Below are 138090 nucleotides of genomic sequence, written 5' to 3'. Positions count from 1 at the left end.
ACTGATCCAGAAACTACCTGACTAATGATGTAATCCTTTACCTACATTAAAAGCCAGATTCGTCTTAGGATAAAGCACTGCTGTTACATCTAGGGAGGTGCCACTCGGAGCCCTCTTTCTTGTCTTGTCAGAGTAGAAAATCGACTTCACAATCTACTCGTAACAAGGATGATCTATTTTTATTCCTACAACCTCTTTCTTACAGAACAGATGTTGCTAGCCTACAGTGTTGTTGCTTATGGTAGATACTAGTGTAGAAATAAGGAGTAGATGTCTTCTTGAAATTAATAAGAATAAGCAAACTGTTTAGTCGTAGAAAGTGTTCCTATGTGGAGACGTACCTTAAAGATTAGACAGGCCTGTTGAAAGAGACAGAGTTCATGGATGTCTGTGTCTAAAGTAGTAGTGGAAACATGCATCACAAAAGATTAGAGACAGTACTGTAGGATGAGAAAGAGAGTCCGGGTATGGACGGCATGGACGTCTGTGTGTAGAGAAAGCCATGTTAGCTTGTTTGTATTCACGTCTTAGTTGAACCCCCGAGTCCAAAGACTGGGTGAGTTCTGTTGTGTCCCAAGAAAGAAGTCGGGAGTGACAAGTCCATTCCACGTGGAATTGTTGTCAGTCCAAGATCTAAGAAGAAAAAGAGTGTGTGTTGCCGGTTTAACCTTTTATAAACTTGGTCACATGGCTGAGAACTGGTTTCTGATTGGACAAGCCAGGAAGGAAGTGTATGCAAAATCTCCAGCCACAAGAATTCGCTCCTGCTTATGTTTGTTGCAATTTCTTCTGCTACACTAGATTGAGTTCTAATCCTTTGTCCCTTTCTGTAAAACATTCACAGCGAGAACTCGTCTAGTTACAACCACAACAAAGAACTTTCCTTTCTCTCTTTCTGTATTAAAATCCAAATGAAGCTTCCACAAACAAAGTTTTTTTCTAGAACATCCCATACATGAAGCAAGATACCATATCTCTGCTCCTCAACTGCATGCTCATTTACAAATCTAATGTAAACAAATACTTGTTGAGCTCTGCTCTTGAATAATCAATTCATCTTAAGTAATCTTCTGCCCATTTCGATACTGCTACCAATTCTTTTTGTGGCAGCAATGATCGTTCAACCAACAATTATATTAACTTTTATCCTCATGTGGCCCTAAGGCCTTGATAAGTGGTGACACATTAATACAAAAATAAGAAAAAAAAACTTCTAACAAAATCAGTGTTTCAACATCAAAACATGTTGTTTTAATAAGGATCCAAAACATTTGAACAATGTTACACAAATTGTAAAAAACACAAAACTGTCAACATGTAATTGATATTCTATTGGTGCATCATACAAATAAAGACAGCACATTATAAAAAATGATTATTGCGCTCCCAGGTGACTTTCTAGCATGCCCCTGTCTTAAGTTCAAAAAGGTTAACAACATTTATATTCGCAATTGCAACATTTTTTTTTAGGATCAGTTTACAGCTTTATGTGGGCAAGTGGGTAGGTAGGCAAAGTTGTAGGTGACCTATGCCACATTTTTGATATGTAGATGTTCCTTGTCGCAACAAGTGTTTTTGCAATGCTATCAGAGAAAAAAAAAAAAATACAAGGAAAAGAATTTCTAAAATGCAAGTATTAGAATTTTGTAGGTCACAACAGTGGACATGTCACTTCAAGTTTGAATTCACTTAATAATGACAACCAAACTATTTGTGAAATCATTAATAGACTTCAAAAATCGTAAATTCTTGGCTTGTTTTAAATTCATTCAAGAAAAATCAATTTTTAATTCTAAACGTTTCGTAATTATTTGGATTCTTCGGGCTACTGTTTTCATCTTGAATGTTATTCCTACAACAATTCAGTTAATGTAACCTTTAAGCCTCTTCAGGTGTATTTTGTCAAACTCAGGACTCGTTCTATCAAATTAGGGAATTTGCATGGAATTTCAGAACGGAAACCTTTTCTATAATCTATGAGGGTCATTTCATTAATATATGCTGTCATTTCATTAATCGTGATTGGCTAGAAGTCCTAAGTAATTTGCTATTGAATTTTCGAGTATCACCGGTACTGAGAATTGAATCTTCAATCTTCAGGAGAGTTTAACTTTACAACTGAATTTTACCTAGTACTTTATCCAAGTACATACGAACAATTCTCATACGACATTTCTGAATTTTTGAGATGAGGATTGGTTATTCGTATTATTTGGATTCAACGAACTACTGCTCTCGTATTGAGTGTAATTTTCACAACGTTTCAGTCGATGTAAGGTGCATCTTGTCGAACTCGGGAATGTTTCTGTCGGACTCGTGAATTTGGACAGAATTTTGAGTGGTGCAGTGGTTAGAGTTCGACATGATACACCTGAGAAGGTCGGACGTAACATCAACAGAAACTTTGTGAAAATCAAGATGAGAACAGTAGTCTGCGCGAGCCATTTCCTAGTCTCGTACAAAAGCACACATTCACATCTCAAGCTATATTACTTGTCGCATACATACGCGCACACAAACATATGCGCCCACGTCCACACACGTACATATATTCACGTTCGCGTACATACACTCACATTCACGTGTATATACACACACGCTAACGTACACACATGTACTCACACACGTGCACACGTACGCACACAAGGACAACGTCACTTCCCCTTTCAAAGGAAATCCACACATACGCAAAAGACCACCGGAAATGAGTATAAAGCAAAGAGCAATAAGCGGTTTCTTTCTTTTCGGCCCAGCTTTCAAGCTGGTCGGTCTACCTCACGCCATTTTCTACTATGTCGGACAAAAGGCCAACAGACAGTACCTATACTCTTTCTCTCTCTATCTACTACTGGTCCCTGAGAACACCTTCGTGTAGCTGACTGCTAACTGATGTCAACCTTCTATCCTTTTCTTTGTCTACACGCTGGACTATCATTCTCATTTCTACTATATTACTCACTTCTTTTCCCACGCGCGAACAAACGATAGTGACCTGAACTTGAGATGAACACACATTTCCTTTTCTTTCTACAACACCAGTCCTGCAATGAACGATGGTTACACCCACGCGGATATGAACACATGCTATATCTAAAACATTCATTCCTTCAACAGTAAATAAACAATGTTTATCTTATCCATCAATTGAGTTTTTGTTTCCTTCAATTCCATTCGTTTCATTATTCTTTTGTACGGGATTGGGATTTATATATCCTGGTTCGTTACAAGTCTGATGAATCCAAATAATACAGACTTATCGACCCCTCCTTTTCCCTATCTTTTCTGTTTTATGTCTGTACGATAGTTATAAAAATTTGATTGTCATGAATGACTGCAGATAAATTCCCTTCAAAAACATCAACAGATTCAAGACAACTAAAGACAATTTGTAATGCAGATGACAATCTGTTAAAATGTTTTTGATTCATAATAGAGGGTATGACTCCAATGATTCCGATGATCGTTTTTATAACCACAGTTATAATAATCAACCAATCAGAAGCTTCAAAAGTTACTATAAAAAATGTCAAATTTTGGATTCAATCAGTTCACCGTCGCCTCTGTCACGAAACGACTCAAGATCGAGACTACATTTGATTCTTTGCCGCCATCTTTGTTACTGGGAATTACTTAACACTCAAGATCGGGACTACATTGATTCTTTGCCAATTTGATTTACTGCTGCCACCTTTGTTTAACAATGTCTCAACACTTAACACAATCAAAATCATTTATGCAGTTCAAAACTATTCAAATCGCTTGACGACTGTTTCTCAACATTCAAAAGAACTTTCTCCAATGGTTGGAAAACTAACTTTATTTCTTACTTGATATAAAAAGCTTCACTGGCGACAACTGACAAAGATGGCTTGGATTTGTGCCCAACAAGCCCTATCATATATAACTAGGACAATGACAGTAGCATTTTCTTTGTTTTCGCCATGGCAACAATTGCTAGTAGTACAAATCATTGTAGCGTCGAAATAACAATTCCTCAGGTTGCGGATAGATTTAGAGTTCACTTGCAAATACAAAAAAAAAAGCAGTTTTGAACAAAATCACAGTTTGCCTTCTAGCAAGATTTAGCACCTGAAATTCATTGTACAAGAGCTATGGTGAAGCCATGAGAAGCAGTGTGGTGGGTGGATGCTCTAAGCACATGAACATGTAAGATTAAGTTAATAGCAGGGCACTTTAGCTTAATAAAGACTTAGTGCATTTCTATAGAAATGGTCTTCATAGACAAAATATAGACGTCGAGAGATTTATTATGGATCTTTTGCAGTGAGAGTCACACTTGAAAAAAAATGTTGCAGTTAACTGTGACCTTTTTCGTCAAATATGATTTAAAGTACATCTAGCTACCATCAGAATCAGAAGTGGGAATCGCAAAAATCGATATTTGAGGGTATCGGAACTGGAAAAATTTGTACAGATTTTCCGATGCCAAAACGATTCTTTTTAGTTGTCTTTTTTATTTGATTTTGTTTAAAGCAAAATCTTCCATTGTTGGTAATAATGATAAAATAATAAATATTTATTGATTGGAAGCTAAAATCGATAGATTGTCCCCAACACATATATTTTTACATTTAGTAGTAAATGGTAATCAGAGAAAAAAATGCAACTCTATAGTTAAATGTTTAGAGATTTATAAAGAATCGGAATCAGTAATTATATCGGAATCAGGAATTTAGTATGGAATCAGGAATTGTATCGGAATCGGGAAAAATATTGGAATCATCCCATCACTAGTTATTTTATCATAAGAATAATTAGCATATGGATATAAAGGAAAGCAGCATCTAAGCTTCAGCCTCTGTCCCATCGACGAAACGTTGCATCCCTCTGCCTGTACTACAAATATTTTAATGGTGAATGCTCTGACGAACTACAGACACTTGTGCCCCCACGACGTAGACACACTCGCCAAACCCGACAGGCAGCTAAATCCCACCCCCACACAGTAGAGATCCCTAGATATAAAAGATCTTTCTACTCCAGTAGTTTCTTCCCCAGAACCGCTAGACTCTGGAATTCCATCCCAGGTTCCTGCTTCCCTAACTGTACTGACATGCAGAAATTCAAGTGCAACGTGAACTGATATCTTGCTGCCCAAATCCCAACATAGTGGCCCAGTAGTTGCTGCCCCTGATAGTAGCCCCCTACACCAAAGTGGCAACGCGCCTTGTTTGGGGTGAAAATGTAATAAAAAAAATAAATAAATAAAAAAAATGTCATAGATATTTACCAAAATTCAGAAATAAACTGTATTTCTGTACACAACAAATTTCATGCGAATGGACGTTTCTTATTTCCCTATCTTTTTACTAAATGATACAATGCTGTTGGGCAGTGTTAACCCTTTACTGTCAAATTTTACGTTCAAATCGTCTTTCAGAAAAACAATATTTCTTACTCTTATGGCTTATCATCTCAACTGACATAGCCTGACCAGAGATATGAATAAATATCACACCAGATATTACTGGTTTGTTCTCTTCTATAATATAAATCTCACCTGTCTGTTTAAATATATGTATGTATGTATGTATGTATGTATGTATGTATGTATGTATGTATGTGTGCATGTATGTCTCACAAAAACTTTCGACAGAGGAGACGGATTTTTACAAGATCGGTATCATTTTGAAGCTCGATCTTTCAGACGACAAATATCGAAAAATTGGCCAAAAACATTCATTCTTTCACCCATAACTTAACTCTATAGAGAGGGGTTCCTTTTTTTCGCCACTATTTTAGAAAGTCATCCTCTCTTTTCGATTATCTAGCCTTAATTTAAACTTATGTCACTTCCGGCTTAGCAATGGGCGAAACAGCTAACACGTCACATTTTTTTTTTCACTTTCTTTTCCTCCTTCACAGTAAGGGTGCGAGCCTTCCTGCCTACTACCACTTTTTTTTTTTTGCGCTCACAATTTCCTTTTGTTTATTGTTTTTGTTGCTCAACCAACACCCTTACAGACACCTCCACTTTCTTTTCCGCCTTCGCGTCATGGGTTTAAGCCTGCTTGCCTACTACAACTTTTTTTAAAAATTATTTTGCTCAACGCATATCAAAACTCCCCGGCAACGCCAGGCACCCAGGCTAGTTTTGAATAAGTGTTAGCAAAAACCAAAGCACAAAAATTAGACTGTTCAAAGCAGAAGCAAGTAGTGACTCCTAACTTGGAACAAAATGAACTTTCTCTATTAACAAAACAGAATTTTCCACATGATGATGCAGAAAATCACATTAGAGATTAAGCTATGTGTTTAGGATGTTGTATTACAGACAGGAAGTCTCCAGTGACATTTATCAGATAAGCTAATAAAATCTCTCTCTTGTTTGTGAACCACAAATGAGAACAGTCATATCTGGGACAGCCGATCCCTCCCTTTATCGGGACGGGAACATCTGCAGGATATTACGGAAGATGAAGTTATACATGCATGCTACTAATAAAATTAAAAGCCTCAAAAGAATCGTCAAACTCTAATGATTTCATGCTGTCATTATTAATAACCTTTCAACTATTAAAAAGACATGCAGCTGTTAATAATAACGAAGAAAAAGAGGAGAAAGAACAAACTATTGCCATGTGTGAATCTCTCTCTCTCTCTCTCTCTCTCTCTCTCTATATATATATATATATATATATATATATATATATATATATATATATATATATATATATATATATATATATGATGGTAGTTTGCTTGAAGCATTGCTGGTAAACGGATATATGGAAGTTCTGTCCTGTTCTCTTCCGCCTTCTTGAATATACTATTGTTTTCTTTTTAAAAAGGGGAGAAAATTCCTCCCGAAATTAATCAAAGTTCCATACCACCAAGGTGTTTGGAGGTGTGTAATGAGCAAAAAAAAAAAAAAAAACAGCGAAGGTGTAAATTAAGGCTAGTCAATCAAAAAGAGGGGATGACTTTCGAAAATATAGGCGAAAAAAGCAATGCCTCCTTATAGAAAAGTGTCCAGTTGAGGGTGAAGGAATTAATGTTTTTAGCCAGTTTTTCAATATTTGTCGTCCGAAGTGTCAAGCTTCAAAACGATACTGATTTTGTGAAAATTCGCCGCCTCTATCGAAAGTTTTAGGCATACATACATGCATACATACATGCATACATACATTTGAACAGAAAGGTGAGATTTATATTATAGATGAAGCAAGACATAAAAAAGAAAAAAGAATGAACAAAAAAAAGAAAAGTTAGGAATAATAACTCTTACCCAAAAAATAAGTTATTCCCCTTATTATTAGCTGACTTCTTGTAAGGTGATTGCTCAAGAATTTCTATATGTTAGAAAATTACTGAATCGGTAAACTGCTGAATTAGATTAGTTTTTAATAAATTGTAATGAACTACCCTAGTCTATTGCAAGCAATAAGGTACAATAATAAAAAATGGAAGTTGGCTAGTCAGAATCAAAGTTTGATTTGTCAGCTGAAATTCTATTTATGCATATATATATATATATATATATATATATATATATATATATATATATAGTATTTATTTGCTTCCCCCCTTGAAAGCAAACTGTGACACACGTTTTTAATATGAAGGAAAACCAGCTCCCCAAAAAGGGGCACTCTGGCAGTTGCAAAAATAAAAATTTTCTTAGTGTAGAAGAGTTTACTCTACGTTGACTAAAATCAAATAAACTTAAGTGTAGCATCAAAACAGATACTACACTTGGATCTCAGCCTGAAGGACAATATATATATATATATATACTTCGGAATAATGAAATGTAATAAATCTACTGGTATGCAAATCCAGTGATTATCGGTCTTACAAAATGTTATTGGATGCAATATTTTATATAAGACAATCCCAGCTAAATGAAAATTGCTCAATATATCAGATAGAGCAAATAGATCATAATTTAGGAATTTAAATCTTATGATTTGAAACGGTTAAATTTCATATCTAGAATTTTTAGAATAAGTATATAATAATAATACTTATTAAAATGTTTGTTTTGCATATAATAAAAATTCTAGATTCAAAATTTAACCGTTTCAAACCATAAAATTTAAATTCCTAAATTATGATATATATATATATATATATATATATATATATATATATACATATATATACATATATATATATATATATATATATATATATATATATATATATATATATATATATATATATATATATACAAACATTGATGGCTACATATGTGCATACATGTTTCTGTAATCACCCGTTTTGGGGAAGATTTCATCTTCAGGCTAAGAATTTCCCTCAAAAACTGAAACTCAAGATTCAAAAACATTTTGTTTATATATATATATATATATATATATATATATATATATATATATATATATATATATATATATATATATATATATATATATATATATTAATTAGTGGAAATTGAAACAAAAATAAAAAAATACGAAATTATGGTTTAAAACAGAAAATTATCTAAGCATAACACCCAAGATGGTTGACATGTGGCAGCATTGCATTGGAATTTCTTTTCCCCAAATACCATGTTTATCATGTAAAAACTCAACTTTTTGTTGGTAACATCAAATGGAAAAATCATCGGACGAATTGGTGACGACAGGATATTTTTAGGGACATATAAATCGTAAAATTGCCTTCCCACCAACGAAACAGCTGTAATGAACAAAAATCCAGGAGAAAATAAACAAAAGTTATAAAAAAGAAAAAGTAAGTCTTTGAATTTCAACAAAGTTTTGTACTATATATATATATATATATATATATATATATATATATATTTCAAATGGCGGAGGAGTATATATATATATATATATATATATATATATATATATATATATATATATATATATATATATATATACTTTTAGCCTGTTACAAACGGGCTAAAGTTATAGCATGTTGACTTAGAATTAGTATTTATGTCAAATTTTAGAGTAAATGTAATCCCTACTAATTCTTATTAATCTCTAAATGGATACCAAAATACTTAGTTCGCTGCACCTTATCATAACAAAGGTCCATATAAAATTTCAGTGAGATTGCCCTAGTAGTTTCCAAGAAAAAATAGAACAGACAGATAGACAGACAGAAAAAAAGAAATCAATATTATATATGTGTGTGTGTGTGTGTGTGTGTGTGTGTGTGTGTGTGTGTGTGTGTGTGTGTGTGTGTGTGTGTGTGTGTTGAATAAGAAATATCACCAACTGTGATAGAGAGGTCCCACTAAGAAGACTACGTTTTGTAAAAGTTAATTTCTTTCTTCAGTTTTTGTTCATTTTTATTAATCCTCGAAATTCATAGAATTTTCTAACTCTAATGCAATATTCAATGAATGATTCTACAGCCTCAGTCAAAAATGACAAAACAATATATTTCATTAGTGCGTTTCAAATAAAATAATGTTTTAATAGGTTAAGTTAAACAAAAAATAAGAAAGAAATATCAAACTTCTCAATCTGAAAATTTTTTTTATAAAAAGTAAAAACAAAGAAAAACTTATGAATCGATATAGATAGAAAAAAAAAAGAAAAAACAGAAATGAAACATCTTATTACAGAAATAGAATGAAGGATTTATTTTGAAATTCATTTCAGATGTTGGGAGGACAATCAGACTTGCTATTTGCATTCCCCCTTCACCTAAACACTTAAAACGCTTTTGCCGGCCAGTTTTTTCTTTTGTTTTTCTTTTGTACTTGCTAACGTTTGTGAAATGGGATGGATATATATATATATATATATATATATATATATATTTTACACGGTGGTCACCACTTATCAAGGCCCGGAAGCCACTCAGGGATAAGGGTTATTGCAAGTACAGTACGTTAGTGTGGAGATTTGATGAAGTGTTTACTTAAGGGGGCGGTTCATTAGGAATTTGTTAACGTTGGACTTGAAGACATCCAACATCAAGTCTGTTGCCAAGGTCGCCAGAAAGATGGTGGGACCCCTCCACCGCTCCAGAAGATACCCCACCACTGATGCAATTCTCCATCCATACAAAAGCCAAGCACGTCCAAGGATGGAACACTGCTGCCACATCCGGGCAGGAGCCGCCAAAAACAGCCCATCATGCCCCGACAGAGCACAAAACAGACCCGGTGGTTCAGCGGGGGATGCCCCCCCTCCACCCCGCAACCCCTCTCCCACAGAAGAGACGCTGCGAGCCCATCCCCGCCCCATCGCTACTTTCATGGCAGGTGCTCGTCCGAACTCCAATCCCTGGCCCTCCCCTGGCCAATCCCTCACGAAAAACACCCGTCTAGCCGAATCCACCGTGAAAAACTTCCCCCACTCCACATCCGTGCCCAAATCAAAACGCGGACCCCATGAACAAAGCCTCCCTCCCAGAACCGCACGCCTGCGGAACTCTGCTCTGTCTGCCTGTATATATCTATATATTTATTTATGTACAAATAAATACACAATGGAATATAAATTTTCAAAGGGTGAAATTTAAAGTGAATTTAAGTTTGAATCAGTTTAATGCACATGTATAGTAACGTTTTTGTTTATATATATATATATATATATATATATATATATATATATATATATATATATATATATATATATATACATTGTTGTTATATATATGCCCTATATATATTTTATACCTACAACATCTAAAATAAAAATATAAAAATAAAATTTAGTAGCCCTTTCTTCTCCCACCCCGTCTTGCAACTTAAAGGTAGGTAATGCTCTGTTTTTATATGTGATGGTGTGTATGTGGGAGAGAAGTCATTATTGACTTTAAAGGTCAATAACTTAATCCAATGTCTTACCTGTTGACCCTCTTTTGACAAATAAAGGTCATAAATTGTATTTGAAAGATTAGGATTCATGGCAACTTATCCTAAATACAACATTGGAGCAGGAAAATAAATGAAATACAACATACAATTTGAGTAGAAAAAGTGTTTTGATGCTGCATTTTTAGCTATTGCATTTTTGTTTAAGCCTTTCTCTCTTTATATATATATATATATATATATATATATATATATATATATATATATATATATATATATATATATATATACTAGCAGTTCAGTTCGGCTTTGCTCGGGCCCTATGTACCGTTCATAATTTTATGTCCATATATATATATATATATTAAAAAGTTTGACTCATGTCCATGTAACCTACATCTAAAATTTCAAGTATTTAGACCCAAAACTGGCTGAGGAGTTTGATAGAGACTGCAAAGGTCAACTCTTTCAACTTTGACCTCTTAGCAGCCAAATTTTCTCCAAAAACTGATTAAAAAGCTTGCTGCATGTCTGAATACCATTTATGTAAAATTTCAAATGGTTAAACCCAAAATTGACTGACTAGTTCGCTAGAGACCTCAAAGGTAAAATCTTTTGAACTTTGACTCCTTGGCGGCCAAATTTTCGGCCAAAAAACTGATTAAAAATCTTGCCCTATATCTGAATACACTTTATGTAAAATTTCAAATGTTTAGACTAAAATTTAGCTGAGTAATTTGGTAGACTGCAAAGGTCAAATTTTTTTAAACTTTGACCCCAATTTTAACCCCTTAACATTTATTGTTTGGGGATCAAATCAAATTAAAAAGTTTGATCCATGTTCAAATAACCGACATCTAAAATTTAAAACTTGCTGATATGGTTTCAAATGATCTGAAATAACAGCAAGGGGAGACTTGATTCCAAATACAGGGTGACCCCCCCAAAAAACGGGCCCCAACTCTAATTAGGTCCCGTTTCTTAGTGTTTTGTCCAAATGAAATGAAACTTTGGTCATAACTAGTTTATTATATTCAAAACATCACATCAAAACATTAGGGTCTTTGGCCTTTTTTTCTCCGTTCTAGAGCATATGTTCTAGATGGCCTCTATTTAGCTTTTTTTTTGGGGGGGGGGGGTCACCCTGTATTTCTCATGTGTTATATCTCCCCTGTTTGGTTTTCATACATAAAGTAAATTTCAGAATGTATAAGGATTATTTGATACTGGAGATATTCATAATCGTACCCTATTTTTAAAAGAGGGGAGATATAGCATATGAGAAATATTTGGAATAAAATCTTCCCTTGCTATTATATCAGATCATTTGAAACCACGGCAGCAAGTTTTAGTCTCCCCTCCATCAAGGCCACAGGTTTTGGGGCTATATATATATATATATATATATGAGTAGCGAAATTGAATATTGAAATGCTCATATCTTTTGTTCTATCAAACGAAACTACATGAAAATTTGCAGGCTTTTTGAAAATTATAATACTATTCTATGGTTAAAATCTTATGACAATTGGTAAAAAAAGAACCTATATTTCCAAATCAATAAAATATGCCCAAATTTGATTACATTTGTATATATACTGTCCTGGCAGGGTAGCTATAGTTTTGCTGCTTTGGGATGAATTTTGCTTAGGGTTTTTCTTTGCTTGGTTGTCTCCCCTGTGGCTGTGTCAGGGCACTAATATATATACACATATATATGTTATATTACAAAAAATGAATGGATGGAAGCAAGAAAGACAAATTAAGAAGTTTAGTTCAAACTGTTATTGAAGGTCAATGCAGTTGTGGTAGAAGCTGTTGATATTGTCAGGATGTGCCAGTGTCGGAGGTGGCGGCAATTACAGGAACATTAATTGACAACTTGAAACAAAGACAGCGGCGGTCAGCAGGCTCTGGGAGTTGGTGACAAAGGAGGAGTAGTCTAGATAGCTGCTACGGATGTTGCTAGTGTAAGGTTGGTAATAGTTGGCTGCTGCTGCTAGTCTTAGGTGAGTCAGTGGGGGCTGGCTGCTGCTGCTGTTCAGGGGACAAACTTTACTATTTTGCTTGCTTGTCGAAAAACCTGTTGTATTTATACTATTCCTGTGGACGTAGTTGTAGACATGAATAGCTCCCGGCGTTAATGTATCATTTTCGTTTTAGATTTGTATTTGTTTTTACATGTTAACATACAGCAGGGATTCATCTGTTTGAGGGTATGTTTACTTGTCCATATTAAATTGAAGCTGATAAAGTTGTAGATGTATTCGAATTGTGCTTTGGGGTAATTATTTGTGTCAATGTACATGGCAGAGGGACGTTGGCTCTAATGTTTATGTTTGAATTTGATTTTTTTTTTTTTGAAGAATGATTTCCTCTAGCAGTTTTCTTTGCTGGGATGATTTATGCATGGACGTAAACATAGAAAGAATTGTGTTGACAAACGGGTTTGTCTTAGCGCCGCCATCGTTCTCACTGTCACTGCTTTTGCTGATTTCTGTTTTCTTTATGTAAATATGGAGGGATATGCGATATTGTCACCCCCTTCAGCCGGTCGGTTGAGACGATCGTCGACCTCAGAACTCTTCCACTCCAATTACGGCAGCCTGAAAACGACCCGCCTCTGGCGGTTTGCAGCTCACTATTTTCGTCCTTCCAGTGACCACTGCCCGTGATAATTCTTGCATATTTCTTCGTTAGATTAATTAGTGGTATAGCTATTCTAGAGAATCCTGCTATGAACCTTCTGTAATAACCTACAGTTCCTATAAATGCTCTAACTTGTCTAACTGTTTGAGGTTCTGGCATCGCCCTTATAATTTTTACTTTATCAGTATCTGGCCTTACTCCAGATTGGTCTATGATGAATCCTAAATATTTAGTCTCTTTCCTCATAAATTGACACTTTTCCATCTTTAAGTTCAAGCCATGATATTTTAGACGATCTAACACAGCCTATAGATGTTTAAATTGCTCTTCCGGGGTTTTTGAAAATATTAAGATATCATCCAAATATGCCATGGCAAAATGTTCAAATCCTCTCAACACTATTGCCATTAATGACTGAAAAACACCAGGAGCTCCTGCTAGCCCAAACGGCATAACACGGAACTGGAACAACCCCATATGACAACAGAAAGCCGTCTTAGGTTTGTCCTTCTCGTTTACTGCCACTTGCCAGTAACCTGATCTTAAATCTAAGGAGGAAAAACATGTAGCCTTCCCTAGCATCGCTAAAATATCGTCTATCAAGGGCAGAGGATAAGCAGTAGATTTTGTTATCTTATTAAGTTCTCTAAAATCTACGCAAAATCTATTTCCCCCATCCTTTTTCTCTACTATTACTACTGGGAAACCCCAAGGTGATTGAGATGGCTCAATAATTCCAGCCTCTCCCATCTCCTTCACTGCTTTCTCAACCAACTCTCTCTTCCAAATAGGCATTCTGTACGGCCTCATCTTCATTGGTTGGTGGTCTCCTGTGTCAATCGACATTTTTACTGTATGCGTCTTACCTAATTCCTTATCTGAATTAGCTAACACTCGCTTATTAGCTTTAAATAGTCTTTCTAATCTCTCTCGGTATTGGTCAGGGCAGTCTAATTTTACCTTGTCACTAACCGCTTCACTCTCTACAGGCATTCCTTCGCGCCTCACTCTAGTTTTTAATGTTAACACTGAAGCTCTGCCCAACTTAGTTCCTGATTTAATGTTAACCGTCTTCAGACTCGTATTGGCTACCACTACCGGAAAATTCTTCGCCTGACCTTCCTGCACTAATGCTGGTAACACGGTCACGACCTCGTCCTCTTCTATGTAGGGAAGGGGTAAAACCTGATAAATGGCTTTGCTATCCTTTATAGCCCCTTCTATCTCACCCCAGCTCGTCACCACTGTTCTAGGTGGAATCTTTAAATCTTCACGAGACACAAGATCCACTTGAGTGTGCCTCGTGCTACCTAACATAATCTCTTACTCCCCAAGGATTAACTTTGGAGGGTCGAATTTTAATACAGCTTTCCTCTCTCTCAGCCAGTCTCCTCCCAGTATCACGTCGTGGGTCATTTTTGGTGCTACATACAATGTGTGGGATGTCTCAGTCTCGCCCACCTTTATCTTTACTTCCAGCATCCAATCTAATCTAAATCTGCCCCCATCTGCCTGAAACGCGTTCACTTTAGTCAACATAAATCGGTCGGCGGGGAGTCTTAGTCTTTGCAACTCTAAAGAACTAATGACTGAGACTTCCGATCCGGTGTCTATCAACGCTCTGAACGTTCTGCCCTCTATTTCAATGTTGCAGGTGAGTTCATCATCTTCGGACCATATTTGACATAACCTAATCCCATCTCTATCCTTATTCGAAGGATTCTTAACCTTACTTTTCCTCTTTCTACAACTGTCCCACAAATGCCCGCTCTTCCCAAACCCCTGGCATGTCTCCTTCTTCCTTAGTGGACAGCTACTTGCTGTGTGCCCTCTTTCCTTACACTCGTCACACCGTACAAACTCTTTCGCCTTGCAACTTTGAATTAAGTGTTCTTCACTGCCGCACTTAAAACACTTAGGCCTCAGCATGCAGGCCCTCTTTGGATGTCCCGGGCGGCCACAGTTGAAACAGTGCACCCCGTCTCTGCACTGGTAACTATAGTGCCCCTCTTTTCCGCAATTGTAGCATTTTAATTTTAAAGCCCCATCTATGCTTTTCCGGACATTCTTATCTCTCCTAGGGGTCACCCGCCCTTTCGCTATTGGGGTAACCCTAACTAGTTTAAAGATTTCCTTGTTGGAATCTTCTTAGGGGACGTGAGTTTTAATTTGGGTCCGGGTGGATTCTTTCTATCCCTATTCCTACATTCATGTGCCCTGTGCCCTTCTTTCTGGCAAACAAAGCACACTAGACCCCTCTTAAAGTTGGGATGGGGTATGTGTCTCCCCTCTCCCCTTAAGTCCCAGTGTTCTGGATTCGAGGCTTCTTCTTCCCCACTCTGGTGAAGCTCAGGGCACTTTGCTCGGATGTGTCCTCGTCGACCGCATCCGTAGCAGACCTTCAACCAGGCTGTCTGGTTCTCCTCTAATTTTCCTAATCTCAGGAGGAGGGCTTCAGCTCTTCGAGCCTGTGCAAAGGCCTCCTCCAACGTGTTAGTCTGTGCCCTTGCCACGTCCTCACGCAACAGGGAATTGCTCAAAACATCCGTGAAGAACTCTGCCAGCTGGGCCTGGGTAGCCGGATCATTTCTCCGATCTTGATCTGGGTAAGCTACCTTAGCGAGAACGCTCATGCGTCCCTCTAGGTGAGCGATGGATTCGCCACCCCTCTGCCTCACACCTACCAGCGCTCGAGCTGCCTCCGTTCGGCTCGAGTGACTGCCGAAGTGCCGCTGGATGTCATTTTCAAACATCTTCCAGTTGGTTTGGGATTTGTATTTATCCAAATACTCTCCAATCCATTCTGAAGCAGCATCCTCGGTATAGTCGTATGCCAGGGGATGAACAAAAAAAAAAGCAAAAAATATAAACCACATTAAGTCCAAATAGATTTTCTCTTTGTTTACAAAGAGACGGTTTTAAAGATTTAGTATGGCTTACTGAGAATGAAGAATAAGTCGACACTGAAATTAGAGGCACAGGAACAATTATTTATAAGGTGTTCAGCGATGGGGGAATCATAAGTATTATTCCAAATATCCTATGACAAAAAATTTGCATGACAAATTTTTTTTTTATAGAAATCGCTCGAGACAAGACATGGAATCACTTGATGTAAAGAGCTACAAACGAAGGATGATTATCGTGAAGACAGGAGATGCCTATTGACCTTGGTCTTCAAAATACTATTGTTGTAAGTGGAAGGAAAACAGTGAGCAGGAAGAGATTTTTACAACCTTGCTGTTCCTGAAAATAAGCTACTGGAATATGAAGCTGTATTACAATGAGGTATTAAAACAGCGAATTGATGAAGACCACTGGATCAACAAGTTAAACGAGCTGAAACAAAGGAAGCAGGAAAAAAAATCAGACAATTCCGAAGAACACATACCAGTTGGAATGTGTTGTTTGACCCAGATTTCCAATCTTTGTGACATCCTCTTCTCAACGTAGTGTAAACTGCAACTACATTTAAATAAATAAATAATATAATTATTAAGGAGGAGGGAAAACATCTTTTCAACGTTAAAATGGGCCTGGTGGAAAAACAACTCGTGTGTCCAATACAAAATAACATTGTTGTCCAAAGAGACTTGGGAAATCTATCACATATGTTACCTAGTTGAAAGTAAATAGAGCATCTGTCAACAGATGCTTTTTAGTTTCATAACCATTATCATAGAGGATCTAAGTAATAAATTTAATTTCAGCATCCAGTCTTATCTTCAAGGTCCTGGATATGAACTTAAACTAGGCCCCAGCTTGCGGGCTTTGGGGAGTGTGGAGCCACCCCTTACTTGCCATTGCTCCCAGGTCCACTCTGAACCAGAGTGGTAGTACCTGTTAGGGTCTCAACTATGGGTTAAATAGAAACCGACTTGAAAAAAAAAAATATATTCTATTAAAAACTTTTTCTTCAAAATCACTGGATTCGACATTAAATAACCTGAAAAGGGTTGATATGCTGTAAAACAAAAACAACCAACCAACCAACTTGTCTTCAAACAAAATTAAGGCCTTATGGGTAAGACTCTTAATTAAATTGAACTTTTGTTTTGTGGGACAATAAGTCCCAATGGGTATAAAGACCAGTAAAAGCTGGTTTCTGCTGAACTGAAGTAAGAAAACCAGAGGAACCTTTACAAACTAACATATCAAGGTATGAAAGAAAAGAATTGTCTTCTCCATCTAAAGTAAACTTGAAACCTGGATGAATATTGTTGAGGGATGTAAAAAAAAAGTCAGCTTCAGTCTCGTTGTTGAACCAACAGAAGGTCCTGTCAACATAACGAAAATAAATGTCTGATCTTTAAATACCAAATAACAGATTCTCTTCATGAAAACCTACAAAGATATTAGCAAATGCTGGTCCCAAGGGAGAACCCATAGAGACATGATCAATCTGTCTTTACATAATGTCGTTAAAACTGAATGTAACTGACATAAAGGAAAATATCATTAATTTCACAAATATACTTTTGTGCATAGGAGGAGTAAGTAGTTGATTATGATATAAGGCGTCTGCATATATATTAATAGTCTCTAAGAGTGGAACAAGCATTTTAAAAAAAAATTGAAATATAAAAGGAACACATTCGTCAGTATAAGAATAATTTTGTATAAACTCTGAAAATGTAAATGAATTTTAAATACAAAATGAACTACAGAATTCCAAATTTGGTTTCACAATATTAAAAATTTTGAGAAGACTATCGTAAATAATATGTGTCTTAATGTTATCCTGTTCTCATGGATTTTAGATAGACCATAGGGATGGGGACGGATAAATCTATTAGGTCTGATCAAATTAATCCATTTAACCAGACATTTTTGGAATGTGGTCTCGCTAGATGTAGTGAAATCGTGTGTACCTAACTAAACTTAAGTGTCATCATTTTATTAAATAATCTTGATGATCAAGTATGAAAACCCCTGAATCTTTGCCAGGATTTGCGATAAGGATTTATTATGACGAAGTGCTTTAATGGTACAAAAGTGTTCATTTTGTCATTTTGATTAAAAAAAAAAAAAAAATGGTGTACCAGCTTAAGAATGAGCAAGAACATTTAATTACTCCTTATGATTACTAACCTTAAAGTCAGATATAAGTGAGAGTCTTGCTAATTGAGCAAAAGAGATTTCAAATTCAGAGCATATTTCTTCATATTTCAGGATTGTAGTAGGAGGAATATCGAGTTCATGTTGAGACAATTGAGTGGAAGCAGGGTTCGCCAAACACAAAATATAATTTGAAATATTGAAAAAATAGAAAAGGGTATAATTAAACATATGAATTGAGTGGAAGCAGGGTTCGCCAAACACACAAAATATAATTTGAAATATTGAAAAAATAGAAAAGGGTATAATTAAACATATGAATTGAGTGGAAGCAGGGTTCGCCAAACACACAAAATATAATTTGAAATATTGAAAAAATAGAAAAGGGAAAATAGAAAATTAAACATATGAATTCTGTTATGTTATTATATAAAATTCACTGTGTGTGTGTGTGTTAGTTCCTTCCTCATAGGTTCTGACACGACTGAGCCTATCTTTTGCAAATGTCACACAGAGGTAATTTATATGTCTGGCAGTGTTCTTGGATATTTTTTGTATAGAAATTTATTCAATAAGTATCGAAAATCAAAAAAATCCAATCCTAAAAATAGTATTTCTCTCTTATAAATAAAAAAAGAAGAATTTTTACAGGCAAATATTTTATGTTGCTCTGGCCAAGCGAAATAATAAAATCTCAAGCAAAAAGCAAATCATTTGTTTTTTTAAAAGAACAGATTTATTATAATCTGGAGATATAGCTGAGTAGTAGAGCATTCGGCTACAAATCGAATGGTCCCCCTGTTCAAGTCCGGGTGTACCTCATCATTTTATTTCAATTTTTCTTATTAATGAGTTCAATTTACAATAAAAGAAGAGGTACCATTTAAAATCTTCACAAATCATTTCTTTTGCCTACAGCACCTAGTACTAATCAGCTATCTAATTACTGACCAAGCTTACCGTAAAAACACATGTTAAGTGTGCAGATATTTTCTGAAACGTAGAATATTTCACTCACCACGACGATGTCACCCAACAAGGTAAACTCACGAGCAAATTAATATCATGTTTTATCTGCAAAAATATAGTGTACTCTGTTTCCATTCCATTTTGAAAATAATTATTTCAGCTAGGAATACGGTTATGATGGAGACATTGTGGAAATAGTAGCAGCAAAAATACAAGGCAGAAGAGACGACTGCAACCCTCGTAATGTCACTGTGACTTCCTTTGCTTCCAGGGACTCCAAGAAAAAGAAGGCCTTTATTTTGTGTCTCCACACATTTTACATACCTGGTTTATTGAACCAAATTTCGTAAATAAATTTTTATTTTTATTTTTACATAGGAGTCACCACTTATATAGTCTCAGAGGATAAGGGTTATTGAGTGTACAGTAATCAATGGGATAATATCGTAGTAATCGTTAGTATTGGAAATTTGATAAATTAGATTACTTAAGGAGTGGTTCATCAAGAATTTTGTCGGAGTTGAAGACAAGCAAGTTGTAGTCAGCTGGGAAGCAGGCAAATGGAAAAGAGTTCCACAGGCGTGCAGTTCTAAGAAAGAAGCTTTGTTCATGGTAGCTACATTTTGATTTAGGCACAGTTAAAGAGTAGGGAAAATTATTGACAGTAGTTTCAGCTAGATGGGTATTTTTTGTGAAAGATTGGTGAAGAGGGACCAGAGATTGGAGCTCAAACGAGCACTTGCCATGGAAATAACAATAAAACAAAAACAGGCTCGCAATGTCCCTTCTGTGAAAAAAAAGAGTTTGCAGGGAAGAAAAAAGAGCATCCCGCATTAAGTTTATTTTGAACTCTGTCAAGGCAGGATAAGCTGCTTCTAGCAGCTCCCACCCAGATGTGGCAACAGTACTCCATCCTTGGACGTACTTGGCTCTTATATAGATAGAGAATTGCATCAGCAGTGAGATATCTACTGGAGCGGTAGAAGGATCTCATCATTTTTCCAGCGACATTGGCAACAGATTTGAGGTATGTGTTCCATTTCAGATCAGGACTAAAGGTCAAGCCCAGAAGCTTGTCAAAACATGAAGCTTCTCCAAGGCGAGAGCCATCCATGGCAATTGATGCCAGATGGGGATCAGAACGTTGATGATGTAAAGATAGAAGCTTGGTTTTAAATGCATTAAAAGTAAACAGATACCTCTTCCTCCATTGTACCACGTGCTCAAGATCAGAGGAGAGAGAGTCAAAGAGAAAATTGTCATTTACGGTCTTTGATGTGTTGCCATAGATGGTAGTATCATCAGCATAAATGTCCACGAATGATCTAAGTGTGTGTTTTGAGAGATCATTGATGTAGATAAAGAGAGGGACTCCAGCATTAATATTGCGAGCTTCTGATTTCTGCCCATCAACCACTACTCTTATGAGCCTATCAGAGAGAAATGATTTAATAAGTGAGAAGACATTTCCAGCTATACCGTAGCTGGAAATCTTATGAAGTAGTGCCATACCCTATTGAAGGCCTTTTAATTTGTATGAAATGCCTTTGTCATTTTTTTTTTTTTTTTTTTTGATAAGGCTTTTCCTCTAGAGCATTTTTTATTACTAACTTAAACAGAAACGTGAGCTGAAGATTTTAATAAAAAATTATCTTACTCGATTTCTCTATCTACTTTGATTAACTGATAACCAAATACATAAAAATAAATAAAAATTAAACTATTTCGTTCTTAGAATTAATTATATATCATACTATTAGGTATAATAATTTCACTTAAAAGGTTTTTTTTTTTATTATATGCTACAAGAAGTAAATTATTTATCAATGCTGTTTTTTAATGATATAAATGTCATTTAATTATTCTGGATGAAAGGACCAACTTGCATTAATACTTAAAGGAAGCACACCCATTACTTTCGTCTAACGATTTTTTATAATTACAATTAGAATAGTTTCTTTTTCATATTTACAAAGTCTTCACTCATGTATGCTGTAAATATTTGACAAAACCAGATGGAATAATGATGATAATGAGAGGAACGGTGGCATAGTTACTAAATATTACTAAATATACGGCATGATCACATTGACACACTGGTTCCCGCCAGATCACCGAAGTTAAGCAACGTTGAGCCTGGTCATTACTAAAATGAATGACCAATTTGGGAATTCCAGGTGCTGTATGTAGGAGGACGTCGACACCTCCCTGCAAAAAGTTGCAAAAACCTAACATCGTCATCTCTCCTAACGGGGATATACATGCTACTGGGGACCGCTTGTGAATTTCATACTCCCAAGAAACTTCCTCCTTCGGAGGAAGCCGGTTAAACCCTGAATAGGGTTGGTGCTGACTGCACACACACATAGTTACTAAATAAGGGAAACTTGCAATTACCATTAGTTTTTTATAGAATAAAAGGATACTTTTGAAACCATAAATCCTTGGAATCTTCCAAAAATTGGTGCTCAACATACACGAAGAAGGACTGGCCTGTGCAGGAGGAATTGGTGTCTTGCAAAGAAAGAAACATCATCAACAACCTTCTGGGAGACAGAGACAGAATACTCATCCCGTCACTGCACATCAAGCTCCGGTTAATGAAGCAGTTGTTCTTATAGTGAAAAACTTTGTAGCAGCCGCTACAAACAGGCAGAGACTTGAAATTTAAAACCCTAACCCTAACTTCTCACAACTTCGAGATTTGAAATCCATTTCCTCCTGGAGTGTCCAATCACAAGCCAGCTCTCTATCACGTGACAGAGTATATAAAAGGTGAAATCACAAACTCTTCTCCCTTTTTTACCCCGTAGCCCTGTCAAGCAGCACACATCGCCCCCACCCAGGCTGGACGTGAGTATTACAAGCTTGCTATATCTCTGTTGAAACTTACATTTATTTCCACGTGCATTCTTTGACATGCTAACGAACATGCAACTCACACTCACCCACGGCAACACGGCAACATGTCAACACGGCAACATGTCAACACGGCAACATAGCAACGCACTGAGTACAAAACAAGCTCCTCTTCAAACTACTACTTGCTTCCACGTGCCGTACCCGTACACATCCTTTGTCATGCTAAAGAACTGTCCTCTACGATACAACTCACACACACCCATGACAACACACTGAAGTCTTTGCCCTTTCTCCTTTAAGCGACTCCCTTCATACCGGCGACGACTAGCTATAAACTCTCTTACTAATACATTTCTCTCTTCTACCAATGCTACTAACGAAAATGACAAATAAAGTTTGTTTATTAATATAGAATGAAACTCCATTTCGTTGTTGCCTTATTTCTATAAAGGTATACAGCCGGGGACGATATTTTTATTAAAACAATCGTCAATCCATCATAGGATAATCTAAAGTTGTCATACACCTACCACCATTTCGTCGTTGTCCCTCATTCCTATAACTTTCTTGGCAATGATAAAGTCAGAAACTATGCAGAACTTAACAACATGCTAACTGCTTCCAGAAACCTGGGCTGCAACATATGGTCTGGTTTCCTGAAGACCTGGGTCCAATGAGTGACGAGCAGGGGAGAAGATTTCATCAGGACCTGAAAGAGATGGAGACTAGGTATCAGGATCATGATGGCTGACTACTGTTGGAATCTGAAGAGAGACCTCCCTGCCACTGACCATTCAAGGCGTTGGAAGAAACAGAAGTTTAAGCCCTAAAGTTTGAACAATGGAAGGCTTTTTTTCTGGTAATGAAGAACTTTCTTGGCAACAATAAAGCCAGAACCTGTCAGCAACATGCCTATCAGAAAACTGGGCTGCAATATAAGCACTAAAACGCACTATCTGTTTTCACATATGGATTGGTTTTCTGACAATCTGTGGTTCAGTGAGTGATGAGCAAGGTGGGGGAGATCTCATGAAAACCTGAAAGAGATAGAGACCAGGTATCAGGGTTGCTGGTACGCAGTTATGATTGCTGACTACTGTTGGAATCTGAAGACAGACCTCCCTACCACTGACCATTCAAGGCGTTGGAAGAAACAGAAGTTTAAGCCCTAAAGTTTGAACAATGGTGAAGCAACATGCAATTCACTTGTACTTACCTTTATCGATGCCCACTATTCAGTTTACGGTAATCCATGTTTCTATCAGGTAATCAATATATGCTGTTGGCAAAACATTATTTTCTCTTAAAACTATACTTAACACGTTTTCTGACAATCTTTGGTTCAATGAGTGATGAGCAAGGTGGGGGAGATCTCATGAAAACCCGAAAGAGATGGAGACCAGGTATCAGGGTCATGATGGCTGACTACTGTTCAAATCTGAACAGGAACCTCTCTGTCGTTGAGCATTCCAGGAGTTCGAAAAACATAGAAGTTCATATCTTAAGTTTAAACAATGGTGAAGCAACATGCTATTTACGTATACTTATCATCACTTGGCATTCAGTTTACAGTAATCGATGATTTTATCAGGTAATCAATAAGTGTTGTTGGCAAAACATCTCTCTTTAAAAAAAACATATTAAGGATATGTGTTGACAAAAATCAGTTGATAATGCCACAAAAATGTAATCGATTCTGTCACAAAATCTGTTTTTTGTCAAATCAACTTTACACAAAAACCTGATCAATTGTAGAAATCTAGACAGTATTCTAAAGGTAAAAAAAATGTTTCCCAGTGGACCTTGTGAGGGAAAATGTTTTTATTAAGATACTAGCGGTGAGAGGGGGTATGCTCGGAATTACCATGTCATAAAATATGCATAAATATATTTTAATTCATACAGATTTCGTATTTATTATTACAGAGCCAACTCTCCATTGCATATTATATTGTAACTAATATATAGTCCTGATTTCAAAAGTTAAAAAACAAAATGATTTGGCTAAAATCGAAACCAGAAGATTTAATGCTCCAACTGCATTCCCTACTGTTCGAACAGTCAACAAAAAAAGAAAGGTTTAAAATTATGTCACTTCAAACTATGAATGAATTTTCACATGTGCAAAAGTAGAAGAAATATGTTGAAATAAACAACTTGCAGACACATTTTTGTATGTTCTACCATCCAAATAAAGATTTTACTCATTTATTTTTAGTGCATGATTACTATTTCTTGTTAATGACCAGTAGCTTTAGCATTTATTGGTTAAATATTTTCACACAGACACACATACATCTACTGTTTTATTTATATAGAAAAGAAGATGAAATTGTTTTTATCAACAATGATTGACAATCAACGACATGCATTAACATGTTTTATTAAGAGTAAAAACAAAAGAACCATCTTCTTTATATATATAAAAGCGAAAATGTGTGAGTGTATGTATGTATGTTCGCTTTTTTGTATGTCTGCAAAAGGCTTTTTTCCAAGGCCTGCTTGGTCTGCTCGCTCATTCTTAAAACTTTTTATACTACGTCTAAATGATAATATCTACGATTTAACAACAGGGGTCGCCTTTCTGTTTAATTTTCCCACCTTTTATTACCAGCTTGCCGCGTCTTCGAAAAGCAAAAAGCGGGGGGGGGGGGGAATAGTAACTGGCTTGCAGCGCAAAACTAGGTCAAACACCACACCACTTCCCCACACCTGTATATTTCGTTTCTTTTTTCAATCACTTCGCTGTTTTTTTTCCGATTTTACAAGAATTTTTAACATTGTTTACTTAATCTTTATTTAGCATCACGTTTGCTGTTTTTTTTTTTTAATATTTAAACAGCGTTATTACGTTGACTTATTCTTTATTTTCCATTTTGTTTTGATTTATCCCCCCCACACCTACACACCTCCAAACACCCGGGCAACGCCGGGTACTCCTGCTAGTCTATATATATATAAAGACCAAAATGTGAGTGTGTGTGTGTGTTTGTATGACTCGCAAAAACTTTCGATAGAGGCGACAGAGTTGTTTTGAACATTCGAACGACAAATATCGAAAAATTGGCCCAAAACATTAATTCCTTCACCCTAAACTCGCCCGTTTTGTACAAAGAGGGATCGATTTTTGCATCGCTATTTTAGTAAGTCATAGTTCCCTTTTCGATTGACTACGGTTAATTTTGACATTCATGGTGGTGTCATGAAGACATCAACTAAGACGTCAGGGTTTTTTTCCTCCTTCATGTTACGGGTTCGAGTCTGCCTGTCTACTACCACTTTTTTATTTTATTTTAACACCTCTGCCTACTGTTGTTTTGTATTCCTCCCGCCCCTTTACTACCACTTTTTTACCCCCCCCCCGGGGTTCCTTACTATACCACCTATACACACCTAGGCGCCCCCGCTACTTTTGTTTTAACCATCCCTGCAAAAAATGTTGACAGACGCATTGGACCGTGACAAAATCGGTATTGTTTTAAAGCTTGATGTCTCGGATGATAAATATCGAAAAATTGGCCAACAACATTCATTCCTTCACCCTCAACTCGCCCGTTTTCTACAAGGAGGGGTTACTTTTTTCATCAACATTTTTGCAAAGTCATCATATGCCTTGCAATGACTACCCTTAATTTGAATGCTTGCGACTTCTGCTTTCGCGATGGACACATCAGCTAAGACGTTAGGCCTTTTTTCACCTTCTTTTCCTCCTTCGTATTACGGTTTTGAGCCTGCCTACTACCACATTTTTTTTTTTTAAACAGCTCTCTACCCAGGCTGCCAAGTGTTGTTTTGACCCCCCCTCACCTACTACCACTTTTTTTAATACCACTCTCCATCCGGGCTACCTATTATTGCTTTGACCCTCCCCCCACACACACACATACACTACCTCTCCACACCCAAGCAATGCCGGGTATCACTGCTAGTATGTACTACAGTTCATCAGCAAGAGAAGGGGAGATCACTCTATACTTCTATGTGTGTGTAACAACCTTTACAAATACAAGTTAATTTTGTTTATTTGAAACATTTAAAATGTGGAATGGAAATTTATTTGTGACATAACAAATAATATATTCTCACTATATATAAGAGCATTTATAATGTGAAATAGAACTTTATTCATAGCATCAAGTATAAAACATCTTCATTAAGATTTATCTATTGAGGTTTTACAGTAATGTATTGATGTTTGCATAAAATCAAAGCATAAATACATTGATTAACACCGGGTTATGTAAAGATTGTCTAATATATATATAGAAAAATCAGTGAAATTCTTGAATTTAGAACACTAGAGCATTGTATCTGACAAACTGATATTTTATTCTGCGTAAACAGTGAATTGCAGAATTTTTCAATTTGTGATTATTTATGGTCTTTTGACTACTTTTTAATCAAAAATCATTAATAATTAATTCAAAGTATTATTTTTTTGTTTCCCTTTGTGTGGTCCTTTCTTTTTCAGTAATACAAATTATAACTATAAAAAAGAAAAAAAATAACTTGACTATTGATAATAATGGCATATAGCATAGTATTTATCAAAATTATCTATATATCTATAAAAGTGGATGTGTCTGTATCTGTGTGTCTGTCTGTGTACATTTCCCTACGCAATAACTCTGTCAATTTTCAGCCTACAGACTCGAAATTTGATATACAGGGTACTGAGATTTGGGAAAATCTATGTGATTGGTTTTTGGCCAGAAATTTGGCAATTAAGGGGTCAAAGTTCAACGATTTGACCTTTGAGAACTCTACCAAACTCCTCCGACAATTTTGAGTCGAAACACTTGAAATTTTAGATATAGGTTCCTTGGACATGGATCTAACTTAATAACTTGATTTGAGCCCAAAACAATAAATGTTAAGGAGACATAATAGGGGTCAAAGTTAAAAAAAATTGACTTTTTTTTTTTGCTCAGCATACACCTCCAAACACCCAGGCAACGCCGGGCACCCATGCTAGTATATATATATATATATATATATATATATATATAATTACTAACTATAATAATTATTAAATAGTATTATGTGACACAAGGTCGAGAATTCAAGCAAGCTCCCCTGAAGGAGAGGCACTCTTACCTAGTAAAAATTGTCCGAGCATCCCCGTTGGCATTCCCCGGTCGGGGCGCCTCAGGCAGTAAGCAATGAACTTACTCCACCCGAAAGTCAGTCTGGCAAGGTCTGGAAGGTTGGACCTCCTGGGTGATACCCAGACGGCGTACCTCAGTCCAACATGCATTGGGTCAATTCCTGGCCCCGCACCTGTCAGGCTGATTGTCAAGAATTAATTCTTGACTAGTACTTTACCTACCAGGACCCCAAGCAGCTGAAACAGCAAGGAGACACTACCTATTTAAAATGGATATATCTTTTTTAATTTCCCAGTCTGTTGTATTTATACGATTTGGATGAATCCATTATACTACTTATCACCCCCTACTATTATTAGTACTTTATTTATATATTTATTTTCTTATTTACTTATTAGCTATACCCGGCCACACGTTGCTATGGCTCAGTTTGTGTAAATCGAACTCCCCACACGTACACACACACAAAAAAAAAAAAAAAAAAAAAAAAAAAAAAAAAGACAATTCATTTTTTATAAAGAAAGAAATTAATGTGGCAAACTGTTTTTTTAGTTAAAATTTTTTTTAATTTTATATATATAATATAAAATACAGATCAGGTGCGCTTGAAAGCCAAATTACAACGCAATATCACGAAAATAAACAAATATTTTATTTGTTTGAAATTTATGATTTAAATATATTTCAGAATCAAATTCTTTCCTCATTATTTTGTACATCTGTTTTTCTTTCTTTTTTTTCTTCTCCAACTTTACAACATGGCAAAAAAGAAGACGAAAAAACAAAAGAAAGAAAAAAAACATACAAAATACTGAGGATGGAGTTTGACTCAGAAATATATTTAAATCATAAAGTTCAAACAAGTAAAATATTTGTTTATTTTCGTAATATTGCGTTGTGATTTGGCTTTCAAGCACACCTGATGATGTGTATTTTATTTTATTTAAATTAAATCAACGCTTCTATAACGGAACTCACACTTCTGATGTTAATATCACGTAGCCAATGCACCGTACCGACATTTCAAAATATAATCACTGAGAGACAATGTGCGGATCTTTACTAACTGACTTTTCTTTCTCCAACTTTACAACATGGCAAGAAAGAAGAAGAAGAAGAAAAAAAAGAAAAAAGAGATGTACAAAATACTGAGGATGGAGTTTGACTCTGAAATATATTCAAATTATAAATTTCAAACAAGTAAATTATTTAATTTATTTTTATTTCGGACTATTAGTCTCATCTTTATTAGTTGTTTTTTGATCTTTTTATTGGTTCACAACGTTTCGGCCAACTTCCTCTGGCCTTCGTCAGGTGGTAACCGCGACGGATAGGAACTTCGAATCTCCTAACTGCATTCTCAGCCATCACTGCCATCCGTAGTTGTTGTCGTCTCACCACATTTTGACCAATTAACCTCTGGCACGCTTTGGGTGTGATTGAAACCGCTATCTCCAGACAATGCTCATCTTGAATCGATTTTTCGTATAATCTTTTTTGTGTCAAAATCAAAAATATTAATAAAAGTTCCACAATTGTTGCTGTCACGAACGCTTTCGATTCGTCCACGAATCATCATCAGGTGTTGAAGTAAAAGTGCGAAGGAGCGAAAATGAGAATTAAAAGTGAAAACTAAAATGTGTATTGGTCATTGGTAATGCGGTCCGTTGCATTTAATAATATATATATATACACACAATTTTTTTTATTTTAGAATTTATTACTTTATACATTACTAATGTAGTTTTGGATTTCTTTTATTAATCTACTTTGATTCGTTTTATAAGATTCAAAAGCATCAGGATAACGAACAAATGCTTTATTTAAATGTTTAAATATTTTAGTTTTATCATCACCTTGCTTGATCATCCTTATTACTAAGCTAGAAACTGGTGGTATAAAATCTATTAATTTTAAGGTAATGCGAGCTATTCTCAGAAACATAATGCTTCATAAAACATATAGAGGGCAGGTACTATTTTTGTGCAGCATACAAACTATTTGAAAGAAGAAGGAGTTTCTTTTATCAAATATTTTATAAACAAAAATTCCATCCACAATTTTTATATCTAAATCCAGAAATGTAGCTTGTGTCCCTCTATGCTCACAATTCATTTCTAACTCCTTTGGATATATCAGGTGCTTATTTTTTTTCAAATTCCTTGTTATCGTTTATACATATAAGATTGTCAATAAATTTCTTACAACCATGATAATTATATGCTCTGGATATAAAATTTTTTTTACTAATGATGACATATGTATATATATATATATATATATATATATATACACACACACACACACACACACACTCCAATAAACTGGTAATTAACTATATATATATATATATATATAAGAAGAAAGAATTAATAAAACATTTTAAGAAGAGTTAAAAATATATTTAATTTTCAAAAAGGAGACACAAATGTTCTTAATTCGCAGAGTTTCGAAAGAAATACTTTCCTACTCATCAGAGGGTAAGAATTAGCAAAATGCGGAATCGGATTTTGCTTGCAAAGTATTTAATGAAACTAAAAGTAAGCCATAGAGCTTACTTGGTAAAAGTTAGAAAATAGTGAAGCAGAGGGAATGGCGAAAAAAAGAAAAATGATTTCACGTAAATGGATGGTCGGGTGAATATCCAATAACGGTAAAATCCAAAAGTTGGTTAAAGTTTGGTATCCACAAGTAAAAATCCAAAGGAATCGCATTACTGGAAGATATTTCGATGTCATCTAAAAGGCAGAATTCTGTGAAATAATTCACAAATGGGTACAAGGAAAAAAGAGCAAGTTCAAAACATTATTATTAAAAGAAAGATAAATTGTGTATATATATATATATATATATATATATATATATATATATACACTAACAGTTCAGCCCGGCTTTGCTCGGTCCCTATGTATTGTTCATAACTTGTCCTATGTATGAATACACTTTATGTAAGATTTCAAATGTTTAGACCAAAATTTGTCCGAGTAATTTCGTAGAGACCGCAGATGTCAATTTTTTAAAACTTTGACCCCAATTTTGACTCCTTAACATTTATTATTTTGGTCTCAAATCAAAATACAAAGTTTTATCCATGTCCAAGTTACCTACATCTAAAATTACTAGTCTTTAGACCCGAAATTGGCGGAGGAATTTGGTAGAATCTGCAAACTTTCAACTTTGACCTTTTGGCAGCCAAATTTTTGCCCCCAAAACTGATTAAAATGCTTGCTGCATGTTTGAATACTCCTTATGTATAAATTTCAAATGTTTAGATTCAAAATTGGCTAAGTAATTTGCTTTGACCCCTTGGCAGCTCAAATTTTCGACCCAAACTGATTAAAATGCTGTCCCTATCTCTGAATACCCTTTATGTAAAATTTCAAATGTTTAGACCAGAAATTAGCTGAGTAATTTCGTAGAGACTGCAGATGTCAAATGTTTTTTTAACTTTGACCCCAATTTTGACCCCTTAACATTTTTTGGGGCTCAAATCAAATTAAAAAGTTTGATCCATGTCCAAGTAACCTACATTAAAAATTTAAAGTGTTTAGACCCAAAATTGGCGGAGGAGTTTTATCATTGAACTTTGACAGTTAAATTTCTGGTTGAAAACTGATGAAAAAATTTTCCCAAATCTCAATTATCCTTATGTCAAATCTCGAGTCTTTAGACAGAAAATTGACAGAGTTATTTAGTAGGGAAATGTACACAGACATTTTCACACACACACACACACACACACACACACACACACACACATATATATATTTGTTTTACATAAGCATTTATATGTCACTATACATTCATGAGCATATTTTGGTCAGCCAGTTGTAGTAACTAGAGACCTATTCAGGCGATATTGCTTAGTCTGTAGTTGTAAAATTATGGACTAAGCTTTTGTATAAGCAATATCGCCTGCAGAAGTCTCTAGTTACTTGTAACTGACTGATCAAAACATGCTTATGAATGTATAGCTACATATTATTGCTTATGTAAAACAAATAAAAAGTATATTTTGCCTTACGTCAGTATTGAGTACTCTTAAAACTTCATTGATTATTTTACTTCTGGAAAATATTAACCTGGAATTATATATATATATAGTCTTGGAAGTTTTTAAACCGTTAAAACTATATATATAAAAAGAAAACTTACTTTTTGTATTTGTTATCACTCGTTAGAAAAGTATTTAGTCAGCAAGTCATTTAATCACCTGCAATCAATGCATCAACTTGCTCTCTCGAATTCACTCTAGCACCAATGTTAATTTAAGGATCATCCGTTGTTTACCATGAAACACTGTTTTGGGGATTTAATATATATATATATATATATATATGTAAACACACACACACACACACACACACACACACACTCCAATCAACTATAAATTTTCAGTTTTTTGATTGTTGATGTTGTATCACAAAATACACCATATTAAATATTATATATACCAGATATGGAATTTCTGTGTAGGGTTCCAAAATATATATGGACTGAATTAAAATTATTTGGACTAGGAGAAACATATGTGGTTGCCGTTAAGCTGTAGATTCAGTTGAAGTGATAAAAATAACATAAAAGAGAAAGACAGAAAAGTAAAAAATGAAAGGAAATAAAGGGACCAATATTACTGGTTTCCCAACAGCAGATGTACAAATATTTATTCAATTTCTTTTGTAATAAGTAGCAGACACAGTTCATAAATCAAGGAGTTTTTGTTGTTTTATGTGAATTTTTTTGAATGAAAAGAAAAGAAATTACTGTTTTTAATTGTTGTAATAAAAAAAAAAAAATATGTTAAAAAAAATTAAAACTTTGTAAACTTATTTCAATTGACAATATAAAAGAAAAGCAAACAAATTGTTTTTTGTTTGTTTGGACTTATTCTAACATTTTTATCCAAATTTGTTAAGTAAAAAAAATAAATACTTTAAATGAATTCAGTTGTCTCATGCATATTTCAATTATTATATATATATTTTTTGTAAAACTAATGCAAAAATCATGTCATTTTCATATATATACTAGCGGGATTACTCGGCGTTGCCTGGGTATTTGGAGGTGTAAAAAAAAAAAGTTTTGGTAGGTAGGTAGGTAAGCTCAAACCCGAAGACTTGAGGTAAATAGGCTGATGACTTACCACCATGCTACACTGGCAGAGAACTGAGTACCTGTGAAATGAAACTATTAAAAAATCAAACAATTAAAAAGTGATGTGACAGGTGTGTCAATTAAATGAGGTTAATCATCATGCCATAGGGAATCAAACGCACTTAACTTTGGCTGCCAGCCAGTTTCTGCATATGTTATTTGCTGCCCCCAAGATGTTTGGGAAAACCAGCTACCCATTTAAAGGGGAGTGTTGTAATGAATAGAAATTGTCTAATATGACAAATTTTGGCCGCATTGATCAAACTTTGTTGCTTTCTGGACGTCCTGAGCACGAGTGCCAGGAAAGCTAATTTTGCTATGGTTCAGTCTCGCTTATATACGACAAAGCCAAAGAAACGTAGGAAGTAAAAAATATTGTGAAAATAGCATGCAAAAGTTGCCCAAATAAAAGATACACACCACTCCTTTTCGTAATCCGTACATATTATAATCTAAGTAGCATATAAAAAGTTATAAGAATAAGTGAGCAAGCCGAGAAGCAGCCGGAAAAGTCTTTGGTGCACATACAGAAAAAATGCACACACACACACACACACACACACATTTTCGCTTATATATATATATATATATATATATAGAGAGAGAGAGAGAGAGAGAGAGATAGATAGTTGAACATCAAAAAAACGACATTATTTTTGCACCAACCTAATAATATCTTTCTTAGTTCATAAAAAAAAAACTTGTACATGTTAAAAACACCAACATCAGAGTTTAGATTTGATTTTTGTGTGTTTACTTTTAATATCCATTTTGGTTTGCATGCATATATGGATGGAAATATGGTATCCATTAGCATGTGTTTTATGTTATCTAGTATTGTTTGATTAGAATGTTATTGGCTGAGAAATGAAAACCTATTAAATACTAACTCTATGATGTCAGTATCTTTTTTTATTCAAATCTCAATCAAGACATTTTGCTTGCTTTCACCATTGTTTCTATTACACTAATCTTGTGAAACCAAAGCAGGAAGTTAATGCAGAAGCTTGAACAAAATAGACAAATGTTTCCCTTCTTGAAGATCTGTTAAATTTCAATAAATGTTTCTGATTTTCTTGAAATAAAAAAAAATATTCAATCGTTTTGTTGAGATTTAAAATTTATTTTATTTCTTCTTAAAATGAAATGTGTTTTTTTCATATATTCCTTAATTAAAGAAAAAAAAATGTTTGTTGAAAATATAGCAAATTTCTGCTACAATTCCAAAAGTAAGTTTCCTTTTTCCTTCAAAACAAAATACAGGAATACATTAGTGAACTTTCTAGTATTAATTATACTTGATAAGACTTTAAACCATTGTTCTGTTAGAAATGCAATCAGATTTCCTCATGAAATATTTTATTTATCAAATTGGCAAATAAAAGCAACTGAAGTTGACAGGAGTTTTCTCCCCTTTGCAGATGTTTTATTTACTCAATTATTTTATGGCTGATTTTAAGCCGAGTTTACTAATTTTTTTTTTTTTCAAATTAGACTCTGCAAACCAAGAAGGCTTCAACATATGTATTGTTGAGCCCATCATCCTTGTATATTTCAATGTAATCATTAATTTGAATAGATCATTAAAACTTCCATATTGCCTTTCAATTTTTAATATATCATTGTCGATAATGATAGAATATCAAGCTAGCAAGGCTTTTTGGCTGGAACTGGCAAACTACACAGTTTTTAAAACACCGGTCTTCAGCTTTTGTAGGATGGAGGACCCCACACTTCATAGCACTGGCTGACAGCAGTAATATAAATATGTGTGTTACATCAGAAACTAATGTGTAGAATTAATATACTCATTGTTTACTATATATTGTTGGACAACATTATTTAAGTAATTATTTTTTTGTATTATTTGGATACTATTATTCTCATCTTGGTTGGGTTTTTTTTATGTTTTTTTTTTTTTCACAATATTTCAGCTGATATAATCTCCGACCATCTTCAGGTGCATTCACACTGGATCTTATTGGTGAACAGTGAAAAAATGTTTGGTTTATTTGCTTTCTCAAAGAACACAGCCGTTAGAAATTTAAAACGCGAAAAAAATCAAGCTTTTCTTTTTTTTTTTTTTTTTTACTTTTGTTATTAATAAATTCAGGTCCATTCCGTTTTTTTTTTTTTGATACGATGAATGAATATTTTTGAGATGAGGATTTATAATTATTTTTTGTATTAGTTGGACTATTATTTTCACCTTAGTTGGATTTTTTTTTCCGGTTGTGTTCGTTGGGAAAGCAAACCAAACATTTTTTTACTATTCACCAATAACATCCAGTGTGAATGCACCTGAAGATGGTCGGAGGTTACATCGGCCGAAACGTTTTAAAAAATTAAAAAAAAAAACAACCAAGATGAGAATAATAGTGCAAAAAATAATTATAAATCCTCATCTAAAAAAAATTCATTATTTAAGTAGTTTGTTTTCTCAAGAATAACATAATTCTAACAGAGCATAATATGCTTTTGTCCACAATAATAGAGACTGATGTGAAGTAACTGTTTTTCATCGGATGAGAATCAATGTTTTTGGTGCTTGTCCAGATTTTCTCCTATATAAAAAAATAAAAGTAAAGAAAACCCTGTACAATGTACGTAGCTGTGATGCAAAGAAAATATCATATTCCAAAAATCATGTAAACTGATCAAATAGTTTTATTTTTATAAAGAACATAATTTTTAAGCAAATTGAGTCTTCCCAATGTCCATCCCTGCTCTTCTTTCTATCTCTATCTACCTATTTGGTCGGGCTCCTTGTGACTTTCTCTCTCCAGATTTCTCTGTCCATCCGCTGCCTCAGATTTTCAGTATCACAGTTAGCATCATTTGCAATTTGCTGGATATACATCGATTTAGGTCATCCTATGCTCGTGTGCCCGTGCCGTGGAGCCCACAGCAATACATTTCTCACCAGCTCTTGCTGGCTCCTCTGGCAAATCATAGACATCGCTCCCTGATCGTAGTAGATATGGCAGGTAGGTTGCCATAAAATTGCTGCTTCATGGAATGATCTTGCCACGATATATTTAACACTGTTCATAGCATACGAGTGTACATGCCGTCTAGCTTTTCTTTTCAACCATTTCAGGTTCTAGCACCAGAAACAAGGACAAACTCCACAAATCCTCTGAAGAACTGACTTTTCAGTTTGTCAGTTAGCCTTGAAGTTCATACTGACAGCAGCTTATCCAATGCAACCCATGCTTTTGAGATGCGAATTTCAATATCTCTCCTTTGCAAATACCAACCTCATGTCATAGTTTGTGCAAGGGTGACAACAGTCGAGAATTGCTTCATTAGGCTACACTGTCAGATGAAAGAGACTCATTTTAGACCTAAATTGTGGCAAAATGAGAATATAGTCTCCAGTAATCTGATAGTGCCACCCATGGCGGGCAGACTGATGTAGAACCTTAACTGGCTAACGGGGCTCTGGTGATGTCATGTTGAGCAGCATGACAGTGGCGTAACTTGGCGGAAGAACTAAAGAATTAGTCAATAAGAAGGCACAAAAGATGCTGAGCAGAAGAATCAATTATTGATCAATGGTCAGGGTCAACCAGTCTAATTGATAGACTGCTGCGTTTCACTTGTAGACGTAGCTCACACAGGTGATATTATCTGAAATATCGAAAGACTCAATGTAACTCTTCTTTCTAAAAACCTTGCAAAAATTTGAATTATTTAGAATTATCTCCCTTGTTCCTTTAGGCTGTTTTCATAATGGCATAACTCCTCGGTTAGCCATACAATCTTGTTTAAAAATCAAACTACTTGATCAATTTACGTGACTATCGTAATATGATACTTTCGTTCCATCACTGTACATCATACAGGTTTGTTTTTTTCATATAGTAGGAATTCTGGACAAACACCATATTTTCTTCTTTTAGGTTGCACTCTTTGGCATTGTGCATATATATTTTACATAGTGATTTTTCTTTTTTATAAACACTCTTTTTTGCTCCCAAACAAGGCTTGAAAGGTAAGTGGTTACTATTTGGGATTGTGTCTAACAGGGAACTGTGGGGAGAGGAGCAGCAAGATGTCTGTTCACATTACATTTAAACTTCTGCAGGTCAGCACAATCAGAGAAGCAGGAAACGAGGAGGAGATTCCCAAATCTGAGGGAAAACTATTAGAATAGAAAGCTTTCTGATATCTAGGAACCTCAATAATGAATAGTGGGATTTTTCTGCTTGTCGAGTTAGTTGTGAGCATGTATGTCAAGGGGCACAATTGCTAGGAGTTCATCAGAGCACATTTCATTGAAGTACTTGTAAAACAGGCACAGGGATGCAATACTACAGTGATGAGACAGAGATTGGAGCTTGGCTGATAGTGTGGAACCTATTAGATTTGAGATTCTTCTTTTTGGATCCTGTCTAAGAATGAAAGACCAGTGGTTGTGGCACCAGTCCAGATGTGGTAACAGTGCTCCATGTCTCAACAAATTGTGACTTTGTAAAGATATAAGAAACTTTCTGGTATAGAATTATTTTCTAGCATGGTAGAAGGAGCCCACCTTCTATGCAGCAGCCTTAGCGATGTCTTCAATGTATTTGTTCTAGTTCATGTGCAATGAATATCTAGACTGATGATGCAAAACTTTTTTAAAAATAAAATGAGGCTTCATCTATTGTCGGTCAATCATGTTTAAGTTTGGTCTGCTATGCTAAAGTTTGAAATGGCATTTGTATCATTAAACATGGAGATTATATGGATGTATCGTAAGAATTGATTCATTCTTGTTAATATAAGTTTTTTTTAATGAATCCATAGCATTGCATTTACTTTTCACAACTAAAATATTCATTTTTCTATTTGTTTCTGCATCGCTATTAGTAGCTGCGTCTGTCAGTTGATAAGTCGGTCGGACTTGCTGAAGATTGACATAGCATTTTCATTGTTAGAATACCTGTTTCTGTTAATGTCTCTACTTGCTTCACTATGATGACAAAGTTTTCTTTTCTTTGAATCTGGGGAATAGCGAACTCTCTAAAAATGAGCAGTGGATTTAGACAAAAAAAAAAAAAAAATTGCCTCAGTACAAAAAGATTTATCATCCACCTCCAAACAGAACAGATGCTATACTTGGATACAAACCCAAAATGCCAGACAAAAGCCTCAAAAAAGAAAAAGAAAAAAAAAAGAAAAGAAAAAAAAAAAGAAAACTGGCTAATTGCATGAAAGGGGAGATAATTCTTCTGATTTGCAGCTTTGACCATTTTATGAATGCAAACATAACAGTTTTGCAAGTTTCTTTGTCATATAAAACTAAAGAAAGACCCATTATGATTTGCAGTTTTTTAGAATCAACGTTTGTTTAAAAATAATATCATCGAGTGAGTAATGGATCTGTTTCCTGTTGACCAACGGATGGCTTTGGCGGAGTATTGATACGAATCAGAGTGGTTCTCACATCTTCCGGGGTTGTAGTTTGCTGTTGTTTAATACAATTACAGTGGTAACGTGGCCAGCCACGGAATACAAGGCAGTTGAGAACACCTTGAAGTGGGTTCATAATGGCCTGAAAAAGAGAAAAGGGAATTTAAAATATTTGATAGTAATTTATCACATGCTTTTTTTTTTTTTTTGGTTCTAAATGAAATTTCATGTTTTTCTTTTGGTTTAAGATACAAGCTATTTATCAATCTCTTGAGTGTTTTTATACATGAAACAAAAGAAGTAATCAAAAAAGAATTAAAAGGTGTAAAATATGAAAGGGTTTATTTACATTCACAAATAATACACAGAACATTTACACACATCACAAATTCTTAATGCATGGAGATACGAGAACATCGGCTAGTGTTTATTTGATTAAAAGTATTTGTCTGCGGAAATTAAGTCATAATCAAGATGTGTTATAGATATAGTGTTCAGGTGGTGGTAGACTTTTGGGACAAATTGACTTAGTGTGAGAACAACAAGTTAGCAAAATTAATGTCAGACAAATGATTTGAGAGTGTGTACTTTTAAATCAGTGTGGAAAATTTGAACTGATAAGACATGTTAAAATTTGCTAAGCAGATTTGGAAATATCTGCGAGTTTACATAAATAAACATCTCATGAAATAATATATAATAATTATAAAACTCAGATAAGCTCCCTTGCTTGGGCGTTTAAACCGTCCACCTGGTTTGTGACTTCCGGTTTCATAAAATTTGTCAGCTTGCCTATTTCATGGTCGCCCTTGTCTTAAGTCCAATATTAAAAGCCACTGCTTTTATTCAAAGCATACACAAGGTCAACAATATTTTTTTCTTTTAACTTATTTTAAGGCGTTTTCCTTACAAATAAATGTAATTTAATCCTGTTGAGTTAAAAAAAAAAAGAAAAAGAAAACTGATTTAAATATAAATATGGAATATATAGCTATAATAACCATATTTACTGCTTTTAGTAGTGCTCCTGTGAATTCTGATGATTTATTTTTTATCAGACCTTACTTAAAAATATTTTCTCTTCAAGGAAGGAGGAGGTAGAAGCTTGGTTTTAGTAGCGCTTTTAGTAGGGCCTCTTGAATTGTAATTAGTGCTTGCAGTAGTGCTCTGGAGGATTCCTCAGTTTTATTTTTTTTTCACTCATCACTTAAAAAAAAAGAAGTTTTCTCAAGACAATAAAAGACAACATAATCTCAAAATCACTTTTCATTTTGAACATTTTTCATCTCACCCTTTAAGGACCAACAGGTAGATTAGTATTTAATAAGTTTCTGTGTGTCTATGTTCTCCTTTGTTCACCCATCCCCCCTCCCTTTTTGTAGCACTAGACCATCAGATTGAAGACAGTTGAATAAATAATTTCTCTTTAAAAAAGATTTCATGATTAATTAACATATTCAATTTTATATGCGTGATATGGATTACAATTATCGCATTTGTTCCCAGTTGAGAGAGTCACTACCAAAGCACACACAACACTGGCTGGAGAAAAACAAGATATAACTTTGGATTATGATGATTGAACTGTTAATTACAAAGAACCATATTAAAAGTTATTGATAACATAAAGAGTCCTACCTATATAACAAGCAGACTTATAATCTGAAGGTTGTGAGGTCAATAGCTGTTCAGGGTAGTAGATTTTCATTTCCTCTTTCATTACAGTACAAAATAACTTTTGATAAGTAATCTAATATATAAAAGGCACTATGTCGGTCTGTCTGTCTCCATATTTTTAAATTCTATCTCTTCCAAACTAAAACTAGACGCCTCAAATGATTGGATTTTTTATGGACCATTCTTTTATGAGTCTTTAGCCAGTTAAAATAGTTCTTAAGAGGTCAAGAAGGAGTAAAAATTGAAAAAATCGTTATACATTTTGTAAATTTATCTTAGTTTATTTTTAGTCAGTTCATATGCGTGTCATGTTGGTACTGTGGTAACGTCACCAACTTTGAATGTTACAGTTTTGCTTTTGATTTCGATTCTAACTGATGACACCTAAATACTTCCTTTTTTTTTACTTTTGAAATCATGACACTATCATAATATATACAAAATCTGGACAAATTAAAATATTATATTTAAGCGTATTTTATGACCGGGCAAAACTCCCCCCACTAATATTTGATAAGAAACTGGAATAATATGAAAGTGAGAATTGTTTGTAGGAACTTGATAATAAATGATAATTGTGATAAAACTAATGTTGACGAAAATAGTTCATTGTTTGAATATAATAATAATAATAATAATAATATATAATGCTCCCTAACATGGGTTGAGCATATTAGGGAGCAAAATAACAAATTGTCACTAGTATAGAAAGCTATGCTCTTTGTGTAAACAAATAGAGCTTAGGCATTTGGACAATGTTGAATACCCACCTCAGCAGCAGCCAAATAGCATAACGGTAAGAAGTGCTGACTGTCACCTAGGCAGTCGAGTTTCAATCCTGGTGTGGTAGTTGCTACTCTAGCCACACTGATGAGCTGTGATACAGTGAAACAGTACCGTATGTGGATGACTATATATATATATATATATATATATAGTAGTTAAAATTTAAGAGTTCTTGCTTAACAGATAGTAATTTATAATTCCAGAGCAGTTATAAATAGACAATAAAAAAGTAGCTTCCAGCAATCATAACTTCATTTTCCAGTAAAAAACAGCTTGTTTTACAATCGTTTTCTCATCATCAGTAAAAAACAGCTTGTTTTACAATCGTTTTCTCATCAACCAAGGTGTTCAAGCACATCTTGAATTTTCTAGAACAATGATTCACCAGAAAAAAAGACAAAAAAAAAAGAACCCCCCCCCCCTCAACAAATCCTAAAGAAACTTACTTAAAAACATGTTCCTTTTAATTAAATTTTTTCAAACAATTCCTGTATCTTTTCTCAAATCAACTGCATTGTCGAATAAATAAAAATATGCTCACATACTAAAAAAAAAAATGGTGTCTTTTCATGTTGGAGCCATCTTTAAATAAAATTGAAGTAGAATAGTGGTTGTGATCCAACTTGTCCCAGGTATGTTTAGAATATACTAGCAAGGCGACCCAACATTGCCTGAGATTAAATGATAATCAATTAATGTTTTACACTCTCATATTTTTATTGTCATTGAAATCGATGAAATTGCTCATTTTTCAGTGAAATCGATTGATTGATTGCTCTAGTTTGGGACCTATCGCGGTGCACTGGGAGAAAGCTTCACATGCCTCCCTGCAGTGACTTAGTCCAGAATACATTGTAGTCTACATTGCAATGCAGAGAACATACTGTGGATTTTATAAAATTATTTTTATATATAATAGCTTGAATTAAAGTATAAAACGCAAAAGTCAAGTCTCATTGTTCAATTGTGCTCTAAACAGAAATATTCATTTCAAACATGTCATATCAAAAAACCTACTGTTGATTTGGTAAGCTGCACCTTTCTGCTTGTGTGGTCATAAAACTTCTCAAATGCACTTGTGATGTTAGCCTGTATAAGGTGTTAACTTTGGTCAAAATCGCCTGTCCCTTCTTTCATTGGAATTTTCGATTATCGCTACTTATCAAAGACATTCCAATACAAAACCTATCAAAGGACACTGCCAGAAATGTAAAGTACATTTGTGTGAAATTTCATAAAAGTCGGCCCAGCTGTTTTGGAGTCCATAGAGAATGAACTCACACAGTCAAAGTTCCTTTTCAGTAGATCATTAACATTAAGGTTTATTTTTTTATATATGTGCAAGAAAAACATGAAGGAACGAAAAAACAGTGGGAAGAAATTCACTATCTACACGTGAGCAGTGTTTTTTTCTAAATATAGGAGAAGGGGCCCGTTTCCATTGGTTATTTTGGTTCTTTTTTACTCAATTTTAACACAATAATATTTATCCCAGAGGTCAGTTATTTATTTGTATTTAAGAGTATTAGTATAAATGTCCCCCCCCCTCCCCATCCTATTTTTTCTTCATTTCTTTCCATTTTTCTTTGAGGCACTAAAGATTTGGCACAGACAAAGAAAGATGGATTCTATACCAGAGACCAGCCGTCTGTAACAATGAAACCCTCATATGCCTAACAATAATGTATAGTTTTTAAATAAAATAATACATATTAGTTCTTGTAGAACTTATGATCGAGCACTTAATTGGTTTCTTTTCAACAAATTTTGAAAAGCATGTGTGTGTGTGTGTGTGTGTGTGTGTGTGTGTGTGTGTGTGTGTGTGTGTGAATGGTAACTCTCTTGTTTCATTTTACTTCTGTCAAAGTTTTCAGAAATCAAGAGGCCACACTTCTTGGAACTAACACTTTACAAGATACGTAGATATTCGAATATTCCATTAAAATTCTCTCTTACCTTTCAAACACTGAGTAAAGAAATTGAGAACAATTTTTCTTCTCCTCAATTGACCATTTAAATGTTATAGTATATCTTTTTTTGTGCAGTCTCTTCGTCTTACTGGATTCCAGGACGAGATTTCTTCTTGTCTGGTGGAGTATCTAGCTCTGTGCCCTTAATTGATGTAACATCATTTGGAGAAGGTATACCGTTCCCTGTAAAAGCTAATGTGGGTTAGCCATACCAAGGAGATCTTATTTGGGCTGTGAATATTATGTGATTTTGAATATTTAGTCAGGGAAAAGTATCCTCATGCTAGGTTTTCCTGACAAACCCCTGTACAGAGAGACCTTAAGCACCTGAACTAGTAGGCATTCAAGTTCTCTCCAGTAGGCATTCAAGTTCTCTTCAAGTTTTTTATCTATATGTGTGTGTGTAGGTATCATTTCTGAAATTTAAAACTTCAAAATATTCAAAGCTATTTTTATTAAAATGCAGTAACCTAGAATTAATAATATTATTTATGAAACAAACAACAACATTTTACATTGCTTAACGTCATACAATTTTATTCAACTTGTTAACATCTTTTTTTTTTTTTTTTTTTACACAGGCATCACCACATTATCAAGGCCAAGAGGCCACTCGAGGATAAGGGTTAAAGAGTGTACAGTAGAAATTGGACAATATAGTAATCATTAGTAATGGAAATTCGGTAAATTTGTTAACTTATATGGAACGACTCATTAAGAACTTATTTACGTTAGACTTGAAGACAACCATATTGTAGTCAGTTGGAAAGCAGGAAAACGGAAGACAATTCCACAGGCGTGCAGTTCTAAGAAAGAAGCTTTGTTCATGGAATCTATGTTTAGGTTTAGGCACAGATAAAGAGTGGGGGAAATTATTGATAGTGATTTCAGCTAGACGAGTGTTTCTTGTGAAAGTTTGGCAAGGGAGTACCATAGACTTAAGCTCAGTCGAACACTTTCCATGAAAATAACGATACATCAGAGACAAACTCGCAACATCTCTTCTGTGAGATAGAGGTTGCAGGGAAGAGAAAAAGACATCTACGAGGCTACGAAGTCTATTTTGAACTCTATTAAGGCAAGACAAGTCCTTTCTAGCAGCTTCTGCCCAGATGTGGCAACAGTATTCCATCCTTGGACGTACCTGGCCCTTATATAGATAGAGAATTGTATCAGCAGTGAGATATCTACTGGATCGATAGAAAGATCCCACCATCTTCCCAGTGGCCTTAGCAACAGATTTGATGTATGTGTTCCATTTAAGATCAGGAGTAATGGTCAAGCCCAGAAGCTTCTTTCCTGGAAGAACGTTCTTTTTGCATCTAACTGACATTATGAGTACATTTCTTGGCTATCAAGTTCAAGTCCTCTCCAGTAGGCATTCAAAATCGAATTATGCTATATATGATATGATATTTATATATATATATTTTACTTACCTTTAAGACCCACATAGCCCACATTGCATTTCCTAAACTGTTAGAAAACTTGAAGGCATTCAATACAGCATTAATTACATTTGGAAACCAACTGAAAAACAAAACAAGAACATCTTTACAAATCAAACTTTATCTTTATTAAATTTTTAAATAGAAAAAAGGAGGATCAAAGGAGAATGAATCGGCATCTATATACTATTTAAACTGATGTGCATGATTTCCTCGACAGAAAGAAAACCTTAATCCAATGAAACCAAATTTTTTAGCAATTATTTTATTTTGTTAAAACTGGAATTTTATTTACGTATTTATCTATTCATGTTCAATAAAAAATATTTCAATACTGGTTTTGAATTTCATTGATTTTTTGTAGATTTTAATATAATAGTGTTATTTACAAATATTGTTTTATATCATAGATCTTTGATTAATGATCTTAATTAATGAACTATTCTCTATGTTAGTTACAATTTCAATTATTGTTTTAATTTTAATATCACACATAAGGATTTTTATGATTGGATGTTCCATGAAACTACAGTAAAGTCTTAAAAGGAACCAAATTACTATTTTCCCCCCAGAAAGATTATTAACTGCATCATATTTTTAAAAAAATATATTAACGGGTATATGACGTTATTAAAAATCTTCCTCTCTTTAACAATGCAACCTCCCCTCTTTTTTGGAATTTCAATCTTTTTTCCGTTTCTGAAATGGAACAGCGTCACACTTTTCACAAGAAAATTTTCAAATATTTGTACTGGTGTTTTTGTTTTCTTAATTTCATTCATCCAGACGAAGTCTTGAAATAAAGAAGAAATGTTGATGAACACCTAACTCTGTTCCTTTTTATTTCTCTCTCTCATATATATATATATATATATATATATATATATATATAAGAATAATCAAGGCAATGGGAATGAAATGTTTACCCGATACAAGCAAGTATAAACTTCAATTTAATATAAATATTAATATTTATATATTAATATATTAATTCTAACCAAATAAAAAAGCTCAATACAAACACAATAGAGAGTAGAGCTTGTCATAAGAGAAAGAAAAGAAATTAAAACTGTAAATTAAAATTTACAAGTAAATTATACAAACTGTAAAGTATAGATAAAAACTGATTTTTTTTGTTGCCATTTTTGGATTTGGACTGTTGCCATTATCTTTGTGCTCTGGAACCCCATTTTTAGGATTTCACTTGAATTTGTATAACATTTTCTTTAACATTCTTTGAATATTTTAAGGATTTTAATGTGGATTACTTAAAGTTTGGATTTTACTTCCTTTCACTTTCGGATTTTTTCAAAAGTTTTTTTTATATATACTAGCGGGGGGGCGGGGCAGGCATAAAATACGCTTAAATATGATATTTTAATTTGTCCAGATTTCGTATATATTATTATAGAGTCATGATTTCAAAAGTAAAAGAAAAAAGTATTTAGGTGCCATCAGTTAGAATCGAAACCGAAGCATTCGAAGCTGGGGACGTTACCACTGTACCAACATGAAATGCATATAAACTGATTAAAAATTTAAAAAATAAAAAACAAACTAAGATGAATGTACAAAATGTATAACGATATTTTCAATTTTGACCCCTTAAAAACAATTTTAATTGATTAAAAACCCATAAAAGAATGGCCAGTAAAAATTCCAATCATTTGAGACCCCTAGCACCACTCTGCAACTTTTAGTTTCGAAGGAGCTAGAGTTTGAAAATATGTAGACAGACAGACAGATAGACATATAGCCGTTTATATATTAGATTTCCGTATCCCTTGTTTGCTTTTTTTAAAAATTTCTCTTTCTGTTACCTGCTCCCCTGACTCGACTGATATGCAAAAGTTTAAATGTAATGTAAACCAACACCTTGTTAATTTTTCCTAGGCGTGGTCCAAAATAGTAGCCCCTTATGTCCTTATGTCTTGTTTGGAGTGAACGCGAGTAAAAAAAAAAAAAAAAGTAGTTAAGTGAGAGCCCAGCTTTCACTGTCATAAATGATGCTCCTGACACATCTGCTATACAACTTATCTTCTGGAGAAAGATTCTGCTACCTCCAGGGTATTATCATCTAGTGCCAACTCTTCACGAGGACGACTGTCAATAGGATGCGTCTGCTCTATGCATCTCATACATTCAAAGGTGGGGTTCGAGACTAAGACAACTTTCATGTCACTGCATTTTTTGTGACAGTAGATACAGATTACACTGCAATGTATCAAATATATAAATACCAAGTGAGACAAAACAAAATTGATTAGAGATAGTATTGTGTGTGTGTGTTTATGTACTTTTGTGTGTATGTATGTGTGTTTCTGCTTGTGAGTGCGTATGTGTGTGAGAGTGTGTATGTGTTTGTGAGTGCATGTGCGTGTGTGTGAGAGAGTGTTTGTGTGAATTTGTGAGTGTGTATGTGAATGTGTGTGTGACAGTGTGCGAGTGTGTGTGTGTGTGTGTGTGTGTGCGCGAGTGTGTTTTTGTGAGTGTGTGTGTGAGTGTGTTTGCATTTGTGACTGTGTGTGTGTGTGTTTGTGAGTGCATGTGCGTGTGTGTGAGAGAGTGTTTGTGTGAATTTGTGAGTGTGTATGTGAGTGAGTGTGTGTGTGACAGTGTGTGTGTTTTTGTGAGTGTGTGTGTGTGAGAGTATGTTTGCATTTGTGACTATGTGTGTGTGTGTGTGTGTTTTTGAGTGTGTGTGTGTGAGTGTTTGCATTCGTGACTGTGTGTGTGTGCGCATTCGCACATTTTTTTATATACATAAGAGTTCATCAAATAGTGTCCAGGTTTCTTATTTCTGGATTCAATGGTGGTTTACAAATGAAATTAAAAAAAAAAGAAAAACAGCTATCCATCCAAAACAATCAAAGTTTTTTAATTTGTTCATTTAAATACTTTTATAATAATGAAAGAATAACCAAAGAATGTAAGAAAAGTGATAAAAAATGCATCAGACTTTAAAAGTATTATTTACAAATCAACAAAAGAAAGTATTTCGAATTATAAGGGGAGGAGTAAATCATAAAGAATGAAAATTAGTCTTACCATGCGATAAATACAGTGATGATGAGGTAAAATTTCCGTTTTGCATTATGGACCACTGTCTGTTCAGCCCCAGAATAGCGGCCATGTTGTCTCATGACAATTGTTTTTACTGCAACAAAATAAAACAAGAATAAAAAAAAATAAACAATGGGTACAATAGTTTTAATCATTTTATCCACAAAAATTGAATACATTCACAAAAGTTTATTCTTGAAATACTACTGTTAATATCTCTTCTTTTCAGCATTTAAACAATTGAGATCACATGGTTGACAATGTGACCGTTATCAGAATGGAATAAAAACCTTGGCCCAGCACAATGAGAAAACGATCACAGCTTATGCATTAAACACATGCAACACATGTTCATACTGTGAAAATGAAAACTCAAAAGGGAGCTTGCGAAATATCAAAAAACATTTGATCCCCAGGCAATGAAAAAGTGAAATTTAATGGAGAGAGAGAGAGAGAGAGAGAGAGAGAGAGAGAGAGAGAGAGAGACAGACAGACAGACAGACAGACAGAGAGACAGAGAGTACAATTTGATATTTAAACATGTTTTTTTTAAACCAAAGGTAATCATTTAGTAGCTTTTTCATTATCTAACTTAAAAATGTAAAATTTCATACTTTGTCATCATATCTATCAATAACTAAAATATTATGGGCAGATATAAGCACTAATAATCATTATGTGCAGATATAAGCACTAATAATCATTATGTGCAGATATAAGCACTAATAATCATTATGTGCAGATATAAGCACTAATAATCATTATGGGCAGATATAAGCACTAATAATCATTATATCCAGATATAAGCACTAATAATCATTATGGGCAGATATAAGCACTAATAATCATTATGGGCAGATATAAGCACTAATAATCATTATGTGCAGATATAAGCACTAGTAATCATTATGGGCAGATATAAGCACTAATAATCATTATGGGCAGATATAAGCACTAATAATCATTATGTGCAGATATAAGCACTAATAATCATTATGTGCAGATATAAGCACTAATAATCATTATGTGCAGATATAAGCTTTAATAATCATTATGGGCAAATATAAGCACTAATAATCATTATGGGCAGATAGAAGCACTAATAATCATTATGTGCAGATATAAGCTTTAATAATCATTATGTGCAGATATAAGCTTTAATAATCATTATGTGCAGATATAAGCTTTAATAATCATTATGTGCAGATATAAGCTTTAATAATCATTATGGGCAGATATAAGCACTAATAATCATTATGTGCAGATATAAGCTTTAATAATCATTATGTGCAGATATAAGCACTAATAATCATTATGGGCAGATATAAGCACTAATAATCATTATGTGCAGATATAAGCACTAATAATCATTATGAGCAGATATAAGCACTAATAATCATTATGGGCAGATATAAGCACTAGCAATCATTATGTGCAGATATAAGCACTAATAATCATTATGGGCAGATATAAGCACTAATAATCATTATGGGCAGATATAAGCACTAATAATCATTATGGGCAGATATAAGCACTAATAATCATTATGGGCAGATATAAGCACTAATAATCATTATGGGCAGATATAAGCACTAATAATCATTATGTGCAGATATAAGCACTAATAATCATTATGTGCAGATATAAGCACTAATAAACATTATGGGCAGATATAAGCACTAATAATCATTATGTGCAGATATAAGCACTAATAATCATTATGTGCAGATATAAGCACTAATAATCATTATGGGCAGATATAAGCACTAATAATCATTATGTGCAGATATAAGCACTAATAATCATTATGGGCAGATATAAGCACTAATAATCATTATGTGCAGATATAAGCACTAATAATCATTATGTGCAGATATAAGCACTAATAATCATTATGGGCAGATATAAGCACTAATAATCATTATGGGCAGATATAAGCACTAATAATCATTATGTGCAGATATAAGCACTAATAATCATTATGTGCAGATATAAGCACTAATAATCATTATGTGCAGATATAAGCACTAATAATCATTATGTGCAGATATAAGCACTAATAATCATTATGGGCAGATATAAGCACTAATAATCATTATGGGCAGATATAAGCACTAATAATCATTATGGGCAGATATAAGCACTAATAATCATTATGGGCAGATATAAGCACTAATAATCATTATGTGCAGATATAAGCACTAATAATCATTATGTGCAGATATAAGCACTAATAATCATTATGGGCAGATATAAGCACTAATAATCATTATGGGACGATATAAGCACTAATAATCATTATGTGCAGATATAAGCACTAATAATCATTATGGGCAGATATAAGCACTAATAATCATTATGTGCAGATATAAGCACTAATAATCATTATGGGCAGATACAAGCACTAATAATCATTATGTGCAGATATAAGCACTAATAATCATTATGGGCAGATATAAGCACTAATAATCATTATGTGCAGATATAAGCACTAATAATCATTATGGGCAGATATAAGCACTAATAATCATTATGGGCAGATATAAGCTTTAATAATCATTATGGGCAGATATAAGCACTAATAATCATTATGTGCAGATATAAGCACTAATAATCATTATGTGCAGATATAAGCACTAATAATCATTATGTGCAGATATAAGCTTTAATAATCATTATGTGCAGATATAAGCACTAATAATCATTATGTGCAGATATAAGCACTAATAATCATTATGTGCAGATACAAGCTTTAATAATCATTATGTGCAGATATAAGCACTAATAATCATTATGTGCAGATATAAGCACTAATAATCATTATGTGCAGATATAAGCACTAATAAACATTATGGGCAGATATAAGCACTAATAATCATTATGTGCAGATATAAGCACTAATAATCATTATGGGCAGATATAAGCACTAATAATCATTATGTGCAGATATAAGCACTAATAATCATTATGGGCAGATATAAGCACTAATAATCATTATGTGCAGATATAAGCACTAATAATCATTATGGGCAGATATAAGCACTAATAATCATTATGTGCAGATATAAGCACTAATAATCATTATGGGCAGATATAAGCACTAATAATCATTATGGGCAGATATAAGCACTAATAATCATTATGTGCAGATATAAGCACTAATAATCATTATGTGCAGATATAAGCACTAATAATCATTATGTGCAGATATAAGCACTAATAATCATTATGTGCAGATATAAGCACTAATAATCATTATGTGCAGATATAAGCTTTAATAATCATTATGTGCAGATATAAGCACTAATAATCATTATGTGCAGATATAAGCACTAATAATCATTATGTGCAGATACAAGCTTTAATAATCATTATGTGCAGATATAAGCACTAATAATCATTATGGGCAGATATAAGCACTAATAATCATTATGGGCAGATATAAGCACTAATAAACATTATGTTCAGATATAAGCACTAATAATCATTATGTGCAGATATAAGCACTAATAATCATTATGTGCAGATATAAGCACTAATAATCATTATGGGCAGATATAAGCACTAATAATCATTATGTGCAGATATAAGCACTAATAATCATTATGGGCAGATATAAGCACTAATAATCATTATGTGCAGATATAAGCACTAATAATCGTTATGGGCAGATACAAGCACTAATAATCATTATGGGCAGATATAAGCACTAATAATCATTATGTGCAGATATAAGCACTAATAATCATTATGTGCAGATATAAGCTTTAATAATCATTATGTGCAGATATAAGCACTAATAATCATTATGGGCAGATATAAGCACTAATAATCATTATGGGCAGATATAAGCATTAATAATCATTATGTGCAGATATAAGCACTAATAATCATTATGAGCAGATATAAGCACTAATAATCATTATGGGCAGATATAAGCACTAATAATCATTATGTGCAGATATAAGCTTTAATAATCATTATGGGCAGATATAAGCACTAATAATCATTATGGGCAGATATAAGCACTAATAATCATTATGTGCAGATATAAGCACTAATAATCATTATGTGCAGATATAAGCTTTAATAATCATTATGGGCAGATATAAGCACTTATAATCATTATGTGCAGATATAAGCTTTAATAATCATTATGTGCAGATATAAGCACTAATAATCATTATGGGCAGATATAAGCACTAATAATCATTATGTGCAAATATGAGCACTAATAATCATTATGTGCAGATATAAGCACTAATAATCATTATGTGCAGATATTAGCACTAATAATCATTATGGGCAGATATAAGCACTAATAATCATTATGGGCAGATATAAGCACTAATAATCATTATGTGCAGATATAAGCACTAATAATCATTATGTGCAGATATAAGCACTAATAATCATTATGGGCAGATATAAGCACTAATAATCATTATGTGCAGATATAAGCACTAATAATCATTATGTGCAGATATAAGCACTAATAATCATTATGGGCAGATATAAGCACTAATAATCATTATGTGCAGATATAAGCACTAATAATCATTATGGGCAGATATAAGAACTAATAATCATTATGTGCAGATATAAGCACTAATAATCATTATGGGCAGATATAAGCACTAATAATCATTATGTGCAGATATAAGCACTAATAATCATTATGGGCAGATATAAGCACTAATAATCATTATGTGCAGATATAAGCACTAATAATCATTATGGGCAGATATAAGCACTAATAATCATTATGGGCAGATATAAGCACTAATAATCATTATGGGCAGATATAAGCACTAATAATCATTATGGGCAGATATAAGCACTAATAATCATTATGTGCAGATATAAGCACTAATATTCATTATGTGCAGATATAAGCACTAATAATCATTATGTGCAGATATAAGCTTTAATAATCATTATGAGCAGATATAAGCACAAATAATCATTATGGGCAGATATAAGCACTAATAATCATTATGTGCAGATATAATCACTAGTAATCATTATGGGCAGATATAAGCACTAATAATCATTATGGGCAGATATAAGCACTAATAATCATTATGGGCAGATATAAGCACTAATAATCATTATGTGCAGATATAAGCTTTAATAATCACTATGGGCAGATATAAGCACTAATAATCATTATGGGCAGATATAAGCACTAATAATCATTATGTGCAGATATAAGCTTTAATAATCATTATGTGCAGATATAAGCACTAATAATCATTATGTGCAGATATAAGCACTAATAATCATTATGTGCAGATATAAGCACTAATAATCATTATGTGCAGATATAAGCACTAGTAATCATTATGTGCAGATATAAGCACTAATAATCATTATGTGCAGATATAAGCACTAATAATCATTATGAGCAGATATAAGCACTAATAATCATTATGAGCAGATATAAGCACTAATAATCATTATGGGCAGATATAAGCACTAATAATCATTATGTGCAGATATAAGCACTAATAATCATTATATGCAGATATAAGCACTAATAATCATTATGGGCAGATATAAGCACTAATAATCATTATGGGCAGATATAAGCACTAATAATCATTATGGGCAGATACAAGCACTAATAATCATTATGGGCAGATATAAGCACTAATAATCATTATGTGCAGATACAAGCACTAATAATCATTATGGGCAGATATAAGCACTAATAATCATTATGGGCAGATATAAGCACTAATAATCATTATGGGCAGATATAAGCACTAATAATCATTATGAGCAGATATAAGCACTAATAATCATTATGTGCAGATATAAGCACTAATAATCATTATGTGCAGATATAAGCACTAATAATCATTATGAGCAGATATAAGCACTAATAATCATTATGGGCAGATATAAGCACTAATAATCATTATGTGCAGATATAAGCACTAATAATCATTATGAGCAGATATAAGCACTAATAATCATTATGGGCAGATATAAGCACTAATAATCATTATGGGCAGATATAAGCACTAATAATCATTATGGGCAGATATAAGCACTAATAATCATTATGTGCAGATATAAGCACTAATAATCATTATGTGCAGATATAAGCACTAATAAACATTATGGGCAGATATAAGCACTAATAATCATTATGTGCAGATATAAGCACTAATAATCATTATGGGCAGATATAAGCACTAATAATCATTATGTGCAGATATAAGCACTAATAATCATTATGGGCAGATATAAGCACTAATAATCATTATGTGCAGATATAAGCACTAATAATCATTATGGGCAGATATAAGCACTAATAATCATTATGTCCAGATATAAGCTTTAATAATCATTATGTGCAGATATAAGCACTAATAATCATTATGTGCATATATAAGCACTAATAATCATTATGTGCAGATACAAGCTTTAATAATCATTATGTGCAGATATAAGCACTAATAATCATTATGGGCAGATATAAGCACTAATAATCATTATGGGCAGATATAAGCACTAATAATCATTATGTGCAGATATAAGCACTAATAATCATTATGTGCAGATATAAGCACTAATAATCATTATGTGCAGATATAAGCACTAATAATCATGATGGGCAGATATAAGCACTAATAATCATTATGGGCAGATATAAGCACTAATAATCATTATGTGCAGATATAAGCACTAATAATCATTATGGGCAGATACAAGCACTAATAATCATTATGGGCAGATATAAGCACTAATAATCATTATGTGCAAATATAAGCTTTAATCATTATGGGCAGATATAAGCACTAATAATCATTATGTGCAGATACAAGCTTTAATAATCATTATGTGCAGATATAAGCACTAATAATCATTATGGGCAGATATAAGCACTAATAATCATTATGTGCAGATATAAGCACTAATAATCATTATGAGCAGATATAAGCACTAATAATCATTATGGGCAGATATAAGCACTAATAATCATTATGTGCAGATATAAGCACTAATAATCATTATGTGCAGATATAAGCACTAATAATCATTATGGGCAGATATAAGCACTAATAATCATTATGGGCAGATATAAGCACTAATAATCATTATGGGCAGATATAAGCACTAATAATCATTATGTGCAGATATAAGCTTTAATAATCATTATGAGCAGATATAAGCACAAATAATCATTATGGGCAGATATAAGCACTAATAATCATTATGTGCAGATATAATCACTAGTAATCATTATGGGCAGATATAAGCACTAATAATCATTATGGGCAGATATAAGCACTAATAATCATTATGTGCAGATATAAGCTTTAATAATCACTATGGGCAGATATAAGCACTAATAATCATTATGGGCAGATATAAGCACTAATAATCATTATGTGCAGATATAAGCTTTAATAATCATTATGTGCAGATATAAGCACTAATAATCATTATGTGCAGATATAAGAACTAATAATCATTATGTGCAGATATAAGCTTTAAGAATCATTATGTGCAGATATAAGCACTAGTAATCATTATGTGCAGATATAAGCACTAGTAATCATTATGTGCAGATATAAGCACTAGTAATCATTATGTGCAGATATAAGCACTAATAATCATTATGTGCAGATATAAGCACTAATAATCATTATGAGCAGATATAAGCACTAATAATCATTATGAGCAGATATAAGCACTAATAATCATTATGGGCAGATATAAGCACTAATAATCATTATGTGCAGATATAAGCACTAATAATCATTATATGCAGATATAAGCACTAATAATCATTATGGGCAGATATAAGCACTAATAACCATTATGGGCAGATATAAGCACTAATAATCATTATGGGCAGATATAAGCACTAATAATCATTATGGGCAGATATAAGCACTAATAATCATTATGGGCAGATATAAGCACTAATAATCATTATGTGCAGATACAAGCACTAATAATCATTATGGGCAGATATAAGCACTAATAATCATTATGGGCAGATATAAGCACTAATAATCATTATGGGCAGATATAAGCACTAATAATCATTATGGGCAGATATAAGCACTAATAATCATTATGTGCAGATATAAGCACTAATAATCATTATGTGCAGATATAAGCACTAATAATCATTATGAGCAGATATAAGCACTAATAATCATTATGGGCAGATATAAGAACTAATAATCATTATGTGCAGATATAAGCACTAATAATCATTATGAGCAGATATAAGCACTAATAATCATTATGGGCAGATATAAGCACTAATAATCATTATGGGCAGATATAAGCACTAATAATCATTATGGGCAGATATAAGCACTAATAATCATTATGGGCAGATATAAGCACTAATAATCATTATGGGCAGATATAAGCACTAATAATCATTATGGGCAGATATAAGCACTAATAATCATTATGGGCAGATATAAGCACTAATAATCATTATGTGCAGATACAAGCTTTAATAATCATTATGTGCAGATATAAGCACTAATAATCATTATGGGCAGATATAAGCACTAATAATCATTATGGGCAGATATAAGCACTAATAATCATTATGTGCAGATATAAGCACTAATAATCATTATGTGCAGATATAAGCACTAATAATCATTATGTGCAGATATAAGCACTAATAATCATTATGAGCAGATATAAGCACTAATAATCATTATGGGCAGATATAAGCACTAATAATCATTATGTGCAGATATAAGAACTAATAATCATTATGGGCAGATATAAGCACTAATAATCATTATGTGCAGATATAAGCACTAATAATCATTATGGGCAGATACAAGCACTAATAATCATTATGGGCAGATATAAGCACTAATAATCATTATGTGCAGATATAAGCACTAATAATCATTATGTGCAGATATAAGCACTAATAATCATTATGTGCAGATATAAGCTTTAATAATCATTATGTGCAGATATAAGCACTAATAATCATTATGGGCAGATATAAGCACTAATAATCATTATGGGCAGATATAAGCATTAATAATCATTATGTGCAGATATAAGCACTAATAATCATTATGAGCAGATATAAGCACTAATAATCATTATGGGCAGATATAAGCACTAATAATCATTATGTGCAGATATAAGCTTTAATAATCATTATGGGCAGATATAAGCACTAATAATCATTATGGGCAGATATAAGCACTAATAATCATTATGTGCAGATATAAGCACTAATAATCATTATGTGCAGATATAAGCTTTAATAATCATTATGGGCAGATATAAGCACTAATAATCATTATGTGCAGATATAAGCTTTAATAATCATTATGTGCAGATATAAGCACTAATAATCATTATGGGCAGATATAAGCACTAATAATCATTATGTGCAAATATAAGCACTAATAATCATTATGTGCAGATATAAGCACTAATAATCATTATGGGCAGATATAAGCACTAATAATCATTATGGGCAGATATAAGCACTAATAATCATTATGGGCAGATATAAGCACTAATAATCATTATGTGCAGATATAAGCACTAATAATCATTATGTGCAGATATAAGCACTAATAATCATTATGGGCAGATATAAGCACTAATAATCATTATGTGCAGATATAAGCACTAATAATCATTATGGGCAGATATAAGCACTAATAATCATTATGGGCAGATATAAGCACTAATAATCATTATGTGCAGATATAAGCACGAATAATCATTATGGGCAGATATTAGCACTAATAATCATTATGTGCAGATATAAGCACTAATAATCATTATGGGCAGATATAAGCACTAATAATCATTATGTGCAGATATAAGCACTAATAATCATTATGGGCAGATATAAGCACTAATAATCATTATGTGCATATATAAGCACTAATAATCATTATGGGCAGATATAAGCACTAATAATCATTATGGGCAGATATAAGCACTAATAATCATTAATGGCAGATATAAGCACTAATAATCATTATGTGCAGATATAAGCACTAATAATCATTATGAGCAGATATAAGCACTAATAATCATTATGTGCAGATATAAGCTTTAATAATCATTATGGGCAGATATAAGCACTAATAATCATTATGTGCAGATATAAGCTTTAATAATCATTATGTGCAGATATAAGCACTAATAATCATTATGGGCAGATATAAGCACTAATAATCATTATGTGCAAATATAAGCACTAATAATCATTATGTGCAGATATAAGCACTAATAATCATTATGGGCAGATATAAGCACTAATAATCATTATGGGCAGATATAAGCACTAATAATCATTATGGGCAGATATAAGCACTAATAATCATTATGTGCAGATATAAGCACTAATAATCATTATGTGCAGATATAAGCACTAATAATCATTATGGGCAGATATAAGCACTAATAATCATTATGTGCAGATATAAGCACTAATAATCATTATGGGCAGATATAAGCACTAATAATCATTATGGGCAGATATAAGCACTAATAATCATTATGTGCAGATATAAGCACTAATAATCATTATGGGCAGATATTAGCACTAATAATCATTATGTGCAGATATAAGCACTAATAATCATTATGGGCAGATATAAGCACTAATAATCATTATGTGCAGATATAAGCACTAATAATCATTATGGGCAGATATAAGCACTAATAATCATTATGTGCATATATAAGCACTAATAATCATTATGGGCAGATATAAGCACTAATAATCATTATGGGCAGATATAAGCACTAATAATCATTAATGGCAGATATAAGCACTAATAATCATTATGTGCAGATATAAGCACTAATAATCATTATGAGCAGATATAAGCACTAATTATCATTATGTGCAGATATAAGCACTAATAATCATTATGTGTAGATATAAGCTTTAATAATCATTATGTGCAGATATAAGCACTAATAATCATTATGGGCAGATACAAGCACTAATAATCATTATGGGCAGATATAAGCACTAATAATCATTATGTGCAGATATAAGCACTAATAATCATTATGAGATGATATAAGCACTAATAATCATTATGGGCAGATATAAGCACTAATAATCATTATGTGCAGATATAAGCACTAATAATCATTATGAGCAGATATAAGCACTAATACTCATTATGGGCAGATATAAGCACTAATAATCATTATGGGCAGATATAAGCACTAATAATCATTATGTGCAGATATAAGCTTTAATAATCATTATGGGCAGATATAAGCACTAATAATCATTATGTGCAGATATAAGCTTTAATAATCATTATGTGCAGATATAAGCACTAATAATCATTATGTGCAGATATAAGCTTTAATAATCATTATGGGCAGATATAAGCACTAATAATCATTATATGCAGATATAAGCTTTAATAATCATTATGTGCAGATATAAGCACTAATAATCATTATGGGCAGATATAAGCACTAATAATCATTATGGGCAGATATAAGCACTAATAATCATTATGTGCAGATATAAGCACTAATAATCATCATGAGCAGATATAAGCACTAATAATCATTATGGGCAGATATAAGCACTAATAATCATTATGTGCAGATATAAGCACTAATAATCATTATGGGCAGATATAAGCACTAATAATCATTATGGGCAGATATAAGCACTAATAATCATTATGGGCAGATATAAGCACTAATAATCATTATGGGCAGATATAAGCACTAATAATCATTATGGGCAGATATAAGCACTAATAATCATTATGGGCAGATATAAGCACTAATAATCATTATGTGCAGATATAAGCACTAATAATCATTATGTGCAGATATAAGCACTAATAATCATTATGTGCAGATATAAGCACTAATAATCATTATGGGCAGATATAAGCACTAATAATCATTATGGGCAGATATAAGCACTAATAATCATTATGGGCAGATAAAAGCACTAATAATCATTATGTGCAGATATAAGCACTAATAATCATTATGTGCAGATATAAGCACTAATAATCATTATGGGCAGATATAAGCACTAATAATCATTATGTGCAGATATAAGCACTAATAATCATTATGTGCAGATATAAGCACTAATAATCATTATGTGCAGATATAAGCACTAATAATCATTATGGGCAGATATAAGCACTAATAATCATTATGGGCAGATACAAGCACTAAAAATCATTATGTGCAGATATAAGCACTAATAATCATTATGTGCAGATATAAGCACTAATAATCATTATGTGCAGATATAAGCTTTAATAATCATTATGTGCAGATATAAGCACTAATAATCATTATGTGCAAATATAAGCTTTAATCATTATGGGCAGATATAAGCACTAATAATCATTATGTGCAGATACAAGCTTTAATAATCATTATGTGCAGATATAAGCACTAATAATCATTATGGGCAGATATAAGCACTAATAATAATTATGTGCAGATATAAGCACTAATAATCATTATGAGCAGATATAAGCACTAATAATCATTATGGGCAGATATAAGCACTAATAATCATTATGTGCAGATATAAGCACTAATAATCATTATGTGCAGATATAAGCACTAATAATCATTATGGGCAGATATAAGCTCTAATAATCTTTATGGGCAGATATAAGCACTAATAATCATTATGGGCAGATATAAGCACTAATAATCATTATGTGCAGATATAAGCACTAATAATCATTATGTGCAGATATAAGCACTAATAATCATTATGTGCAGATATAAGCTTTAATAATCATTATGAGCAGATATAAGCACAAATAATCATTATGGGCAGATATAAGCACTAATAATCATTATGTGCAGATATAATCACTAGTAATCATTATGGGCAGATATAAGCACTAATAATCATTATGGGCAGATATAAGCACTAATAATCATTATGGGCAGATATAAGCACTAATAATCATTATTGGCAGATATAAGCACTAATAATCATTTTGTGCAGATATAAGCTTTAATAATCACTATGGGCAGATATAAGCACTAATAATCATTATGGGCAGATATAAGCACTAATAATCATTATGTGCAGATATAAGCTTTAATAATCATTATGTGCAGATATAAGCACTAATAATCATTATGTGCAGATAAAAGCTTTAATAATCATTATGGGCAGATATAAGCACTAATAATCATTATGTGCAGATATAAGCACTAGTAATCATTATGTGCAGATATAAGCACTAATAATCATTATGGGCAGATATAAGCACTAATAATGATTATGTGCAGATATAAGCACTAATAATCATTATGAGCAGATATAAGCACTAATAATCATTATGGGCAGATATAAGCACTAATAATCATTATGTGCAGATATAAGCACTAATAATCATTATATGCAGATATAAGCACTAATAATCATTATGGGCAGATATAAGCACTAATAATTATTATGGGCAGATATAAGCACTAATAATCATTATGAGCAGATATAAGCACTAATAATCCTTATGGGCAGATATAAGCACTAATAATCATTATGTGCAGATATAAGCTTTAATAATCATTATGGGCAGATATAAGCACTAATAATCATTATGTGCAGATATAAGCTTTAATAATCATTGTGTGCAGATATAAGCACTAATAATCATTATGTGCAGATATAAGCACTAATAATCATTATGTGCAGATATAAGCTTTAATAATCATTATGGGCAGATATAAGTACTAATAATCATTATGTGCAGATATAAGCTTTAATAATCATTATGTGCAGATATAAGCACTAATAATCATTATGGGCAGATATAAGCACTAATAATCATTATGGGCATATATAAGCACTAATAATCATTATGAGCAGATATAAGCACTAATAATCATTATGGGCAGATATAAGGACTAATAATCATTAGGTGCAGATATAAGCACTAATAATCATTATGTGCAGATATAAGCACTAATAATCATTATGGGCAGATATAAGCACTAATAATCATTATGTGCAGATATAAGCACTAATAATCATTATGTGCAGATATAAGCACTAATAATCATTATGGGCAGATATAAGCACTAATAATCATTATGGGCAGATATAAGCACTAATAATCATTATGAGCAGATATAAGCACTAATAATCATTATGGGCAGATATAAGCACTAATAATCATTATGTTCAGATATAAGCACTAATAATCATTATGAGCAGATATAAGCACTAATAATCATTATGGGCAGATATAAGCACTAATAATCATTATGGGCAGATATAAGCACTAATAATCATTATGTGCAGATATAAGCACTAATAATCATTATGTGCAAATATAAGCACTAGTAATCATTATGGGCAGATATAAGCACTAATAATCATTATGTGCAGATATAAGCACTAATAATCATTATGAGCAGATATAAGCACTAATAATCATTATGAGCAGATATAAGCACTAATAATCATTATGAGCAGATATAAGCACTAATAATCATTATGAGCAGATATAAGCACTAATAATCATTATGTGCAGATATAAGCACTAATAATCAGAGTAAAAGGCATTCTGGTATCTAGGGATCACTACAATGTATATTGCAAAAGTGTAGTGTAGCAGAGGAGGATTTTGTCTGTTGTGTGTATATCTCATTATATGTGTCTCTTTTTCTGTATCTATGTATGTAATCATAATACATCTAATGTCTATATATGGCCGTTTCTTAATGTCTTATATGTGTGTATAACCAAACATTGACATACCTTTTTTTCTGCCTCTTGGCTTTGTCGCTACAAAAGCAAATTGCATGCACAAAATAACAAGTCTGAGGCTTCCTTTAATTGATGCTTGGTTTTTTCCTTTCTCAGTCTTGGCAGTTCAACATTCTTTCCTGTCGGCCATTCTTAAGTCTTTTTTGCATCTATTTTTTTCCAATGCATTTTTGTGCTAATCTCGATGTGTCTGCTCCATCCAAAATTGGAAACCAGACTAACTTGCATATGAAAGAAAAAGATATCTTTCCTCTCTTTCTTTCATGCTTTCTCTCTTTTTTTCTTTCTTCCATGTTCTCTTGCACACAAACCAGAATGAACTATTTCAGGTGATGTCGTCAAATCCCAGCTACAGAGTTTGACATACATCAACCTTAACCTTTGAACTCTTTTTGTACTAACCAACCTTCACAGCAAAATCACAATTTTCAACATGCCAGCGTAATACGGGGTAGATTACATATCAGAACTACACATCATGATTTGGACGGGGATGGGGTAGGCATAATTGCCATGATTTGCTACATTAATGTTTAGATGCAACTATATTTATTGTTTCTGGGTAAGTCCACTACTCCTGAAGTAAGTAGATCAGCTTAACCACATGACATGTAAATAACATCAATCGCTACGTTCTTAACGTACCTTTTTTTGCTGTGCGCGTAAAAAAGAAAGGGTTGCAGACTATAACAAGCAGCATAGGAAGGAAGTAAGCAATGTAATTAATCACAACTTTGACACTGGGTCCTCCACACCTGAAAATAAAATACAAAAAAAAATAGTAATTACTTAAGAGGAGAAAAATAATAGGAGAAATATAATAATCAATTTTTTTTTTTTTACACAGGCATCATCACATTATCAAGGCCAAGAGGCCACTGGAGGATAAGGGTTAAAGAGTGTACAGTAGAAATTGGACAATATAGTAATCATTAGTAATGAAAAGTCGGTAAATTTGATAACTTTTATGGAACGGCTCATCAAGAACTTATTTACGTTAGACTTGAACACAACCATATCGTAGTCAGTTGGAAAGCAGGAAAATGGAAGACAATTCCACAGGCGTGCAGTTCTAAGAAAGAAGCTTTGTTCATGGAATCTACGTTTAGGTTTAGGCACAGATAAAGAGTGGGGGAAATTATTAATAGTGTTTTCAGCTAGACGAGTGTTTCTTGTGAAAGTTAGGCGAGAGAGGACCATAGACTGAAGCTCAGTTGAACACTTTCCATGAAAATAATGATACATCAGAGACAAACTCGCAACATCTCTTCTGTGAGATAGAGGTTGCAGGGAAGAGAAAAAGACATTTCCTACAAGGCTACAAAGTCTATTTTGAACTCTGTCAAGGCAGGACAAGTCCTTTCTAGCAGCTCCTGCCCAGATGTGGCAACAGTATTCCATCCTTGGACGTACCTGGATCCTATATAGATAGAGAATTGCATCAGCAGTGAGATATCTACCAGATCGATAGAAAGATCCCACCATTTTTCCAGCGGCCCACCATTTTTCCAGCGGCCTTGGCAACAGATTTGATGTATGTGTTCCATTTAAGATCAGGAGTAATGGTCAAGCCTAGAAGCTTGTCAAAACTTGAGGCCTCCTGAAGACGAGAGCCATTCATTTCAATTGATGCCAGATGGAGATCAGAATGTTGATGATGTTCAATAGAAAGATAATCAGCAATAACAATATTTTAAAATTTAACTTTTAATTCAGCAGTAAAGCAGTCTTTCCATTAAGCTAGTCAGCATATAATCAATTTGTGGCAGCAAAATGCAAAAAGAAAAAAAAATCCAATGAAGGAAAAATATAAAATACATATTTCCTGGATCCAAAAATAATTGCCACCAAAATGAGAGCCAGTCGTCGTATCTATAAACATACCACTTATACATACATACGTACAAGGTAGAACGGTAAAGTCGCTCTAAAGGAAACAACACTACAGCTTTATTTTAAAACTTTTATTGAAAAAATAATTCAGGTAACTTGATTATGTAGTAGAGCTGACATCTATTCAATATAGTCGCCTTCAGCCTCAATCATTGCCTTAATATGGGTCTGGAGCTGGGAGCATGCCTTTTCTACAAGCACTGGCGGAAGTTCGGTGAATGCTCGGTGGATGGCAGCGATCAGGCTAGTTTTGATGATGTGGGAGGTCATGTTGGTGATATTCTCGACATATGACCAAACAAAGTAGTTCAGTGGGTTCAGGTCAAGGGAGGAAGGGGCCAGTAAGAGAAGAATATAAAGTCATAGCACTCCTTCTGAAGCCAAGACTGGGTCTCTTTAGACTTGTGGGCCGGTGCAGAGTCCTATTGCCACACCTAGGGTCTGCAAGTGGCCCTCTCATTGCACCAGGGGATCACCACACTCTTCAGCACATTCAGGTACACTTTGGTATTGACTTTCAAACAGACTTCGAAGATATGAGATGGCATGATGTTGCCCTTGCTTGAAAACACACCAAATACAATAACCATGGCTGGAAATTTTGTTTTCATCACCCTGGGCACGTCCCTGTTATCTGTGGCAATCCAGCAATGCTGGCAATGGCCCTGTTGTCATAACTTGGATCGGTAGAGAGCATGAGTTGTACAATTGTGCATCTGCGATCTCGCTCATTGAATATTGCATCACTTTCAGACATGATAGAAGGCTCTTATCACTCTTGGGATTTGTACACAACTGGCCAACTAGTAGATGGTCTGCAACAACAACAAAAAAAAAAACGGTTTTCATCAAACAGAAATGGAATTATGTTGTCTTTTCTAGGGCGATAGTTTTATTGTTCCACCCCATATTTACACGAATGCACACACTCATTAATATACACATTAATGTCATACATAGCATTGATATTTTAACATCTTACACATATACATATACATGAAATAAACACATCAATATATGATTATCAACATTGCACTCAAAACTGTTGACATTTTAACATTGACATTGCTGTTGCTCTTTCTTGAAACACACACATTCACACATACACATACATATATGAGAGAACTTGCTAAGCTGATAGTTTCCAAATTTGCAATTAAAGAAAATAGTTTTCAAATTAAAGTACACTGCCTTTTGCTTCTAAAAAAAACAAAAAAACAAAAAATAACTGTACATTAAATGTAAACATTCAGTCACTATTCATATTGACTTAGGATTAAATATTCAAATACATTGTGAACATTGCAAAGACTGCTGCAAAAAGGGCGGGTTTCCGCCATCGTGTTAAAAGACTGTTCACATCTGAGAGTTTCCTGTACCTCTACAAAGCCACCATTCACCCATGCATGGAGTATTGTTGCCACATCTGGGCTGGTGCATCTACCACTATTCTCTCCCCTTGGATAGGGTCCAAAAAAGTTTTCAATCTAATAAGTCCCACTTTGTCAATTAAGCTCCAACCTCTGTCCCATCTCCACAATGTTGTATCCCTGTGCATGTTTTACAAGTGTCTTAATGGACATATTTCTGATAAACCTGTTTAGCAGCAAAATCACACCACTTCACTGTCGAGGCTCCCAAATGCCAAAAGGCTTTCTTCCCTCGAACAGCTAGACTTTGGAATCCCCTTACTGCTACCTGCTTCCCTGACTGTACTGATATACAGAAGTTTAAATGTAATGTAAACCAACATCTTGTTAATCTTTCCTAGGCATGGTCCCAAATAGTAGCCCTTCCCCTTATGTCCCAGTTATTATTGGGATTAAACATGAGTAAAAAAAAAAAGAAAATTATTGTAAAAAAGAATTATTCAAATTCTTTTGCAAATTCTTCAATTTGATGATCTTACTTATGACCGAACACTTAACAACCCTCTATAGAAGTTGGAATAAAATCTCTCCCTGCTACCAGTGACTCCGCGTTTTGTAAAAATAAAAAATAAATAAATAAAATCAAAAAAAGAAAAAAATGTGCAATTCTTGTTACGCATGATTCATGACTGAAAATAAAGTCGTATGACGCCATGTAATGGAATTGAAGCATCAAATAATTAAATTGTTATTTTTTGACAATCCTTAAAATAGCAAACACAAAGTCTCTCAACTGTAGCTGCAATAAAAACAAAAAAAACAAAAAAAAAAAAAACAACCAAAAAACAAATGTTGGCAGTTTTCAAGAAAATAAATATGTTTTACTTCAAAAGCAAAACTGGACGATTTCAGCAGTTGTTGCATTTACCCATTACACTATCAACACAATTTACTTTTGTTCAATTTGGATATTTTAGTCTAACCTTACTAACAACAAGATTTGCATTGCTTTGCCTTGCTGCACCTTTTATTTTGTGGTGGGCATACAGTCAAAATGCATACTATGATTCTTTCTACAGCCCATTTCTCTTGACCTGGAACATGTAGTTAATATTTCTGAATAATTTTTCATTTTTGATTGCCGTTAAAAAAAATAAAAAAACAAACAAACAATATATACAACAAATTATGTATTTTTTATTTTTATTTCAGTTTTCTTATATAATCTATGTTACTACATTACACAAAGACGTTTTATCATTTTGGTTCTGCAGCCAATTAGTTTGGGATAAACAAAAGTATTGCTGATATTTTGGGTGTTTCTACTAAATTATTTGCACCAAATATTTTAAGGCCTTAAAATTCAGGAAAAATTTTAAAGTTTATAAATTTAGGAGAAAATTTTATAAGGGAATTGGGGGTTGAAAGATACCAAGGGCTCTGATTGTCCAAACAAGATTACAGAGACATTACATGGATATTTTGGGGAAGAACTGGCCTCTCTCATCTATAGTTTTAAATAGGGACTACCCCTCTCCGCAATAAACAAACATGGTGGAGAACTATTTTTTTTAATCACCTGAATTACTTACAGTGAAATAAAATTAATAACCAAATATTTCTCATCTAAAATACTTTTAAGATCCCACTAATTTTTTTTTGTAAACTACAGGGTGCCCCACTTAAAAGTGTCCCATTAAAATGTACTAGGGAGGAGGAACATTCTTTTATTGTTTAAATTACCTGCAGTGTTATAAAAGATGCTGGAAGTGCTCCCCGTTGACATCTATGCATTTCTGGGCAAGTTTAACAACGTTTGCAGATAATGCCTGTAGATCTTCTCTGGTGATTCTCCTGATAGCATTGGTAATGTTCTCCTTAATCTAGATAGTGAGGATTATTTGCATAAACTTTTTTTAGTCCCTCAAAAGATAAAAATCACATGATGACAAGTCTGGCGAACGTGGTGACCATAACCCTTTGCTTATTGTTCTCTCTTCCATGTCATGAACTCGTGTCAGTGATCTGTAAGACGTATAGCATGTAGCGCCATCTTGTTGGAGAAAGAATTATATTTTGTCTTGTGATGTCAGTTGGTCGTTAAGAGAGAGATTAGATAGACCGGGTTACTTTTAAGTGGGCCATCCGTACTTATATATAGTTCCTCCGCATTGCAACATTACTAATAATAACAATAATAATAACAGCATTAACTACATTAATAATAACAGCATTAACTACATTAATAATAACAGCATTAACTACTTAACAACATTTAATAAGGATAATAAAATCATAAATAGCAACAAAAAAGTAATTGTAACAAAACGTAAACGTAGATTCCATGAACAAAGTTTTTTTCTTAGAACTGCACACCTATGAAACTCTCTTCCATTTGCTTGCTTTCCGGCTGACTATAATATGGTCACCTTCAAGTCCAACGTAAACAAGTTCTTGATGAGCCGTTCCCCTTAGGTAATCCAATTTACCAAATTTCCACTTCTAACAATTACTACGTCACTGTCCCATTGACCACTGTACACTTATTAACCCTGATACTCGAGTGGCCTCTGGGCCTTGATAAGTGGTGACTCCTTTGTAAAAAAAAAAAAAAAAAAAAAAAAAAAAATTTTTTTTTAAGTAATCAAAAAACTTGCCAAAACGGATACTTCTTCAGAATGACCTGGTAATGTTATTATTTTGTTGCTACATAAATCGTATGATGCTAACCATTCAGAAATAGAAACTGAAATGTAATCTGCTGTTCTCAAATAAAATTTGAGTTCCAAAAAAGTAATCTAAATTAACTTAATTTCTCTGAAGGGCTCCAATAATAAGAGTATTTTGTTGTTGCACAAATATGATGACAAAAATGCAAAGTGAACATAAAAGGAAGTCAATACGTATGAAGTAATGAAGTGAATACGTTAGTATTACAAAACTGTTATTCTTATATTCCATGAAACTGGAATATAAAAAAAAAACATTTTGATTGAAAATTTACAGCAGGTAACAAAAATAGAAAAATGAAAGACATTATGCCAGAAAATAATGCTATGAACAATTGATCCCGGTGTTACTTGGAGCTGTAGGTATAAAAAGTATGATGTGAGTAAAAATGGCTGCAACTTTCTCTGTGGAAGACTTATTTGGGGGAAACAGCTTACCCGGAGAAAATAAAAAAAATTTTGAAAGAAAATGAAATGAATGCATATTTTCTAGAAACATGCATAAGAATTAGGCCTAAATAGCTGATAAAACATATGAAGCTTTTGGTAAAGATATAGGTGAAAAATCGACTTTACTTTCTTATATAGAAGATTAACACTACTAATTACCACAGAATAGCATCTTTATTAAACATTAGTGTTTTTTTTTTTTTTTTTGCTATCATTATTGCTATTGCAGTATACAGGCAGCTACTTTTGAATTATGAAAGTTTATCTAAGAGTTGGTTTAAGGGCAGTAATCTGGGAAGTTTATCATAATATTTATCCACAACCAAATAAATTAATCAATGGTGTTGCTGCAGCATGCATCTTATTTTCTGGGGACAACAGACTAGTTGACCCCCTAAGTTTGATGTATTAATGGTTTCTTCAAAACTTAGTTTTTATAGATAAGTGCAGATTATCAACATTATTTTGATCCTCAGTAGCATTATTTTTAATTAATATAATAGTCATCTCCTACACAAAAATTTCTTGCTGTAGTATCTATTTAACTTTTTTATAATACCAATATAATACCAATTTTATAATAATCCAGGATGGATAAGGAGTTAGGTTCTATAACAATACAGATGGTTCAAGATCATCTTATTTGATATGTGTTGGATTTATATTTAATAGCTCAACCTTTAACCAGGATTGGTTGGTTGTTTTTGTTTTACGGCATATCAACCCTTTTTGGGTTATTTAATGCCAAATCCAAAGATTTTGAAGAAAATTTTTTTAATAGAATATATTTGTTGTTTTCAAATCAGTTTCTATTTAACCCATAGTTGGGACCCTAACAGGTACTACCACTCCGGGTCAGAGTGGAACTGGGAGCAATGGTAATTAAAGGGTGACTCCACACTCCCCAAAGCCCGCAAGCTGGGGCCTCACCACTGGCTATAGTTTAAGGTCATATCCCGAACCCTTTAACCAGGAGGTTATAATGATAACGGAATGAATGATATCCATTCCTAATAATTATGATGAGCAATAATAGAAGGTTCATCTGACTCTATTATGACTGAATTAAGATGGCAACAGCTGACATTGACGTTTACATAGAAATGCCTTTATTTGAGCTGTGTTGAAAATGAATTAAAAACAGAGTCAATTTTCATAAAGGACAGATTTACTATATCATTAGTGTTTCAGAGAAACCAATAAAATACGACCTCTACTGGACAAGGAAACCATAATTGTGTGGACATCGTAAGAAGTATATTACATGTATTAATAAGACTGTTATTCTCATCTTGAGTGTTATTTGTGCAAAGTTTCAGTCAGATTAGCCTTCAGCCGTCCTAGGGCATTGTTCTCATTTTTAGTATTATTTATGCAACGTTTCGGTCGGATTTGCCTCTGACTGTCCTCAGGCATTGTTCTGATCTTGAGTTTTATTTGTGCAACATTTCGGTTGGATTAGCCTTCGACCGTCCTCAGGCTAATCTGACCGAAACGTTGCACAAATAACACTCAAGATGAGAACAATAGTTCGATCAATACAATATAAACAATAAAAAATTCAGAACTGTAAGAAGTAGTCTGACGTTTCTTACATCACTCAACAACTAGCATGTAGAATACGTGACTGCTACAGGATCATTCTTCAGAATTTTTATAAGCTGTCACAGAAAGATGCATCAGAATGGAAGAGGTATATCTATAAATGTGCCATCAAAAGAATGTAAAGAATTATTCATGAGATGTTGCTTTAATAGCAGTGGATGGAATAGATCTGATGCCATGAAAAACACTAGGCAGTACTAATTCTCAATGAGTTATGGCAAGAATCAATGATTTCAGCATTGAACAAATGGTTTTTCATATGATACTGTTATAATTTTCCCCTTGGGCATTGTCTTGAGGATGATAAGGCGTTGTTTTACAAGAGATATTCCTTCACATCATAAATTAGGAATCCCAATCCTTGTTCTGAGTGGATATAACCAATTTGTCTGTCTTGTATAAGTTTTAAACACCATTTTCATCGCTTAATGCAGATTGAAGAATATTGTTCTTGTTATGTTTTTATTGTAATAGCACATTGTAGTATTTCAAAATCCCTGTAAACATTCACAAGAATGATTAAAGAGTATATAGATAGAATTCCAAGAACTTACGTGCTGAGTGAAGGGTAATAGATATAAAAAGCACCAGTTCCAGTGAGAATTCCAGGAATTCCCAAGTTTAGTATTGGCCAAAGAAATTTTAACCTGAAAGTCAAAAAGACACCTCTTTAATTCACAAAAAATATTGGCATGAAAAAATACTGCATTATATTGTAGTCATACGAAAATAATTTTTAATTTATGTTGTGATATTTGCATTCTATACATATTATCCCCATCTTGATTGTTTTAATATTCACATTTTAGCTGTTGCACTTTTTTTTAATTTTTAATCTTCCTATTAATTTAGAACTGAACTCTACTGGATATAAAAATTAATTCATACAAGATATCTAAAAATATCAAACATGGCAAGAGAACCGTCTCAACTACAATGAATTAAATGGTTTAGTTCAAATATCCCGGAAGGTTATCGCCTATAACTAAAGATTTCATAACATAAATGTAGAATTTCTTAAAAATTTCTTAAAAAATGACTGAAGTTATTCAAAAGCTCAAGAAATTATATAAAGAGAAAAAGTCCAATGCATTACCCTTGGAAATTATGTAAGTTTGTGAGAATTTTACTTGCCTATCTCATTTAATGAAATATTTGAATGAATAAATAATGTATAACTACACCATATATATATATATATATATATATATATATATATTTAAAGGGGAAGAATAATGCTTGTTGTAAAGCCGATGTATCAAAGCTCAATAGAAAAATATCCTAGGGCTACTTTTATATTTGGTAAGGTGATTGATAATTTATAATTCAAGATTAAAATTAAAAATTAAAAATCCATTTCATAAGAAGGAGCACAACAAAGCCAATAAATTGTACGATCGTTTCGGAAACAATGTTTTTATTGTGACAGACATTGAATCAAGGACAATAATTTTAGCATATAGTTTTTTATGAAAACAAAATCTCCTCATCATCCAAAATATTGGGTGTTTTTTTTGTTTTTTTTTTAAATAAAAGACACCATAAATAAACCTAGCATTTAAGTAGTGCAGATGAATCTTAAAATGATTCATCTTTTGAAAACCGTAATAATTCTCAGAGTAATTCATTTAGATGTTGTCTCTAGCGTATACCTAATCTAACTAAGGGGGTTAGAGCAATTTTCTATAGAGCAGAGTGTATTTTAAGTTTAGAGCAGGTATAAGCTACAGACAACATCTAAATGAATTGCTCTGAGGATTATTACGGATTATTACGGATAATATTTTAATTTATGCAGATTCTGTATGCATTATTATAGAATCAATCCTCTATTGATTATTATATATTACAAGGAATAATTTGCCTGATGGACTAATTCACAAAATAAAAAAAAAAACATAATAATGATAATGTCGTTCATCAAATTCTATCTGTGTTTGTTTACAATATCATGTCAGCTAATATTTTGGCTTGACGCTGAATACCCTGGAAAAGTCACTTCTGATTAATGTTTAGTTTTAAAATATGTAAATGAAGAAATGATTTGCGGTGATTTAAAATGATACCTCTTCTTCTATGGTAAATTCAATTCATTAATAAGAAAAAAATAAAATAAAATGGCGAGGTCCACCAGGGCTTGAACAGAAGATTATTCGATCTGTAGTCAAAAGCTCTACCACTAAGATATACTCCCAGATTATTATAAATCTGGTTTTTAAGAAGAAATGATTTCCTTAAATTTTATTATCTCTCCTGGCCAGTGTAACGTAAAATATTCCCCTGTAAAAATTATTTTTTTATCTATAAGAGAAAATCTGATTTTAAAATTGAATTTTTTCGATTTTCAATACTTATCAAATAAATTTCTGAACAAAGCATATCACAGAACACTGCCAGATATATAAATTAGCTTTGTGTGAAATTTGCAAAAGCTAGGCTCAGCTTTTTCAGAACCTATGAGGAAGAAACTCACACACACAGTGACTTTTATATAATAGTGCATATATATATATATATATATATATATATATATATATATATATATATATATATATATATATATATATAAATATATATATATTTCAGAATAGTTTTTATTTAACAATCAGTTGTTATGGAAACGTGAGATTGTAAGGTTTACAAAATATTACTGGCAGTAATATTCTATAAGTTATCCCATCTAAACAAGAATTGCTCGATATGCAAGATAGAGCAAATAAATTAAATTGTGATTGAATGAATCTCAAAAAACTCTCATTGAAATGAAATGAAGTGGTTGAGTTTCATATCAAAGAATTTTTATTATTCTAAGCAAGACAAAGACTGCTTTAGAAAATTAATCTCCTTAACCTATAAGGTTTCGATGTCTACCATCTCATCAGAGGAGAGAAAATATTAGCAAATACTTATAAAGGTATGCACCCTATTTGCTAAAGTCAGTGAGACATGGAAAGTCAAAGTCAAAATAATAAATTTATTAGAAGTCCTGTAGTAGGAGGATTTGCAGATAAAGGATGTGAAAGTTTTTTTTTAGATCCACCTTGCTTGGTAAAATCCATGTTATGCGTTCTTTACATCAGTTTGGTATGAATTCCAAAATTTATAATGATCAAATTGTTACATGATAAGGGCTGTCCCCTGTTCATGTAAGTATAAAAATAGAGAGATTAGTTAAAATGAAAATAAGAGAAAGCAGAAATCGAACCCTGGACATAAGTTTTAAAGAACAATAGGTTTAAATGGAATGTCCAGTAAATTGTTAATTCGGATGAAATAAATAATAAATAAACTATTCAATTGTTAAAAGAATGTGGATAATAAAATATGAGTTAAATAAATTAGATATGTAGGTTAAATTCCTTTGTGGAAACAACACAAGGAAAATAGGTTATTGGGAAATCAATGTCGAAAACGTGCAAAGTCGCGCATGTTGAGACACGTGAATTTTGCTCACGTGGCCGGGATGCATGGAGTTCTCAATATAGCAGGTGGGAGTTAGTTGGTCGTGGAGAGAGTCAGAGACAGTCAGAGACAGTCAGAGAGACAGTCAGAGAGACAGACAGGCGGACGTCTGAAGCGAGACGTCACTTCAGAAACTAAGATGTGAAACTTTGAGTTCTTAATGAGGAAATCCCGACCGGTCGTATTAAATAAATTCACCATGTGTTTTGGATAAAGCTCATCTTTGTGTTGTGATTTCTACAAAAAGGTAAATTGTATCGTTATTATATGTCTGTGTTATAAAATGTCATTACAACAACATCTCTCTCTCTAAGATACAACATCATATGTAATAAGACAAGAACTCTCACTAAGACACATATCATTACTAATAAGAACTCTCACAAGAAAAAGCATCACTTATAATAGTCTCTCTCTAAGACTCTTTAATGAAACCCCTATATAACAAAATCATAAAAATAAATAAATAAATAAAAAGAAAAAAAAATCTTTGGAATGGTGAATAAAGGGGACCTTATCTTTTAAACGCACCAGAAGTTGGCAGCCGGATCTCTCAATTGAAGTATGGAAGCACAGAATCGATACAATTTATAATTCTATTTTATGTTTATTTTTTGCATGCCCATCTAATAAAAATATATAAAATATGTAAACTATTTTATAAATGTTTTTAAGTTTTTAATCATATATATTTTCAAATAATTATATTTATTTAAGTTAATGTTATATATTTTGTAAAATTATTTAGATATTTTAGAAATATATTTATTTACATAAACATGAAAAAAAAAAAAACTATAAATGCATCATTTTTTTTACAGTTTTTACTATGTTTAATTAAGTTAATATGTTTATATATATATATATATATATATATATATATATATATATATATATAAAGATATGCAATTAAAAAAAATAATTGATAAAAACGTTTACACATTTTTATTATAATGGGGTGAAAAAAATAAACATAAAATATATTTGGAAATTGTATCGATTCTGGGTTTCCATACCTGAATTTAGAGACGCGGGTGCCAACTTCCGGTGTGTTTGAAAGTTAGGCTCTCCCTTTATTCACCATTTCCAATTCTTTATATATATAAATCCCCAAATGTTAACATTTACAAAAAAATAATACAATAATAATATGCTCATATTACTGTATGTTTTAGAAAATATATTCCAAAATTCATAATAATCCATTTATTAGTTTAGGAAGGTAAAAGTTTTGGGGAGCAGGTTTGGCTGGATATACCATCTAAATGGTAAAGTTTACAAAAGGAGATTAGCAGATTACCTTATACATAGATAGATATATAAATTTACATATCTAACATTGTAGACATAAAGAAGAGCATATATTGTTGTGATAGCTGACTAGAGTCGTCTGCCTCCTTGACACATAAAGAGTTTACTTCTCATCTCATCTGTAGTCAGTTATGGTAGCCTCATTGATTTGTACATTCAAAATTGGAGTTCAATGTATCCCTTGTTCAAGGGTTCAAATCATGCGAAAGACTTGACTGGTTATTTCTATGCTGATAATTCTGCAAGAATCTTGACAATGGCTCTTAATGGTAAATAGTAGAAAGAATGTTTTTGTTCTTGTTTTAAAACAATAGTAGAAAACCAGAATTGTTAGAATTCAAAATGTGTGATGTTTTTATGAACTAGAAAGAATGTTGAGTCGTTTCCATTTTTATAAATTCAGGCTTATACTGATATAATGTTTAATGCGATTATAATTATAGATTATAATAACAGTAAAAAAAAGTACAAAATAATTTCCTTTACCTGGACCTGTTATGCATTACAAGAAACACATCCAACCCATACGTAAAATTCCACATGTAAGAACTGATGCAGAAAAATTCAATCCAAACCTGAAATTACAAAAATTAAACAATATCTAAAAGTGAAATTGGCAATTCATAAAATAACTCAGTTAAAAATTATAGAAGAGCGAGAAAGGAAAAGATAACTCTTGTCCACATAAATAATGTACTTATATCTCCCTAATGATCCTCTATTCTGTGTTGGTTTTGTGTTCCAACTTACAGTGAAACATATATCAAAGAAACAATAATTTCAATGAAATCCCTTCTAGACATTACCAAGTGGGTGACCTGAATGACATTTTTCAGCAGATCAATTTTGAACAAAGTTCAAATTATTGGTAAATTTTTTCTTAGTTTAAACAAAACTCATATCGAAATCTCAGAAAGATGTTTAAATTATTTAAGGTCAGTATTTCAACAACTTGAAACAAATTACCATTGTGAAAAAGTCTGATGAATAGTTCTTGAAATATTAAATGAACAAATGTTCATTTCTGAAATCAATCCTTATTTTCTGAACAATTTAATACTTAGAATATGATTTTTCAGTTAAACCTAACCAATAAAAATAATTTTTTTTATTAATAATCGCATTAATATAATTGAAATATAATTTGTTCATGTAAAATGATAACAAAAACTACACTTGGAAAACTAAAATATAAGGACTCTTGGTTTATTTGGGTCACTTAATTTTTATTCATACTTATTTATACTTTTATTCATATTTGTTCATACTTTTTATTCATAATAATGAATACTTTTCAACAGAAAAGTACATCTTTCCATGTTTGAAATACCATAAGTTTCTATTCCGTTTCTATTGGTTCTAACACTGTTGTTTGGTTGTTTTGTTTTACAGTATATCACCCCTTTTCAGGTTATTCAATACTGAATTCAGTAATTTTGGAAAAAAGTTTTACACTTCAAGTTTTTAATATGTTCAAATATGTCATGATGTTTGGTTTGATTGTTTTGTAGAGGAAATTTTTTGTTTTTATTTTTGACTGCAGAACATAATGGATATTTGAGTTTTGCAAGGTAAATAAAAAAGAAACAATAACATCAATGTTTGGTTCATTTTAGGTCAGAAAGCGAGTATCTTCAGACAGCCTGATCTGGTAGCACCAGAAAACAAAATCAAACTAAAAACTTCACTTCTTTGCAAATAAACCAAAGTTGTCTGCATGTACTGATATCAAAGTTAAATGGTTGATAAGAGTCAAACTAACCACACATTTGAAATCAGCACCTTTGATCCGATGATATGATGTCAGAAGTTTTTAAAACTTTTTTGAAAACTCATTATTCAGAAATAAAAATATGTTAAAATAACAAATGTTCCAACTGAACAATTACTTTTCATGTCAAATCATAGTAGGTAGTTTACTTTGAAAACATGCATCTTTTTCTTTAAAGTAAAGAACAGAAAAGCGATTGGCATTTGCGTTATATATATATTTTTTTATGCTATGTTACAAAAATCAAAACAGCAAAACAAAAAATTAGGCAGAAGTCCACTCAAAAATTGGAGAGGAGATCTTTGATCAGCCTTGTGACTGCACCTTTTGTTGGTCTATGCTGTTCCTAGCTAGAGTTCTCATTCACCACAACACCGCAAATACACCGGGGTTATTGACAGCTAAGTGCTCATTTGAACTCCAATCTATGGTTCCTCACTTGCCAAATTTCACAAAAAAAAAAAAAAAAAAAAAAAAAAAAAAATACCCAACTAACTAAAACCACTATCTATGATCTTCCCCACTCTCCGTCTGTGCCTAAATGCAGATGCAGATTCCATGAACAGAGCTTCTTTCCCAGAACTGCCTGCCTTTAGAACACTGTTCCGCTAGCATGCTTCCTAGTTGAATACAATACCATAGCCTTCAAATCTAATGCAAACAAGTTCCTGTATGATCACCCTCATAAATAAACAAATTCCACCCAATTTACATCATTAAGTATTACTTCAGTACCACTTTACATTCACTAACCCTTATCCTCGAGTAGCCTACGGGCCTTAATAAGCGGTGATTCCCAAGTAAAAAAAGAAGACAAAAATGAGAATTAAAAATAAGTGAGTTTCTGTGTCACACCATTCATATTAGTGATCACATAACTAAATCAATGAATGCTCAAATCAATCAATCAGTGATCAGCCAATCATCATGTGACCTATGATTTCACATATAGAAAAAAGCAGACTCAGTAACATTTTCAGCATCAAGCATAGATTTTATTGACATGTCTTAAAAGTATCCATTATTGCTAAACTAATTTGTCTAATGATGTAAAGTTAATGAAAGAAGCTTTTACTGCACAATTATATAAGTGGGGGAAGAGAAGTATTGGTTATTGGTGGCAAGTACTTACAGTAATAGCAACACAGAATTCATGCTTTATAGTCACACTGGCGATTTGGGGGTAGGGCGTTTCTCCGAGCAGCCAGACAATAGACCTGGTAAAGAAACCTGAAGGGGGGAAAAAAAAGAAAAAAAAAACAAAAAAGACATAAAAATACAAGATAAAAATTAAATTAGTGATTTTCTAACAGAATTACCCACAACTTAGGAAATACAACTGAATAAATTTTGCAAAGTATTCTTTTTAGATTTTTAGAGATGTTAATGATTCATGCATATACATATATATTGAAATCTTGTTGACATACCAGTTCCCGTTAGATCACCAGAGTTAAGCGACGTTGAGCCTGGCCAATACTAAAATGGATGACCATTTGGTAATACTAGATGCTGTATATGTTCAAGCCTGGAGAGGGATGGCCCTGCCAGGCTATTCTTGCCCAAGACATGCTGCATAAAATAATGCAGTGCCCCCACAACCCCGGAGGGTTAAGGGACACAATGTCTGTTGATCAATTGGGCTAAGTTTTAAATATCTTTTCTGTCAGTCCATCATTCTAAAGTTTTAAATAACTGCAGATATTAAGATGTCAATAAAAGGAAGAAATATTGTTCCAATGGGTCACTTCTATCAGTTAATTTCCAGAAGTTGAACAACTGAATATTTCTTATGTAACAAATTTGTCCAAATAATTTCTGGATGAATATGCAAGATTTTTTCAACTTTAAATCTTTTATATTTAAAAAATCATCCATTTAGCTTGTGGGAAAGTATAAAAATATTATTTCTTATTACACCTATTTCAAGATTGCCATTAAGGTTTTCTAAGAGGTAGAAAGATCATTGTGTACAAAAACACAAACATTATTTTATTGGATTATTTGTACAAAACTCCAAATAAAGTTTATTTTATTTAATCTGACTTTACATCTCCAACTTTACAAAATTCCCCCACTACCACTTGACCTAACATTTTAATTCCCCCACTACCACTTGACCTAACATTTTAATTCCCCCACTACCACTTGACCTAACATTTTAATTAACCGACTACCACTTGACCTAACATTTTAATTACCCTACTACCACTTTATTTATCATTTTAATTTCATCCACTACCACTTTACCTAACATTTTAATTCACCTACTACCACTTGACATACTATTTTAATTACCCTATTACTGTAATGATAGCGCTGCTCTTCCGTTTCAGTAACTTTTGTTTCAGTTTCGTGATCTAACTTTTGTATGCACTCACACATGCGCATAGCAATTAATCAATAAAGCGGGGCGTCATTATTCAGTTCCCTTCTTACCAACCAAACATGCGTGTCCCAATCTTATTCTTACACATCCATGCACAACACAGCATGACATGTTGGCAAGCGGTATTATCATACAACACATAACTTCACAGGCAATTAAAAAAAAAAACAAAAAAAAAAAAACGATTTTTTTAATCTCTCGCATGCTGAACGAATTCTAACCTTCCACGCCACACAAATTGTCTGCACCTTTTTTCTTCACACTTTCTTATCGTAATAGCCACAATTTCATTACAAGTACCTAGTTTTGATTGGGGCTCGACATGTATTGCTGAATCATTCAAACTATTTCGACAACGAATGGAACTTTACTTCACCGTCAAAGCGTCGAAACACGAGGATAAAGTCCCTCTAATACTTCTTGTGACCAGCGAAGAAGGTTTAAGCCGGTATAATAGTTGGTTGATGTCAGATGATGATCGCAAGGATCCACAAATAATATTTGCTGCATTTTTGGAGCAGCTAGAACTGGCAACAAATCACGTTTGTAGACTGCAATTCAGAAAATACCAACAGAGACCAAATGAAACAACAGACATCTTCATCAACAGATGTCGACTGTTGGCAAAGAAATGTGATTTCAATGCCGACAAATTAAATGAACGCCGCGTTGAGTTACTAATTGACAACACACCAATACCCGAACTGCAAAAGGAACTGTTAAACAAACCGAAGGGTTACAGAATCGAGGAAGCTGTTAGATTAGCCCGTTCACACGAGGCTTCAGCAGTTTATGTCAACCAGCTCCACCAGTTACAGGAATCACCACAGATAGCCGCAATAAGCCATGGTACACACCAGTGGCAAGGGATTGACCGAAAACGGACAAACCTGCAAAAATTGTGGACGCAGTCACCGTTTTGGCAAAGAACACTTCCCTACCAAAAATGATATATGCCACACATGTGGCAAAACAGGTCACTGGGCTACAGTTTGCGTTTCAGGGAAGCACAAAACCAAAAGACAACAAGGAAGGCCCTGGCATAACAGTCATAACCAACAATGGGAGTTTGGCAAGAAAATAAACAGCGTCGCCAAACACAATGACTAAGCCGTGACTGACATAGGCACAGCAATGGAGAACCTCACCTTTAGCTCCATCACAACTAACAGCGGAAAGTCAGCAAACATGAAAGATCCTCGAAATGAGGCATTTGTTGATCTAATCATCAAGCTAAAGGACCACCCAGGCACTCATACCTTCAACCTGAAAGTAGATACAGGGGCACAAGCAAATACATTGCCTATCCGCATATTCCGCAACATGTACCCTAGCAGTATAGACAAAGCTGGAAACCCAATGCCCAGATCACTCACCTCAACACAATGTATGTTAACAGCCTACAACAATACTAGGATAAACTGTTATGGCACCACAACTTTTAGGTGCAAGTATAAAAACTCCCCATGGCTGGATACCCAATTCTATGTGGTTGATGTAGCAGGAGCAGCCATATTGGGCATGCCAATATCAGTGGCTCTTAGGAGGGTAGTGACAATGAACTGTGCCATCTCAGCCCAGCACCAACCCATCAATAGTGTAGCTGACCTAATGCATCCATACCCTGAGAGATTTGACCGTATTGGTGAAGTTCGGAACACTCACAAGCTTGTTGTCAACCCCAATGTACCATGCGACATAAACCCACCGAGAAGGACACCTACAGCCATGCGCGGAAAAATCAAATCGGAACTCGACAAGATAGAATCACAAGGAGTCATTCGCCGCATCAACGAACCCACAAAGCTCTCTCACTTATGTCACCAAACGTGACAACACAATTAGGGTTTGCTTAGACCCACAGGGCTAAACAAAGCTATCATATGGCCATACCATCAAATTCCAACTGTCAAGGAGCTCAACCACCGATTTGCAGGAGCAAAATTCTTCTCAAAGTTGGACGCTAAATCTGGGTATATAAAGCTCGACCCTGAAAGTCAGCCACTAACAAGTTTCCAAACACCATTTGGAAGGTATTGTTTTGGACAGTTGCCATTCAGTTTATATGTCAGTCAGGACCTCTACCAACTTGAGATAGACAGAATACTCAAGAAATGCACTGGTGCTTGTGACAATATCACCATATATGGGTCGACAGAGCAGGAACATGATGAAAACCTAAGACGTTTCATGGAGATCGCTACTGAAGAAGGCCTTACCTTGAACTTGGAGAAGTGCAAGATCAAATGCTGTGAAATATCCTTTTTTGGAAACTTGTACACACACACACCAGACTAAAACTAGACCCGGTGAAAGTACGTGACCTACAGAAAATACCTGAACCACATAACAAGACAGAACTACAAAAATTCTTGGGTATGATGACATACCTGTCTCGTTTTGTCAAGGACTTCAGTTCCAAGACAGCAGTGTTGCGTGACCTATTACGCAAGGACTCTGCTTTCCAGTGGGAACCACACCATCAGGAAGCTTTCAAAAAGATAAAAAGTGAAATATCTGAAACGTCCCTGCTCCACTATTTTGACCGATATACATGCACTGTGATGCGAGTTTACATGGAATTGGTGCAGCTCTGCTACAACCAGATGAGGAGGGCAATCTATCGCCTGTCACATATGCTAGCAAGAGCCTCACACAAACAGAACAGAGATACACATGTATCAAATGTGAGCTACTCACCATCGTATTTGGCACACAGAGGTTCCACACATACCTCTATGGCCACCATTTCCAAGTCGTCACTGACCACAACCCCCTCACTATGATCATTGACAAACCACTCATCTCAGCCCCGGCACGTCTGCAAAGAATGCTAATAAAACTCCAAGGATACAACTTCAGGCTGACAAAGGATCTGACAACATCTTGGATGATGGATTATCGCACCTAACACCACCTTGTAATGAGGACCCCCATCGAACTTGATGTCCGGGTTGATACAGTTCGTTTTTCCACTAATTACATCGAACAGCTAAGACAGTGTACAACAGCGGATCCTCTGCTTAAACAGCTGAGAGAGACCATCATCACGGGATGGCCAGAGACAATCAAGCAGCTGCCCACTGACATTAGAGTGTTCTGAGGCCTAATAGATCAGCTCTCAATTGATGATGGTCTTATCCTCAAAGGACAACAAATCGTCATCCCCCAGACACTTCAAAAAGACATATTAGAACAACTACATGCTGCTCATTTAGGACAAGTAAAAACAAAACTCCTTGCCAAGGACACTGTTCATTGGGTAAACATAAACAAAGACATTGAACAGTTCACAAAGTCATGCTCTATCTGTCAACAGCATCAGCCCTCCCAAATGCAAGACCCGATAATGCAACATGACATCCCAACAAAGCCATGGGATGTAGTTGGCATAGACCTGTTTGATCTTCACGGAAGTCAATGGTTGATCATAGCTGACTATTACTCAAAGTATCCTATAGTCAAACGCCTACCTGATCATTCAGCAAACAGTGTCATAGTGAACATCACATGCCAAATCTTCTCAGAGTTTGGCATACCATCCAAGATAGTCAGCGATAACGGACCACACTTTTCAAGCCATCTCTACCGTGAATTCGCCAAAGAATGGGGCTTCCATCATGAGACCACGTCACCTCAGAGACCACAAGGGAATGGCTTCATAGAACGTCAAATAAGGACTATCAAGAATATTCTCAAGAAAGCCAAACAGTCGGGAACAACTCCTGAGATCGCACTGCTGCACTGGCGCTGCACCCCAATTTCAAGTGTCATACCAAGCCCTGCACAACTACTCATGGGTAGACGAATCGAATCTCGACTGATCACCAAAATCAGAAACAACAACCATGATCAGGATCAGATATACAGCGCATTCCAACAATGCCAGCAGAACCAAAAGAGGTATTTTGACCGACATGTACTTAAGGAAGATCTACCACCCCTATACCATGGTCAACGGGTAAGGGTACAGAATCCTGTGTCTGGAAGCTGGGACCCAGCGACTGTAGTATCCCAGGTAGATGGTCACCATTCCTATCTCCTGGAGAATGTCAATGGGCATGTGCTGCGAAGAAACAGACAACACATAAGTATTCCAGTGATGCCTACCCCACAAATGTCGCAAGACCTCCCCAACACAGCTCCACAAAAATGTGCGACGTCTGTGGATCCACTTGTGTGTGCATCCCCAAACATACCAAATGACACTCAAAAACGTACCTGTAGTGGTAGGGTGGTACGACCACCATCAAAAATGAACTTATGATGAGCACACACTCATAACACCCTAGCAAGCATCTCATGGGGCAGAATAATCCCCTGCTTCGCTGCAGCTGTTCAGGCAGTCTACCCTGAACCAGCTTTTCCATTTTCTTTGTTTTGTTTTACATACCTAAGTCATCTTTGTTTTCAGAGAAAGGGAGATGTAATGATAGCACTGCTCTTTCGTTTCAGTAACTTTTATATAGACTCTTTCGTTCCGGTTTTGTGATCTAACTTTTGTATGCACTCACGCATGCGCATAGCAATTAATCAATAAAGCGGGGTGTCATTATTCAGTTCCTTTCTTACCAACCAAACACACATGTTCCAATCTTATTCTTACACATCCATGCACAACACAGCCTGACAACTACCACTTGATTTAACATTTTAATTCCCCACTACCACTTGACTTATCATTTTAATTTCGTCCACTACCACTTGACTTATTATGCAACTCTCACCATTACTTTGCCAATTATTTAAGTGTTAACTATTTGTTCATCATTTGTACCTGGTGTGCACTTTTGCCTGCAGCTGCTGCGGCCAAACCTGCTTGTCCCACATTGGGCTTAGGGTTAGCCACAAGCATGCCTGCAGTCGTTGTGGACAACCCCCTTCATATGATCTTCATTTGCGAAGTCAAGCCAAGAACATCATTTATACTGTTTTAAATTCTTTGAAAAGAATACACAAGTTGCTTGTTCAGAATTCATGCTGAGATTTAAAAACTGATGTCCTAGGCAACTGCTTTGTCTAATTAGTAATATAAATTTTGAATATTACTCACCCAACGCCATAAGGATATCTACTACTGCTAGCCATCGTATAACTTCATTAAGTGGTTGTGGTTTTGGTAACATCAGTCCTGGTACAAGAAGAGATGTCTGACTCCGTTTCTCAGAGAGCAGAATGTACGTGACCCCAATGAGGCTGAGAGTGGACGAGGTCAAGCACATGCTGTTGAAGATGTGACTAGTCATAATTTCATTTTCCTTTTCTGTGTCGGCTCTTCCTGCACCCTTTAAACAGCAAATGGCTGTAAATTCAGGGGATGTCATCTTGGTAATCGGATCACAGTCAGGAACTCATCAAGAGATCTGAAAATCAAAAAAGAAAATATGATTTCCTTTCCCTTTTAAAAACTCAATCATGTACTGCAAATACAAAAACAATTTTCTGCTACAAACTAATCAAATGAAACAATATGAATAATATTGGGGATGCACCCCTATTACGAGGAATAATGAACTATTCCATGATGTAACTTCTGTCCATGACGTCACTTCCAGGGAACAAGAAGTGGTTTATGAGAGAGTCAGCGACAGACACGTGAAGTAGATGGTTGTTCACAACTAGTCCTGCCATGAGCAAAGATATTGTTCAGTTACCACTTTTATGTATTTTGTTAATACATATTTATTTAATTGTTACTGTGTCTTTCTCATCATTTATTCAATCACTAACACCACAACAAATAAATATTTGAAGATATAAAGAACTTGAAGCAGAACTTTTACCAAAATGACTAGTTTTTTGGTATTGAATAACTTCAAAAGGGTTAATATGCTATAAAACAAAACAAACCTTCAACAATTATAAGAAACCTTTTCAACCACCAATTGCTAATATCACTCCATCTGAGAACTATTATTATTATTCAAATTACTCTGCTTAATTCATATTAATTGGATTCTTTGGACTACTGTTCTCAAATGTTATTTTCAGTCAATGTAACCTTTTACCTTCATGTGTATCTTGTTGAATGCTGAAATCAGGAATCTGCACAGAATTTTGAACAGAATCATTTATTTAATTTATGTTTCATCAAACATTAAAAAAAAAAAAAACAGTAAATGTGGGGTTAGCAACTTGTAATTGAAATGAAAACTTTATATGCCACCAAAGTAGTGTTGGATATTTCTTTTTTAATTGTAGTGAAATAGTGTACCATAATGTGCGGCAACATTGTGTAGAGAGCAGTAAGACAGAGTGAAATAGAGAAAGGAGCAGTTGGAGGTAGCAGGACTGGTGACATCATGCGGAGATAGCAGCAGAGCAGTAAGTGTAGAGTTGAATGTAATAATCAAAGAAGAAAGCGCCCGCGCGTGTGTGTGTGTGTGTGTGTGTGTGTGTGTATTATGCGGCTATATAACTTTCCTTCGGATGGGATCTGAGAGAAAAAGAAATTAAAGATGGCAGCCATGGATTTATAAGGTGTAGTCTTGTGGAATCTCACGAGATCTCATCTTCCACCGCACACGTATGCAAATGGAATGGAGTCAGTTTTCTAATAAAATGCCCGTTGGCAGAGGTGGTTGGGAGAACACGTGCTGGAAGTTTAGAGAGAAAGTTGGCAGTGACGAATTCTAGCTGAACTTTTGCTTATTGTATTTGATTCATTTTGTTTTGCTGTTTACCAGCCCATTTAACTGCAGACAGAGAGATTGGATTGGGAAAGGCGTGACGGCATGAACAGCAGGAGAAAGAGAGCAAACGACAATGATTCCCCGCTTGCCTGTGACAGATCTGTCAAAATTTGTTATGTATAATGGGAAGCACAGACAGGAAATAAGTCTCTTAAAAAAATGAAGTGAGTTTAAAGTATTTCTTTGACACTTCGATGGGGTCAACAGACGAGACGAAATGAGAACGCCTAATATAATGTTACAATATATTTTGCTATATCTACACATTAGCAACTTGAAAACCTTACTTGAAAAATCACATCTATTTTATCTATAATTTGTCATTATTGTCCTTTATTATGCTCGAGTGTAGATCATTTAAAACTGTTGATTTTATTGAAATCTTTATCAGAAATAAAAGATCGGTTCAAGTACAGGAAATTGTTTGATAGCAAATTCTTAAATATGTTTGAAGATCACTTGAGATGAAAAGAGGAGAGAGAAAACTGCTTATCTAATTTTGTCATTTTATTTTATTTATTTGTGGAACTGTTATCCTCATCGTCATAGTTGTTGTTTCACCATGTTTTGGCCAACTCATCCTCTGGCCTTCTTCAGATAAGAATGCTGAGTCTTGTAACTGTATCCCAAGTAATTACTGTCTTCCATATTTGTTGTCTCACCACGTTTTTGTCCAACTAATCCTCTGGCTTTCTTCAGATAAGAATGCTGAGTCTTGTAACTGTATCCCAAGTAATTACTGTCTTCCATAGTTGTTGTCTCACCACGTTTTTGTCCAACTAATCCTCTGGCTTGCTTTGAGTAGGGTTGAAACTCGTCTAATTACTGTAGTAATATTTTGCGTAAGCCAAAGTTCTAAATAATGAGAGGCTATGAACTGGTCTTCTGTAAATGTGAAATTAAAATAAGTCTTTATTATAATTATCATTATTAGTGTGGACTGTAGGAGAGTATATATACATAGGCTATGACCTTGACCGTAACCTTGAAAATGGTGTGCACCATCGCTAGGTGGGGGAAAATCATCATGCCAAGTTTGATCATGATCAGTGGTGTGGGCTGTAGAGGAGTTGTAGAAAACATACAGACACACACACAAATGCTACCACTTTATATATATATATATATATATATATATATATATATATATATATAATTATTATAGATAATTGATTTTGTTGTTGTTCCTTCTTGTGAAACTGATTTTTAATTTGATTATAATTTGTTTTTTAAATTTTAAATTATCAATCACATTACTTAATATTGAATTAGCTCTAGGATATTTACCTATCGAGCTTATTATATATCTAAATTACAACGAGCACTTTTTCTTTCCTGTATTTTAATGAAACTAGTGATTTCACTGTTACATTGAAATACACTCAGCTCTTTAGACTATTGTTCTAATCTCCTTTAAATTATATATATATATATATATATATATATATATATATATATATATATATATAAGAGAAAGAAAATTAAAACTAAGCTTTTTTAATTCAGTTGAGATAAAATTTTCTATATATAAATACTGTTATTTATATTAGTTTGAAGTTTACCATTGCATATATCAGGTAAACACTACATCCCTTTGTTTTCATTAATATATATATATAATAGACACAAAAGACATTATAGCAATAAGAACACAGACACCAGATATACATTCAATATGGTAGCCTATCAATACCTGATGTATGTTTTCCAGTTATTATCAATCGATTTAATTCAATATAGTAAATTCCTACAATGAGTTAATCAAGTAGTTTTTTTTACAGAGGAAAATCAAATTTTAATGAGATTCCAAATAAATTTCCTATTGGAAGGAGGCGCACATATATGTGCAAACATAAAAAACAACAACTTTGCAATTCAATTAATTAGCACCCTTTTATATCTTTTCAGGCAACGCTGAGAAACAGGTCCTGCTAGTTATAAATAAAATGACATTTCTATCTTGTAAATTTATATTAGTAAAAGAAAAAGAAAGGCAAGACGGGAAAGCAATCTATATATCTATAAAAGTGAACGTGTGTGTCTGTGTGTGTACATTTCCCTACGCAATAACTCTATCAATTTTTAGTCTACATACTCAAAATTTGATATACAGAGTACTGAGATTTGGGAAAATCGATGTAATCGATTTTTGGCCAGAAATTTGGCGATTAAGGGGTCAAAGTTCAACGATTTGACCTTTGAGAACTCTATCAAACTCCGACAATTTTGGGTCTATGCACTTGAAATTTTAGATATAGGTTCCTTGGACATGGATCTAACTTAATAACTTGATTTGAGCCCAAAACAATAAAATTTAAGGGGTCAAAAAAGGGGTCAAAGTAAAAAACAAAATTGACCTCTGCGGTCTCTTCCAAATTACTCAGACAATTTCTGGTCTAAATACTTGAAATTTTACATAAAGGGTATTCAGAGATAGGGCAAGCTTTTTCATCGGTTTGGATCAAAATTTTTAGTTACCAATATATAAACGTATGTATGTTTGCATGTCTGCCTAAAACTTTCAATAGAGGCGACGGATTTTACCAAGATCAGTATCGTTTTAAAGTTCGACCTTTCATATGACAAATATCGAAAAATTGGCTAAAACCATTGATATCTTCCCCTTCAACTGGGCACTTTTCTACAGGGGGAGGGGAGGTCACTTTTTTCGCCGATATTTTTTAAAGTTATCCTCTCCTTTAGATTGTCTAGCCTTAATTTAAAAAATGTCGCTTCCGGTTTGGCAGTGGTTGTAACAGTATAGACGTTAGGTTTTTATACCGTTCTTTTCCTCCTTTGCAGTACGGGTTTGAGCCTACCTTTCTACTACCACATTTTTTTTTGTTCAACAGACACATCCAAACACCCGGGCAACGCCGGGCTGAAATGCTAGTCTTATTATAAAAGTCAATGGAAGTAAATATGTCAGAACGACTAATAGCCGGGTAAAGTTATTATTACAAGTATTATCAACATTAAATAATATAATATATATATATATATATATATATATATATATATATATATATATATATATATATCTTCTATATATGTAAAGTAGTAGCGTTCATATGTGTGTGTGTATACAACTCTCCTACAGAACACACCACTGGACCGATCATGACCAAACTTGGCATGATGATGGTCTCCCACCTAGGGATGGTGGGCACCATTTTCCAAGGTTACGGTTAAGGTCATAGCCTACGTATGTATTCTCTCCTACAGCCCACACCACTGGATCGATCATGGCCAAATCTAACATGATGGTCTCTTACCTAGAGATGGTGCACACTATTTTTCAAGGTCAAATATTACGGTGAATACTTTGCTAGTAATAATATAAACATGAAGTGTGTCTATCTAGCATTTGTGTGATTGTATTTTTAACAAAAACAGCGACGTAAAGAATGTTAAATAATGAAAATGATTATCCAAAGTAAATTATTCTATGGGATTGATAAAATCAATAGGAATTCCTTATTCGTTATTGAAAAAACACAGACTGAAAAAATCCTGAATTCACTAGCCAGGTAGAATCAAATATCTATTTGTTAGATGAAATTCTATTTAAATCTGAAGTTGAGAACCTGGTTGACTTTATTTCATATATTAAAAGATAACTTTTTATAAAAATGGAAATTGAATAGCAACACAAATGCAATCGTAATTTGGTGGCAAAATACAAAGAACAGTATTGAAAGTTTAAAAACTCACCTTGATTACACAAAACGCAGTCACCTTGTTAACTTGTCAATGAATTAAATTAAGTAAAAGAAAACTGCCCTTTATCACAATTTGATCTTTTGTATTATCAAAGGAAGAGTGGTTAAGTAGCCAACAATACAGACTGACATCCTGATGTGCCAAGTTCAAATCCAGCTGATTCTATAGTACAACTTTCACTTAGGGATGTTGGCAACCATTACGTGATTAGTTTTTTTTTTTTTATATATATATACATAGAAGGGGGGGGTGACCACTTATCAAGGCCAATAGGCCACTCGAGGATAAGGATTAATGGGTATACATTAGTCATTGTGTAGTAAACATAAGTAGTGGGAATTTTGTAAATTGGATTACTTAGGGGGACGATTCATCAAGAACTTGTTCACATTGGACTTGAAGAGACAATCAGATTGTAGGCAGCTGGAAAATATGCAAACGAAGGTGTGCAGTTCTAAGAAAAAAGGTCTTATTCATGGAATCTACGTTTAGGTTTAGGCACAGATAAAAAGTGAGGGGAAGTTATTGATAGTGGTTTTGGCTAGATGAGTGTTTTTCGTGAAAGTCTGGCGAGGCGGAACCCTAAATTGGAGTTCAGATGAGCATTAGCCATGAAAATAACATAAAAGCAGTGACAGGCTCACAACGTCTCTTCTGTGGGAAAGAGTTTGCAGAGAAGAGAAAAGGGCATCTCCCACTAAGCTACGAAGTCTATTTTGAACTTTGTCAAGAATGCCAGCAACAGAATCAAGCTAGTCAAAGTTGTGCTATACTGATTCCTATGCTGCAACTGAAGAGCAAGGCTAAAAACAAAAGAATGTCAATTTGTATGCATCAGTATGCTATGACTTTTGATTAATTTTGTTGTTGGTATTGCTTTTCCCGATTCTTTGCAGGAGGCAGCACATGAAGGTTGTTTACATCTATAAATGGAAGTGGTGTTATAGAATCGACTAGACTCAAATGCTGCACACCAATGTCCTCAGTCTGCTTCAGCATCCATTTGCAGATGCATTCATTTAAGATGTATGTTTACCCCTGAATATTACAAACTTAAGCATAAACAAACAACAGATATATTGAGAAGGTATTTGGTTCTCTCCCACTGCAAGAACTTAGACACCAGGGTCGGAAAGTGGGATTGAGAAGTCAGCACCTCCTTCCCCCCGAGGAGAGGTACTCTGACCTGCAAAAACTGCCTGGGCAGCACCGTCACCATTCCATGGTGGGGGCACCTCAGGCGATTAGCAATAAACTACGCCCCTTCTCAAAGACTGGCAAAAGATGAAGCAGGTGTAAACATGCTCTGGCCTGCATGTTTTAGTAGTTCATACGAATGGGATGCACTGCTAAGGATAGTCCATAAAGAGTGGTCCTTGTTGGATTTGAAACCAACAATATCAAATTGTTCTGCTTTCTCTCTCTCTCTCAATATAAATATATATATATATATATATATATATATATATATATATATATATATATATATATATATATGCACTTTCGTAAATAATTGAATTTATTCAAAATGTATCAATAAAACAAAAACAAATAACATCCATGTAAATTACGATGTATCCAAACAGTCAGCGAAGTGGACAAGTGGTAAGAGTTTAGGCTTCTTACTTTGGGGTCCCGATTTCGAATCTCGCTAGATTCAGCCACTCTGATGAGTCGTAGACGACAAAACATGTGTCAGTGGATAATTATATTTTAAAAACAATATATATATATATATATATATATATATATATATATATATATATGTATATATATAATGAAATAAAAATTACAATTAAGTTTACCAAAATGATCCAAGATGGTAAAACTAAAGTATATTATAAATATTAAAGAATTAATATTTATAAATAATATATATATATATATATATATATATATATATATATATATATATATATATATATATATATATAAATAATTGCAATAAGCCACAAAGAAAACAGAACAATGGAATAGAGTTTAAACAATTTAGTACTGGAACAAGAACGTAAAAAAGTTACAACTGAAAAGAGTAGTAAACGTCACCGAGCAGGCGAAGGTCGCTCTGGTGTTTAGTGCACACCTGGGATCAAAAGGTCTATGGTTTATATAATGGATAGAACAGTCCATTTAGAGGGTGATTCTCCACAACACCCCCCTCCCAAGCTGATTTTCGCGGTTGTGAAAATCAGTATTTCTTCCTTTTGGGGCAGACCACCAAGGGGTCTGTGCACTTCCTCTTTCTGCCGGAGCGTCTCGGTTCTGACATCCCTTTTTGAGGGTCTATGTCAAAACAGTCATACACAGTTTCAATCGCCTCACTACCGTTCTGCGGTGATTCTTCTTGATCATCGTAGAAGCGTTTCCTGATTTGGTTCAGGTGCTTCTTATGTTGGAACTTTGGGCCCTGAATGATGTAACATGGCCAATTCTACGCAAGATCGTGCCCTGTTCCCAAAAATAAACGTTATTTCTAAAATGTCTAAAATACATGTTATCTCCACTGTTAAACCGTTTTGTTGGCATTGTAGAGGTTCTGTTGTGTACTATGTGTTTGGGTAGCAGTTTATCAAATATGGATTTTATTTTCCGTCCAAACATGATTTCTGCTGAGGATTCTTTTTTTTTTTTTTTTTTTTTTTTTTTATTACATTTTCACCCCAAACAAGGCACATTGCCACTTTGGTGTAGGGGGCTACTATCAGGGGAAACATCTACTGGGGCACTATGTAGGGATTAGGGCAGCGAGATGTTGGTTCACGTTGCACTTGAACTTATGCATGTCAGTACAGTTGGGGAAGCAGTGACCTGGAATGGAATTCCAAAGTCTAGCAGTTCTGGGGAAGAAACTACTGGAGTAGAACGATCTTTTACATCTAGGGATCTCTACAGTGTGGGGGTGGGATTTAGCAGCTTGTCGGGTCTGTCGAGGGTGTTCACGTCGTGGGGGCACAAGTGCTTGCAGTTCTTCAGAGCATTCACCATTATAATACTTGTAGAACAGGCAGAGGGATGCAACGTTTCGACGATGGGACAGAGGCTGAAGTTTTGATGCCAGTTTAGGGCCTATCAGATTTGCGACTCTCTTTTGAACCCTGTCAAGGAGAGAGAGACTAGTAGCCGATGCACCGGCCCAAATATGACAGCAATACTCCATACATGGGCGAATAGTGGCCTTATAGAGGTACAGGATACTTTCGGGTGTTAGAAGTTTTCTAGCACGGTAGAGAGAGCCCACCTTCCTCGCAGCGGCCCTGGCAATGCCCTCGATGTAATTGTTCCAGCTCATGTTTCCTGTGAACGTTAGGCCAAGGAGCTTGAAAGACGTACTCTCAGCTAAAGAGTTGTCGGCCATTGCTATAGGTGGTAGAGAAGGTTTCCTGTAATTATTGAATGAAACCAGTTTTGTCTTGGTGGCATTGAACGTTACCATCCATTTTTGTCCCCATTCCACTACTGATTTGAGGTCATCCTCTAGTGTTTCTGCCATTACTTTAGATATATGTTCATTTGTTTTCCTGTCGTGCCTGCTATAGAGTGTGGTGTCATCAGCATATATACCTATCTCAGAGGCAATTTTATCGGGGAGGTCATTTATGAATATCAGGAACAGCAGAGGACCAAGGATAGATCCCTGGGGCACTCCGGCATTTATATTATATTGTTTAGACGTACGACCGTCGAGGACAACCTGGATTCTGCATCTGGTTTGTTCGGATTTCTTGTGATTCTGTAAACCTGCAGAAATTGCTCAAGGGCCTTTTCTGTCGGTGTACCAGACGCCTTTTTAATGCGTATCAACAAAGCGTTCGGCCTGGCTGTTGCTTCTGGCATGGTACTAGGGTGTCGTAATATGCTTGACTTTATACGTCTCGCAGAATTCTCTGAACTCTGTCGAGGTGAACTGTGTAGCGTTGTTGCTAACCAGATAGTCTACAACCCCAAACCAAGCAAACAATTCTAATAAAAAATTTGTCGCTGTTGCCATGGTCGGTTTTTTGCATCTTAGTACCACTGGCCATTTAGAGTAAGAGTCAACTACTATCAGGTAGTAAAAAACCTCCACAGGTCCCACATAATCGATGTGGATCCTCGACCATGGTTGTTCAGCCTTAGGCCAAGGTTTATGTTATCGGTGGTGCTTTTGCAGCCAAAGCACAGCCTTTGCATCTGTTCACCATGTCGGTGATATCTTGGTTCATAGCTGGCCAATAAACAAAACTTCTCGTTAGGCTTTTCATTCTGTTTATTCCTGGGTGCCCCATGTGAAAATCCCTGAGAAATCTTTTTTGAAGGGTTTGGGGGATGACAACCCTTTCACCGTATAACAGTATTTCGTTGCAACCAGAAAAAATGTCTGAACTGGTGTCACCTAGTGCTAATTTCTGCTTCGTGGTTTGAATGAAATTGTCATTTAGGGATTCTGACTTAATTTCCTGAAGTGTGACCGACAGTTCGGATAATATTGTTTATCATGGTTTTTACATCACTATTAATACATAGTGCCGCGATTACTGAATCTTCAAGAGGTTCCATGTTGGCAGGAATAAGTCTCGATAGACCGTCTGCATGGGCTAGTTGTTTTGAGGGGAGAAATTGAATTGTAAAATTATAGTTCAGCAGAATAGTTCCCCATCTTAATAGTCGGTTCGCAGTGAATGTTGGAAGTCCTTTTTTTGATCCAAAAATGGATATCAACGGCTTATGATCGGTTTGTCTTCCGTACAAGAACCGGTGGAATTTTGAAACTGCAAATATAATTCCTAGGGCCTCTTTCTCGATCTGAGAATAATTCTTTTCCGCTGGCAAGAGAGTCCGTGATGTGAAAGCAATAGGCAGTTTCAAGCCATCCGGCATTCGATGTAGCATGCACGCCCTGATGCCATATTGACTAGCATCACTAGCTACTACTATGTCCAACTGTGGGTTGAAATGTGCTAGGAATAGTTTTGAAGTCAGGATTCTTTTTATTTCTTGGAATGATGTCTGGCAATCTTCTGTCCACTCCCAAGCCTTATCCTTTTTCAGCAATTCATTAAGTGGTGCGCGCAATTTGTGCATATTTAGGATGAACCCCTGGTAATAATTTGCCAAACCTAAAAAACTCTGCAATTGAGTTATGTTTACTGGTGCCGACATTTCTTTAATAGCGGTCACCCTATCTGGGTCTCGGCGTTTGCCATCTTTATTGATTATTTGACCCAAGTATTTAATTGTTTGTAAAAAGAATTTGCATTTATCTGCTTTGATCTTAAATCCATAATCTTGTATTCAACTCAATACTTGTCTGATATGTTTTCATATTCCTCCCTGCTTTTGCTCGCTGTGATAATGTCATCAAGATATGCGATTGCGGTGTCCAAGCCGGACAGCATAGTATCCATTACTTGCTGGAATATTGTGGGTGCCACCTTGACACCAAACGCGAGTCTTTCATATCTGTACAAATCCTGATGAGTGTTAATACAGAGGAGGTTAGTGCTTTTGTCGTTTACTGGAATCTGTAGGTAAGCGTCACTTAGGTCGATCTTAGAAAAATCTTGCCACCATTTAATTTTGTGAACACTTCTTCTGGACTAGGTAATGGATAGTGAAAATCTTCTAAGGACCCGTTGAGTCCGGTCGCGAAGTCGGCGCAAACGCGAATTTCCCCGGACCTTTTCTTTATGTAAACTACTGGAGCAGCCCACTTACTATATTCAATTTTAGCCGGTACACCGACGCTTTCTAATCTGTTTAGTTCCTGATTTATTTTGTTCAGGGAAGCGAACGGGACATTGTTTCTTTTTAAACACTGGTTTTGTGCGAGGTTTCAACTTAAAATCTGCGGCCATTTTTGTACATCTCCCCAGGCCAGGAGTAAATACGTTTGTGAATTCTTTTTTAAAACAAGGCATTTAAAATTGTCTGCTGTTAGTTCAGACAACTTAAAGTCATCACAGTGTTTGTTCACTACAGCTGCGTAGTTGGCAAAATCGTCATTATCGTCTTTTACCACATTCAAACATCTCCAACGCTTATGGAAAAGAGATGTTTTTGGTGCGAAAAGTTCTGTTAACAAATTTACTGTCTCATTGAAAGATAAATCTGCTGTTTTCTGAGGCGAGATGTAATTCACGAATTTATCATGCTCAGCTGTTTCCAATTTTCGTAGTAGAAGTCTGGTTTTCTTTTGATCAGACCAGTTGCTGCAGTCAATATTAAAAAAAAATCTTCATAACGCTGAAAATATGCTGTGAATGATTTTTCCTCTTCCTTGTATTTAAAATTGTCTATTGCAGTCCATATTGTATTCTGAGAAAATGTTGAATTGCTTTCCGCGTTCGCATTCTTAACAATTTCTGTAAGCAATTCCGCTGTTCATAATTGACATTCGGCAAACTGTTTGTGAACTTCTAATTGACGTTCGCTTAACTGTTTTTGAACTTCCTTTTGCTGTTCCTCGGTTCGTAGTTGACATTCCGCTAACTGTTTTTGCAATTCCTTTTGCTGTTCCTCGAATCATATTTGACGTTCAGTCTAGTGTTTTCCAAATTGTGACTGACGCTTTGTTCCAACGCTACTTTCAATTCATCCATTTTGCTTTGTCAGCATTAGCAATTTCAAAACGTTTGCTGAATTTTACAAAACCGTTTTATTCTTTCTTATTTCTTCCTCCAGACAATAAAACGAACAGAAAAAAACATAAATATATAAAAAGTTCATTGTCTAAAGAAGAAAAAAAATCCAGTGTATATTTTTCTCCAGAGAAAAAAAAAATAATGCCCAATTTTAGCAGCGAAAACCACAAGTGACGAATTCTTTTTCCAAAAGTATAAAAATTTCCCTTTCTAAGTCGCGACGAACCTTTTTCTTTTTGCAAAAGTACAGCGCTGTCTTTGAAAGTCGATACAAACTTTTTTCTTTTCAACTCTTTTTTTTTTCCATAATGATCTGCGTTTTTTTTTTTTTAGTTACCATGAACCTTTCAGTTGCAAGTGTTATGTTAGACACTTCCTTAGGCTTGATAACATTTTAGTCTGACGTCATTATTATTTTTAGAATACTATTTCAACGCGAGTATTTTTTTTTTTTTTCAATGTCGTTACTGGTTTCGATTTTAGTATGCTCCTTGAATCCAATGTCGTCAGTGTTTAGTTTTTTAGAACACTGTTTTTAAACAGGAGTATGTTCTCCGAATCCCATGTTGCCAGTGTTATGGTTTACAATAAGCCACAAAGAAAACAGAACAACGGAATAGAGTTTAAACAATGTATTAATGGAACAACAACGTAAAAAGGTTACAACTGAAAAGAGTAGTAAACGTCACCGAGCAGGCAAGGGTCACTCTGGTATTTAATGCACACCTGGGATCAAAAGGTCTATGGTTTATATAATGGATAGAACAGTCCATTTGGAGGGTGATTCCCCCACAACAATAAAGTAATCTCAACCAGATGTAAAAGCTTGATAAAACCAAATAGGAGATAGAGCTAATAATAATAATAATAATAATAATAATAATAATAATAATAATAATAATAATAATCCATTCACGTGAAATTACTTTTTTCTTCACCTTATTCCCTCTGCTTTGTTATCAAGATCTTTGACTTGTAGTTTCACAAAATACTTTTGCAAGCAAAATCCGATCCCGCATTTTGCTTAATCCTACCCTCTGATGAGAAGGAAAGTATTTCTTTGAAACTCCGCAGAATAAGGACTATCCACTTATTTAGTGTTTCTTTTTCAAATTAAATTTGTTTTTAACTCTTTTTCAAAGGGTTTTTTTTAACATGTTTTATTAACTACTTACTCATATATATATAATTAAATAATAGTTATTCTTTTTGGGAGATTCAAACCCAACCATGAAGCCACCATTTTCAGGCCAAATGCTCAATCTGAGTGCAGACATTAGATAATCCAGAGTGTTCAAATGACAGAAGTCATGAACATTGCATAAATGCTAATTGACTGCCTACTGGCCTGCAGTGTAACATTGATGGAGTTGTATGAAAATAATTCCAAATGTAGTTACACTTAAAAATTATTAGAGGGATAGAAAAATCATTTTGTCTTTTCCTTATGTATTTCGTTTGTATGGATTATATGAATTATCTGCTGAGCAGAGCATTAATATTGTCAATTGAGAGAGAAGGTCTGTCAAGAATGTATACAATGCTTAGTGTCACATCTTTTACATTTTTTTAAAAATCGTCTCGTAAAATTAAAAGATAAATAAAAAAAAAAAGTGTGTGTACATGCGGAAAAGGCATGCTTCCAGTTCCGGACCCGTATCGAGGTGATGATTGAGGCTGAAGGTGGCTATATTGAATAGATGTCAGCTCTCCTACATAGTCAAGTTACTTGACTTGATTTTTTTTTTCAATAAAAGTTTTAAAATAAAGCTGTAGTGTTGTTTTCTTTAGGGCAACAATTTTATCGTTCCACCCTATATATGTCATCTATCATGAATAAAGAGGCAACAATATCATTGTCAAAACTGTACTACGAAATCAATGCAGACAGTCAATTTTTTTTTTTTTTTTACAAGAAATCAAATTTCTTTTGTAGCGATTATATGAATTATCTGCTGAGCAGAGCATTAATGCTGTCAATTGAGAGAGAGTCTACCAGGAATGTGTATAATGCCTTGTGCCACATCTTCAGCATCTTTTTAAAAATCTTCTGGTAAAATTAAAAGATAAATAAGAAAATATGTGCATGCAGTGTGATGATGATGATGATGATGATGATGATGATGATGATGATGATGGGGAGGAGGAGGAGGAGGGTTGAAGACATACATTGAATATGAGAATGATATGATGTAATGCGAGTTTTTAAGACCTCAAAGAAAGATTTAATCTTAACAGTAAAATAGAGATTCGTGCAGAACAAGATGGTATGGCCACATTGAAAAAGTAAATGCAAATTCTTCAGTCAGTAGATGTAGTTATAGTAATTAATTTTGTATTAAAAAGTGTTAAGGTTCTTGAAATGACTTTTTATAAAATTTTATGTTTACTAATTTATTTCATTGCTTATAAAAAAAAAAATAAAATAAAACAAAATAAAACACACACACACACACACACACACACACACACACACACACACACACACACGATATGATTCAGGAATCTAAGGTAGGACGACCCCTGATGTGTTTGAGGTATTGTGGTGAATTAGAACTTTAACTAGGACCAAGCATAGACTAGCAAAGGTACAGTGACCAGGATGACCATAGACACCCGCCTCCCCAATTTTTGAGTGGCCTTGTGCCTAATTTTTTTGTTTATTTCTGTTTTGATCGTAAACTCTCAGAGTAAATAAAAATATATAATTCAAAGTGTAGTATCTGTTCTAATGCTGCACTTCACTTTTTCCCCTTCACTTTTTTTGGCCTCGGTTAATGGAGGAGAAATCCTTCATTACTGATAGATTTTTTATTTTTATTACTAACCAGAGTGTCCCTTATTGCGGAGCTTGTTTCCTCCACATTAAAAATCGACCTTGTGTCTAACTCTGTCCTTGTGGGGAGGCAAGTAAACAAAAAAAAATGTGTTAGGGTTGAAGGCTTGTCAATGCAGGAATTATTCAGTCGTTGGAAACAGCTAAATAAATAAATAATGATAAACAATACAAAGAGTTCAATAATTTTCACTAAATATTTATTTACCTGACTGTGAATGGTAATTTTGTATCATCTTTCATTATAATGATATTGTAGGATTTGCTTTCATGCCATAAACAGCAAATGCTTTATTTTAGAAATAAAAAATAAAATAACAAAAGTGGAAATATTGGGTTCACAGATGAGAATATGACTATGGATGATGCTAAGGGTTCCAACTAATACTTTAATCTAACCCTGGAACATTTGCATGGCCATCGTTGCGGCATTCACCATGGGTCAGTAGGATTGGCTCTTTCCTGAACACTCACTGATCAGGTACAGCAATTCAAGGCTACTTCCATTGTGAGTGCTAGCCATTTGCAATTCCAACAACAAACTTTGTAAAGGTGAGGACCTAGAATCAGTTTAGCATTCTGCTTCACTAGTTATTAAGTTGACCACCATGATGTTTGTTCCAGCCTATTGGCAAAACTGGATGGGTGAAGTCACATGGCTGTTGGTGAAGGGCACAGCCAAACCAACAAAGGTGTCTGGTAAGGAAAGATTTTTGGATCCTGCAGCAAGTGTAAATTATATTTGCATATTTAAACACAAAAGAAGAACTGTGATGAAGCAAAACAGTCTGTGGATTACATTATAATGTTTTCAGGTTTTTGATGTGGTTGACTAGAGATAAAGAATGTGAGTTGGTAGAGTTAAGTAACTTGATTATGTATTAGAACAATATAATACATTTGTAGGTTTTTGATGTGGAGGTTATGTGGTTGATTAAATAGAAAGTCAGGATAAAGAATGTGAGTTGGTAGAGTTAGTTGTCTCTGGCTGCATCTGACTGAAATAGAATATTCAAGAAAAAGGATTGTTCTCAGCCCCAATCACCACCTCAATAGGTGTCCTGAACTGGAAATATGCCTCTTCGACAAGCACCGGCGGGAGCTAGGTGAATACTCGATGGATAGTGGCAATCAAGCTGATTTCGGTGTTGTGAGAAGTCATGTTGGTGATGTTCTAGACATATGATCAAATGAACTAGTCCAGCAGGTTCAGGTCGGAGGAGGAAAGGGGTCAGTGAGAAAACCGTACAAAGTTGTAGTACTCCTTCTGAAAACAAGCTTGGGTCTCTTTGGACTTGTGGGCCGGCACAGAGTCCTGCTACCACACACAGAGTCTGCCAGCAGCCACCTAATTGCACCAGAGGATCACCACACTCTTCAGCACATTCAGGTGCTGACTTTCAAGCTGACTTCGAAGATGCAAGGTGGCATGAGGTGGCCCTCACTTGAAACCCCACCAAAGACCATAATCATAGCTGGAAACTTTTTTCATCACCCTGGGCATGCCCTCAAACGTTGAACCATCCAGATTTGCATTTTGAGGATGCGGCCAATGGTCCTGTTGTCATAACTTGGATCGGTAGACTGCAGGAGTTGTACAGCGGCACATTTCCAATCTTGCTCATTAAAAATTGTGTCACTTTCAGATATGATAGAAGGCTTCTATCGCTCTTGGGATTTGTACACAACTGATCAACTAGTAGATGGTCTGCAACAAACAGAAATCAAAAATCATGTCATCTTTTCTAGGGCAATAATTCCACTCTGTCTATAAGATCATAACTAAATAGGTATCAATTCTTCTTGAAGGGAATACTGAAACATAAGAATTGTTCAGTTGGTTGGATTTTGTCGATAAATGCTGAATCCTGGAGTTCCATTCTAGCAGGCTTATTTGTAGTGAAAATGTGAGCACAGGTAACATTACAAGACAATGAAAACAGGAACTGATCTTGAATTATTTTTTTTTAGCATCAAGATATGTCTATGTGTATTAATAGTATGTGTGAGCAAAGCCAAACCACAATTCAATCTAATGCAGGATATTGCATATACATTTATACAAAATAGAGCCCTCACATAATTGATGATGATGATGATGATTCTTCTTATTATTCTTCTTATTATTCTTAATATTCTTCTTATGCAGTAGAATGAAAAATTTATGACATAATTAATATTTTGTAATCATACTCCAATAGTCACCTTAGGTTAGGATAAAAAATAAATGTGTTACTTGGAATTAGGTACTAAACAGATGTGATCATACATTTGAGTAAATTTGTTTTTTGTTTTTTTTTTAGATGGCTTTATTTATATAGGAATTTAGGAAGTTAAAGGAGTTACTTTCATTTAATGGAATAATATTTGAGGTTCAGTTAATATGAAAATTGAATTCGATTAGTTCATTTTAGCGCCAGTATTGAATTATGATTGCATATCAGTGAAGGGAGATCCCAGCATAAAGACGTTTTATTTTAATTGTCGTCTGTCTCTTCCATTTATGTTTGCATTTTCAGTTTTTTTGTTTTGAGTTACTCTTTGTACACTCGAGAATAAAGTCTCTGCGTCCCTCCAAACGGTTTCGTGTGATATGCTTTTATTTTTTTAGGTTGAATTGTCTCCTAAGTTTAAAGATTTCTACTTGTGCTGATTAGTTACGTCTGCGTTTTATATCGAATTAAATTATTTTATTTATTTTAAAAATAATAAATAACACACGAAAAAAAATATATGGATCAAATTCTTAAATATTTCATCAAATAAACCCTAAAATGTGATTGGAAATTTATTCTTTTACAATTTATTTCTAAATTTATCCCTAAAATGTTTTATACGAATGTCATTTTTATGTTGATTAAAAAACCCTTTACTAAAAATATATTATTCTATTCATGAAATCTTTCTTGTCAGTAGATTTCTAGTGTGAAAAGATATTAAAAAACTGTTTTCAGATTTTAAAAGATCCCTTTATTTTGATGGTCTCAATTGCTTCCTTTCTATTCTTTTCTCTCATCAAGTAGTTAAACTTGAGAGTTTCACTTACTTTTTATGATTAATATTGTTATTGTTTTGTTTTTTTTATTTAGTTTAGTCAATTTCCTTTTAATGCCTTTTAATTTCAATATTGTATCCAAATCTCGATGTTTAATCACCAGTGTACATTCATTATGCAGTATTAGTTAATACTTGTATAAACTAGGCCAAATAAAATCTACCGCTCAAATTAAATAGTAACCTCAGGCGATCAGGAGACCGTGAAGAAAATCTTATAAGAACGATTCAGCTAAATAAATGCAAGTCAGACTGAAAGTATTACTTCTTAAATCAAAGTATTAACCTTGTCTCATCTAAATTCATGAACCTTTCCCTCAACAACATAATCCAGAAAAATGAGTGATCACTAGGGCTAGGACAATGGTGTATTCTTTTTATTGTTTTAACTCTCGAGTGTGTATCCGTTGATATCTTATATGCTTTCATATAGAGTGATGTGGTTCTCGGTTGATTAACTGTGTCTAATTGTGTCAAATATATACTTGAGAGTCAAAACAATGAAAAGAATATTCTGTTGTCATAGCCCTAGTGATCAAAGTTGTGTTGTGGCTGCAATCTAAAAAAAATATATATTATTGAGCTGAAACATGATATATTGTTACTGAAATGTAAGGAGCTACTGTGAATAGAACAAGATTTATAGAGGCAAACCTGGAGAGGGGGTTGACAGCAAGATGTTTGTTTGCATTACATTTAACATTATATTAGGGAAGTAGGAGGCAGGAAGAGAATTTCAAAGGCAAGCAGTCCATAGAAAGGAGCTTCCAGCATTTAAGGACATCTACAGTGAAGGTTGGTTGGTTGGTTGTTTTACGGCATATCAACCCTTTTCGGGTTATTTAATGCCGAATCCAAAGATTTAAGAAAAAGTTTTTTAATAGAATATATTTGTTGTTTTCACGTCGGTTTCTATTTAACCCATAGTTGGGACCCTAGCAGGTACTACCACTCTGGGTCAGAGTGGACCTGGGAGCAATGGTAATTAAAGGGTGGCTCCACACTCCCCAAAGCCCACAAGCTGGGGCCTCACCACTAGATATAGTTTAAGGTCATATCCAGGACCTACAGTGAAGGAGTTGAACAATCCAGTATGTGTTGGTGCGGCCATGCCAGTTTGAATCAATAGAAGTGTAGACAGAGTATTTATTTGCTATAGAAAATTATAAGATTGTTTTCTTAAAAAATATGTCTACACTTCTGTATTTTTCTTTTCTTTTCATTAAAGAAATTGTTTTATTTATAACAATTTTAAATGTGTCAAAGCATTTTTATATCAAAATGTAATTTTAATATATTAAAAAATGTAATTTTAATATATTAAAAAATGTAATTTTAATATATTAAAAGAATGTAATTTTAATATATTAAAAGAATGTAATTTTAATATATTAAAAGAATGTAATTTTAATATATTAAAAAAATGTAATGTTAATATATTAAAAAATGTAATGTTAATATATTAAAAAATGTAATGTTAATATATTAAAAATGTAATGTTAATATATTAAAAATGTAATGTTAATATATTAAAAAGATGTGATTTTAATATATTAAAAAATGTAATTTTAATATATTAAAAAGATGTGATTTTAATATATTAAAAAGATGTGATTTTAATATATTAAAAAGATTTGATTTTAATATATTAAAAAGATTTGATTTTAATATATTAAAAATATGTGATTTTGATATATTAAAAAGATGTGATTTTAATAAATTAAAAAAATGTAATTTTAATATATTAAAAAATGTAATTTTAATATATTAAAAAATGTTATTTTAATATATTAAAAAATGTAATGTTAATATATTAAAAAATGTTATTTTAATATATTAAAAAAATGCAATTTTAATGTACTTAAAAATGTTATTTTAATTGACATTTTTATAAAATATGATGCATTGGAATAGGAAAGAAAAAAATCAATCTACATATCAATACAATAGCGTGTGTTATTTTGTGTGTCATGCTTACATCTTTTTTCTTCCGAGTGACTCTCGTTTAATTATCTTTTGTATTAAATAATTTCAACAAGAATTCTTCATAAATTTTGGTTCCGGTTATAGCTGATGGCACTCAAGTCATATGGATATATTTTTTTTCTTTTTGAAATCAGAACTTTATAATATATAAGAATCGATACAAAATTGATTCTATAATAATATATACGAAATCTGCATGAATTAAGATATCATATTTAAGCGTATTATATAACCGGGTTATGCTAGGCGTCCCTGCTAGCTTAGATAAATACTTTTGCAGTTTTAACAAAAGAGGTAGAATAATATCAGGGCGTCTCCATTTATGCTAAGCATTCACAAAATGCCAACATCAATATATTACATATGAAAGAGTATGCTGTGGAATTTCCACATGACCTGCTGGTTTTTCTTGATTGTTTTAAGCTAAATTATTTTGTAATATTGAAAATTATTGATGGAGTTGTTTGTTAAGTGTGCTGTGATTGGATAAAAAACAACCAATCACAGGTCACTTTTTTAACCCCAAATAAGCAGATTTTTCAAACGTTCTTCCTCTTTTGTTCATTGATTACATATTCTCTTGGACTCAATAATTATTTCAGAAATTGACAGAGATTTACTGTTTGTTACATTAAAAAATTTCAAAATGGTGTCTCCGTTCGCTAGATGCTGAGACATTCAAATATAAATATGTATATATATGTATATATATATATATATATATATATATACTAGCAAAAGTACCCGTCGTTGACTGGGTTCAAAAACAGCCTACAGAAAATGGACTCTGATTTATGAAAGTATGATAGGTTATGAAAAGGAAGGGTTGTAAAGAGATAGCTTCGAATTTGGGGGTATCAAAACCAAAGCAAAATATGATGAAAGTAAAAAGAAAATAGATAAACCCCATAATTTATTATACCATACCTGTTAACACTGAAACACTTATCATAATATTCTGTGGATCTATATTAAAAAACCTTGTTAAACTTTGTGACATATTTCCATTCTATGGAGGTCAGGCGCGAATGAACACCCCATAATTTTATTTCTTCAAACTGAAACATAATTATCAAAGTATACTTACGCAGATAGATATGAAAAGTCTTTATTAAAGTTTGTGCCTATTTCCATTCTATGGAGACCAGGCGCGAACACAGACCCACAATTTTATTATACCATCCATATTTAAGTTAAAACATACTTATCAAAGTATTATTATGTATATCTATATCAAAAACACTTGTAAACGTTTTTTTTTTAATTTTTAAATTTTTTATTTCCATACATTGTGGACCAGGCGCGTACGCAGACCCCACAATTTTAATGAATCATCATTATGCTAGATCAAACATACCCATTCCTGTGTCTCGATACATCTTCTATCATTATATATGATCAGTTTTCTATAATAGTCAACCATATAGGAGCCTATTCGTGACCAGACACACACAGAGACGTTCAGCTTTATATATATATATATATATATATATATATATATATATATATATATATTTACAAAGCATAAACTTACTTTCCTTTACATAAACATTTATCATTTATTTCAAATTAGCAATTAAAAATATAATTTTGCATACAGCATTTGTAACTTTGATAACTCAGACATATACTCCTCTTAAACTAGATTATTCTTAAACCATTATGCAACATAAAATCGCCCACTTCAAATATAAATATAAGCACATTTTTAATCTTATACAATTACAAATACTTTTCTATCTAAAAATTTATTCCTCTTTTCATTATTCTTAATTACTTATATTGTTTTTCTTTCTTTTCTTACTATTAATTACAAAAAAGGCATGACATGAAAAAAAAAAATAAGAAAGAAAAAAAGGAAATGAAATGCCTCACCTACTAACTACGTCTTATGAAAAATGAAACAAATCAAAACAATTTTCGGGAATTTAGCAGAGAAACCAATAAGCAACTATATGAAAAAAAATAATATATACAAGAAATAAATGTTACCGTTGCCAATAAATGTTAATTTCATACCTACCTGGCTCATTAGTTTTGATTTTCAAGTAGTTTTTATTGCTCTTTATTTAATCTAAGAAATTCAGTTTTTCCAAGCGGATTTGAAAAATAAATGTTAAAAAATTAAAAAAAAAAAAAAAAGAAGAAAAATTGCGGCATCTTCTTTGAAAGAAGCAAACCTCGTTTTGACTTCAAGGTTTACAAGCGCTTTGAATTTTTTTGGTAGTTTTTTTTTTTTACGAGAGTACCCAACATAATATAAACACCTCAACCTACTCATGTTAAGAACAGCTTTAGGAATAAACATCCCCAACCATGAAAGCCGTTCTTAACATGGGGAGGTTAGGGGTGTTTATTTCTAAAGCCGTTTTTAACATGCGGATGTTGGGGGTGTTTAATTGTAAAGCCGTTCTTAACCAAAACAAATGAGCCAGGTAGGTAAAAAATTAACTTTTATTGACAACGGTAACATTTCTTGTATATATTTATTTATTTTATTTTATTTTTTTTCCGTTGTAGTCGTTTATTGGATTCTCTGCTAAATACTCCAAATTTCACCATTCTTTAACGAAAAAAATAAAGACCATAACAAGTTATAGTCTACTGAAAAAGTTTGGAGTGAAAGTGTATTGGGGGACCACCCGAAGATTTACCTTTAAGAAATTGATTATGGGGGAGGTTGAAAATAAGAAAATGCCTTTTTTTTAATTTTTTTTTTTTACATAGGTATCGCCACATTATCAAGAGAGGCCACTCGAGGATAAGGGTTAAAGAGTGTACAGTAGAAATTGGACAATATAGTAATCGTTAGTAATGGAAATTTGGTAAATTTGTTAACTGATATGGAACGGTTCATCAAAAACTTGTTTACGTTAAACTTGAAGACAACCATATTGTAGTCAGCCGGAAAACAGGAAAACGGAAGACAATTCCACACTCCACAGGCGTGCAGTTCTAAGAAAGAAGCTTTGTTCATGGAATCTACGTTTAGATTTAGGCACAGATAAAGAGTGGGGGGAATTATTGATAGCGTTTTCAGCTAGGCGAGTGTTTCTTGTGAAAGTTTGGCGAGGGGGGACCATAGATTGAAGCTCAGTCGAACACTTTTCATGAAAATAACGATACATCAGAGACAAACTTGCAACATCTCTTCTGTGAGATAGAGGTTGCAGGGAAGAGAAAAGGACATCTCCTACGAGGCTACAAAGTCTATTTTGAACTCTATCAAGGCAGGACAAGTTCTTTCTAGTAGCTCCTGCCCAGATGTGGCAACAGTATTCCATCCTTGGATGTACCTGGCTCTTATATAGATAGAGAATTGCATCAGCAGTGAGATATCTACTAGATCGATAGAAAGATCCCACCATTTTTCCAGCGGCCTTGGCAACAGATTTGATGTATGTGTTCCATTTAAGATCAGGAGTAACGGTCAAGCCCAGAAGCTTGTCAAAACTTGAGGCCTCCTGAAGACGAGAGCCATTCATTTCAATTAATGCCAGATGTGGATCAGAATATTGATGATGTAAAGAGAGAAGCTTGGTTTTAGATGCATTAAAAGTAACCAGCCACTCCTTTCCCCATTGTACCACGTGCTCAAGATCAGAGGAAAGAGAATCAGAGAGAACTTGGTCGTTTACTGTCTTAGATGTGCTACCATAAATGGTAGTGTCATCAGCATAAATGTCTACAAATGATGTAAAGATGTGATTTGGAAGATCATTAATGTAGAGCAGGAAAAGAGTTGGGCTCAAGATGGACCCTTGAGGGACTCCAGCACTAATACTGTGAGCTTCTGATTTTTGCCCATCAACTACTACTCTTATGAACCTATCAGAAAGAAATGATTTAATAATTGAGAAGACATTTCCAGCTATACCATAGCTAGAGATCTTGTGAATTAAACCTTTATGCTATACCCTATCAAAGGCCTTAGATATGTCAAGAGCAATTGCCCTAGAAAGGTAGCCTCTGTCGAGAGATTTGCTAATCCTATGAGATATAACTGTAAGCACATCTGTTGCAGATCTAGCAGAACGGAAACCATATTGTGTGTCACTAAGAAGGTTATTTTTGTTGAAATGGTTGATTACTTCTGTATTTAACACAGATTCCAGCAACTTACTCATGACGCACAGGAGACTTATTGGCCTGTACTGAGAGGGGGATGAGCGACCACCTGAATTCTTAAATACAGGGCATACTGATGAGATTTTCCAGGGATGTAGGAAGCTATTCTCCTTAAGACAAGTTTTGTAAGTATGGGCGCTAGATCTGGTTTAAGATTTTTTAATGCTATAATTGGAATACCGCAGTGGCGTAGCTAGACCTTTTGCTGCCCGGGGCGGTAGTAAAATTTGCCCCCTCCCCCCCGGCATTTGGGTGCCTGGAAAATTCGTCCATTTTTGCTAGGTAGGAAAACTGGTCCATTATTATTAATTTAACATTTATTCTGTAGTTGCTTAATTTTCATACCTTGCGAAAATTAGTTCTACGGTATCTAATTTTCCTAAATTCAATTAAATTAAAATTAAAATATGAAAACTGATTTTTAATATTTTTTATTCATTTGAGATTTTATCTGTTTTCCTTTTGTTTTAAGTAGATGGTGGGAGTTGCCCGGTGTGATTTTGTCCGATCCCCCAGCTAGCAATTGTAAAGTTTACAAGGAGTTATAAAAAGTATGCTACAAAAACGTTTGATACTTTCAAAGTCTTAGCCTCATGAATTGGACAGTAATAAAATTAATGATTTCAAACTTTCGCATCTAATGTTATTTCCTCTTTGATGTCGGTGTATATGCACCCAAATATCCAACTTTCTTTTCGCACCTATTCGATAAAAATTTATATGAAAGTTCCCCTTTAAGTATGAAATCTTTCTGAGGTCATTTTGTTTTTTTGGTGCTTGGCCGAAGCCTGGCTTGGCCCTATCCTGTTAGGTCAGCCGGTCACTGAGCATATCTCCAGAAATAATTAATGCTTGCATTTTTTAAACTTAGTGATTGAAATGAATTAAAGCAATTTATTCTCAATTAATGGAAATTTTGAAAACTCCAAACTGTTAAACTATTTATCATGTAATAATTTACAATTGCGTTTGGAGTTTTCAAAATTTCCATTAATTGAGAATAAATTGCTTTAATTCATTTCAAGATCGGTTTTTAATGTAGTGAAAGTTCAACCTAGATTAAAACAAAAAAAATTGCCTCAATCTTGAAGGATATATTATATATATATTTGTTTATATATATATATGTATATGTATGTATCTACATGTATGTATGTATATATGTATGTATATATTTATATTATATATATATATATATACATATATGTATATATACATATATGTATGTATGTATATATATATATATATATATATATATATATATACATATATATATATGTATGTATATATGCGTATTTATATATGTGTATGTGTGTGTATATATGTATATATGCACGTATGTATATATGTATATGTATGTATAAATATATGTGTATATGCACATATATATGTATATATGCACATATATAGTTATAAAATAAATATGTATTTATTATAATGCTCCCATAATGTTGAGCATAATGAGAGCCGAAAATGGCAAACGGCCGTAAGCAAATATAGCAATGGTCTTGTTTAAAATTAGATCTTGTGTACAATTAGATTTTTTGTTAGCTTTTATATATTTTTATCCTCTCAAAATGCCGCCCCCTGACATGTGCTGCTCATAAATAAGAGACACATTTTTCTGATTCTGATACCTCAAAAATTTCCGATTTTTTACAACTTTTTCAGTATAAAATGTCAGATTTTTTGTTAGATTTTGTTTATTTTTATTTATTTTTTTCTACTTTCTATTTTTACTCTCTCAAAATGCCGCCCCCTGACATATGCCGCTCGCAAAATAGGGACACCTTTTTGCGATTCCAATAACTACAAAAGTTCCCATTTTATACAACCTTTTCGATATAAAATTTCAGATTTTTTGTTAGCATTTTTTTCGATTTTCCCCTTTTACCATCTCAAAATGCCGCCCCCATGCCGCGCCCCTGACGCTCAGAAAATAGGGACACATTTTTTCTGATTCCGATACCCCCCAAAATTCCGATTTTTTACAACCTTTTTGGTATAAAATTTCATATTTTTTGTTAACTTTTGTTTATTATTTATTTTTTCTACTTTCTATTTTTACCCTCTCAAAATGCCGCCCCCTCAGGTGTGCCGCCCGGGCAGCCCCCCCCCCCTAGCTACGCCAGTGGAATACCGTCAGGGCTGGTTGCTTTACGGGAATCAAGGTTTTTGATTAGCTTGACAACATCACATACAGATATATGTATATCACATAGTGTGTTTTCTGATACAGGAGGAAATATTGGAGGTTGGCAGCTTTGGTCGCAAAGGGTAGAATTAGCTGCAAAGTTCTTGGCAAAGAGTTCGGCTTTGTCTGATGCTGACGAGATTAACTCAGGTCCATTGATGATAGTTGGGATAGAGCACACGCGTCTGTTCAGGATTCTGTTTCCTATTTGCCAAAACTGGTGGGAACCAAGCTGCTGCTCAGCTACTTTGGACTTGACGGACTGAGCATACAACTCTCTTGCATTCTTTATTACTTTCTTACAATGGTTGCTGGCAGTCCTGAAAGCGGCTTTAGTTTCCATACATCTATTACATTGGAAGCAGTGGAAAAAGTGATTTCTGTGCGCAATGGCAGCAGCAAATTCTGGAGAAAACCATGGCTGGCTGTTAGGTTTTTGCTGGAACTTTTTCGAGGGTATGAAACAGTCTATACCTACAATTAACCATTCCGTCAGGTCTGATACTATAGAGGACACATCCTTTTTAAACATGGAACAGAGGTAGATCCGATATACATGTATGGAAGCTATCCCAGTCAGCCTTAGCGTATAGATATACTGTATGATGGAGAGGTACGTCTGAGGACTTATTACATTTCATTTTTATCTTAATTAATACAACAGAGTGGTCGAAAGATCCAAGACGAGAGAACAGAAACTGAACATAGTTCAGGGCAAGTTGTGAGAAAAGGTCTAGTAGACTCGCATAGTGGCCGTCATTGTCGGGCACACGGGTGGATTCGTGAACAATCTGAGTGAGGTCATAAGCAATGGAGATATCATAACAGAACCTACCCTCATCATCAGTCTTGTTTGAGAGGGTCAACCCTTCCACGTTGTAAACATTGAAGTCTCCACATATGTGAATGTTAGCTGAAGGATAAGCAGATAGGACTTGGTTAATTTTCTCAGATATGCTTTTAAAGATAGTAACTCCGCTGTTGTGGGGGGGGGGCGATAGAGAGTAAATATAAATGCAGTAGTGTGAGCTAATGCAACCCGGAAGCACATATAGGGTAAGTTAGGATCTTCTCTGGAGATGTCCCTACCACATGGAAAGCCATCTTTAATGCCTTTCAGAATAAACACTCTCAACCTCCCCATGTTAAGAAAGGCTTTCAGAATAAACACCCTTTTGGCGGTTGAGCAACCAATGCACATTGACCAAAGTTTAGTTTTATGGATTTTAAAAAGTAAAATATTGTCTGACTTTACTATTTTTTCAACAGTGTTGGCTGTTGGACGAAACTAATCCAGTAAAATCTAAGTGTAAATAGTTAAATAGAGATGTTAGGAGCCATATTTTTTTTGTTATCGAGTATCTCTTTTTTATTTATTTTTTATTTTAACAACTACTTGAAATATCTGCTCTTATAATAACTTACTACTGTCTTTAAATGCATACTATTTAAAGTGTTATTGTGACACTACTGTGCAGGTAATAATATATGACAATCACATTGACAAACTTTAGATCACTGAAGTTAAACAACACTGAGCCTGATCAATATTGGATGGGTGATCATTTGAGAATACCAGGCGCTGTATTGTAGGAGGGCGCTGAAAACTCCCTGCAGGGTACAAAAACCTTATGTTGTCATCTCCCTTGATTGGGATACACATGTGACTGAGGACCGCTTGTGAATCTAATATTCACTTTGACTCTTCTGCTTTCAGAACAAGCCAGTTTAACCCCCCCCCCGAGTGAATGCTGCTGACTGGCTGACTTAACAAGTAATACAATCAAATCATTTATCTTATTATTTATAGGGTGTACACATGAATTTACACCAGGAGTAAATCAGTATTTATGTTCTTTTTATGAGCAATTTTAGTTGCTTTATTCTTTCTTATCATTAACTAGCTATAACTTGTCAGCGTTGCAAATATTTTTATATCAATGTTTATATTGTATCAATTATCTTTATTTTAATTGGACAACATTTTAATACCGAATTAAAACACTTACTCCCTTTATGACTTAGAAATATAAAATTCATAGAAAGTAAAAAAAATAAACAAAAAGATTTTTGTATATGGTTGGGGGGGAGGCAGGAACTTCTTGTATTTCTCAGTTTTTTTTTTTTTTTTTTTTTTTTACACAGTGATCACCACTTATCAAGGCCCGGAAGCCACTCGGGGATAAGGGTTATTGCAAGTACATTACGTTAGTGTGGAGATTTGATGAAGTGTTTACTTAAGGGGGCGGTTCATTACTGCAGAAGATAAAGTGATTAGAATCAACCACATAAACGCAATGATCAACAAGACACAAGAAAACAGCAAATACAGACTCTTTATTTTAATTGGACAACATTTTAATACCGAATTAAAACACTTACTCCCTTTATGACTTAGAAATATAAAATTCATAGAAAGTAAAAAAAATAAACAAAAAGATTTTTGTATATGGTTGGGGGGGAGGCAGGAACTTCTTGTATTTCTCAGTTTTTTTTTTTTTTTTTTTTGTTTTTTTACACAGTGATCACCACTTATCAAGGCCCGGAAGCCACTCAGGGATAAGGGTTATTGCAAGTACATTACGTTAGTGTGGAGATTTGATGAAGTGTTTACTTAAGGGGGCGGTTCATTAGGAATTTGTTAACGTTGGACTTGAACACATCCAAGTTGTAGTCCGGTGGGAAGCAGGCAGATGGAACAGAGTTCCACAGGCGTGCAGTTCTAAGAAAGAAGCTTTGTTCATGGAATCCGCGTTTTGATTTAGGCACAGATATAGAGTGGGGGAAATTTTTCACAGTGGATTCAGCTAGACGGGTGTTTTTCGTGAAAGATTGGCGAGGGGGACCAGAGATTGGAGTTCAGACGAGCACCTGCCATGGAAATAACGATAAAACAAGGATAGGCTCGCAACGTCTCTTCTGTGGGAGAGAGGTTGCAGGGTAGAGAACAACTAGGCAACGCGAAGACAAGTCTGTTAGTACCAAAATACAGGTTGTTCTAAAAGTCTTGGACACATTTCAAGTCATTCAATTTCAAATTGACTTTTGGAACCCCCTATATTTCTATAGTCTATAAAAATAAAATATTCTTAAATCTCAAGCATTAAAAGAAAAAGAGAAAAAAAAAAAAGAAAATTAAACTGACAGCAACATTTTTCTTTAAATTTTGGACAAACAGCAAATTTATTTTTATTTTATTTTTTAATAATTTATCTATGTAGGTGTGTGCATACTGATGTTTGAATGTAAATGGCTATGCAAGTTGTTGTTTTTAATTGTTTACATCTGCTAATTAAACAGTTTGGAAATATACATCTTTTTCTATGTTTGGCTTCTGATAGAATAAAATATATATTTTTTTTTTATTTCTGGAGAATGTAGGTCCACATATTGTTTATAATAGAGCTGTTTGATTTATTTATCATGTTATAAAATTATAGTTTCATCATGCCATTAAAGGTTTTACTCAAAACTGGTGTCATAGGTAAGTTAGCCTCTTAGCTAACTGAGTGAATGAGCCCCATTCCCATTTTTACTGTGTGATAATAGACCTCCTCCAAAATGGCCACTTCCTACTCTTAATTTTGATTTTATGTATCAAATAAATATCCACTCTTTGCAAGATTATCCCACGAAGCAGCAACTTTATGGCAACCTACCTACCATATCTATTACCATCAGAGAGCAACGTCTACGATTTGCCGGTCACTGCCAGAGGAGCAAGCAAAAGCTGGTGAGAAATGTATTGCTGTGGACTCCAGAGCACAGACGCACAAGCACAGGACGACCTAGATCCATGTATATCCAGCAAATTCCACATGAACATAATGCCAACTGTGATCCTGAAGATCTGAGGTTGCTGATGGAAGACAGGAAAATCTGGAGAGGGAGAGTCACATTGGCCTTGGCAAGGAGCCCGACCAGATAAATAGATAGAAATATTCAGGGTAGGCTAAAATGCACCCTATTTTGTTTTTCATTGTGTTTTACAATTTTTTTCATATTTTTCAGGTGGTGTTGACAGAGGTCTGAGAGAATCTTTTGGCATTAACATGGATTCAATTGGATGCTTTACTACGCAGCTGCGAATAAAAACTCATTGAGGTGAACTTTGTCACAAAATCAATTCTTCTAATGCAGCGGCAACGCAGGAAATATTTTGGCAGGAACAATGTACTTGATAGAAGGGTAATTTATTATTTGGTGGCCAAATTTTGGGAGATTAAGCATGACAAACGCCCAAAAGCCACAGTGGTCAATAATTTCTGACAATATTCAAATTTTACCAGAGCGCCTTGAGCAATCTCCCAGAAAATCAACATGCCATCTCTCACAAGAAACTGACTTTAATCTGTCTCCTTACAAAATTCGTATTTATCAGAGGCAAACTGATCACAATAAAGCAGAATAAGAAACATTTTGTTGATATATTAGTGAAACGATTGAAAATTACCCTGGCTTGTTGGACTTGATTTTCTTTAATGATAAGGCTCACCATTACTTGAGTGGATATATCAACAAGCAGAATATACACTTCTGGGCCCAGGATAAGCCCCACGAAGATACCCATCATCCTTTTAGCCAACAGAAAGTGATTGTATAGTGTGACATTGGATAAAATGGCAACATTGGACTTCTTTTAGGAGAAGGAGAATGAGAATTGGGTAGCCATAGACAGCCATTGCACTCATGTAGATGAAGTTTATTTCTGCACTGATCAGATGTGAAAGATTCAACCCTCCCCCGCAATCATTCATATACAATTTGGTGAAAATTTTTTTCCAAAAATGTCTTCTTGAAAAAATTTGAGATCAAAAAGAAAATAGGGCTGTTATTTTGGACCATACTTTACATTTCAGAATTTTTTAGATGAAGGTTGATAAGTTTTATGATTTGGGTTATTAATACTGTTGTTCTCATCTTTTTTGAATGTTTTGAAAACAATCTGTATATTAATACGATAGCGTGCATGTTATTTTGTGTGTCACGCTTACATCTTTTTTTCTTCCGAGTAACTGTCGTTTAATTGTTATGAACTTCTGTTTCTTGTAATAAATAATTTCACCAAGAATTCTTCATAAGTTTTGGTTTCAGTTTCGATTATAGCTGAAAGAACTTAAGTATATATATATATATATATATATATATATATATATATATATGTATGTATATATATATATTTTTTTTTTCTTTATAAGTTTTGGTTTTGATTCAAGCTGATGCACCCAAGTCATATGGATATATTTTTTTATTTTTGAAATGACAACTTTATAATAGAAGATAAGAATTGACAGAAAATTGACTATAATAATATATATGAAATCTGCATGAATTAAAATATCATATTTAAGTGTATTTTACAACCGGGCTATGCCAGGCGTCCCTGCTAGTTTAGATAAATACTTTTGCAGTTTTAACAAAAGAGCTACAATAACATCAGGGCGTCTCCATTTACGCTGAACATCCACAGAATGCCAACATCAATATATTACATGTGAAAGAGTCCGCTGTGGAATTTCCACAGGTCCTGCTGGTTTCTTATAATTTCAATTTTATGGCGCTTTTTAATGTAGAAACATTGGGTCTGTTATCAATGCATATATTTTTTTTCCTAATAAACAGGAAATAAGGCCACAATATTGCCAGACTGATCCATTTAAAAATACCTATATTTTTGAGATTTAAAACTCATCTTGATGAATATACATCAAACTCAAAAAATGCTAAAAGAAAACTTCATGAAAAAATTAATTTTACTTCATTAAAATCAGTGTTAATCAAAAATGTTTCTTTTAAACTTAGTCCATTTGGATGAGGGTGAAAAGAGACGTAACTGTGTACTGTATCCGAAATATATTTTATAAGAAAGTCTTATGCTCAAATGCAACAGATCAGATAGGATTTAAAATTGGTATAGCCGATTCCATGGTCTGCGATAGTATCTATTAGGCCAATTCTGCAACCATTTTATTCAAAGAAGAACACATGTAGAGAGTAATAAACCCAACTATTTTATATCAAATAAACGGGTGAAAAGAAAAACAAATAACAAAAATGGATGTTTTAAGAAAAATTCCATCTACACATTAAACTATTGAAAACTTAAGCATTACAGACCAACTGACATAGCCTCACATAAAGATGTGTTTACATATAGAAAAGTTTTATTCCAAATTTTACCATATAAAACTGACTTAAGAATGACAGGTTGGTGAAAATGTCATTTCTAATTTAAGCATGACAAACCAAGAAAAATATAATTTCAAACTTGAGAATTGCACATCAACGAAAATACTATTAGGTTGGTGCTAAAATAATGTTGTTTTTTGACGATTATATATTTGATTAAAAAAAAAAAGACATTATTTTTGCACCAACATAATATTTAAAATATAAGCATGGCAGACCAACAAAAACATGATTTAAAACATAAGCATAGTAGACCGGAAAAAAGTGTCATTTAAAAATTATGCATAACAAACCAGCAAAAATGTGTCATTTCAAATTTAAGCATGACAGGCAAGCAAAAGTGCCATTTTAAACTTAACTATGACAGATCAATGAACCAATCTTTTTATAGGGATACTTTTGCATATTTTAAATCTGGTAATAAGTTTTGTAGTTTATCCTATGAGGGAACAAATGTGTCAGACTCTGGAATAAGAGCGTTATTATATTTTGGCAATATTTAAAAATGTAAATTTTCTAGTTTGGAATATGATTAAAACAAATTTTATAAAATATAAAAATAACTTTTTTTTTTCCAAAAGAATTTTATTTTCATACATCGAAACCTATTCACAAGTAAATGCTCATTTTACACTCTCATTGTAAAATGAAGACTTACTTTATAACTAAATGTAATTCAAATACCATATGTTCTATGCAAAGGCAGCAGAAACAGCATTCTGCATTTCAGAAAAAAATTTCAATTACAATTGCCATAAAGTGTTCATTTTACAATGAAGTCATAACAGCAAAGTGATAATTTTTTTCACAAACTTCAAAACTCTAAATATGATAATCGACATTAGTTTATATCTTGCTGCACAACTCCCTACATAGTATCACTGCAACTTATTGTCCACTACATCAAAGTGGCACTGTGCCTTGGTTGGGATGAAAATGGAATTAAAAAAAAGAAAAAAGAAAATTGCAGTTTGAGGGAGGGAATTTCTTTTTTAATAATAATAATAATAATAATTATAAAAACGATTTCAACCTCTGTTGCCAAAAATGTCTTTTTGTTCACCAAATAAAAAATACAAACATCTCACTCACTTGGTTATAAATGTAAAATCCGTGTCGCCAATAACATCATGGGTGAATCCTCCATCAATTCTAAATAAAATTTTTCCAGATTTTTTCCAAAATTGATATTTGATTATTCTGATGAAAATATTTTCAATAAAGGTTGTTGTTATTGCAATAATTCATTTTTGATAAGTCCGTAGAGTCCTTCTTATGCATAGCAAGCAGGTTAGATGGGCTATTCTGGAGGGCTGAGTAGAAAATAGAGAAAGAAAACAGTCAATAATTAAGACAGTCCCTAAAAATAAATAAATAAAAAGTGAAAAAAAAAAATTTTTTTTTTTTTTTATTAAATCAAAAGAAATAATAAGAGATATAAAACACAGTCACATGCTCTAATATTCGCCCTCATACAAAACACAAAAAAAAATGTATGAGAGAATATAAAAAAGAGAGACAATTAAATAGTTTACAAGATTCTGGAGAGGAACAATTGAGAAAGTTATGTTGGGTCAGCTGATAATATCTCCACCTTCCCCACTACCTTTTCGTGGACAACACTATCATTACCTGCTTTGTTAGAGAGGTTATTGTTAATCTGTATAAACCAGGGCGTCACCAAACTACCGCCCACATGCCAGAATGGGCCTGCAACACCAGTTCATCAGGCTCGCTGACGATGCTTACATTTTTAAATGTGAATATTATGGTTAGACTACTAAGCAATGTTCAAACATGTGGGTATCTCTTTTGACTTAAATATTCTTGACGAGTGGGGGGGGCGGTTGTAAAATACACTTAAATATGATATTTTAATTTGTCTAGATTTCATATATATTATTACAGTGTCATGATTTCAAAAGTAAAAAAAGAATATTTATTTGCCACCAGCTAGAATCAAAACTGAAAGCAACTGTAGCATTCAAAGCTGGTGACGTTACCACTGTACCAACGTGACATGTATATGAACTGATTAAAAATAAACTAAGATGAATGTACAAAATATATAATTATATTTTTTTTAATTTTGACTCCTTAACAACGACTAAAGACCCATAAAAGAATGGTCTATAAAAAAATCCAATCATTTGAAGCCCCTAGCGCCATACTGCGACTTTTAGTGTTAGAAGAGATAGACTTTGAAAATATGGAGACAGCCAGATATAGTGCCTTTTATAAATTAGATTATTGCAATATTTGTTTATTTTGTACCACCTCCCAGCTACTAATAGTTCTGCCTATAATCTGATGTTACCATGGTTCCACGGCAACGACTCTCCCGGAATATTTCTTTTTTTTCTTTTTTTTTTTTATTGCTTGATTCGATTTTGTATACAGACATGAAAGTCACTGTTTGTGTGTGTGAATTCCTCATATGTTCTGAAACGGCTGAGCCTATCTTTTGCAAATTTCACACAAAGCTAATTTATATGTCTAGCAGTGTTCTTGTTACGTACTGTGTCTTATTTTTGAAGTACCAAATATGAGAGCATGTTTTGTTGTTCTTATTTAGATGACGACTTATATTTGTTGTTGTTGTTGTTATGTTCGTCTTAGTAGTGTCTTAGAGGTTCATGTTGTGTGATCATGTTGTGAGATGCTAAATATTATATATATTCATTGTGAGTGTTCATATTGTCTTAGGATGTTCATGTTTGGTGAGATAGCATATTGGAGACATAAACAGGGTATATATAACGAGACAGACAGTTCTGTATATATGAGAGACAGACAGGGTACATATAAAGAGAGGAGCACCAAGCCTGTAATTCAATGAGAGGAGATTTATGAATATCTTGATAGATAGACCGAGAGTGCGTTTGACATTTACGTTTTGACAGTTGTACATTTTTATAAACACAAAGTTCATATTAGTACAATTTCACTTTACCTTTGTTTTGGTAGAATGACACAACACAAGACGGCAGTTATAAAAACACATGATGATACGTTTATTTCTTCCTCAACCGGTCGGACATGATTTTGTATTTCAGGGATTCAAAGTTGTTACATGGTTATCTCTAAACTCTCTTGCTTCCAGAGGGAGCCTTGACTCTAACGGAGAATCGGTCTGATCTCCTCTGTGTCTCTGATCTGACTGATCTGATTCTCTGCTCTAGCTTCTCCTTCTTTGAATCCTCCTATATTGAGAAATCATTTCTGCCCTGACGTCACACTTATGTCTGGTCAAACGTAACCGCAACTCACGTGTTTCCAACATGCGCGATTTGCACATTTTTGAAACCATTTCTGATGACCAGGAAATTTCCCATTCTCTTTGTTGTTTTACAAAGGAGTTTAACCTACTTGTCTAATTCTGTAACCCATATTTTTATTATGCATTCTTTCTAAGAATGTGAATAGTTTCCAGCCAAGTTTGTATTTATTAAATATTTTAACAGAATCAACAATTTACTGGACATTTCATTTATAATAACATTCTGTGTTTATTTTAACTTATGATTGGAATTCTCAATTCCAAGTCTATCTTCACATGTTCGAATCCTTGACTATCTTATTTCATATTTATATTTAACTAATTCCCTATTTTTTTACTTACATGAAAAGGGGACAGCCCTTATCATGTAACATTCTTAGATATGTTTTGTACAGAAAATCGAAAAAATGCGATCTTAGAAATAGCTTTTCTCTCTTATAGATAAAAAGAAGAATTTTTACAGGGGCATATTTTACATTACACTGACAAGGGAGATAATAAAATTTCAGCAAATCATTTCTTAAAAAAAAAACAGATTTATTATAATCTGGAGATATAGCTTACTGGTAAAGCATTTGATTACAGATCGAATGATCACGTGTTCAAGCCAGGTGTACCTCACCATTTTATTTTAATTTTTTCATATTAACAAGTTCAATTTACGATAAAAGAAAAGGTACCATTTAAAATCGCCACAAATCATTTCTTTGTTTGCATATTTCAAGCTAAACATTAATCAAAAGTAACTTTTCCAGAGCATTCATTGTCAAGGCCAAATATCAGCTGACGTGATATTGTAAACAAACACAGACGGAATTTGATGAATGACATTATTATTATTATTATTTTTTAATTTAAAAATTTTCTGCCAATTAGTCCACTGGGTAAATTATTCCTCATAATATATATATATATAATTATAAAATTCAAATGACCTTGTAACGATGTATGTAACCCACTTTCCGGTTTATGATACCCGGTTGCGCATGCGCGCATGATCTGCTCACTGAAATATTAACGTTATTTCAAAATTATTATTTAACATGGGAAGAGTGGGGTTTAAAATAACTTAAATGTAATACAAAAATGAACGATGTAATAATATAAAAAAAAAAAAAGCAGATATATCAAAATTTGAATTTAACTATAATAAGTATTATGGTATCTGTTCAGTGCACATTTACCTATAAGTATGGTCAATCACTTATAATTCAGTAACTGTAAATTTATTTTTTCAAAAATAAACAACTATAATAAGCAGAACGACTCAGAGAAATCTATCTATATTCTTTTTTCATTTTAATATACTTTCATAGAAATGTTTCTGTGTTATGTAAAAAAAACAAAAACTATTTTCTTTACTTCACAAGTGTCACGCTCATACATGAATTCTATAGCTAATATAACATACTGACCCAACTGGTCACGGGTAGTCTAGTATATATATATATATATATATATATATATATATATATATATATATATACTTGTTTATTGTTATATAAACATGCTCACATCCCGCTAGTCAATAGTCAAGTCGCTGCCTGATGATATCTGTTGTTTGATTGAAACAAGTGGCTATTTGTAGCAGCGGGATGTGAGCATGTTTATATAACAATAAACAAGTATTATCAGCTCTTTTTATTGAGCACTATCTAACAACCTCGTTGAATTCATTAGTCCATTACTTTTGAATATAAAAAAACCCGAGTATATATATATATATATATATATATATATATATATATATATACACACCGGGCAAATTATTCCTCGTAATATCTAATCAGTAGAGGATTGATTCTATAATAATACATATGCAATCTGTATAAATTAAAATATCATGTTTAGGTGCATTATCTAAACAAGCAATGCCAGGTTGTCAGCTAGTTATTATTAATAATGAAGACTGCTATGAGAGGGTCATAAGGATATTGGGGATTGTATTACTGTACACAGATTCGAAAAAAATTGTCTAAAAACTAATTTAAAATACTGTTAAAAACTCGCTCAATATATGACATAGGCTGACATATATTCGGTGAGTTTTTAACAGTATTTTTCTAGTTTTTTTTATTTTTACTTCCTTTTCCCAAACTTACCGTGTCAAAGAGAGTCGGGCGCCGTTTTTAACTTTCCAATACATCGGTAAACACAGTATGTTTTTCAAGCTGAATAAACATGTTACATTAAGTAAAAACACTAAAAACTTATCCAGTTAGGTAGAAAAGTAACTTATCTTGCCTTTGATAACATTTATTTGTTATATATTTGTTTTTTTACAACTTTTTCGAATCTATGTGTACAGTAGTACAAACCCGGATATTGATTATTTTCCTCCTCTCTCTGATAAACGGAACAATCAGTGGAAAATGGAATCTCAAATTTGATTCTGATTAACTTCCCCTTAGGATTAATCTATAATATAGCTTCGCTGAAACTGAGAATTCTAATGCTTATTTTTGTGATATATAAAACGAAATATATCAATAAAATATCTCAAATTGAATTTTAAGTGAAACAAATGATACCTACATAATTGTCAGGTCTCAAATGTTAACATAAGGGGTATTGAGATTTGGGAAAATCTTTTTAATCGGTTTTCGGACAGAAATTTGGCTGTTAAGGGGTAAAAGTTCAACGATTTGGCCTTTGAGAACTCTACCAAACTCCTCCGTCAATTTTGGGTCTAAACACTTGAAATTTTAGATGTAGGTTACTTGGACATGGATCAAACTTTTTAATTTGATTCGAGCCCAAAACAATAAATGTTAAGGGGTCAAAATTGGGGTCAAAGTTAAAAAAAATTGACCTCTGCGATCTTAACCAAATTACACAGCCAATTTTTGGTCTAAACATTAGAAAGGGCAAGCTTTTTAATCATTTTTTTTTTTTTTTTTTTTGCTGAAAATTTGGCTGCCAAGGGGTCAAAGTTCAAAAGATTTTACCTTTGCGATCTCTAGCAAACTATTCAGCCAAATTTAGGTCTAAACATTTGAAATTTTACATAAAGAGTATTCAGACATGCAGCAAGCTTTTTAGCAGTTTTGGGGCGAAAATTTGGCTGCAAAGAGGTCAAAGTTGAAAGAATTGACTTTTGCAGACTATCAAACTCCTCCGCCAATTTTGGGTCTAAGCACTTGAAATTTTAGATATAGGTTACCTGGACATGAGTGAAACTTTTTAATATATATGTACATATGCACATAAAGTTATGAACCGTAAATAGGGCCCAAGCAAAGCCGGGCTGAACTGCTAGTATTTATTAAAAACAATTTCACACTCTTCTGGTTTTTTCTAAACATTAAATTATAAACAAGAAAACTTTTCAATGCAAATATTTCACCTCAAAACATTTTCCTACTTTCTTATAAGTTCATATGTGAATTTTGTATGTTTGAATCAATAGAAAACCTTTTATATATACTTTTTGTATTCCCTTATTTCATCAGCATTGATGACGAGACATATTTACAAGGCTACACACTCAAATGACTCCTATTAACACGTTTTCACTAATTATGAGGACAACTGAACCGGCCGTTTAAACCATATAGAAACATTAGCAGTATAAATATAAATGCTAGAGTATTTAACATAGCTTCTGACTAATCAATTTTCATTTGTTATTATTGCTGGTATTGAAAGTATATGATTCAGAAGATTTGTATTATCGTGTGGAAGATGGTAAATTCATACCCAATCAGCTTCAAATTATCAAAATGATTTTCAAATTGTGAGTGAGAAAATTTTTTTAAAAAAGATAAGCGATTGTTTAAGAAATATTTCCATTCATAAACATAATTACAGCTTACCTGAATATTATCTGCTTGAAATAGCGAAACATCTTTGTACAATTAATTCCTACATATGCATAAGTTTAATACTTTATAAGGTTACATAAACTTTAAATCTTAAAAAGGTCTTCAAGGAAGCAGGTAACTAAAGCTGATTTTTAAAAAAAGATTTTGATAAACAATCTCATTAAGATGGTTTAAAAGTTAAAATAAGAAAATGCTTAACGAGATGCCAAACGAGACATACTAAATAGAATAATAAATAAACAGAATAATAAATGCATTATATAAATTATAAAAATGAATAATAAATAATTAATTAATAAATAATTAATAACACAGATTCTCAGCAGTAGAGCAAATTTCAATAATTTTTAAGGCCATTAAATTAATGGAATTAAAATATTTTCAAGCTGATAATTACAATTGTGTAAGGTGATTTTTTTTTTTACTCAATTGACAGTCAAGTCAAGGTTTTGGGTTGATTTAAAAAATGTTTATGTCCGGCGCCATTTGCAATTATTAAACACGCCCAAAAGTGTCTCAGTTTTATAAACATCCTTTGGAATGTGTATACCAACTATTCTTCTAATTATTTAAAAATTAAAACTTTTACTTATTATTTTGTCATTGTTTTATTATTATTATTATTATTATTATTATTATCATCATCATTATTATCATTATTATTCATTTATTTTCTGTGATTTTGCCATTTCTTTCTTTTAACACAGTAAATTGTCACACCCAATAAGTAATTTAACTAATATTCTGTCAGGGCTGAGTAATTAATAAAAATGAATTTTAACACGACTGAATATGCAAACAACGTTTTAATGTACAGAAAAAACGTTGTTTGCACATTCGGATTTCGGACAATTATCAAAGAACAATAATAAACGACTAAAAAATAATAATAAAAAAAAAACACACAAAACATAAAATTTTTTTGAAAAGACACAACATGACCTGGTATTCAGCTAATCATTTTTTTGTGTGTTTACACCTACACTAAATATCCTACATTTTTTTTTTTAGAAAACAATATCTTTCAAACAAAACAATTTTTTTTTACCTCCAGATTTAGAGACAATAAAAGAAAAACAGAAAACAACTCACTTGACATATAAAAATGCAAACTTAAAAACGGTATTCTGTATAAACTTGAGTCCACATAGAGATAGAGTTAAATTGTGAAAGTTAAATATTAATTAAACTAAACTGTCCTGAAACTATGCTGTCTTAATTCCTTGATAGATTTTTTTTCAACTAATTAAAAAGTATAAAAATAGTTTAACTATTTATAAATCAGTGAAAATGTTTGATATAATAACTAGTAGAGTTACCTTACGTTTCCTGGGGCCAAAATGTAACTTATTTCTATTAAAACTTCTACCTCTCTATCTTTCTTTCCTCAACCGGTTCTTTGTTCTCCATACACGCAGACAATTCTTCTTTATATAATAGATTCCTTGAGTAATGTGGTTGTTTGTTTTGTAGTATTTTACTTTTAACTGGACATACAAACACACATGCAGTTCCTACAGTTAAGTACCTAGAAAACGGAGCTATTAAACCTGACATCATCCCCAGCTAAAAAAAAAAAAAATGAAAAAAAAAAACCCAAAAAAAAAAACAACAAAAACAAACAACTGCCAAATAGATGATAATTTGTTTTTAATTATAGAATTTGCAGTTTTTTCTGTTCTATTTTTCTTTAACTTTTCTTTTTTTTATGTTATAAGATTATCAGCATTTTTTAAATTCCTCTAAAGCTAACAATAACCTTAGGATGTACAGGCTGGGATCAAAGTGTAGTATTTTTATACAATTTGTTGTGTGTGTTTTCTTTTATTTAAACTACACAGTATTTTATTTCTAAAATATTATTTTATTTATTTTTTTTTTTACATAGGAGTCACCATTTATCAAGGCCCACTCGAGGATAAGGGTTAATGGGTGTACAGTAGTCAATGGGATTATAGTGTAGTAATCGTTAGTGGTGGAAATTTGGTAAATTGGATTACTTGGCGGGACAGTTCATCAAGAACTTGTTTATGTTGGACTTGAAAACAATCAAATTGTAGTCAGCTAGAAAGCAGGCAAACGGAAGAGAGTTCCACAGGCGTGCAGTACTAAGAAAGAAACTTTGTTCATGAAATCTATGTTTAGGCTTAGGCACAGATAAAGATAGTGGTTTTGGCAAGACGAGTGTTTTTCATGAAAGTTTGGTAAGGAGGGATCATAGATTGGAGCTCAGACGAGCACCTGCCATAAAAATAATGATGAAGCAGAGATAGACTTGCAACTTCTCTTCTGTGGGAAAGAGGTTGCAGGAAAGAGAAAAGGGCATCCTCCACTAAACTACGAAGTTTATTTTTAACTCAAAACTAATTGAAAACACTATGATGTATGGCTAAATACATATTTAGGTTCTTTTTTTTTTTTTTTTTTTGTAAATGGCTGCCCTCGACCAATTATTTCCTGGTAAAAATTAAATTGAATTATATTTTCTTCTAAAAAACATGGTCTGACTATCCCCAAAAATATTGACTTAAAAAAAAAAAAAAAAATTAAGTTTGCAGCACACAACCTATTGATGGCTGTATATTAAAACTAGCTTGGGTGCCTGGCGTTGCCTGGGTGTTTGGAGGTGTGTGTTGAGCAAAAAAAAAAAAGAAAGAAAAAAAAGAAAAATGTGGTAGTAGGCAGGCAGGCTCGAATCCGTACCACAAAGGAGGAAAAGAATGTGAAAAAAAAAGTGACGTCTTTGCTGTTGCACCCATCGCCAAACTGGAAGTGCCGAAGGTTTAAATTAAGGCTAGTCAATTGAATAGAGGGATGGCTTTCTAAAATATCGGCAAAAAAAGTCACCCCTCCCTGTAGAAAAGTGCTCCATTGAGAGTGAAGGAATTCATGTTTTTAGCCAATTTTTCGATATTTGTCCTCTGAAGGGTCGAGCTTCAAAACGATACTGATCTTGTGAAAATCCGTCGCCTTTGTCGAAAGTTATAGGTAGATATACATACATACATACATACATGCATGCATACATATATTTAAACAGACAAGTGATATTTATATTATAAATGAGGCTGTTTTTTTTTCTTTATATTATTAGAGAGATATATAATAACATTTTGTAGACATTTAGTGAGAAAATATCTCAAACTGCATTGTGACAGGGGATTTGTCATCCAACAGCTTGTCCCCTAAAACATTCATGAGAAACTCTTCATAAAACAATGATCCAGTAAAACAGAAGAGTGCATCCCTCGAGGGGCGTATTACAAATGCAATTATCCTAACAATCATATGAAATGATAAGGTGAGAGTTGGGGTGGTAAAAAGAAAAGAGAAACTTTTTTCAGTGAATGGCGGTGAGAAACATAGACAAATGGGGATAAAGACATCTATGAAAGCTGAATCGACCATATTATGAAAAGTATGTACTGAATTGACTATGTCATGAATACACGGAGGAATGATAAAATTGTCACCCTAGAAAAGACGACACGATTCCATTTCCGTTTGATGAAAACCGGGCTTTCTTTTTATTTGTTGCAGAACATCTACTAGTTGGCCAGTTGTGTACAAATTCCAAGAGCGATAGGAGCCTTCTATCATGTCTAAAAGTGACACAATGCTCAATGAGCGAAATTGGAGATGCGCCACTGTACAACTCCTGCTCTTTACTGATCCACGTTATGACAACAGGACCATTGCCAGCACCATCAAAATGTAAATCCAAACGGTTAAATGCTTGAAGCCACAGCTCAACAAAGTTCCCAGCCACGGTTATGCTCTTTGGTGTGGTTTCAAGTGTGCCACCTCAACCTCACGTCTTCGAAGTCGGCTTGAAAGTCAACACCAAAGTGTACCTGGATGTGCTGAAGAGTGTGGTGATCTCCAGGTGCAATCAGGTGGCCGCTGGCAGACCCTGAGTCTGGCAGCAGAACTCTGTGCCAGCTCACAAGTCCAAAGAGACTCAGGTTTGTCTACAAAAGAAGTGCTACGACTGTGTACCCTTTTCTCACTGGCCCTCCTCCTCCCCTGACATGAACTCACTCGACTACTTTGTTTGATCATATGTCGAGAACATCACCAACATGACTTCCCACAACACCAAAGCCAGCCTGATCACCACCATTCGCAGAGTTCCTACAGGCGCTTTTGGAAAAGGCATGCTCCCAATTCTGGACCCGTATCAAGGTGGTGATTGAGGCTGAAGGCGGCTACATTGAATTGCTGTTAGCTCTACTACATAATCAAGTTACCTGAATTGATTTTTTTCAATAAAACTTTTAAAATAAAGCTGTAGTGCTGTTTTCTATAGGGCGACAACTTTATCGTTCCATCCTGTAAATCACATGGTATAAATTGTTTCCCTACAAAGTTTTGTTTGTCAGGCTTCTCGTATATCTTTCAACTTAGCCTCAATTATCTTGAACGGTGAAATAATAGCCTGAAGCCTGATATTTGTTCTGACCTAAGTACGTTTGGATTAACTTGTAAGTACTTTTACATGGAATTATGTGGATTATTTTGGTTGTAATAAAGCTGTTGTGACCCTCATCAGCATGAACACATGAACCAGGAAGAGAGGTAGAATATAAACGTGTCTGATGTGGCCATTTCTTATTCGTCCAAAAGGAAGAAGTTACAAATGCAATCATAGGTTACCATACATACTTACATATGTCTATTACAATAGAAAAATGCGAACATGAAAAGTAATATGGTTAAGCTTAAACATGGAAAAGTAAAGGACTAGTTGTTAAAACTGGAAAAGAAAAGGACAAGATATTCTAGTAAAAAATATAATAAATTTATAACTTAAAATATTGCAGCATTAAGAATTGATTATATAATGTTGTAAATTGAATTAAAAAAAAATTCTTAATGCTGCAATATTTTAAGTTATAAATTTGTGAATTTGTTTGTCGATTTTATTGATGGTTTAAACAGTGTTAAAAATCAGAGTTAAAAAATATTTGAATAAATTTAATAATTCAAGAAATAAAAGTTCTCTCCTTTATTTAAAAATACTTTTTATAGTTTTCATTTATTTTTATGATCACATTTTAATTTGCAAAAAATTTTTAAATTAATTATTTTCCAAAGTTGGAGAAACCAAAAAAGAAAAATCAGTTCCCCAAACAGTTACATAGTTATTTGCACTTACATGTATCTCTTGTGAGTTTGTTGGATAACACAGGTATGTTCAGACTTGCATAGTGATACGTTGGGTGATTAAAACACTTAGAACACAAACAATAATTTAAGTGAGTTGGTCTCTGGGGTCTGACATGATCTTGCGTAGAGGTCATTTTAGAGTGACGTGGAATTAGGTAGAGGTTTGGAAAAGACATTTTTTTTTTTTGAAGAGTCAAGAATCGGGAGTGAGAGAGTGCAGATCGAGTTGGACAGTGATACTTCCCAGTAGAGGGGGATCAAAATGCATTAGTTTAGGACCAGTAGCAGCTTTCCAATGGGAAAACATTAGTAATAAAAGTTGCTGAAAAGATGACACAAGATTTGTCGATTTATTGGGATGAATCTTCTTTGCAGCTTTTCCAGAGGATCTGTCAAACAAGATCAAGGTAGGTTTCTCCGATTGGGCCAATGTTACAACCTCAGAAAACTTATTTGTCTGTTTTGTTACATGTCCGTTGTTATAATTTTGTGTCATAATTTTTATACCACTAGACAATATACAAATTTAGACACATGTACATAATATTCACCTCTCCATGTTATACAAAACGAATATTACATATTCGTTCTTGCGCCGTAATATACAGAAGCCCCTGACAGTCCTTTCACCAGAATTCTTGTACACTGATACCACAGAGACAATCTTCCAGCTATTAGGGAAGCAGGATTCAGCAAGGCATTTGTTGTACAGTTTGGAAAGTACGGGGGCAAGCTCAGTTGAACTTTTTTTCACTTAATATAGCAAGCATGAGCTCAGGCCTTGAAGGTATCTAAGTGTTTAATGATATCGTTGACATGAGAAAGGGTGACTTTCACATCATATTTGAGGAAGATCATATCTTGGAGATCAACATTTTTTTTGGTGATGGGTTATGACTAGCGGAAAGTTTACCTAAGTTTTTATTTTACAAAGTTGTTAATCCAAATGTCACAAAACTTAATTTCAAGAATATTCGTTCTGGCGCCACAATATATACCGTCCCGACAATACAGCACAGTCAACCATTAATAGCCATGACTAATAACATGCTACCTGAGAAATGATTCTTCAAATTCCTTGGCTTAACATTCACACGCAACATGAACAAATACATTGAAGACACTGCAAAGGTTGCTGCAAAGAAGGTGAGTTCTAAATTGACAAATATATAGAGGATAAACTTCTCTTTCTTGTAGTGGGCGAAATCGCCCTCTATGACTAAGTAGAGGAATAAAGAGATTATAGTTGCATGCTGTATGGCGAGCTCTCAGCCGGTAGGAGACCAACCAGTAGACCACTCCTCAGATTTAAGGATGTGTGCAAAAGGGACTTAAAATCGGGCAACATTAACCCTTTTGACCTTGAATCCTATGCTGCGGACTGTGACTCCTGGAAGATCAAAGTCAAGAAGTGTGTCCGGCTGAGTGAGGAGAGAAGAAATGAACAGTGGGAAGAGAAGAGAGGCAGGTGCAAAATGATAGCATCAGCAGCAGCATCGGCAGAGCTTGATAGAGAGTATCCATGCGGTAAGTGCAACAGAATCTGCCGCTCCTGCATGGGTCTGCTCAGTCACAGCAACAGTTGTCACCACTCCACATCACAACCTTCAGGCGCATGCTCTTCTTAGACAAGAAATGAGTACACGAAATATGTCGATATTATAATTACAACCAAAGCACATTTATTTGCAGCATAGATATACTATAAAGTTGTACAGTTCATAGCAAACATGTATAAGTAACATTACTTGCGCGTCTGCCTCAAGAGTCTTTGGTGAGAGTTCGAATGGCAGTTTTGCGGTTGCGAAACCAGAGAGTAATTTTGTCACATCTGCATGTGGTGAAGTCCATGGAGAAAGAGAGAGAATGAAATGAACAGGAAGTAGGTTGTATCGCCCCCTTGTGGCAAAGAATGGCATTGCACAAATTAAAGGGCGATAATCCTGATTACCTTTATTTTGTCTAGTTTTTTATTTTTAACTGCCTTTTCCCAAACTTATCATGTCAAAGAGAGAGTCGGGCGCCATTTTTAATTTTCCAATACATCGGTAAACACTGTATGTTTAAAAATTAAATGGCGATAATCCTGATTAACTTATAGTCATCAGTGTCATTGTGTCGGGAACTCAGTTCCCATAAATACATTGAAGACATTGCAAAGGCTGCTGCAAAGAAGGTGGGTTCTAACTACCATGCTAGAAAATCACTCACCCTTAAGAGTACCCTGTATCTCTATGAAGCTACTATTCGCCCATGCATGGAATATTGGAACATCTGGGATTGTGCATTCAACACTAGTTTTTCTCTCTTAGCATTGAAATTCGCATCATCGTTGTATTTTGGGAGTTACCTCTGAATGTTTTTTTTTTCTTTTAAATCGCATGTAATGCGCCAAAGCATGTCAAATCAGTTACCGTTTGAATTTTGATATAAAAGCATGTGTTCTTCATATCTCTATGAAAACTAATGGGAAGATCTTTTCTACAGAAAGTTATTCTAAGGAACTTGTAACTTCTGTGGTTAATCCCCTTGAATGAGATCTTGAATTATTTTCTCTAGTTGGGGAACCTTCTAAGAAGAAAGAACCCCTCACGGCATATTCTTCCGTTATGAACTTTGAGTTTTTCAACTTTCTTGCGACAGGATTAATCATGAATCCAACAAAAACTTGACTCCCTGACCTGCCTCAGTCAAGAAGGATTACCTTAGAGGCCAACTACCATGCAAAAGATGTAATGTTTTCTGCAAACACAGAATTAAATCAAGTTAAATGTTTCTGGCTTGCAAATGTTGTGTCTTCAGAGTCTTTTACTTCTGTAGAAGAAATGTCTATATTAGAGAAGGGCCAAAATTGAAGCTACAATTTAATAGATCCTGCATTATCAACCAAGTTGCACTTCTTGTCCAATCGCTGCAATGTTGCATCCCTGTGTCTACTTAACAAATGCTTTAATGAAATGTTCTCTGATGAACTCATTGCATTTGTACCCACCCTCGACATTCATACCTTCTGACAAACCCCTTCTAGCAGCAAAAATAAAAAGTTATTCTAAGGAACTCATAACTTCTGTAGTTAATCCCTTAAATGAGATCTTGAATTATTTTCCCTGGTTGAGAAACCTTGTAAGAAAGAAGAATCGATCATGGTATATTCTTCCATCACGAATGTTATTGAACTTTTTCAAGTTTCTTGTGATCGAATTAATTGCAAATCCAACAAAAACTGGATTCCCTGACCTGCCTCCGTCAGGAAGGACTACCAGCTTGGAGTATGCAAAAGACAATATTTTCTGCAAACACAGGACAGAATCAAGGAAAATATTTGAAGTAAGTGTTTCTGGGTCATGAATTTCGTGTCTCTAGTCTTTTACTTCTATAGAAGAAATTTCTACAACGTCCTAGAACTGCATAAAAATCATCTATCAACTGACAACTGGTTCCAAAGTGCCAAGCATTATTAGACTTACATATGACCATAATAAAAGGTGGAATTTTCGACCCCCATAACAAATAATACCATACATACCCTCTGATAAATTCCTCTAGCAGCAAAATCCCACCTTTTCACTGTAGAGGTCCCTAGATATCGGAAAGCTTTCTACTTTACTAGTTTCTTTCCTTGAACTACTAAAACTTCAAAATTCCCTCTTCACTTCCTTGACTGTACAAACATGCAGAATATATATTATTTAATAATTCTCACCTGGAAACGTAGAGATTCAACGTCCCGAAGGGCGATCAAGGTTGGATTTTTTTGGTTCTATAAATCCACATTTATTTATTATCTGATCTTCCATGGTCGGGTCCGTACCAAATGGTATATATATTATTTAATTGGAATTCATTATTGAGATGATTATTATTTATTACTTATTTATTACGGACTATTATCCTCATCTTTTAATTGATGTCAGTAATTGCTGAGGATGCAGTTAGGAGATTCGTTGTTCCTACTCCATTGCGGTTACCACCTGACGAAGGCCAGAGGAATAGTTGGCTGAAACGTCATAAAACAACAACTAAAAAAAAGATGAGGATATTAGTTTGCAATAAATAAATTAATAAACATGCAGAAGTTAAAATGTAATGTGAACAGACATCTTGTTCATCTCCTTACATGAGACAGGATCCCAGATAGTAGCTACTTATGTCCATGTGGCAATATGCCTTGTTTGGGGTGAACAAGAGTTAAAAAAAAAAAAAAAGAAGACATTGTTCATGACAGGTTTTTGTAAACAAGAACCAATTAAAAAAAAAAAAAATTTAGTCAATGTACACTAGAGTACCAACTAAAGACTTATCTTTAAAAAAATTGATTTTAAAAGGTATTTGAATCTGTTTTGAATGAATATCACATTCAAAATCGTCGCCCACAAGTCATTTTTACGATATTAAGACATTCATTATCCAATGTATTCCGTATTGTTTTCACTGATGGCCATGTTTGTATTTGCGTGTGCGCATTCAATTTTTGTGAAACAGACCTGAATACTTTGAAAAATCAACTTTTTAAAGTTTTTTGATCCCCCGATTTATTGGAGAGGGACCTATGTTTTCAGTGGCATCCGTGTGTCCGTGCGTCCATTAGTCTGGACGATTGCCAGATAACCGTCCATTAGTTTTTCCTGAAATTTTGCCACAAATTGTATTTCATAAAATAGGTGTGCACAGTAAAAAAATTTTGTTTGCAAAAATTCCCGTTGCTTCCCCAGGGGCTCAAAAGAGGTAAAAAATGCCCAAAATGGCCCAAAATGACACGTTTTGCCCCCATGATCTATCCATTATATTTTCCTGAAATTTGGCTCAAAAGAGGTCAAAAATGACCCAAAATGGCTAAAAATGACCCAAAATGACACTTGTTGCCCCCATAGCGTTTGATCCATCCATTAGATTTTCATGAAACTTGGCCAAAATGTGGAGGCCATTGTTCTTAATATAAATTCAGTATGGGTGACCCTGGCAAAATTCTGGTTCGCACATCCCTCTGGGACTTTTAGGGCTAAAAAAAAACATTTCTTTTTGAAGCTCTTTTTTCATATTACTCAAAAACTTGATATGTTTGACTATATAGTGGTTTTCCATGGTGCTGAATTCAAATATACATGTCTTAAGGTGTGAAACTGCACTGTTTATCCATTTTCACTGGGATTCGGCATTTCCAGGAGCTCAAAAGGAGTCACAATTATTCCAAAATTGCAAAAAATTACACTTTTTACCCCATAACTTTTGCCCATCCATTAGATTTTTCTGAAACTTGGCAAAAATGTGAAGAAAACTGAACATATACACTTGTATGAGCCTTTTTCAAGTCTCACACAAAACACACATTCATATTTCAAGCTGTCATATACATACGCGCACACAAACATACGCGCCCACGTCCACACATGTACACTTATTCACGTTCGCGTACATACACTCACATTCACGTATATATACACACACACTTACGTATACACATGTACTCACACACGCGAACACGAACACAGCACATGGACGACGTCACTTCCGCTTTCTAAGGAAATACACATGCGCAAAATACACTCTGGAAACGAGTATAAAAACAAGGCGATAAGCTGTTTCTAATCCTCTTCAGGACCAACTCTCAACGAGAGAGGTTGGGCTAATAAGCCGCCGCCGTTTCGGCGCGCGCGCACGCGCACCTCACGCCCACTTCCTACTATGTATGGGGCACGAGCTAATGACTGTATATATACATTCTCACTCTTTCTCTCTACATCTACTACTGGCCACTAAGAACACCTTCGCGTCGCTGACTACTAACTGATGACAACTCTAATATCCTCTTCTTTGTCTACACACTGGACTACCATTCTCAATTTTCCTACAACATTTATTTCTCTTCCCACGCGCGAACAAACAATAGTGACCCGAACTTGAGATGAAAACACATTTCCTATTCTTGCTACAACACCAGTCCTGTAACGAACATGGGTTCCATACGCGCGGACATGTTATAACTAAAATGTTCATTTCTTTCAACAGCAAATAAACGACGTTTATCTTATCCATTAATTGAGTCTTTGTTTCCTTCAATCCCCATTCGTTTCATTATTCTTTTGTAACGGGATTGGGGTATTTATATATCCTAGTCCCCTTCACACTTGCCTTACTACTAACTCAACGTTGGCCCTTCACACTTCTCACATTCATCATTTCTTCACTATTTTTTGTGACGTCATCTCACATGCAGCACCAGAGGGGGACCACGCACGCATAACTTGTTTAGTTTGTACTCTAGCGCATAATGACACTTTTTTTTTTTTGCACAATAGCCATTAGATATGAAGTAATATTTTTCCTTAATACAATATATATATATTTTTTTTTACTTTTAAGTGATCGAGGAAGTCAGCGATTTTTTTCTGGGTTTTACCACATGGAGAGAGGACAGTTATAAAATTGAAATGCGAGGAGAAAACAAAACTCACTAAATTGAAATTTTTACAGAAATTCAAATTTATTAAAAAGTGAAAGAACCCATATTTACTTGTCTCCCCACGAGATCAGAATCAAACACGTGGTCGGCTTTTAATATGAGAAAAATCCAGCTCCCCTCAAAAGGGGCACTCTGGATTGGGATGCAAATGAAAAAAAATTAGGTACTTTTACAGAATAATGAGATTTTTAAACAAATAAATTTCAAGTAAAAAACACCATTAGTATAAATTCGATTTTTACTTAACTCTAAAAAAACCTTTACAGTGACGACTTTTCTAGGTTTTCGGGGCAGCTGAAAATGAATATAGCATTTAGAAGTAGCGCAGGGAAATAGTTTTTATGATATTAAGAAATTACTTTTTAAAAAAATGGGGGATTACTTTTCTGTATAAATTAAACGTAAAATGAGCACCCACTTTCTGGCCACCTAGTGATAATTGTTTTTTACGTTAGGGTTTGTGATCCTTGGTAAGCGCTAGTCGAGTTTGAATAAAATAAAATACGTATTAGATACGTTTGAAGCTGAAACAACGCATTATTACAAAATAAGTAGATATTTATTTTGTTTGAAATTTATAAATATATTTCGAAGCTACATTTCATCTTCAGTATATCTGTTTATTAAATTCTGCATGACCAACGTACCGACACTTGAAAAGACACTTGAAAAGACTACCATAAAAACCACAAACGGACTTCTACTTGCTCCAAACAATAACATGGCAAAAAAAAAAAAAAAACATACTGAAGATGAAGTGTAGCTGCAAAATATATTTATAAATTCCAATATAAATTTCAAACAAAATAAATATCTGTTTATTTTGTAATAATGCATTGTTTAATGTTTCGGTTTCAAACGTATCTAATATTTTATTTTATGATAATTTGGGCGGGGGCTGTCTGATAGCTTTTTTTTTTTTTTGTAAAGTTTTACATACTTTTAACCTTAATAACCACCTTTAAAATGACGACTTTTCTAGGTTTTCCAATATGCTGAAAAATGAAAACGAACATCGCATCCAAATTTGGGGCAGACAAGTAGTTTTCTGGATATAAAGCAATGTAATTCCTTATGTTATCAGTGGTGGCCATTTCTGTATGCGCTAGCGCGCAAATTTTCGACGTGATTTTAAAGGTGATTGTTAAGGTGGAAAGTAAATAAAAATTTACCGGAATTAGATTACTTAATATCCGGTAAGCTACTTGTTTTGCAGCAGAGTTAAATGCGATATTCGTTTTCAGCATACCAGAAAACCTAGAAGTCATTTTGAAGGTGATTGTTAAGGTGGAAAGTAAAACTTTACCAAAAAGCTTTCAGGTAGCCCAAAGAACAACAAAAAAATTATCACTAGGTGGTCAGAAAGGGGGTGCTTATTTTACGTTAAATTTATATAGAGAAGTGATCATCCCCCACTTTTTTTAAAAAGGAATTTTTCATATCATAAAAACTATTTCCCTGCGCCACTTTTAAATGTTATATTCGTTTTGCAGCACCCCCGAAAACCTATTAAAAAATTGCCATTGCAAAGTTTTTTGTTTGTTTTTTTTTTTTTTAGTTGGAAAGAATACACAGACCGTTAAATTTTTTGTGTTTTCTTTTTTACCTGCGGAAAAAAAAAAATGTTACTTCATTGGGAACGTGGACCCTGCGTAAACCTTTTTTTTTTTTTTAATGGCTGCTGCTGCTCCCTAAAATATGCGCAAAAGGTTTTCTTTCACGTAATCGCGCGTGTATTTATTTTGATTTTTAATTTTTTTTTTTTATTTCTTTGATTAAATTTGATTCATGTTTTTATGTTATACTTGTTTTTATTTTATTCTATTTTCATTTATTTTTATATTTCCCCACAGAATATTTTTTTTATTTTTTTGTTACATTTATTTTTTTTTTATGCATATTCAAATAATGCTTTTGGCCTTTTTTGCCTGAAATAGTACCTTCAAAAAAGTTTTTGTGATTAAGTAAACCAATGAAAACCTTTTGTGCATGCGCTTTCAGGGAGCAGCCATAAAATAATAAATAAATAAATAAATAAATAAAACGTTTACGCAGGGTCCACGTTTCCCGTGATGTACCAAAAAATACCTCAGTCTAAAAGGATTTCTCCTTCACTGACTGAGAAAAGAAAACATGAAGTGTGGCATCAGAACAGATACTACACTTTGTCCCTGGCCAAATTTCGTCGATTATTCATTTATTTTGAATCATTTTAAGCAAACAAAGTAATGGTTTATTTTATTTATATTTTAAAAGTAAAAAAAAAAAAAAAATCGTAAAGATGCTAGGCTGATTTTTATAAAAAAATTTGTCCTGCAAAAAATTTACTGAAAATCTAAAATAAAATGAACCATTGAACCAAGTGCGCACTTTAAGAAAGAAAAGAAATGAAAGGAAAAAAAACGCGCGCACTTCAGCTTTTATTAGGCAATTGATATTAGACATTAATTACTAACAAAAAAGGTTGCAAATGATTGTGGTTTTTCATTTCTTATCGTAAAAATGAATCACCCAAACAAAAACGAGGGGGAGGGGATCTATTAGAAATTAGAAAGAAATATTTTGATTTTCAAATAAATTTGAACTAAGTGTTTCTCCACTTGCTAATTATTTGACGTCTAATAATAAATATATTACTTCTTTTTTTTTTTTACTTACTTTTAAAAATGCAATCCTTTGTAAGTGGTTTTGTTTTATAATGAGATGAAGGTCGATAAAAAAGCAACTTCCTTTCATATATATATCTTTTCTCATGCACCTGGATAGACAGGTAAAAAAAGAAAGAAAGAAAGAAAAAGGAAAGAGAGAGAGAAAAAAGAAGAAACACTCAAAATGGCGATTATTTTCATTGAAAAAAATAAACAAAACAACAAAAAAGTGACGTCATTCAAGAATTTTTTTTGTTTATATGTTGGGGAAGGGTGACTATTTACTGTTTACTTGTCTCCCCAAGAGAGCAAAGTTAAGCACAAGGTTAGTTTTAAATATGGAAATTGTCAGTTCCCCACAAATTGAAACAAAAATAAAAATTACCTCAATCTAGAAGGATTTCTCCTTTACTGAATCGAGGACACAATAAACTAAATGTAGCATCAAAACAGATACTACACTGTAATTTAAAAAAAAAAAAAAAGAAAGAAATTGACAGCACTCCAACAACATGTGTGTTATTAGCACAACTTCTTAACTTCATCTTATTCTCTTCACTGCCAAATACATCACTCATTCTCCTCCATATCACAGCCACTCATATGCAAATTATGTTTT

At 33.7% G+C, this 138090-nt stretch overlaps 1 protein-coding gene and 1 long non-coding RNA gene across 2 annotated transcripts; one reads left to right on the top strand and one right to left on the bottom strand.

Moving 5' to 3' along the window:
• Positions 1-32044: 32044 nt before the first annotated feature.
• Positions 32045-137747, bottom strand: LOC145276805 (G-protein coupled receptor 143-like). Its single transcript, XM_080128126.1, has 10 exons — positions 137482-137747; positions 117183-117403; positions 83722-84031; positions 77412-77509; positions 74995-75083; positions 70290-70382; positions 62334-62443; positions 46898-47006; positions 43841-43931; positions 32045-38110 (listed from the first exon to the last, which is right to left on the bottom strand). The coding sequence occupies exons 3-10, from the start codon at positions 83990-83992 to the stop codon at positions 37919-37921; spliced, it is 1053 nt and encodes a 350-aa protein (XP_079984252.1). The 5' UTR covers positions 83993-84031; positions 117183-117403; positions 137482-137747; the 3' UTR covers positions 32045-37918.
• Positions 72842-114966, top strand: LOC145276811 (uncharacterized). The gene is made up of 3 exons (XR_013868017.1): positions 72842-73444; positions 84870-84992; positions 113913-114966. It is a non-coding gene; the product is annotated as an uncharacterized LOC145276811 (long non-coding RNA).
• Positions 137748-138090: the final 343 nt, after the last annotated feature.

Source organism: Euprymna scolopes, chromosome 1, assembly GCF_053919585.1.
Source record: "Euprymna scolopes isolate OS-2025 chromosome 1, ASM5391958v1, whole genome shotgun sequence".
In the NCBI taxonomy this organism is placed as follows: Eukaryota; Metazoa; Mollusca; class Cephalopoda; order Sepiida; family Sepiolidae; genus Euprymna; species Euprymna scolopes.
This window is presented reverse-complemented; position numbering and strand designations above follow the sequence as displayed.

What these genes read in the sequence shown, in the direction of transcription:
- LOC145276805 (XM_080128126.1), bottom strand. Translation starts at nt 83,992, where the DNA reads ATGACATCCCCTGAATTTACAGCCATTTGCTGTTTAAAGGGTGCAGGA. An exon ending in AGATATCCTTATGGCGTTGG is followed by an intron (nt 77,510 to 83,721) that starts GTGAGTAATATT and finishes TCCCCCCTTCAG; the next exon opens with GTTTCTTTACCAGGTCTATT. An exon ending in GTAATGCATAACAGGTCCAG is followed by an intron (nt 70,383 to 74,994) that starts GTAAAGGAAATT and finishes TTTGACTTTCAG; the next exon opens with GTTAAAATTTCTTTGGCCAA.